At 46.5% G+C, this 132949-nt stretch overlaps 2 protein-coding genes across 2 annotated transcripts; one reads left to right on the plus strand and one right to left on the minus strand.

Moving 5' to 3' along the window:
• Positions 1-11702: 11702 nt before the first annotated feature.
• MUC20 (mucin 20, cell surface associated) lies at positions 11703-23882 on the plus strand. Its single transcript, XM_068968517.1, has 5 exons — positions 11703-11778; positions 17730-18862; positions 18977-19133; positions 21473-21564; positions 23755-23882. The coding sequence occupies exons 1-5, from the start codon at positions 11703-11705 to the stop codon at positions 23821-23823; spliced, it is 1527 nt and encodes a 508-aa protein (XP_068824618.1). The 3' UTR covers positions 23824-23882.
• Positions 23883-35723: 11841 nt separating this feature from the next.
• Positions 35724-83514, minus strand: MUC4 (mucin 4, cell surface associated). The gene is given in 25 exon segments (XM_068968527.1): positions 35724-35916; positions 36751-36920; positions 38968-39199; positions 39272-39348; positions 40941-41014; positions 41398-41550; positions 41553-41576; positions 42503-42662; positions 44365-44546; positions 46045-46182; positions 47289-47522; positions 48116-48217; positions 48729-48896; positions 49313-49404; positions 50318-50525; positions 51974-52084; positions 52269-52448; positions 54207-54292; positions 56169-56299; positions 57631-57786; positions 58519-58683; positions 59560-59702; positions 60731-60871; positions 62550-63058; positions 83510-83514. Coding segments are annotated over 25 exon segments (3834 nt in total).
• Between the last annotated feature and the right edge of the window lie 49435 nt (positions 83515-132949).

Genomic DNA, 132949 nt, shown 5'->3' on the forward strand with positions numbered 1-132949 from the left:
TTTTTAATTGAAATTCAGTTCAGTTCAGTCACTCAATTGTGTCTGACTCTTTGCGACCCCATGGACTGCAGCACACCAGGCTTCCCTGTCCATCACCAACGCTGGGAGCTTGCTCAAACTCATGTCCATCTAGTTGGTGATGCCATCTAACCAACTCATCCTCTGTCGTCCCCTTCTCCTCCTGCCTTCACTCTTTCCCAGCATCAGGGTCTTTTCCAGTGAGTTGGCTCTTCCCATCAGGTGGCTAAAGTATTGGAGCTTCAGCTTCAGCTTCAGCATCAGTCCTTCCAATGAACATTCAGGACTGATTTCCTTTAATATTGACTGATTTGATCTCCTTGGAGTCCAAGGAACTCTCAGAGTCTTCAACACCACAGCTCAAAAGCATCAATTTTTTGACACTTAGCTTTCTTTATGGTCCAACTCTCACATCCATACATGACTACTGGAAAAACTATAGCTTTGACTAGACAGGCCTTTGTTGGTAAAGTAATGTTTCTGCTTTTTAATATGCTGTCTAGGTTTGTCATAGCTTTTCTTCCAAGGAGAAAGCATCTTTTAATTTCATGGCTGCAGTCACCATCTGCAGTGATTTTGGAGCCCAAGAAAATAAAGTATGTCATTGTTTTGATTGTTTCTCCATCCATTTGCTATGAAGTGATGGGACCAGATGCCATGATTTTTGTTTCTTGAATGTTGAGCTTTAAGCCAGTTTTTTTCATTCTCCTCTTTCACCTTCATCAAGAGGCTCTTTAGTTTCTCTTCACTTTCTTCCATAAGGGTGATGTAATCTGCATATCTGAGGTTATTGATAGTTCTCCTGGGAATCTTGATTCCAGCTTGTGCTTCATCAAGCCAGGCATTTCTCATGATGTAATCTGCATGTAAGTTAAATAAGCAGGATGACAATATATAGCCTTGACATACTCTTTTCCCAATTTGGAACCTGTCTGTTGTTCCATGTCTGGTTTTAACTGTTGCTTCCGGACCTGCATACAGATTTCTCAGGAAGCAGGTAAGGTGGTCTGGTATTCCCATCTCTTTTAGAATTTTCCACATTTTGTTGTCATCCACACACTCAAAGGCTTTAGCGTAGTCAATAGAGTAGAAGTATATGTTTTTCTGCAATTCTCTTGCTTTTTCTATGATCCAGTGGAATTTGGCAATTTCATCTCTGGTTCCTCTTCCTTTTCTAAATCCAGCTTGGACATCTGGACATTCTCGGCTCACATACTGTTGAAGCATAATTCAAGTACATAATTCACGTACTGTTGAAGGATAATTGCTTTACAATATTGTGTTGGTTTCTGCCATACCTCAATACGAGTCAGCCATAGGTATACGTGTGTCCCCTCCCTCTTGAGTCTCTACCCTTTGTTCATTTTTAAATTGGGTTATTTGTGTTTGTTGTTATAGAGTTTGTGAGAGTTCTTACATACTCTGAATAAAATTCTCTTATCACCTATATGATTTGCAGATGTTTTCTCATCCCATGGGTTGTCTTTTCACTTTTTCGATAGTATCCCTAGAAGCACAAAGCGTCTACATTTTGATCAAGTCTCCTTTATTCTTTCTTTTGTCACGGTGGTTTTGGTGGAATTCTGGAATACTGGAGTGGATTGCCATTGCCTTCTCCAGGGGATCTTCCCGACCCAGGGTCAAACCTGGCTGGGTCTCTTGCATTGCAGGTGGATTCTTTACCATCTGAGCCACCAGGGAAGTCCACATCTGAGAAACTACTGCTTAATCCAAGGTCATGACAGCATGCAGAGTTTTATAGTTTTAACTCTTACATTTAGGTCTGTGATCCATGTTGAGTTAATATTTGTATATGGTGTGAGGTAGAGGTCCAGATTCATTCTTTTGCATATGAATATCCAATGTCCCAGCACTATTGGTTAAATCTGTTTCTTTAAAAACTTTTTATTGATTGATTTTTGGCTGGGCTGGGTCTTCATTGCTACACTGGCTTTTCTCTCGTTGCGGTGAGTGGTGGCTGCTCTCTAGTTGTGGTGCACATGCTTCTCACTGCGGTGGCTTCTCTTGTTGTGGAGCACAGGCCCTAGGGTGCACGGGCTTCAGTAGTTGTGATTCCCCAGCTCTGGAGCACAGGCTCAAGGGTTTTGCCCCTCGGGCTTAGTTGTTCCACTGCATATGGGATCTTCCCAGACCACGGGTCGAACCTGTGTCTCCTGCACTGGCAGGTGGATTCTTTACCACTGAGCCACCAGGGAAGCCCAATCTGTCTCTTTTTAACATCCCTTTTTCTCCAGGCAGCTGCTTCCAATCCCAGCCCCTCTGCTGCGTTGGAATGGATTACCACTGCAGGAGAGGAAGCTGCTATTGTGATGAATTCTGCCGTGTGGTACCAGACTGCTGCCCAGACCACCATGCCCTCTGCAAGCCCAGGAAGGCACATGCAGGCTCCTTTCCACCCCCCAGGAGAGCTAGAGGCTGTGACTGACAGAGGCAAGCCCCTTGCCTGTACTTCAGGCCAAGGCCAGGGTGTGGACTGGGTGATTCCTAAGGTCCCTGACATTCCCAAGATCCTGACATTTTGTCCATTTCATATCAAAAGGGCCTACACACTCCTCCCAGCTTTCTTTGCCCACTGTTCCTCACTACCTGCAGCTTTTCCCTGAGCTACTTTTCTGGGTCCCACAAGGAGAGGTGGTTGGGGAACTGGGTAGGGAAATAAGGGTGGCTGGGCTCCCCTTAATGGTCCCCGCTTCTCCTACAGTATAGATGCCTCTTGACCAGTCCCGTGTAGACTTCTGAGGGCAGACAGGAGCGGGTGGGAGGCAGGGATGAGGACAGGAGCTTTCACCATGTTTTCTCAGCTCCTCAAACTACCAGCATGATGCTGCAGATGGTGCTGAGGATGGAGAACCCGTCCAGGGCTGTCAGAAATGATGTAGACTGGATGCGCATGGTGAGTGCCCTGGAGATGCCCCTAGAAGGGGTGGCCAGCAAGCTGCTCCTGCCTCCCTGGCCTCCAGGACCCAAAGTTAAGGAGCAGTTACCAAAGGGGGCAAAGGGCCTGTGGTGGGTCGGGCACCATGGCAACCACGGATTTATGGTGGAAGCCAGGGTTCCTGCCCGTGAACACTGACACTTAATTTCATATGATTCTCACATGTCATGAAATACCATTCTTCTTTTGACTTTTTTCAACCATTTAAAAATGTAAAAAAAAAAAAATTCTTAACTTGTGATTTATTTAAAAAAAAAAAACAGGCAGAAAGACAGATTTGGTCCACCAACCGTGGTTTGCTGTTCTCTACCTTAAATCATCTGTCCTTTATTTTCCTTGTGAGTCTTGGCTTCAGCCCTGGTCTGTCCAGCTGTGCCCAGCATTGGAGGAAAGCTCGTGGCCCCCACCCTGGCATGTTACAGCATTGGGCAGAAATAAAGGCAGCCAGGACAATGGAAAGAACTCAGACAGGTCCATCTGAATCCAGATAGACCTGGGTTCAGACCCTGGCTAAACTTCAGCCTTCAGCCTTTTTAACTTTTCTGAGCCTTCCTTTCCTCATCAGTATCCTAGAGCTTGCCTTGTAGGGTTCTTGTGCAGAGGTCTGGTTCTTGGCAGATGAGCAAGACAGCGCTGTTATTTGGGGAAACGCAATGGAACAGGCCTTCTCTTACTGCTCTCTCAGGTCCAGCAGCTTCTCCAAACCAACCTCCCGAGGCTCCCCTGTCACCGTGAAGGGGCTCAAGAAGAGAGCCTGATGCCTGCCTGGAACTCCTCCCCTGGCCTCTACCAGCAGGGCCCCCGGAGCAGAGCTCAGCCTCCCGCCCTGGGCCCGCCAGGGCTGTGACACCGGGCCCAGTGGCGCTGCAGCTCTGCCCCCTGTGTGCTTCCCCGTTGCTTCAACCAGAGGAAGACGGAAATCTGCTGTTGTCCTAAACTTGTTTAAATGTTCATAAAATCACTCAGACAAGTTATAAGACAGAAATTTGGCTCACGATATTTATTGTTTTGTGATGGTTACAGTAAATATAGGAAATGTGTATCCTGAAAGCAGGAAGTGAAAACCTAGCGGTGCTGTGACTGAATAATTCTCGCCTCTCTCCTCAGTATTCCTTCCCCAGCTCTGTGGTACTGCCTATGAGTCCTGACAGTCTGGCCTGAGGCCTGTGACCTCTTGCCCACCCCCTTCTCTTCCCACGGGGCCAAAAGTGGCAGGGGACCTTCCTCTGGTGTGCTGGGAGTGGCCTCCTTGGGGTCTCCTTGAGCAGGATTTCAAAGCACTAGAAAAAATGATGCCGCTGGCTTTGGGGTCCACTGAAGCCATCTTTTCCTCCTGCTCTGTGCCCAGTACCCTTCCTGCCAGCCTCCTGGACTCCAAAGCTGAGGAGCATTTTTCACATCTCTATGCCCTGGTTTTCTTCTGCAAGGTGCCAAGTATTTTGAATTCTACCTCACAGCACAGTTCACATCTGCCCCCCTCATATGCCACTGCCCAAGTCCTAGGTCACAGCCTCTTGCTGGTCCTCTTGCCCTTACTGGTCTCAGCCCACATTGTACCACATCGTACCTGCAAAGCAGAGCTCTGGTGTTGCCAGTTCCCCTCACTCAGAAACCACAGCTGGCCCCCCACTGTCTCCAGAATGAGGCTAACCGCCCGTGCGTGGCCTGTTGAGTCCTCCACTCCATGGACCCAAGGCATGCGTCTGGCCTTTCTGCTGGTCCCTCTCCCACACCTTGGTTCCAGCTAGACAGAATGACTGGTCATCCCCATCCAAGGCTCGCTCTAGAACTTTGCTAATCTGAACACTGGCTTCTAGTAAATGATAATAGCATAGGATGCCCTGTCAGCACAGAGCCTAGTTATTGGCTAGTGGGTCTGTTTTAGCTTAGTTTCTCTGAAAGCAGAGCCTGAATGAGTTATTTAGGGACACGATCCAGAGGAGCGGGAAAAGGAGAAATGGCACAGAGGAGACGGGAGAGCCAGTCAAAAGGTGTTAGCCAGTTGGCCTCTGCTATGGCTGATGGCTGCTGCATCCTTGGGACCTTCCAAGAAGCGTGTCTGAGAACCATCTGTCCCAGCAATGAAACAGGGAGCATCTGTCTGTGGGCCCCCATTCTCCTTGGCTCGTGAGTTGCTCCCCAGAAACCAGTTCTCCCAGTTCTTCACTGCTGTGTGTGAGGGCTGAATAGCCCCCAGAAGCATCCCAAGCCTCAGTATCAGGGAGGTCCTGGAACAGAGGCCAGATGGCATGTAGCAAGGCTCTGCTTGCTCACTGCTGGGAAGCTGGTCCCTGCAGCAGTGGCTGGAATAGGCAGCAAGGCAAAGAGGACTTGAAATGGTGCATGAAAGCTGTCCTACCTCCTGGCTCTATGGAGCGCATGCTTTATGCCACAGATGTCTTTTCCTGCCCAGGGATGCAGGAACCCAAGGGAGAGACAGCCCTGGACCCTGTTTGGGAGAGCCCCACCAACACCTCCAGAGCCTGAGATGTCCTTTCCTTGCCAGGAAGAGTTTTTCAGGGCAATGTGGAGTGTGACCTCTCCAGTGGGGATCAGGCTGTGGGCCTCATAGAGAGCCCAGCAGTGCTGATTTGCAGGCTCTTTCTCCTTTCTTGAATCAGTGCTCATTCCTTCCAAATGCCTAGAAACTCCATCCCATCCTTTCCTGTCTCTCCTTCATTATCCCCCACCCCAACCAGGGTCCCCACAGATGTTCCAGTACTGGCACAGGTTCCTCGTTAGTTGAGTGTGCAGGTGGTGAACGTGTGCATGCAAATTTGATTTCTACCCAGCCCTGCATCATTCCTCCCTGTGTCCCTCTAGTACCTTGCCTGTGAAAGTCATTTCCCTGGCAGTGGCATACAACCTGGGCAAAACCCTGAGAAAGCAGAGGGCTCCCTGTAATGTAAGTCAAAATCACAATGAGAAATTCATGTCCACAAAAATGTCTAAAATTAAAAGAGCCAGTGATACCAGTGCTGATGAGAACATGGAGACTGGAACTCTCATATGTTGCTGGTGTAGTGTAAGTGGGCACAATTAATTTAGAAAACTGTTTGATGCTGTATACTAAAGCTAGACACATGACCCAGCAATTTCATTCCTGGGTGTGTGTATACATACTCGAGATATATACAAGATTGTTGATAGTGGTATTATTCAGAATAGTGAAAGACTAGAAATAACCCAAAAGTCCATCAATGGGAAAATAGAAAAATTAGTTGTGGTATATTTGTACAATGGATACTACCTAAAAACAAAAAAAGAATGAACCACTGTTATATACAACAACATGGGTGAATTTCCCAGGCATAAAGTTAAGAAGTCAGATGCAAGAAATTATGTATACATAGTCCCATTTATATGAAGTTCAAAAATAGGCAGAAATACTTTAAGGTGATAGAGGTGAGAATGGTGGTCCTTGGAGGGATATTGACTGGAAAGGACACAAGGGAGCCTACTGAGATGCTGATAACATCCTATATCCTGATCTGAGTAGTGAATGCATCCTGGGTGTTCAGTTCAGTTCAGTCACTCATGTCCAACTCTGTGACCCCATGGATTGGAGCACACCAGGCTTCCCTGTCCTTCACTATCTCCTGAAGTTTGCTCAAACTCATGTCCATTGAGTCGGTGATGCCATCCAACCATCTCATACTCTGTTGCTCCCTTCTCTTCCTACCCTTAATCTTTCCCAACATCAAGGTCTTTTCCAATGAGTTGGCTCTTCACATCAGGTGGCCAAAGTTACTGGAGCTTCAGCATAAGTCCTTCCAAAGAATATTCAGGATTGATTTCCTTTAGGATTGAGTGATTTGATCTCCTTGCTTTTCAAGGGATTCTCAAGAGTCTTCTCTAGCACTGCAGTTTGAAAGCATCAGTTGTTTGGCACTGAGCCTTCTTTATGGTCCAACTCTCACATCTGTGCTTGACTACTGGCAAAACCATAGCTTTGACTATATGGACCTTTGTTGGCAAAGGAATGTCTCTGCCTTTTAATACAATGTCTAGGTTTGTCATAGCTTTCCTTCCACGGAGAAAGCATGTTTTAATTTCATGGCTGCAGTCACTGTCCACAGTGATTTTGGAGCCCAAGAAAATAAAGTCTGTCACTGTTTCCATTTTTTCCCCTATCTATTTGCTATGAAGTGATGGGACTGAATGACATGATCTTAGTTATTTGAATGCTGAGTTTTAAGAATTCACCAAGCTGTATACTACTTGAGATTGGCGGAGCTAACTCTATGTGGACTGTACTCTAATAAAAGAAATGAAGGAAGAGAGGGCTCCCCAGAAACAAAGGTTTCTGTGCTATAACCCAAGGAAATAGGGGTTAGGATATGGAGGAGTCTGTTCTCAGGGCTTTGCAAACTTAGATGCTCCCTCACACCTCTCTTTATCTATACATTTGGTACCTGCAGGGACTCACTCAGACCCGCAGAGTTGGTATAAAGATTAATATTTTTAAAATACATTTATTTGGTTGCACTGAGTCAGGATCTTAAGTTTTGGTATTGGAACTCTTAGTTGCAGGGATTTACTCCCCTGACCAGGGGTCGAACCTTGGGCCCCTGCATTGGGAACTTGGAGTCTTAGCCACTAGACCACCAGAGAAGTATAAAGATTATTTGAAAGAGGAAACATTTGACCTACAAAAGATGCAGAAAGAAATGTTATATGAACTTCTCTTGTCTGACTAAAGCAGAGCCTTCTAAAAATACAGCTGCCATTAATCCCTGTCCAAGGGACTTTCCAGCCAATTTCAGCTGCCATGGAGACAGACTGCCAATGGTACCTTCCATGTCTTCCCACAGAAGTGCTAAGCTCTGTGCCTTTGTTAAGGGCAGTGTAGAAACCTTTATCTCTGGTTTTTCAGTGAGAACAGCTTCATGGTGCACGTGTAAGTAAACTTTGTCTCTTCTTCTGTTCATCTGTCTTTTCTCAACTGGCCTCCAGTCACTGCACCCAGGTTGGAAGAGGAAAAAGTTTTGCCTCCCAACAAACACAGAACTTGTCTGCTGCGTCCTGTGGGGCTATGCTATAGCTCAATGGCCTAGCAGATCTAGAACCTTATATTTCAAGGACATTTTACTGGGTTAACTCTTTTATCAGACCCTTTGCAGGCCAGTGCTTAGGCTTTACTGGATACCCTTGTCTTGAGTCAAATTCATCCCTAAAATGTGCACTGGCTTATTGAGGGGGAGGGAGTTCTAAATATTCTTGATGAGAAAGCCAGACCCAGATGACAACTCCATCCTTCCATTGGTTCAGGCTGAGAAATCTGTAGTTTTCTTGACTTCTCTCTTCCTTTGACAGCCCACATCAATCTAGCAGGAAATCACGTCAGCTCTACTTTCAAAACATATCCAGAATCTGATTGACTCTCACTGCCTCCTCTGACACCATCATGGTCAGAGCCACCCTCATCTTTCACCTGGACTAGGGCGAAACCTCCTAACTAGGACGAAACCTCCTAACTCCCAGTTTCTGTTTCAGCACAGGGCTGCCAGAGTGGTCCTTCCAAATCCCAAGTCAGATTTCATCACTCCACAGCTCAAAACTCCGCAGGGGCTGCTCCCAGCTCACTCAGAGAGCAGCCGCCAAGGCTGGCAAGGCCCTTTATCACCCATGCCTTATCACCCTACTCCCCTGACCCCCAACTCTGCTCTCTCATGAGGCTCCAGTCACATGGCTCTTTGCTGTTTCTTGACCTAGGTCCTGCCTTAGTCTCTGGATCTTTCTCTATGAGTTCTGCTGTCTGGAGTGTTCTTCCCCATGTATCCACTTGACTAACTTTCTCACCAACTTGGAGTCATGGCTCAGATCCCATAGTGTTATTTAATACTGCAACCTGCCCCTCATCTCTGCATGCCACACACACCAGGTTCTTCTCACCTATCTTTTCCCCCCTTTTTTTCCATAATATTCATCCCTATACCATTCACTTACTTATTATGTTTGTTGTTTGAACTCTCTTGGTTCACCAGGGAGTTAGTTCCACAAGGGCAGGGATCTGTTTTACTCAGTGATGTATCCTGGGTGCCTAGAACAGTGTCTGACATCTAGTAAGGTGCTCCACACATGTTTGCTAAATTAATAAAACTAGCCTCCTATGCTCATTCAGGGTGAGCCCTGAATTGGGCTGAACAAAATGCCCAGGGGCTTTCTGGTTAAGACTATTATGGCTTCAAGGTCAACAGTCATGTGTCCAGCCTTGGAAATTCCCCCAGGTGCAGAGGAAGATGGACTGACAAATTTCAGCAAAACCCAGGAAAGCATTCAGTCGGGCTTCCCTTCTAGTAGATTCCTGGTTAGATCCCATAATAGGCAACTGGGCTGGAGCTGAGCTGTTGATTAGTAGATGATGAAAAGAAAAAGGAAATGGAGAAGGAAATTCCATGGTGGAGGGGTGAAAAGGGTACCTGGAGCACCTTGGTCTGTAGTTTAAGCCACCAGCTGCTGGAATGAGGAAGTCTCTCTCTTCGCTGGGGTGGGGCAGACAGGTGGGTCAGGAGGAGAGGGAGGTGGCAGAAAGTAGCACATTCTTGCTGAATTTCTCCTCTGTTTTCTCAAGGGTGAAACTTCATACTAAATCACTCACTCATTACTATGTGTGTGCTCAGTCATTCAGTCGAGTCTGACTCTGAGACACCATGGACTGCAGACCACTAGACTCATTACTAGATCTGATCAAATAGAATTCAGGTCTTTGCTGTGGCCCCAGGGCCTCCTAAACTCCCCCAAGGGGAAATTCATTCTCCCATTTTATAAAGTGAAGGACTGAGGTTGAGCAGGATGGTGGAAGGGCTCAGCCTGGCAGGAAGACTCTACAGATTAACAGTGTGGTTGGAACCAGGGTCCAGGATCCCTGATCTCAAGTGCTGGGCTGAGTCCCAGACAGACCCCCTCTCCTCTCGTTGAGTCTTCCTGCCCACCCCCCTCACCCCCACCCCATGCCCTAGAATGACTTCCTTCTCCTTCCAGGCCACAGAGCCTTTTATCCCAGCATGGGGGAGGTTCTGTTTTTACTTTACATTTTAAAATCTTTTGGCCATGCTTCGTGGCATGTGGGATCTTATTCCCCAGTCATGGATCCAACCCAAACGCTCTGCATTGTGACTGAGGAGTCTTAACCACTGGACTGCCAGGGAAGTCCCCAGGGTGAAATTCTAGAAGCCAGCATCGTACATGAAGCAGAACCTCAGCTGTCATGGCCAAGATGACCTCAGAGGCCATGACAGAGGCCCAGAGAAGCCAAATCACACAGCCCCTAGGCCATAATTAAGGAAGGAGCTGGAAACAGAACCTAGACCTCTGGGATTCCACTTTAAAGTTCATTCCAGCCATGAGATTTTTGTGGTTTCTTGATGCTTGTCCAACAAGCTTTCCTCTGCTCTAGAACTGCTTTCTCCACAAAACTTTGGCCCTGAGACCCCCAAGGTCTGGCCTCTGGCCATGGCCATAACAGCCTACGTCCTGGGCCCTTTGAGGGGATAAGATTCTTCACTGGGGCATTTGGAAATAGATTCTGCAGCCTCATTCCCCTTCTTGTGGCCAAATCCCTAAACTTCCCTCAGTCATTGCCCTCAGTGTCCCCTCTCCCAGGCCTGGGGACTCGGACCAGCACATTTACCCTTTCCCTTCTTCGAGGTGTGCTCTCCCTGCCCTGCACCTACAGGCTGGCCCAGGACATGATCCTGCCTCTGGCTGGGATGTAGGATCCCAGGACGTAAAGACAGAAGGATGTTAGGGATCAGAGTCCTTCCCCACACTAGAGAGTTGTCTCCTGCAAACCTCAGGGGGCTGTTCCTTCTATGATTTGAGGATCCAAGTGGACGTCAGGGTTCGTTTATTGGGCACTTAAAATGTATATGTTTTCAATAAGCACCAAATATGTAGGCACTATGTTAGAGCCTTTTTATTGCATGTGATCCTCAAAAAACAGCCCAGTAAGGTAAGAATTTGGAGAAGGCAATGGCAACCCACTCCAGTACTCTTGCCTGAAAAATCCCATGGTAAGGATTAGGCCCATTTTACAGATCAGGAGGTTGAGGTTCAGAAAGCTCTTTAGTTTGCCCTTGACCATAGAGGTAATAGGGCTTCCCTGAGGCTTAGCTGGTAAAGAATCTGCCTGCAATGTGGGAAACCTGGGTTCAATCCCTGGATTGAGAAGGCCCCCTGGAGAAGGGAAAGGCTGCCCACTCCAGTATTCCTGCCTGGAGAATTCCATGGACTGTATAGTCCATGGGGTCTCAGAGAGTCGGACACTATTGAGCGAGACTTTCACTTTCACGTTCATAGAAGTAATAAGTCCAGAATTAGAAATAAAACCCATGTCTCTCTAACTAGAAGTCAAAATCCCATGCACAAGGGAGGGAAGCTTGTGGGAAGGGGGAGCATGTATGAAACACTTTCCGCCATGGTTTCCCTGGTTGCAGGAACCAGGGGGTGAATGTCACTGTAGAAAGGATTCCGTATCTTCAAACTTTAGGGAGGAGGAATCAGTGGGCAAGGCGGGGCAGGAGTGTTGGCTCCCTGTCAGTCTGTACACACAACCTGCCAGCTCTCAGCCTGTGGACTTGTGATCACCTGGTTGCACCCTAGAAACTAGCCAGTCACGCCTAAGCAGGTGGCCCGCCCGTCCTCCGCAGGTTGAGGAAGCAGGAAAAGGCGGCAGTGTGAGGAGTGGGCAGAGCTGCTGGCAGTGGTGGCCGGAGTCCCAGCTACAATGAGATTTCTCTTGTGCCTGGCTCTGCCCCTTTCCTTCTGCTGCTGGGAGGCTGGGGCCCCCAGGAGCTCTGCAGGTAAGGAGGTGAGAGGGTGCCTGTGGGCTTCTCTCCTGACTCTGGGTGGGAGTTTCTATGCTACAGCTCTTTGTGGGTGAAAGTAGCTCTCTTGGGTTAGTTACAATCAATCAAAAAGCTATACAGCCTTGCCAGGTGGTGCTAGTGGTAAAGAACCCGCCTGCCAATGCAGGAGACAGAAGAGATGTGGTTTGATCCCTCAGTCAGGAAGATGCCCTGAAGGAGAGGATCTTCCCACTCCAGTATTCTTGCCCGGAGAATCCCATGGACAGAGGAGCTTGGTGGGCTTCAGTCCCTAGGGTCGAAAAGAGTTGGACATGACCAAAGCGACTGGGCATGCATAAAACTATACTTGAAGTATGGTGTGCATGTCTTCTCAGTCGTATCTGGCTTTTTGTGACCCCATGGGCTCCTCGGTCCATAGGATTATCTTGGCAAGAGTACCAGGGTGGGTTGCCATTTCCTTCTCCAGGGCATCTTCTCAACCCAGGGATCGAGCCCACATCTCCTTCGGCTCCTACCTTGGCAGATGGATTCTTACCACTGAGCCACCAGGGAAGCCCCACTTGAAGTATGACTGTCATTGATAAAAAGTACACAATGGCAAAGGGTCAGCTTAAGTGCTTGTGACGCTGCAGTCCACGCAAATGTGAGGTTGCTATGGGTTTGTCTTTATGCCTGTGGGGGTGTGAGTATGTGTGGAAGGAAGAATAGGGAGTCAGAGGGTGCAGGCTGGTGATAAATCTGATTAAAGCCAAAGAATGTGGCTTGACAAGATTCTTTCTCCTTCAAGTTAATGTTTTAGCACAGATTTCCTTTAAAAGTCCATTAAAATTTTAGAAATTTTATATTGGAGTATAGCTGATTGAGAATGATGTGATAGCTTCATGTGCACAGCAAAATGACTCAGCCATACATATGCATGTATCCATTAAATGGCAATCCACTCCAGTACTATTGCCTGGAAAATCCCATGGACAGAGGAGCCTGGTAGGCTACAGTCCATGGGGTCGCAAAGAGTCGGACATGCCTGAGGGACTTCACTTTCACTATTCTCCCCAAACTCCCCTCCCATCCAAGCTGTCATATGACGTTGATCAGAGTTCCTTGTGTTATACAGTAGCTGCTTGTTGTAAAAACCTGTTTTTGTTTGAAAAGTCTGACTGTCACAGACGGCTTGTGGAGGGTGGATTCTGAGAGAGGCAGGGCTTTTATGAAAGAAAAGAATGAACATTGACCTGTAACAGAAACGGTGCCTAGCTTGTCACATGCATTATCTTTTGTAAAAATAGACTGTAATTTTTGGAGCAGTTTTAGGTTCACAACAAAACTGAGCAGAAAGTGCAAAGATTCCTAAAGAGGCCTTGTCTCCTACCTTCTCACCACCCCCTCCATTATCAATATCTCTCACCAGAAATATACATGTGTTACAACTGAGGAATCTACAGTGACACAACATTATCACACACTGTCTTCTGAAGCTTTATTTTTTTAGAGCAGTTTTAGTTTCACAGCAAAATGGAGAGGAACGTGCAGAGATTTTGCATATACCCCTGTCACTAGCTTTTTAATCCTCACTATAGCCCTGTGAGAGATACATTCTGACCCTCATCTATCCCCTGCCCCCCAAGTGAGGAGACTGAGGCTTCTTACCAGCATGAAGTAACTCTGCAGAGCCAGGATTTTATTCCACACATCATGCCTAACCACTGGACCACACTGCCTCCTGCACTCATTATCTCCCAGGCGTGTGCTGCACACTTAATGTAGTGTTCCCAGCCGAGTGAATTAGGTGCCTCAAGCTCCATTCTACAGATGGGACAATGCAGGCGTGGAGCCCCAGACTTGGCCGGGTCACAAGTTTGGTAAGCAGCAAGCAAACAGAGGAGAGGGGACTCGAATGCCGGGTCCAAAGGCCACAGGCTTTCCTCTCCCCAAGTTTGATTTGAGGAATGGTTCAGGAGAGCTGCAGCACTCTAGAGCTATCAAGGGCCAGGATGGGCTTTGCTCTGCTTGAGAAGACCCTGAGCAGGTATGAGAGTTGGGTTGGGGGTCGTAAGAGCCCTGAAGACAAACAGGCAATGGGTTTGAGAAGCCTGAGGAGGTTCCACAGCAGGATAACACCACGGGGCTCCCAAGAGAGGAAGAAAATGTGTCAGGGGAGGTCAGCATCAGACCCCATGGTTGGGTTTCGGGCTGTGTGGGGCCGCAGAGAAGCTCTGCCTCCAGCTGTGGGGACTGAGGAGCCTCAGAGAAACTGAAGTGAGGAGAAGCAAGTATATCCTTGCAAAAGTGTGATTTGTGTGTGTCGGTAGACAACACTGCACGGGCAATGAGAACGAGGGCCATGACCGCATAAGCAGCTCGTAGGTACAGCCTGGAACTCTCGCTGCGTGAAAGCAGGCCGCCCGCTCTCAGGTGACTCCTTGAGAGGACATGTGCGGGGAGGGATGCTTAACGAACCCCGGAAGGCTTAGCAATGGAAGAGCTTCCGTATTCCCCCTCCTCTCTGGTGCTCACCCCCATGACAAGGCAGGTAGGAGACGCTCACTGGTAGGAGACAGAGTCAGGATTTGCCCCAGTAAATCATCAGACTCCAGCTAGCAGGCAGCACAGCTATGACTAGAACGCGGTCTCTTGCCTCTTAACCCAGTGTTCCTTCATCATCCAGCGGGAGACACAAGAGGACAAGCCAAGGGCCTGTTCTGATGTCCTGGGTAGAGATGACCAAATGGCGCTGGCCCTCCTGAGGGTCCTTGGGTACTTCTGGGACAGTAGGTCTCAGAAAAGGCCATCTTAAACCATCAGAACCCCCCAAAAGTGTGCATATGCTTTCGTCTTTTTCCTTCCGAAAGCAGGGTTACTAGATAAAACACTTGGTAAATTTGAATTTCAGGTAATGACTTTTTCAGTATGTCTTAACATGTACAGGAGGCAGTGATCAAAACCATCCCCAAGAAAAAGAAATGCAAAAAGGTTAAATGTTTCTCCGACAAGGCCTTATAAATACCTGAGAAAATAATAGAAGCCAAAGGCAAAAGAGAAAAGGAAAGACATACCCATCTGAATGCAGAGTTCCAAAGAATAGCAAGGAGAGATAAGAAAGCCATCCTGAGTGAACAATGCAAAGAAATAGAGGAAAACAATAGAGTGGGAAAGACTACAGATATCTTAAAAAAAATTAGAGATACCAAGGGAATATTTCATGCAAAGATGGGCACAATAAAGGACAGAAATGGTATGGACCTAACAGAAGCAGAAGATATCAAGAAGAGTTGGCGAGAATACACAGAAGAACTGTACAAAAAAGATCTTAATGACCCAGATAACCACAATGGTGTGATCACTGACCTAGAGCCAGACATCCTGGAAAGCAAAATCAAGTGGGCTTTAGGAAGCATCACTACAAAAGAAGCTAGTGGAGATGATGGAATTTCAGCTGAGCTATTTCAAATCTTTAAAGATGATGCTGTGAAAGTGCTGCACTCACTATGCCAGCAAATTTGGAAAACTCGGCAGTGGCTACATGACTGGAAAAGGTCAGTTTTCATTCCAGTCCCAAAGAAGGGTGATATCAAAGAATGTTCAAACTACCACACAATCACACTCATTTCACATGCTAGCAAAGTAATGCTCAAAATTCTCCAAGCTAGGCTTCAACAGTAAGTGAACCATGAACTCTGAGATGTTCAAGGTGGAGTTAGAAAAGGCAGAGGAACCAGAGGAACCAAATTGCCAGCATCCATTGGAGCACAGAAAAAGCAACAGAATTCCAGAAAAACATCTACTTCTGCTCCATTGATTACGCTAAAGCCTTTGACTGTGTGGATCACAACAAACTGTGGAAAATTCTTAAAGAGATAGGAATACCAAACCACCTTACCTGCCTCCTGAGAAACCTGTATGCAAGTCAGGAAGCAACAGAACCAGACATGGAACAACAGACAGGTTCAAAATTGGGAAAGGAGTACATCAAGGCCATATATTGTCATCCTGCTTATTTAACTTTTATGCAGAGTACATCATGTGAAATGCCAGGCTGAATGAAGTACAAGCTAGAGTCAAGATTCCCAGGAGGACTATCAATAACCTCAGATATGCAGATTACACCACCCTTATGGCAGAAAGCAAAGAGGAATTAAAGAATCTCTTGATAAAGGTGAAAGAGGAGAATGAAAAATCTGGTTTAAAACTCAACATTCAAAAAATGAAGATCATGGCATCCAGTCCCATCTCTTTATGGCAAATAGATAGGAAAACAATGGAAACAGTGACAGACTTTATTTTTAGGGGCTCCAAAATCACTGCAGATGGTGACTGCAGCCATGAAATTATAAGGTGCTTGCTCCTTGAAAGAAAAGCTGTGACAAACCTAGACAACATATTAAAGACCAGAGACATTACTTTGCCTACCAAGGTCTGTATAGTCAAGGCTTTGGTTTTTCTAGTAGTCACGTATGGATGTGAGAGACCATAAAGAAGGCCGAGTGCCAAAGAACTGATGCTTTTGAACTGTGGTGTTGGAGAAGACCCTTGAGAATTCTTTGGACTGCAAGAAGATCAAACCAGTCAATCATAAAGGAAATCAACCCTGAATATTCATTGGAAGGACTGATGCTGAAGCTGAAGCTCCGATACTTTGGCCACCTGATACGAAGAGCCAACTCATTAGAAAGGACCCCGATGCTGGGAAAGATTGAAGGCAGGTGGAGAAGGGGACACCAGAAGACAAGATGGTTGGATGTCATCACTGACTCAATGGATGTAAGTTTAAATGAGCTCTGGGAGATGGTTAAAGACAGGGAAGCCTGGCGTGCTGCAGTCCATGGGGTCGAAAAGAGTCAGACACAACTGAGGGACTGAACAACAACAAATATTACATGAGAAATACACATACCAAAAAAATTTATCATTAGCGTTATTCTTTATTTATCTGACAAACTTAACTGGGCAGCCTGTATTTTTATTTGCTAAATTTGGCAACACCCCTCAAGAGATCAGAGAAGGAAATGGCAACCCACTCCAATATTCTTGCCTAGAGAATACTGTGGACAGAGGAGCCTGGTGGGCTGCTGTCTGTAGGGTTGCATGGAATTGGACATGACTGAAGCGACTTAGCATGCATGGATGCATTGGAGAAGGAAATGGCAACCCACTCCAGTATTCTTGCCTGGAGAATCCCAGGGACGGAGGAGCCTGGTGGGCTGCCATCTATGGGGTTGCACAGAGTTGGACACGACTGAAGTGACTTAGCAGCAGCAGCAGCCTCAAGAGATACCTCAGCCCTCCCCCTTGACAGACAGGAGAGGCATCTATCAGCTCATAAATAATCCTGCTGCAGCCTCCCCTGGGGAACAAACGGCTGCTGGCCCTCCACTCACATGACCTCAGAGGGTCATTCAAGTGAGCAGAGACGTTCTGCCCTATGGAGTTGTTGTTCAGTCACTAAATCGTGTCTGACTTTTTGTGACCCCATGGACTACAACATGCCAGGTGTCTCTGTCCTCCACTACTCCTGAAGTTTGCTCAAAAAAATCGATAGGAAGGTGACAAGGATTCTTTTAGAAAGTTCTGAGAGTTGTGGCTCCTGCTCCACAGTTCTTGGCTCACTTGGATCTTCTGTTTTTCTTTGCTCCCCCTTGAATTGGGATCCTGGCCCCACACATTCACTTTGATGGCTTCAGACCAATAAGCGTCTCGATTTGGGGACTGGCTTGCCTAAAGTGGGCCATCAGAGGACCTCAGCCAGGACAATCTCAGTTCCATGGCTGCTACATGGGGCTGTCTTCCCAATATTGCCTCCTCTTCCTTGAAAATATAGTTGAAAAATAAGGTCACATGATCCCTCCTCCCTGCTTCCTCCCAGCAGTGCCCAGGGATAAATCTAAGAGCCTGTGTCAAGTCAGTGCCCTGGGATTCACAGCTCACAGAGTTGCTCTTACCCAACACAGGCCCCAGTGGATCAGGCCATACAGAACTGCCTGCTGTGACTCCAGAGCTCTGGACAAGCTCAGAGGAAGTCTTTCAGGCTACTGACCTCACTGAGCCCTCTGTGCCAAACCACGTCTCTTGGGAAGCTCAGACCCTGAGCATCCAGACCTCTGATAGGACCTTCATCAGAGGCGGCTCCGTTTCAGAAGCAGAGACTAGGAACGACAAGACCATGGCTCTCATGACAAGAAAGCCTTCCGAGTTCACGGCTGTGATCTCTCCTCCCACAGCAGCATCGTCCACAGGTGGCAGCCCCATGGGACGTGTAAGGACCACAGTTGACACTGTCACAGGCAGTGAGCTCTGGAAAGCTGTCTTTGAGAACCTTTGCACTTTTGACAGCTCTGAAGAAGCAAAGAGAATCTTGAAATTCACTCACATTTCTGCAGAAGCCGAGGCCCTATCCTCAGAGAGCAGTGCCTCCTCTGACAGCTCAGTTCCAGCCATCACCACCTCACAAGTCCTGTCATCAGACATCACTGCTCTGACCAAAGCCTTGGTTACCTACATCACCAATATCAAGGTGATCAACTGCAGAGTTATGGAAACAGAACCAACTGCCGCCATCCCTGGGACCTCACACATAGACCACAGCTCTGTAGGAGAACATGCCCTGTCCCCTCCTGAGAGGTCAGCCTCGCCTGACTCCACTGAAGCAAAATCACACCTTACTAGGAACACAACCTCTGTTGAGACCTGGACAATCACCCACGCCTCGGAATCAGTCACACCTGCAGGCACAGTCATCCCCAGTAGCACCCCAGAAAAGGAAACAACAGCAGCCAAGGCCACCACCCCACGTGGAACCTTGGTGACAGTAAGCAAGAACCTCTTGGAAGAAAGCTCAGGCCTCTCTGTTGAGACAACAAGCGACACCAGTATCTCAGGGATAATTACAGTCTTCACAGAGGATGCGACAACAGTAAGCAAGGTGACTTCCCCTGCTGAGTTCTCAGCTACGGTCTACAGCTTCTCCGAAGAAACCTCCACCACGAGTTCCACCTCCTCAGAGACTTCCACCACACACACCACGTTCAGTGGGCCCGTTCCCACTATCAGCAGGAGCTCTCTTCCTTCTTCCCATCTGCCTACGGTTGACAGCATCCCAGAAACAAGTGTTACCTCAGCCAAGACCACAGCCTCAGCCAACAGCAGCCCCACAGCCTCAGCCGACAGCACCCCAGAAACAAGCGTCTCCTCAACCAAGATCACAGCCTCGACCAACAGTAGCTCAGAAACAAGCGTCACCTCAGCCAAGACCACAGACTCAGCTAAGACCTTGAAAACAGCCAGCGCAGGTGGAGGGAAGCCCTCAACAACCTTGGCCACCCCTGCTCGGACAAGGTGGACAGGCATTACCCCAGGTGAGTGGCTTCCCGGTATGTAACCTTTGGGAATTTGGAGTTTGGTGTCTGTGTGTTTAAGGAGATGAGAGAAAGGAAAAATGAATCTGGAGGCTTCTTCTGAGCCCTGTCTCAGAGGTCACTTCTTCATGATGTTCTAGTAACAAAACCAGTAAGAAGCAGAATTAAGGTAGGGCATGGAGAAAGTTCAGCGCTAGAAGTGTGGAGAAATGGTTTGGGATCCTGTGTTTGCCCTGAGTGATGTAGGACAGGTCCCAGCCTGTCCCTTCCCCTCCAAGCCTCAGTTTCACTGCCAGTAGCTGGAGGGGGTTGCAGTGTCCTTTCCAGTTCTGCCACTCTATGAGGTTAACTGTTGAGTAACTACTGTGCACCAGGAAGGGGCCAAATTTTATTTAAAAGACATAGCCTTCATGCTCTGAAAGCCTCTGGTTCAGCCAGAGCCACACCAAGTGGAAATAAGGCCCAAGGGGCTGCCCTCTGAGCAGCTGGGACCCCATGAGAGTTTAGCTGCAGGATGCACTTTACAGGATTGGTAACATAAATGGTGGGGGCTCCCCAGGTGTCAAACAGGAGAAGCAGTTCAATCCCTGGGTCAGGAAGATCCCCTGGAGAAGGAAATGCAACCCACTCCAGTATTCTTGCCTGGGAAATCCCACAGACAGAGGAGACTGTCGGGCTACAGTCCATGGGGTTGCAAAGAGTCGGCCCTGACAGCAATTAAACAGCATTTGCAAGTGTTAATGGTGGCTTAAAAATCAATCAGTAAATTGGACAAAGATATGGGAGTTGAAAGCCACACCTTGAGACAACTTCTTTAGGGAAGAAGTCCCTTGTCAGCAGTCAGCCCAGCTTCTGGTCAGCCTGGAGACTTCCCCTCCACTTCCCATTATCTTTCCTTATGCCTCATCCCAGCAGTATCTTCTGCTTGCCAGGCCTTTTTGGAAAGGTGAAATAAAAATATTAATCACAATCACCTTACTGAATATCTTGAATTTCAGGCAGAAGTGATATAAAAACATTTCACAGCCAGTAAGCATGGTAGCAACTGAAGGTTCTCTCTGACGGCAGGCTTTGCATGTTATCTCCTCTAACTAAACCTTCAAAACTATTTTACGGAGTGGGTGTTCTTACTCTACCTGACAAGTGAGGAAATACATTTAAAGATGGTTAAAAAAGTAGCAGTGGAATTCCGAATGAAAATCTGTTTGATTCTAAAACTGAGAGTCTCCTGGTGTGCTTTTATTTTTAAAGCTTAATGTATTAATATTTTTCTTTTAAAAAGATTTCATTTATTATGTGTTGATGAGATGATACATTGACATGATTTAAATTTCAATAAGTACATAGATTACATCTTAAAATGTCTTTCCTCTATTGCTGTCCCCTCATTACCCAATTTGCCTTTCACACATATCTGATGGTATCACTTTGTTGTGAATCCTCTTCTGGACATGCAATATGCACATGGAAGCATAAAAGGATGAGGGAGGATATCTTTTTATTATAGCAATATAATATAGATATTGATACTGTATCATATAGCTATAGACAATATTTATCTTCTTTTTTATGCAAATAGAACATATGATAAACACAGATCTCTTGATACAAAGCTATCTTTTGGTATGGTTTCTCAGTATTTTGTTTTACCAAAATTTATTTAACCAATGTTTTCTAGTCATTTCCAGTATTTTTGTTATCATGAACAGTGCTGCAGTAAATAATACATTTTTCAGTTGTGTTATTTTCTGTAGGATAAACTTCTAGAAGTGCAATTGCTGGATTAATTCCAATAGTATTCTGTTAGGAAGACTTGACTAAAAGGTGGCAGGTAAAGCTTAAGGCTCAAGGGAAGAATGAAGTTGTCTACAAGGCCTCTAAGTCAGGAAGGCTGGATTGAAAGACAGCTGCCACCTTAGAGCTGGAAGAACTGGCTGAGCACATCCCCTCAGAGACCAGCTTCTCTGTGGCCTTTCTCTGGCTGGCCCCGTTCCCAACAGTTTCATCCAGGGCCCCCAGGCCTTCAGAATATTCTAGATCCACTTTCATTTCTCCTTCCTCATACTACTGTGTTGACTTCTCCACATGTGGAGGGGGCCTTTACTCCTCATTTTCTTCCCTCTTGTTGGGAAGACATTATGATGGGTCCAATTACTGGAGAGAAGGCATCCTCTCTCTGCAGTGAAGACAGTGAACACTCTATGTGAACACAGACACACTTATACATGAGCGTAGGCACACATCTACAGAGCAGGGGCAGAAGCTGGGGACCACATGTACATCCTGATTCGGGAAATGACTTACCATGCTTTTGTCTTCTCACGGTTCTCAACTTGTAGGTGCAGATGGAGGCTTCCTCCTCCTGAGGCTGAGCGTGGCCTCCCCTGCAGACCTCACTGACCCCAGCGTGGCAGAGAGGCTGATGCATCAGGTGAGCAGGCACTCTGTGCCGGGGAGTGGAGGAGAGCGAGAGGTTCTCGGAGATGCTGGGAAAGATTTGCAGGATACAGAAGAGCTGCTGCTACATTAGGGAGGGTCTAGTTTCTTGTGGAGTATTAGGAATGAAATATAAGAATCTCTGCCTGGCTTTGTTTCTGTCTGTTTTTTTTCTGAGTACTAAATTCCCCTCTCTGCTATATAAAAAAAAATTCTTTTCCTCATCCCAATTTCCTTAGGCCCTGGGAAGATCAGGCTTTCTGGCCCCTGGGAGGTTAATGTTATTATTGGACAGATAATCAGGACTTTAGTTGCACGTGGCAGCAACCCAATGCATCAGAGCTTATTTAAAAGGCAGGGAATTGGCTGAAAAACCTAGAAGTGGCTGTCCAGCTTCAGTTCTGGCTGGATCCAGAAGCTCAAACAGGATCGTCAGGATTTTCTCTTTCTTTTCCCCTCTTAGCTCTGCTCCCTTCATTCCTCAGAGTCTTTCATGTGTGAGGAAAGGCAGCTGTGACAGTGCCAGATTCACAAGGCCCTTGTCTTTCCCAAGTGCCTCCTAAGGAAGGACTGAGCTCACGGATGTGGAAGGGCTACCACAACTGACAGCCTGACCTGAGCCACATGGAATGGAATGAGAGACTACAAAGGAAGTAGGGATGCTAGACAGAAGGGGAAAAAAAAAAAATCATAGATGTGTGCTCTAGATGGACGTCAAGATTGTATTTGTAGAAGCTGGGAAAATTCACCTAAAACCCAGATCCCTGGACAAAGCTTCCAGTGCTGGAATTCTGGGATTACAGTTTGGGGGAATGGTGTGAGTCACTGGAAGGTTAGAATGAGTCAGCTCAGCCTAACTCTTTATGTCCACATCTTGCTGCCAAGGAATGATGGGAAGAGAGAATATTTGGGCCCAGTAGGTCTGTTAGTGGAAGGGGGGCCTTAGGACTCCCATAAGAAAGTCTCTGAACATGGCTTCCCTGGTGGTCTGTGGTGAAAAATCTGCCTGCCAATGCAGGAGATGCAGGTTCGAACCCTGTGTGGGGAAGATCCCCTGGAGAAGGAAACAGCAACCCACTCCAGTGTAGCCTGTCAGGCTAGAGTCCATCGGGTCCATGGGATCTCAGAAGAGTCAAACATGACTTAGCAACTAAACAATGAACACAGCATGGGGTTTTGAAGAGGGACAGCCAAATAAATGACAGATTCCAAGGGCACATGATAATCCAAGTAGCAAGTGTGAATCCAGCTAAAGCTATGTCTGATTTGAACCCCTCAAACAGGAAACTATTTCAGAGGTCAGAAAGAAGGTATGGAGATAGGAGCAGATCAGTTGAGGTGTAGGAACCAGGCCATGCAGGTGTTGGGTATCAGTTCCTGTTGTGAGCTGGTTACTGGTGAAAGTTCAGAGGTCAAACAAGAAGCTTTGCAGCTAGGTAGATCTGAGTATGAGCTCCAGTTCCTAACTGTGTGAACTTCTGTAAGTTGCTCCATATTACTTTCCTCCTTTGTAAAATGAGGCTAGTACTACCTGCTTTATGGGGCTTCCCTGATGACTTAGCAGTAAAGAATCCTCCCGCAATGTTGCAGACACAAGAGACGCAGGTTCAATTCCTGGAATGGGAAGATCCCCTGGAGGGGAAATGGCAACCCACTCCAGTATTCTTGTCTGAAATATTGTATGGAAACAGGAGCCTGGTGGGCTACAGTCCAAAGGTTTGCACAGAGCTGGACATTACTGAGCACACACACACGTGTGCATACATACACCCACACACACACATAACTTGCTTTATAAGATTTTTTGTTGTTCAATCTCTAAATCATGTCCAACTCTCTTGTGACCCCCTAGACAATAGCCCACCAGGCTTCTCTGTCCATGGGATTTTCCCAGACAAGAATACTGGAGTGGGTTGCCATTCCCTTCTCCAAGGTTTCTTCCTGAGCTGAGGATGGAACCGCGTCTCCTGCATTGACTGGCAGGAGCTCCCAGAGAAGTCCCTGCTTTATAAGGTTACTGTGGGATTTAAATGGTAGGAATGACAGAGCCTGTGTCCAGCCTGCAAGAGGCTCAGGAAGTGCTACTGGCCTCTTCATACATCCTCTGTCCCTTCCTGTCCTTGGCCTGTGGTGAGCTCACGGGCCACAAGGGCTGGAAGTACCACCATTTCCTTTTGCCTACCAGCTCAGCGATAAACTGGACACGCTTACGTTTCCTGTCCAAGTCTCCCTGCTGCGTGTCAGGAGTGGCTGAAGAACACCAGCTGCAACCAGGCGAAGCTGCGTGCAGAAGGGAGCAGTGCTGCCTATGACCTGGGCCCCACCACATCCGGAGCCGTGTAACTGTGCAGAGATGTACCTGGAAGGTTCCCATGCAGATCAGCAGATCACGGCCAGTATTGGGACCCTGGCTCACATATGCCTGGGGGTAATGTGTAGGGAGGGGGTGGGGTCTGCCCCTTGTTGCAGAGACGACCTTGGGCTTCCGCTGGCATGTGTGTTGTACTTCGGTAAAGAGCGTGTGTGCTTGCATCCTGCGTTAAAAGTACACTCAGTGTGGCTCGGGGATAACTTTATATGGTACGGGAATTTTGGGCACCTTCACCGCTACCTTCCTCCTTCATGCTCGTCTGGCTCTTGGCTTGAAATTTGATTACTGCACTGGCCCTGGAGCCTGCTGAACTGTGAGCTCCTTCGGAGCAGGAACCGTATCTATTCATCTCAGGATTCCTTGAACTCAGAAGAACACCTGGGCTGGAGTAGGATCACAGAGAATGCTTGGTAAATTGACTTGAATTTCAAGTTCTCGACACAAGCAGTGCTCAATCATTCCTTTCCCATAACTCACAAGTCACATTGTCTTTTAAAAATTAAATGTGGACTTTTTTCTATTATAGAAGTAAAACTTGCTTTTAACACTTAGAGAAATTCAAAAGGACTGAGGAAGGAGAAAAAAGAATTGAGAAGAGGAGGGGAGGAGAAAGAAAGAAAGGTCTAAAATCCCACCTCTAGTTGTCTGGAGTTGTCTAGTTTAACAAAACCATTGTCAATGTATATGTTCAGCCTCTCCTCGTGCGTGGTTCTGAGTGGATCTCCACCAAGGGGTACCTTACATTCAATATTTCCAAGATCGAAGTACTCAGCTTACCCCTAAACCTGCTCTGCCTACATCTTCCTCATCTCAGTTAAGTTAAATTGCAAGGAACTCTTTCTTATTTCTCCGGTTTTTTTTTTTTTTCCCTTTCACATTATAAATCCAGTTCATGAAGAAATTCTCTTGGCTCTAGTGTCATCAAAATATGCTCAGGATGTAATCCCATCTTCACTGCTCTCACCCCGGTCCAAGTTGCCATCATCTCTCACCTGGGTGACTAGTATCTTCCTAACAGGTCTCCCTGTCTCTACCTTTACCCTTCACCCCTTGTCTAGTCCTGGAACATCAGCCAGAGCTGTCCTTCTATAATGTATGGCAGACTCTGCCACTCCTTTGCTTTAAACCCTCATGTTACTCACAGAAGAAGCCACACTCTTACAATGGCCTGCAAAACTGTACATGAGCCGCACACCTCCTCCAGCCTCTTGAACTTGCTCACTGCACATGAGCCCCACTGACTGACTTGCTGTTTCTCAAACGTGTCAGGTCCTAAATGCATGCTCAGTCTGCTTAGAACGCTTCTCCTCCAGACATCCACGTGGTGAACTCCTCCACCTCTTCCACCTTCTCAGTGGGTCTAACTGACCACTCTCCTCTGCTTTTCCTCTGTAACACTGATCACAAGCTGACATAACACATACTTTATTTGTCTTGTTTATTACATCTTCTTCAACTAGAATGAAGAGTTTATACATTACAGTATCCCTGTGTCAGGAGAGTGCCTGGCACATAAAAGGCTCTCAGTAAATATTTGTTAAGTAAAAGAAGGAAATATAACAACTAGGATATGACTCTGAATAAGGGGAGTATGTGTATTTAATTGACCCGCTTCCTTTTGCAGAGTGGAGTTTTACAAAGTAGATTGGACAAAAATAATGTAAACTTTCATTTCAGTGTATTTGTTCAACACCAACAACAGAAGAAAGACCATATTGTGTGCCTTGGGGAATTCAAAGATGTCTCTTCCCACATGGATTAAAGTTAGCAGGGAGAGGAAAACTCCTATTCATGCTTAGAAGCCCAGTCCATGCAGTACCTTCTCATGATGGCTTTTCTCAAATTCCCTAAAGAGGAGTTAGTTTCTTAGTCTCTTCATTTCTTCTTAACACTTAACATGCTATGTCTTGATTTATTTATTTACAGTTTTTTTAAATCAGGACAAAGCACCATATAGTACCCATCTCTGTAGCCACAGAACCTAGCACAGAGCCATGGAGAGCACTTAGATATTTGCTGAATGACTTAGGTGATGGGCCATGTGAGCAGATGACCTTGAAATATAGGAGCACTGGGCTTTAAAAGGTAAGAAAATTGGTATTCAGTGTTGAAGTAATAGAATGTATATTTAATGTATATTTCTTAAATTTGATAAATTTAATGATATATTTGAAAAAATGATATAATTAAGCTGCACTATAGTTAGGCATGAATGGAGAGCAGCTTATATAACACTGCTGTTGTATAAATCCAATTTTAAAATCGTTTTTCTTCCTTTCTTTGATACCTTTCTTTGAAACAGATGATACCTATTAAAGTCCATAATTTAACCTTAATTACATACATATAAGGACATACATGTACATACAGTGGTGGCTTCTAATATCGGAAGCCAAAAAAATCTGTAAAATATGGGCTACACCAACTATTGATAGAAGTATTTAGGAATTAAGGTGTAAGAGTTTAATTATGCTTCTCTGTGTGTGTGTGAAAGAGAAAGAGGGAGGGAGAGGGAATTACTGGAATTACTTTGGAATGACCAAAGTTAGCAGAAGTAATGTTACCAAACCAGCAAGAACCTGGAGAAAATTCTCCAAGTATTTAAGATTCAAAGGTGTGTATATGTGAGATGAAGACACCACATATTTCATAAAGACAAAGGTGGTGGGGACTAAACAAGACAGCCTGTCTAAAGTCACCTGTGACTCAGCGCATACTCAGAAGGCAAAAACGCAAGGCCACGATGAGGACAACAGCAGACGGAACTTTTCTGATTATAGACTTTAACTGAAGCCTCTGCCTCGGCCTGTCCTTCCCTCCTTCGTCCCTTGTGAGGGGGACCAGCCACCAGTCAGCAGAAAGCAGTGGATGGTAACTAATCCCATGGGTGCACCCCAAATTCCAATGAGTGGGCATGTTTTTGGTATCAATAAATAAGTACATTGGTATATCCTCTCAGTGATCAATTATGTGTCACCCTGGTCATTAAAAGCTGCTTTCCTCAGGCCCAGAGGGAGTTTTTGGCAGGTTCCTGAGAGCAGGGAAGGCTGGGCAGGGGTATCTGTGTCCAAACCTCTGCCCAAACAGCTTCCTTTCAACCCTCAGTGCCCACTGAGAGTGTCTCAGCTGCCTGCCACCAATCAGAGGTGAGGATGAGTGGTCTGCTCCTTCTTCTCTGCCTGCAACCCTGAAGAAGAGCCCATCAGTTCTTTATTTCAGGTGTATAGTGACAGAATCACAGAGCCAGGAAGTTGATGGAAACGTGCAGCTGTGTCCTTGATCTAAGCCTGTTCTTCCCAGGCGCCATCCTCCTTTGCCATGACACCCTCTCTCTACATGCACAGCATCCCAGCTGTTTTGACCAGGTTGCCAGATAAAATATAGGACAGCCGGTTAAAGTAGAATTTCAGATAAACAATGAATGCTTTTTAAAATATATGGATGTCCCAAATAGTTCACAGGCGTTTTATGCTGAAACGTCATTTGTAAATAATTCAAATTTAACTGGGCTTCCTGTAATTTTATTGCTATATCTGGCAACCCTATTTTTAATGCCTCCTCTCCTATCAGTGTCCCCACTTCTTCCCTTTTCCAGGTCTGTGAGTTTCCTTCTGCTGTGGCAAACCCCCAAGCTTCTCTTAGGCTTTGGACAAAGCTGCTGCTTCTGACAGGATCATCCATCATGCACATTCTATCTTTCTGCTCCTTCTTCATCTCTCAGTGGGAGAAGTTTGATGTCTGAACATGGATGAGAGGAGGAAAGACTTTAGGTCTAGGTGCCTTGCTCCCTATTTCCACTTTGCTTTTGTTTTATAAAGTTTCCTCTTAGCAGGTTTGATGACATAAAGTAGCTATAACAATCATGTCTTGATGTATTTAAAATGAATATCTAGCAAGGATATCACATGGAACTCTGCTCAATGTTATGGGGCAGTCCTGATGGGAGGGGAGTTTGGGGGAGAATGGATACATGTATATGTATAGCTGAGTTCACTATTCATCTGAAACTATCACAACATTGCTTGTTAGTCAGCTATACCTCATTACGAAATAAGAAGTTTAAAAAGGTAAAAAAAAAAAGAAGAAAGAAACCACTAACCTAAAGGGCTTTTCAGGTGCCCCTAGTGGAAGATCCCCTGGAGAAGGAAATGGGAACCCACTCCAGTACTCTTGCCTGGAGAATCCCATGGAGGGAGGAGCCTGGTAGGCTACAGTCCATGAGGTCACAAAGAGTCGGACACGACTGAGAGACTTCACTTTCACTTTCTGGTGGTAAAGAACCCACCTTCCAATGCAGGAGACATAAGATCGGATTCAATTCCTGGGTTGGGAAGATCCCCTGGAGGAGGGCATGGCAACTCTCCAGCATTCTTGCCTGGAGAATCCCATGAACAGAGAAGCCTGGCAGGGCTACGGTCCATGGGGTTGCAAAGAGTCGGACATGACTGAAGCAACTTAGCACGCAACCCAAAGATCGCTATGGGACAGATTCTGCCCAAAGTGGCAGTGACACATTGGAAAATACTGTGCTGTTTCTCTAATGTTTACATGGCCTCAGAGATTTCAAAAGAAATGTTTTATGCATAAAATAACATCATAAAAGAAAAGCCTGCTACTTGAGAGTTTCCCTTTAATGGAAAGATTTTTTTCATGCCCATAAACATTTGATGCCTGCATTTGTTAGGGAGAAAAGGAGAGGATGACTTCCCTTTTGCATGTAGAGTCGAGATTCACAGAGATCATGAAAGTGAAAGTCGCTCAGTTGTGTCTGACTCTTTGCAACCCCATGAACTAAACAGTTCATGGAATTCTCCAGGCCAGAATACTGGAGCGGGTAGCCTTTCCCTTCTCCAGGGGATCAAAAGTACAGAGAGTTCCCATATAGCCCAGGGATCAAGCCCAGGTCTCCCCAATTGCAGGTGGATTCTTTACCAGCTGAGCCACAAGAGAAGCCCAAGAATACTGGAGTGGGTAGCAGAGATCATATAACTTGTTTAAATGAAGATAGCAAAAATGCTATAGTTTCCCTGATTAAATTAGCACTCCACTGACATTTAAAGCTTTATCTACTGTTTCAGGTACGTTTCTTTTTATGTGGCTTTGGGTGTGTGTTTATATTTTAATTCTAGGGAGTGACTTGTTATTATCATTTTGAAAAGTCCAGTGGTTCCTAGATTAAATGAAACAGATTTTTTCAAGGGAGGGCTGGAAACAAAACAACAAAACAATCATGCCTTGCACAGCACTGTTCAATCCATCAGTCAAGGGTCCTCACTGGGTTTAGGATGAGATGTAACTTTTGTACCTTAAGCTAAAGGAGAGCCTTCCTCCTCTCTCTGCATGTCCCTGCCCCCCACCCACCTCAAGTCACACTATAAAGTCCTCATCGCATAGCTTGGGACTGCAGCAGTCAGGGCATCGCAGTCTCACCAGTCCATCACGCTTAAATCATCCCTCCCTCTTTGTTTCACATTCCCTTCTTTCTAACAGCTAGACCACACCCCACCCCCAACCTATTTCTCTTCTGTATGTGCTTAGTTCTTTTATTTGAATTTTTACTGTTTTTTAGTTAATAAATTTTATTTTAGAGTAGTTTTATGTTCATAGTAAAAATGAGCCAGAAGTACAGAGAGTTCCCATATAGCCCCTTCCCCCAACACCTTACAATCTCCACCATTGACATCCCCCATCAGAGTGCATTTGTTATAATTGATGAACTTATGATGACATAATATTAGCACCCAAAGTCCATTGTTTATGTTAACATTCACTCTTGGTGTTGTATATTTTATGGGTTTTGACAAATGTATTATAACATGCATTTGCCATCGCAGTAATGTACAGAGTAATTTTCCTGCCCTAAATATCCTCTGTGCTCTGCTGATTCATCCTTGCCTCCCTCTTAAGTCCCTGGACACCACTGATTTTTTTTTTTTTAACCAATGCCATAGTTTTGCCTTATCCAGAACATCATATCTTTGAAATCATAAGGTATGTAAACTTTCCTTCATGTCTTCTCATGGCTTAATAGCTTATATCTTTTTAATGCTGAATAGTATTTCATTGTCTCAAGTATCATAGTTCATTTATCTATTCATATACCATTTCGTAGACTGCAGCCATGAAATTAAAAGACGCTTCCTCCTTGAAAGAAAAGCTATGACCAACCTAGACAACATATTAAAAAGCAGAGACACTACTTTACCAACAAAGGTCCGTCCAGTCAAAGCTATGGTTTTTTTCAGTAGTCATGTATGGATGTGAGAGTTGGAATATAAAGAAAGCTGAGCACTGAAGAACCAATGCGTTTGAACTGTGGTGTTGGAGAAGACTCTTGAGAGTCCCTTGGACTCCAAGGAGATCCAACCAGTCCATCCTAAAAGAAATCAGTCCTGAATATTCATTGGAAGGACTGATGCTGAAGCTGAAACTCCAATACTTTGGTCACCTGATGAGAAGAACTGACTCACTGGAAAAGACCCTGGTACTGGGAAAGATTGAAGGCAGGAGGAGAAGGGGATGACAAAGGATGAGATGGTTGGATGGCATCACTGACTCGATGGACATGAGTTTGAGCAACCTCTGGGAGTTGGTGATGGACAGGGAAGCGTGGTGTGTTGCAGTCCATGGGGTCGCAAAGAGTCAGACACGACTGAGTGACTGAACTGAACTGAACTGAACTGATACCAAAAGACAATTTTGTGGCTTCCAAATTTTGTAATTATGAATAAAGTTACCGTAAACATATGTGTATAGGTTTTTGTAGTGGATGTAAGTTTTCAGTTCATTTGGGTAAATACCAAGGAGTGCAGCTGCTGGATCATATGGTGAGAGTATGTTTAGTTCTGTAAGAAACTGTCAAACTGTCTTCCAAGGTGGCTGCACAATTTTACAATTCCCCAAAGCGGTGAATGAGAATCCCTTTTGCTCCACATCCTTACGGCATTTGGTGTTGTCGGTGTTCTGGATCTTGGCCATTCTCATGGATGTGTGTTGTGTAGTCGCTCAGCCATGTCTGACTCTTGTGACCTCATGGACTATAGCCTGCCAGGCTCCTCTGTCCATGGGATTTCCTGGGCAAGAATACTGGAATGGGTTGCCATTTCCTTCTCCAGGGGATCTTTCCAACCCAGGGATCAAACCCACATCTCCTGCACTGGCAACAGGATTCTTTACCACTGAGCCACCACGGAAGCCTCTCGTGTGGAGTGGAATCTTATTGTCTTAATTTACAGTTTTCTAATGATGTGTGATGTTGAACAGCTTTTCATAGCTTACTTGCTATCCATGTATTTTATTCAGTGAGGTCTATGCTCAGGTCTTTTGCCTATTTTTTAATCAGATTGCTTTCTTGTTCCTGAGTTTTAAGAGTTCTTTGTATATTTTGGGTGACAGTTATTTATCAGATGTTATCTTTTGAAATATTTTGCCCAGTCTGTGGCTTGCCTTCTCATTCTTTTGATATTGTCACAGAAGTTTTTAATTTTAATGAAGTCCAGCTTATTAATTCTTTCTTTCATGGATCATGCCTTTGGTGCTATACCTGAAAAATTATCACCATACTCAAAGTCATCTAGGTTTTCTCCTATGTTAACTTCCAGGAGTTTTATAGCTCTGTGTTTGACATTATGTCTTGATCCATTTTGAGTTAATTTTTGTCAAGGGTGTAAAGTCTGTGTCTAGATTCACAGTTTTGCATGTGAATATTCAGTTGTTCCAGTACCATTTGTTTAAAAAGCTGTCTTGTGTCATTGTATTGCCTTTGCTCCTTAATCAAAGATCAGCTGACTATATTCATGTGAGTCCATTTGTAGGGTTTTTTATTCTCTTCCATTGATTTGTTTGTCTGATCCTTTAATAATAGCACACTGTCTTGATTACTGTAGTTTATAAAGTACTTAGCTTAAAAGTCATGAAGTTGAGTAATACAGGTCCTCTGTTCTTGTCCTTCAATATTGAATGGGCTATTCTAGGTCTTTTGCCTCTCCACAGAAACTGTAGAATCAGTTTGTCATTATAGAAAATCTTGCTGGGGGGGTTTTGATTGGGATTGCATTGAATCTGTAGATTGAGCTGAGAAGCACTATTAAGAACTTCTTGACAATATTGAGTCTTCCAATTCATGGACATGGAATATCACTCCATTTATTTAGTTCTATGATATCTTCCATCAGTTTTTATAGTTTTCCATATATAGATGTTGTACATATTTTATTGGGCTTCCCTAGTGGCTCAGTGATAAAGAATCTGCCTGTCAATGCAGGAGATGCGGGTTTCATCCTTGGATTGGGCGGATTCACTGGAGAAGGAAATGACAACCCACTCCAGTACTCTCACCTGGGACATCCCATGGACAGAGGAGCCTGGTGAGCTACAGACTATGGGGTCACAAAAGAGTCAGACACAACTCAATGACTAAAACAACAACAACATATTTAGTTAGATTTATACCTAAGTATTTAACTCTATTGGTTGCTAATGTACATGGTAATGTGCTTTTAATTTCAAATTCTGTTTGTTCATTGTTGGTATATAGGAAAATAATTGACTTTTGTGCATCTTGTATCCTACAATCTTGTTATAGTTAATAGTTTTAGAAGATTAAAAAAGAATTCTTTCAAATTTTCTACATAGACAATCATGTCATTTATGAACAACAATAGTTTCATTTCTTCCTTTCCAATCTGTATACCTTAAAATTTTTTTGTGTGTGCCTTACTGAATTAGGACTTGCAGTACAATGTTGAAAAGTAGTGGTAAGAGGGGGACAGTTCAGTTCAGTCACTCAGTTGTGTCCGACTCTTTGCAACCCCGTGGACAGCAACACACCAGGCCTCCCTGTCCGTCACCAACTCCAGGAGCTTGCTCAAACTCATGTCCATCTAGTTGGTGATGCCATCCAACCATCTTATCCTCTGTTATCCCCTTTTCCTCCTGCCTTCAATCTTTTCCAGCATCAGGGACTTTTCCAGTGAGTCAGTTCTTCGCATCAGGTGGCCAAAGTATTGGAGTTTCAGTTTCAATATCAGTCCTTCCAGTGAATATTCAGGACTGATTTCTTTTAGGATGGACTGGTTGGATCTCCTTGGAGTCCAAGGGACTCTCAAGAGTCTTCTCCAACACCACAGTTCAAACACATTGGTTCTTCAGTGCTCAGCTTTCTTTATATTCCAACTCTCACATCCACACATGACTACTGGAAAAACCATAGCTTTGACTAGATGGACCTTTGTTGGCCAAGTAGTATCTCTGCTTTTTAATATGTTGTCTAGGTTGGTCATAGCTTTTCTTCAAGGATCAAGCATTTTTTAATTTCATGGCTGCAGTCACCATCTGCAGTGATTTGGGACATTCTTGCCTTAGAGGCAAGAGAAGCTAGAGGAGGCCATCCTTGTCTTATTTCAGATCTTAGCTGAAAAGTTTTGAGTTTCTCAGCATTAAGCTTGATGTTAGCTGTAGGATTTTTTGGAGAGAAAGAGAAAGAAGGTTTTATCAAGCTAAGGAAGTTCCCCTCTATTCCTAGTCTGCTGAGAGTTTTGGTCATAAAATGGTGTTATGCTGTGTGCTGCGCTGTGCTAAGTCACTTCAGTTGTGTCCGACTCTGCGAGACCCCATGGACTATAGCCCGCTAGGTTCCTCTGTCCATGAGATTCTCCAGGCAAGAATACTGGAGTGGGTTGCCCTGCCCTTCTCCAGGGGATCTTCCCGACCCAGGGATGGATCCTACACCTCTTATGCCTGCCATGTTGGCAGGCGGGTTCTTTACCTCTTGAGCCACCTGGGAAGTCCATAAAAAGATGGTGAATTTTGTTGAATGCTTTTTCTGCATCTATGGATATGATCATTTTTCTTTCTTTCTCAGTCTTTTGACATGATAAATTACATTATTTAAAAATGTCTAACCAGCCTTGCAGACCTGGGATAAATGCCACTCAGTTGTGGTGTATAATACTTTTATTCATAGTTGGATCTGATTTGCTAATATTTTGTTGAGAATTTTACTTCTATGTTTATGAGAGATAGATGTATAGTTTTATTTTCTTCTGATGGATTTTTCTGGTTTTATTATTAGGAAAATGCTGATCTTACAGAATGAGTTAGGAAGACTTCCTCTGCTTCAATCTTCTGAAAGAGATTATAGAGTTGGTAGAATTTCTTCCTGAAAAGTTAGATAGATTTCACCAGTGAACCCATTTGAGCTATGTGCTTAATTCTTGTTTTCTTTTGTTGACTGCACCATGCAACATACAAGATCTTAGTTCCCAATCAAGGATTGAATCCATGCCCCTTCTAGTGGAGGTAGCAGAAGTGCAGAGTCCTAACCACTGGACTACTAGGAAATTCCAGTGTGCTTAATTCTTGACACATGAATGCTGTGACTAAATGAATGTGATTCTATATGGAGACTTGATTAAACTATGGGGCAATTGAAGGTAAAACAACAGCCTTGTACATATTGGCAGGAGCTTCATCTGCTGGGAGAAGTCATTCTCTAATGAAAAGCAGTTTGGAGCCTCTGCTTAGATCAGAGATCAAGCTTCTCTGGGAACTTCCTTCAACATCACTCACACACATCTACAAGTCTGAGCTTGAACATCAAGTTAGTATCATGTGATCACCTTTTATACCCTATGGCTACACTTGATTGGATCAGGGATGGACAACTGACATAAGCTGGACCAATCAGATTCTCTCTCTCTTTACGGGTTTGGGATAAGACCAAAAGGCAACTATCTAGTTTCTGCAGAGTTGGAACTGAGGTGCTCTAGACACAGGAGGTGTGGACCAGTTGTTTCTGGAGTTGTTCTGTCAGATATGGATAAAATTTTGCCTGCTAAGAGAGAAGGAAGGGGGTGGAAATTGATCAGGTTCCTGGGAACAAGCAGAATGAAGCTAAGGAACTTTGGGATGGAGCAGCTCAAAAGCTCTGACTGGGGCCCAGGAAAGGGCAAAGAAAGTGTATCATGGGTTTGGGACCTTAGATCTAAGGATGGAGTGGCTCCTGGAAAGGGAGCTGTCATGATTCAATCCTTCCTCCAGGGAACATAGTCAGCAGCAGACCAGAAAGGCAGGGAGGGGTCCTCAGAGAGTTGGGGATACTCCCTTTTGGGATATCTCCACCATCCTCCTCAGAGGGCCAGGCCTTGACTTGTGTTTTGGGGAGGGGAAGAAAGTGATATGGAAGCTGAAGAAAAGATCCAAATCTGGGCTGGAGCAACCCAACTTCCCAACATGGAGTAACTGAGGGCTGAAGCAGGACTGAGTTCAGTTGACCTCTGCTCCCTCCACCCTCTGTGCCAAGACCTTCAGCCACCAAAGGAAAATCATGAATGAAACCCATGACTTTGGAAACACAAAAAGCCAGAAGGATTTTATTTAAATAGGCTTTAATTAGAAGTGAACTGGAGAGTTTTGTATGCAAATGTATTTTGGTTTTTAATTTAGAGCCATCACCTCATCAACTCTGATATGTGACTGCTGTGTTTCAGTAGGTTGGTGTCCTCTCTGTGGGTAGGTCTGCGTGAGAACCCATCTATTTATATAGTAGATCTTTATGACCTCTTTCTGTCAGCCTCTGTGTCTTCTGTACTGACAAGGTGTGCTCTTGACTTTATTATTCATTCCCATTAACCATTCTTGAAGAATAATGAATCATCATCAGTCATCTTCCTTTTTCCAATATCCCAAAAGCACGATGCCTGAAAGTGTGTTCAGGTGAGGCTGGGGTGGGTCCGGAGGTATCCTAGGCCACAGCCGCCCGTGTTCGTGTTCGGGACGAGGCCTCAGCTCTCGGAGTCCAGCGGGTAGGAGAAACGGGCCAAGGAGCCCCGGAAACGCAGGATCACAAACACAGCGACCCCCAGCAGCAAGATGGCGCTCAGGGTCCCGAAGAGGATCCCGAAGAAGGCTCTGAGTTTCATGCTCAGTTGCTCACAGCGCTTGCCCCAAGGCGTGTAGATGGAGGAGGGCACACAGCTGGGGATAGAGAAGGGGGACCCGGTTAGCAGGGGAGGAGGCCAGCGCTGATCCTCCCCATCCCTCCTCTCCTGCCAAGGAGGAGGTTTTCCAGGCAGGCTGCGCCCCCCTCTAGGGGACGGGTGGAGTCAGCCCTGCTGCCCAGCTGATGGAAGACCACTGGGCAACCCAGGCAGCCGTGGGGTGAATTCACAGACGGTCCATTCCACCTGGACCGCCCGGAGGGGGCGGGGCTGGCCGCAGGTGAGCATGCGCAGACAAAAACCCAGCCCTGCCCCTAGCCCTCCATGGACCGGATGCGGAGCGGGCTGGGTGTATCTGCAAGTGGGGACAAGCGAAGACGCTCTTGTGATAAGAGGGCCCGGGTGGTGCTGCCCTTCTCCTTAGTAGGCCTTTGGTTCAGCGCACTCCCCTCACTACTGGTGATGAAGTAACAGGACAAAGGGCTCCAGTTTGAGAGGACCACCTTGAGTGGTAATCTTAAGGAGGGCCGGGTCTAGACCCAAGACAGAGGGTTCCGTTTCTACCAGGAGATAGCAGGCTGTCCACCCAAGAAGTAAAATCATGTGTAAGGGTTTGGCTTTGGAGCCCGGATCCTGCTACTTAACTTACTGGGTTTCTTATCCTCTCTAAGCTGCAGTTTTCTCATCTTTAAAATGGGCAGAATACCTCCCTGGCCCCCAGTAGCTGGTCTGAGTTGCAGAGGTAATATACTATCTTTATTCTCCACCCAGCATGGGCACTCACACATTTTTTTCCATCTCCCCTTTTCTCTGATCCCTGTTCTCTCAATGGCAAAGGGGATCGTCCTAATTTTCAGACACCATGAGGTACCTGCAGCGGGGCCCATCTGGCAGGTGCTGGCACTGGCCTCCGTGCTTACAGTAGCCCTGACTGCAGGGGGACACGCAGGTGAAGCCATCCTGGGGGCTGCAGACCAGGCGGTAGTCCTTGTAGCCATTGCATTGCAAGTAAGTTGCCAGCATGCTTACATTCACTGTCGGGTAAGACACAAGTGAACATGGAAAACAACTGATTAACTGCAAGCCTATACCTTTTTGATGAATAATTGCATGTTCAGGCACTTATCCTGAGACATAATTGGAAACCACAGAAAAACTACATATGTTCATGAAGGTTCAGAGCAGCATGGTTTATAAGAGCAGCAATGCTTCATGAGAGTGGTTTTGTTGCTGCTGCTGCTACTGCTGCTGCTAAGTCGCTTCAGTCGTGTCTGACTCTGTGAGACCCCGTAGACGGCAGCCCATGAGGCTCCCCCGTCCCTGGGATTCTCCAGGCAAGAACACTGGAGTGGGTTGCCATTTCCTTCTCCAATGCATGAAAGTGAAAAGTGAAAGTGAAGTTGCTCAGTCGTGTCTGACTCTTAGCGACCCCATGGACTGCGGCCCACCAGGCTCTTCCATCCATGGGATTTTCCAGGCAAGAGTGCTGGAGTGGGGTGCCATTGCCTTCTCCGTGGTTTTGTTAAACAAAGCATATTGTGCAACTGGTAAGCTCCAGATATGCATCGGTTAAGAGCATATGCTGTGAAGTCAGCCAGACTGAACTGATACTCAAACTCTACTGCTAACTAGTTGTGTGATTTAGGAGAAATTTCTTAACTCTTTCAACATCAGTTTCCTTATTTTTAAAAGGAAACTACCTTGCTTAGATGTTTAAATGTGATAATATATGCAGAGTACTCAGTAGGTACCTGACACAGTAACCCTCAATAAATGGTCACTATTAGTATAAAATTCTGTTTAAAATATAGCACGTATGTTATAAAATATCAAATGAACTGTGTATACAATAGACAAGGCATTCAGCTCAGTTCAGTTGCTCAGTCGTGTCCGACTCTTTGTGATCCCATGAACCGCAGCACACCAGGCCTCCCTGTCCATCACCAACTGCCAGAGTCTATCCAAACCCATGTCCATTGAGTCGGTGATGCCATCCAACCATCACGTTCACAATTATTTGAGTAACGGGGAAGTTATCAAACATTAGGCATGACTTGATCCTTTTATCGTAAAAAAAATAAATTGATATGTGTGAAGATTCCTATGCATACAAGAAAGTTCAAAAGAATATGCGCAAAATGGGTTTGTCTCTGGGGTTTGGAATTAGGGGTGATTTTTTTTTTCTTTTTGTTAATCTGTTTCCTGAAGTTTCTATAACACATTGTACTTGTATTGTAAAAATTGTGGGGGTTTTGTTTGTTTTTGCTACTAAAAGTCAATCCCCCATCCGCAAACACACATACACACACACATAGCAGTTTGGAGGATTTCAAATTTTTGCCGCTGGGAGGGAGGAGGCTTAGCCTGGATTCTAGAAGAAGCTCTTGTTTGATCCAAGTAACAGCAGCTTCTGTTGGGTTTGGCATAGTCCCTGCCAGTTTCTGCCTGACTTCAAAAATTAGGGTGAGCTATTTCTTTCCTTCTCTGGCAAGTTTGCCAACCTATCTTATTCCTGTTCCAGCATAATTAGGGGCTGTCAGAGTTGAAAGAGACCTCGGAAATCCCATCTCATTTTCCAGGTGGGGGTACTGAGACCTGGATTGGGGATGGCTTTTGCAGAGGGTCACGCTTTTTTAGGAAGGGAGTCTCTGCCCATGGGCCAGGTCTCCGGCTTTCAACTTACTGTCTCCAGTTGGGGGGCAGAGGCAGAAAGAATGTCTTTGTTTATGTTTATAAAGTGCAATGGCCTTTTAACCAAATCATTAACAGTTTTAGAGAGAGAAAAACCTTGGCAGTGATGGAAAGCAGCAGCTGGGGATTATACACACGGGGACTCACCAAGCAGTACTTTGTGCTCCTGTTCTTAAATCTAGAAGGCTAGTGGGTAAAATGTTCACAATTTTTCTCAAAAATTACAAACAACAACAACAACAAAACCTAAATTGACTTGCTTCTTATCTGTGGCCCACTGCAGAATACATTTCAGCTATGGGTTTGTGTGGGCTGCAGACCTGTGACAGGCTCTCACTGCCTACCTCCCTGTCACCTCATCCCAGGAGCTATCCCCCAGATAGTACTCTTGAGCCATCGCACTGTATACATCCTTCCTGGAGATGGAGTGGAAGGCCACATTGTTCCTGGGCCCCCCACTTCTCTCCCCCCTCATCTGGGGAGCCGGGGGTAAGAACGCCTTCACCACTGCGTCCAGCAGCCGGTTGTTCAGGAAGTCAATGACAGGGCCCTCAGGGCGGTACTGGAACTCAGAGATGATGTTCCAGTGGTGAAGGGAGCTTCCTGAGGCTGGTGCTGTTGAAGGTTTACTGTATGGGAGGGGCACAGTGAGGGGCCGAGAGGAGAGGAGTCTGGAGGAGGACCCAGGACCAGGCAGAGACAGTCCCGCTTATGTTTTATCCACTTGTCTGTTCCAGAGAAAGGCCCACAATTCCAGGTTCTTCAGTCTATAGGCCACCTAGGGCAGAGATGGGGGTTGGGTGGGGAGTGGACGCAAGGGTGAGGCCCAGTCCACAGAGGAGACCCTTCCCACTTCAATGAACTTATTCATCCCTGTCTCTCTCTCTCTCTCTCTTTTTTTTTTCTGTGGAGCCTCTCAGCTTTCAGGAATTCAGTTCCCTGACCAGGGATTGAACCCAGGTCACGGTGTGAAAACTCATAATCCTAACCACTAGGCCACCAGGGAACTCCCTATTTCCTTCTTTGAATATGAGGACACTGGACTACCAGAATGTTTCTCATCATTTCTTCATCCCCGCACCCCAGCTTAGTCTGGTGACTGGCACACATCCCTGCTTAATAGAAATTTGTTGGTGAGTGAAGGACTTTCAATGAATAGCCCCTAACTTGCCTCTAATTCTTGACTTACCCATTCATTCTCTCCCCACCTGTATAATGAACATCGATTATATTTAGCCAGACCTAGACCTAGGGGACAGTCAGGTGCACGGGATATCGGTATGATTTAGGAACAATCCATTCTCAAAGGCCATAGTGTGGCTCAGTAGACAAATGTCAACAGATTTTACCAGAGTGTAGAGTGCTGTAGTAGTAATAGCAGCAGTAATAATTATTTGGATAATCTTTTTTAACACATTGTGTTCTAGGCACTGAACTGAGCACTTTACATAATCATTTAAACCTTCATACAAACTATTGACCTAAGTACTATCATCATTTCTATTTTTACAGATGGAAGATCAAATAATTTGTCTAATCATTATACCTGCTCTAGTGAGTGGTAGTACCAGGATTTGAGCCCAGAAACGGCACCCCACTCCAGTGTTCTTGCCTGGAGAATCCCAGGGATGGGGGAGCCTGGTGGGCTGCCGTCTCTGGGGTCGCTCAGAGTCGGACACGACTGAAGTGACTTAGCAGCAGCAGAAGGATTCTATATGGGCTTCCCTGGTGGCTTAGCGGTAAAGAATCCGTCTGTCAATGCAGGAGACCCAGGTTCGATCTTTGGGTTGGGAAGATCCTCTGGAGAAGGGCATGGCGACCCACTCCAGCATTCTTGCCTGGAGAATCCCATGGACAGAGGAGCCTGGCAGGCTGCAGTCCACAGGGTCGCACAGAGTCGGACACGATGGAAGTAACCGAGCAGCAGTGGCAGCAGGACTCGAGAGCCTCAGTAACAACTACTGTGCCTGAGCCTGTGACTGGGCAATGGGCTAGGGCATGGGAGCCACGAAGAGAACGTCCCTCAGGGAAGTCAAGGAAGGTTTCCTGGATGTGAAATGCCCTCTCTGTTTCTTCCATATAATATCCAAGTGCAGGTCCTAAGGGATGCCCAGAAGGAGAGGCTGTGTTGACCCAGTCACCTTGGACTCTATTTGTTGAGAGTTGGCCATTCCACCCCACTTGGAAATCTTCATCCTGGGCCTTCCTGCCTTCTTCACCCTCAGCCTTCCCTGGAGCAAGGCGCTCCTGCCTCCTCTGGCAGTAGAATCCAGATGGATGTTGAGACTCAGAAGGCACAAGCCAGGGCTAAAACCTTGCCTGAACCTGCCAAGGCTCGCCCCCCACCCAGAGCTGGCCTGCAGCACTGACCGAGGCGTTGACATCTGCTTGGGAGGCATTTTTGTCTTCAGTGAGAGAAAGCTGGATGATCCTTAAAGGAAGCTCTGGAGATGGGAAAAGCAGATTCATAGTCGCCTCACAGGTTTACCTAGCCCAGAGAGACCACCCTATCCTACACTGACAAAAGGTCCCAGAAGAGGCGGCCAAGTCTGCTGACCCTCACCCTAGTGCACCCTGGACGACGGTCAAGGTTCCCCTGACTTGTGTTGAGCTGTGAGGTCACCTTCGATCTTTCCTCAGCAGACCGGCCGGCGATTCCTGCTGTGACAGTCGCCGCCCACGAGCTCCCATAGCCTACAATCTACCACCACCTGAGGGAAATCTGGAGCTCTGTCTTGTGGGTTTGAAGGATTTAGCCTGGCCCCTGGAGTCCCCCAACTTCACCCAAGGCAAGAGAAGTGGGGATGGCAGAGGATCTGGTCTTAACCTTGATGGACGGTTGGAGTGAAATTGTTCCCAGCCAGGAAGCAGCGGGCGTCGGTGAAGGCTGAGGGGCAGGTGCAGACGGGCTGGCAGCCCAGAGTGTGGGAGACGGAGCAGAGGCCGTTGTTGTAGCAGTATTCCTCAGGGCAGGACTTGTCTGACAGAGGAAGGGTTTCTCCAGAGCTGCAGGGGGAGCCGAGAGGTCAGCAGCGCCACACCAGGCACCACCGGGCGGGCCCCAGCCCAGGGAAAGCTGTTCCCAGGACAGGCTAGGTTTCTTTCTCGCAAAGCCCGTTTAAACTATGTTCTGTTTGTGGGCCACTCTGAACTCCAAACTGTCCTTCTTTTTCCAGACATTTCTTTGCCAGGCAGCCCTTTTTTTCTCTGCTAGGTAGGGGTTCTCTCATGTCCGCTGAGGGAATGGAGTGTTTATCAGACCCTCCCCATCAGGAAAGGGCCCTCTTCCAGGAAAGCCCACCAGCCTGTTTTCTTCACTTCTGTCCCCTTTTCTGCATTTATGAGGCTGTGGTTTTACCCTCTCTGGTCTCTGCTCTGAATATGTAGTGGTCTCCAGATTTCACTGGGGTGCTTCAAGGGCTTAGTGGACGCCTCTCCGTGATGTCCCCAGTGACTCTGGTGGCTCAGAGGTCAAGGGACAGATGGCGGGAGGAGGACTCAAAGGGAAGATGAGGCACCCATGCTGCCAGACTCCCACAGCAGCCCCTGCCCCCAGGTGTCCTGAGACCCTGGGCCTGGCATATCTGAAAATCCCCAGGAGCCTGAGGGCCCGCCGCCACTGGCTTCTGGTTCCCCGGATGCTGCTGGAAGTCTCCTCCCCTCTCCAGGCTTCAGTCTCTTGCCCTGGGTTTCTCCCAACAGTGCCTCAGGGCTGCTCTGCTCTGACCCCTCCCCCAGGCTTGTACAACCTCTTCTCCTTCAGCTTCACACCTACAATACCCACCTCACCTCCTTACCATACCTACCTGCACTGAACATTCTAAAGCCTCACTGGAAAGTGGGAAGAAATGGTTTGCCCAGCTGTGTTAGGCCCTCCCTCGAGACATCACCTGTCCCCAGAACTTCCTGCCAAGGCCTTGTTCCCAGCTCACATGCACAGTGACGTCCATCCCCAGTCAGGTTCGGGGGGCAGGCCTTGCAGCCCTTCCCAGGAATGCACTTCACATTCGGGAAGCACTGCTCGTCACAGGGGTCTTTGGAGTAATTGCAGCAGCGGCCGAAGGTATTCCCATCGCACTTGCAGTCCGCTGCCTAGAATGGGTTGCTGATCACTGGGCGGCCAAGGAGCTGGACCATTAACGGTTTCTGGCGTGTTGCTGTAACCCACCCTGTTGGTCTGAAAACCTATGGATCCCAAGTCCTTGTCTTAATTATGTCGGTATCCAATGACCACCTTCTCGAACAGGCCCTGGGCCCACCCGACCCTGTCAAGGACAGACTGTCCTCCAGGCCGTGCGGCCTCCCTGGGCCATCCTGAGCTCTGTGTCCAGGCCCTGCCCTGGGGTCCCAGCCTCTTCCCTCTCGCAGCAAATCCCCTTGCCTGAAATCCTTTCTAGAGTAAGATGGTGGCTAAAAAAATATTCTCCCATCTCTGGAATACTGGATCCCACATAAGCCCTGGTTTGCTGCTCTCCCTTCCCTTGCTGACTCCCACCCAAGAAAGAGACTCGCTGCTGAGCATGGCGAGAGCAAGCGGTAACTAGATCAAGGGCACAGGGAGGGGAACCAGCCAGATTCTCAGCAAGTTCATGTCTCTCTTTTCTATCTCCCCTACTAGACGACGCTCGAAAGCTCCCTGAAATGGAACCTTTCAACACTTTCTACTGTCAAGTCTAGATATCTTGGGATCTCTAAAATGCTGTATGGATTTTAATCTCTCCCCCTTCCCACCCCCCCACTCTGTATTTTTTTCATTTTCTGCCTTCTGGACTCCTCTACCTCGGTCCCTTCAAGTGGGGATTCTCTGCTCATGCCTCAGGAGGAGGGTGTGTATGTGTAAGATGTGAAAGAGGTGGTGGGTGGTGGAGTACTGCCAGCCAAACACTTTCCTTTCTGGCTCCCCTCAAAAGTGACAAGAGAAAACAAAAGAGACGGGGCCAAATTCATGACTTAGGCCAGGTATCTTGGCTAAAAACTTGAATGGAGAAGGATTTTCTCCAAACTGCTAGGGAGATGCTCCTTTCAGTTGGAAAGTGAAGTCGCTCAGTCGTGTCCGGACTCTTTGCAACCCCATGGGTTGTAGCCTACCAGGCTCTTCCATCCATGGGATATTCCAGGCAAGAATACTGGAGTGGGTTGCCATTTCCTTCTCCAGGATATCTTCCTGATCCAGGGATTGAACCCGAGTCTCCCGCATTGTTGGAGGAAGAGAGTAAAAGGGGAAAAAAGTTTTGGGCGGGGGGACTAAGATCAGAGGGGATCTGTACTTCTCTTCCCAATACCGTGAAAATGACTCCCCCCGGCAAAAAAAAAAGTAGCTGTGCAGTGTTTCTATGCAGATGGGACCCTAAGCCAACTTACAGGAGATTTCTTTTGTCTGAGCAAAGCACAGAAGCCATGGAGCCTGAAGGGAGGGCCCATGGAGCTGGGATCTGTGTAGACTCAGGCCCAGGGACTGCACAGGCACCTTCCTACCCCACGCTTCACTGTCTTATTCCAGAACCAGGGAGCGGAAACAACTGGGAAACTCCAAGAAAGCCTGAGGTGGAAGTTTCCTACCAACCTGGCTGAATGGGAGCTGGGAGATAAAAATTCAGTTGAGCTACAAGCATTAAAGAAAGTTCTTTGGTATACTTTCGTAAGTTTGTGACCCGAGGTTGGTATCTGCTCCACTGACTACCCCCCATCCCAACACACACCTGACACAAAGGGGCTGAAGGATGACACTCTTTCAATTCCTACTTCCTTTCCCCTCCGCAGGAAAACTCCCCCTACTTCGTTCTCTAACACTCACCTCCAGGGAGGAGTTGCTCACCCAGCTGGTCTGGTTGTACAAACACTGGCTCTCTGCCTTGCACTCACAGACCACTGTCCTTGGCTTCAGTACAGATGACAAGCTTCCCTGGTCACTGCTTGCTAGAATCTCCAGAGTAAATGGTTCCAGCAGCTTTGGTGTCCATAGCAATGTCCCATTCTCTGTCCCTAGGAAAACAAGATCGTTGAGAGTTGGGAGCCCCATCTGCTCTGCTGTCTGATACCTCAGGTGTGGATGCTGGATTTCCCCCACCCCTCTCAGACCACCCCTCTGATCTTCTGCGGCGTTTCCTTGAGCAAGGTTAGTTTCCTGAGGTGGCCCTGATTACACTCCAAACTGGAGGTGGCACCAGCCCATCTCAGTGGTTGTGGGGCAGCACTCCGCAAGCAGAAGGCAGTTGCCCCGCCCCTTGCAGAGACCCCTGGGCTTGCACCAGAATGGCTCATCAGGAGGGGGACGGAGGATGAAGGCCAGGATCCTCCCAACACTTGCTCCCCACCTCCCAACACTTCCCCAGGCTAAACTGCAGGCCAAACTGATTTCAGCTTCACAGCAGCCCCAACCCCGCCCTGACTTCACTTAAAGACTCTTCTGACCCAACCTGTCTTGTGTTTTTAAGAACGTCTCCTGAAAACGGTCGATTGAGAAGAGCTGATAGTAGGGAACAGATGAGTGTAACTTCCAGGCTGTCGGTCTTCAGGATAGGAGCCAAGTGGGCGGGAAAATTTCCTGGTGCCATTAATTTGACACCTGGGAGGATGCCATGTAAAGCAACAGGGCGCAGCCAAAGCAGTCCCTTCTTATGCACAGAGAAAGAGAATGAGTCAGAGACGTGTTCAGAGTTCAGAATAAGGTCCCTAAGGGCTTTGGTTTAGCAAAGAACAGTCACCAGCTTAATTAGTGCTGGCAGCAGAAGGCAAGCTGCGTGCCGTGGGCTTTGACTCTTTTTTTTTTTTTTCCTTTGGCCATGCTGCACAGCTTGTGGAATCTTAGTTCCCCAACCAGGTTTGAACCCAGCCCCATGGCAGTGAAAGTGTAAGTGCTGAGTCTTAAACACTGGACTGCCAGGGAGTTCTCTGGGCTTTGACTCTTGAGCCAGATCATGGTTACGGGCCTGAACTGGGGTCTTTACACCATTCCTATGAGAGAAAGATGAAGCTTTCCTTGGCCCAAGCACAGAAAAGCAGACGAGAGACAAAGTGAGGTAAACACGGTTGACAAACATAAAAATAGTGAGAAATGGACCAGATAAAGGTTTTGTATTTCCTTAAATCTTGTTCCATGTGATATCCTTCTTTTAATAGATAAGCAATGTTTTAAATTTAGTACCTGTTAATTGACATATTTATTCTAATAATTTGTTTATTACATGAAGATGATAACATATTTCAAGACTGAGATGAAATGAATCTTTGAATAAGTTGTATATGCCGAGAGGCAATCTAGCTAGCTGGCCACTAGCTCCATAAGCGCATCACTGCTATTCACTGGGGATGGGGGCGGGGCACCTATTTGAATTAAAGCGATCATTCCTAAGAAATGCTGGTCCTGGATATTCCAGTGAAGAAGTGACATGAAGTTGCACAGGATATAATAGTGCAAAATTACCCAAAGTTTGACTCTGACTTTATCCGCTAACCCCCAGCCAAGTGTTCTTACCAAAGAGCTTGAATTCCGTGCAGTTTTCTCTGAGGGTGAATGTGATGTCCTTAGCGTTGTTGGTGTAATTAACCACTGTGGTCTGTCCCATGTAGGCTTTTATCACATCAGGACCCTTGATAGAGGGTGGGTACCGATCTGAGACACAAAGAAGGGATGTGGGGTTTAAGGCAGGATACTCCCTTACCTTCTGGGCCATCTCTTTTCAGTCTTCTAGATTGTGGGAGGCATTCCTCAGGCTGGGACCCATCTCCAGAAATAGGAGTTAGTCTGTGCACCAGCTCACAAACCCATGAAGATCAGGCTGAGGTTGTACTGCCCAACCTTCTCCCCAGACAGGATTTATTTCAAGTTCTTTCCTGATCAGAATGCTATGCCAGGTGTAATATGAAGTGAATCAGAGGACAGCATTGTTCAGACTATTAAGGAGTTTTACACTTGGAAGAGGACTGAAAACCATGAGGGTAACGTCATGGGCATTGTGTTTGTCAGGAATAGAGAGGGAATGTAACTTTTTCACTGGTCTCTGTGTTTTGGAGCCCTGCTATTTCCATTTCATTGTTCATTCATTCATTCAGCCAGTCACTTAACAAATATTTATTGAGCACCTACTGTATGGTTGGCACTGTTCTACGTAGTAAGGATGCTGCAACAAACAAATAATAAAAAAGATACCTATGAAAATTAGAAAATACGTTACTAACTAATAGCTAGTTATAGATGCTAAGGAGGAAAAACAAAACAGGGAAGGCAAATGGGAAGTGTGGGTGAATGTGAAATTTTAGGCAGGTTAGCCAAGAAAGGCAGTGCTGAGAAGGTGACAGTTGAATAGAAACTGGAAGGAGGTGAGGGGTGCCAGGCACCTGGGGTAGCCTGCCAGGCACCCTGGGGCAAAGCGTAGCAGGCAAAGAGAACTGCATGTGCAGTCTGAGTTGCTAGGGAGCCAGGCATGTCTGAGGAATACCAAGAAGCCAGTGGGGCTGGTGTGGAGGGAGTGGGGCTGGAAGTCCTAGGAGAAGAGTTTGGAAGGGCAATGGGGTCAGACTGGATAGGGCTTTGAAGGTCATCGTTAAGAACAGTGAGCTGGGAAGTCACTGAGTAGGAAGGTTTGAGTAGAGCAATAGCTTGAGCAAAAGAATCTGTTAAATTTTACAAACGTGTAGCTCAAAGGAGTGTCATGGAAGGGCGTCCCCTTATCTGTGCCCTAACTCTGCACATGCCTCCCCAGGCCTCACACCACTTACTCAGAGTAGTGTTCATCTGCTGGTAGATTCTAAATACCGCCCTAGAGTCCTTTCCAAGCTTTTCGCTTCCTGTGGCCAGGACATCGAAGATGCATTGATCATCTCCATGACAAGAAGAGGTCAAATTTTTATTCAAGGACGTGTTTTGCAGCAGTTGTGAAAGGAAGATGGGGGTGAAGCTGGAAGGCAAATGGTCGTCCCTCTTGCCAAAAAGGCTTGTTCCGTTGATTTTCCCTAAAACACATTATGTGATGCAATGATGGTGGCACCAGGGTGGGACTCCAGCTATATTCTATTGTGTCTACCCCTTGTGTGTGCTGTGTGCTAAGTCACTTCAGTCACATCTGACTCTTTGTGACCCTATGGACTATAGCTCATCAGGTTCCATGGGGTTCTCCAGGCAAGAATAATGAAATGGGTTGCCATGGCCTTCTCCAGGGGATTCTGAATTGGCAGGCAGATTCTTTATCACTAATGCCACCTGTGTCCACCCCTTACCCTAGCTTTATATAAGTTTGGGATTGCAGAAGACAGAGTGACTTCCAGATTCTACTTCTGGAAATCCCTGCTCTAGGGAGTAAGGGCCACCCACCTCCCTCATCTTCTCTTCCAGGAAGGACTGTGGGTGGGATGGGAATGGAGGGGACAAATCTGGGGTGGAGGGGACAAAGCTGAGGTGGCACCAGCATCCCCAGGTCTCTTCTTTTCTACTCCTCTCTCATGAAGGACAGAGGTCTCGCTCCCATAGGTCTGAGGGGGACAGTACAGCAGCTTCCTTCACCTGGGACCTGCCCCATCTGCTCAAAGACCCTGAGTCCCAGACTCACAGGTCATTCCATAGTGAAAAAGCATCTCCTCGGAGCTCCTTTACGGTATGGTGGCGCCATTGGGCATCCTGAAGTCATCATCTGGGTTGCCATTCCAGAAGCCTGAGGGACCGAGCAGAACTCAGCCACCCTGGGAGGCGGCCCTCCCTTCCCCAGGGAGCATCCAACAGGGCACAGGGAGATGCGGGGAGGAGTAGGGGGCCTGGGAAGCCTCTTTCGGGGGCATCTGCTCTCTGCTCAGGAGGAGGGGAGAGGACTATAACCTCAGAGCCTACCCTCTGCTCCAGGGAAAGGAGGAAGTGGAGAAAGAAGGGAGGGAATGTGGGGGATGGAAGGAGGGTGTGAAGCCCGAGGGAGGGAGGGAGGTGGGGGAAGGGCGGCTGCCGGCCCCACGCTCTCCAGAGCCCATCCTCAGTGGCCCCTCGGCTGCCCTGGGCCGGCAGCTTAAGGAGGATGGGAAGTGAGCCTCAAAGGCCGCTGAAGAGGTCCCACCTCCTCCTCCGCTGAGAAAAGAAAACTCTACTCGGGATGTCCGCAGGGGCACTGGAGGGGAAGCTGCCTGTGGGCTGGGGGTCTGAGCTCTGCTGCAGAGGCAGTGCTGCCTGCTCCTTACCCGTGAGGCCCTCAGTGTGGCTCTGATACCCCTTCGAAAGGCTGCAGGAGGTGTGGAGGATGTGGGAGATAGCGAGCACGGAGACGGCAACGGCACCATCGAAACTGGCTGATACCGTGGAGCCGTAGTGGGTCATTATGGCCCCAGAGCTGCTGAAGATCTCCTGGTCTAGATTGTTGGGAGACAAATGAGGAAAAAGCCAGCGGTGGAGCCCTGGAGGCCCAGGACTTGTCAGTAGTAAAGTTTAAAGATGCAGAGAGGAGCCTGAAAGCAGCTGAGAGATGCCCGCACGGTCCTTCTCCAGTGGCCACAAAGCACACTCACAGGACATGCTCGCGGCCCATCCCACCCTCTTCTCCCTGAGGACTGAGGAGGAGGCCCCAGAGGAGGGAGAGAAGTGAAGAGGGAAGTTTAAAGCCTGGCTCCAGTGAAGAAGTTGTTCCGGCACGGCTGCTGGAGGGACCGTGGGGTGACGACCATGCTGCTCCGCCCCAAGACCACGCCTCTCCACCCCAGCACCCTGCTCCCCAATGCTGGGCACCCCGCCAACCCTGACCCAGGGAGGCAGGAGACGCCCAGCCTACCTTTTGTATCTTCACCATTAGTCTCAAATGCTATGGTCTGGTTATTGAGCCGAACATGGATTGCGTTATTGGGCTTAAGGAACCATTGAACCTAGAAGGGAGTTGGCAGAGACATCAGCCCAACCTGCACGGGGCCGGAAACAGAGGAAGGAGCCTGGGGCTTGGAAGATGGTGAAAGTGATGGGGAGTTTGACCATGAGGTGATGCTAGCTACCATGCATGAGGGTGCTTGGCCTGGGCCAGGCTCTGAGCAAGGTACGTTTCAGAGATTAGCTTTTAAATATCACAACAGTCCTGTGAGGTAGGTAATATTATTATTCCTATTTCACTCTAAGGAATACAAGGTGCTGGATGTTGTTTCTTCAGTCTCACCAGAACTTAAGCCAGTGTCTCCAGGGTTGACTCTTTATTTATATTGAAATACAGTTGATTTACAAAATCGTGTTAGTTTCAGGTGTACAGCACAGAAATTCAAACATACATTCATATATAGAATATATATATATATGTAATTCTTCAGATTCTCTTCTCTTATAGGTTATTACAAAATATTGAGTAGAGTTCCCTGTACTATACGGTAGGTGCTTGTTGGTTATCTATGTCGCTTCAGTTGTGTCTGACTTTTTGTGACTGCATGGACTGTAGCCCCGCCAGACTCCCCTGTCCATGAAATTCTCCAGGCAAGAATACTGGAGTGGCTTGCCATGCCTTCCTGCAGGGGATCTTCCCAACCCTGGGGTCGAACCCACGTTTCCTGTGGCTCTTGCACTGCAGGCAGATTCTCTACCGCTGAGCCACCTGGGGAAAGCCTATGTTATTTATAGTAGTGTGTATTTGTTAATCCCAAACTCCTGATTTGAACTACTGGTCTGGCAGGATGCATCCTCACTGCCTCTAGCCCCTTCCCTTCTTCCTTCTCTTTTTCTACCTGGGCCTCAGTCTCCAACTGAAGGTCCCTGAGCTAAAGGCTCCGTGTGAGGGGAGTGCCCCCACCTCCAACTCATCGTGATAGGGTGCAGGCTGCTGGAGTGGTATTCAGCAGCAAAGCCAATGAAGTTGGTGGCATTGGCTGAGTGGGTCTGGGCAGTGCGGCCCTGCAGCAGGAAGGAGGAGTTTCTGTCCTGGGTCCGGACTAGCAGGAAGTCTTCCAGCCCATTGAAGGTGTAATTGACACCATCCAAGGTGGTGATGTGAGGGTCCCCGACCATCCAGGCTGGAAAAAAGGAGGTACCACATTGGCGGGGCGATAATCTGCCTGCCACTTAGGAAACCTGGGTTCGATCCCTGGGTCAGGAAGATCCCCCTGAAGAACGGATTGGCTACCCACTCCAGTATTCTTGCCTGGAGAATCCCATGGACAGAGGAGCCTAGCAGGCTACAGTCCATGAGGTCACAAAGAGTCAGACACAACTGAGTAACTAACACATTGGCAGGGCAGACCAGGGAAAGAAGGGCCTGGGAGACTTCAGCCTGGGGAGGTGCTCAGGGAGCATTTAACCCTCCCTGAAAGTCCTCTTGCACTTGTGTGCCCCCCACCCCATCCACTTCCTCTCATTAGCCCCTGATCCACCACACCTCCCCCTCCCCCAAGGTCAAGTCCCTCCTCTGCCACACTCCACACACACCTCCATCTTCCCTTGTGACTACAGTCCTGCCCCAGGAAGCTTGTGCTGTCCCCGTTCAAACCCCAAGAGTGTATCGCTCCCTTGGTCTTCCACTTGGGCTCTGGAAGTGGAAGGGCTGGGCCCCAGCAGCCTCACTGAAACCTGAGGGCTGGTATCCAGTGCAGCTGACGGGGTGGGGGGGGGGGGGGGGGGTGGGCTGCCTTAGCTGGTACAGGGCACAGAAGGAGGGCTTGCTGTTGAAATGGCAACACCAGTTTTGCAGCTCCAGTTCTTGGTTTGTGCAGAAGAGCAGCGTGTTAGTGGAGATGGAAGACCTGCAGGACCCAGCTGGGAGGTTTGGGCAGGATGATAAGTGCAACAAGGATGTGGTTTGGAAGTCAGGCCCACATGAGTTCAGATCCTACTCTGCTCAATGACCTTAGGCCATGAACCAGTTTCTATCTCCCTTGTGGGCTTGGTGGAGACATGGGCAGCAAAGCCCCTGGTGGGCAGGCACAGGGTTCTTCCTTTCTTAAAGGTTGAGGGTTGAGACCCACCACTCTCAAAGTGCTAGGAGCAAGAGGCTGTGGCTGGTGGTCTGGGGACTAGGAGGCTGCTGCCTTTACAGGGAGGAGGAAGGGAGCACACATGTTCCCCTGGGCCCCATCCCCATCCCCTCTAGCTCCTTTGGAGGGTCTCTTCAGGATGACTCCATGTCTTCCCCCAGACAGCCTGCTAATCTGGGTCCCGGCTGACGAGGTCAGACCAGGCCTCTGCCACTTCCCTAGAAAGATGCCCCTATCAGCTGGGGCTATGGGCCAAGTGGAGATGGGGCAAGAGGAGCTCAATCAGAAATCCCTAGGATGCCAGCTGGAAGGGATGCTGGAAACTTCTGGTGTTACAAGATCAGGAAATGGAGGGGAGGTAGCTGGGAGAAAACAGGCACGAGAGCCTTCATTCTGCTGGTCCCACTGCTGGCGTGGAGCCCAAGCTGGTCCCTGACAGGGAAGGACAGAGAGTTCCAGAAAAGGCAGGCTTGAGTTGTCGGCGGACACACCAAGTTGCCAAGGACTCTGCACTCTCCAGCCTTGGAGCAGCTCTCCCCAGGGTCCGTAGCAGCAGCACACGCCCCCACGCCAGGAGGAGAAGCTGCACAGCTGCCTGCTGCCTGCAACAAGCCCAGACATTCTCAGGCCTGGGATGCCTGTGGTGGGGGCAGCCATGGCGAGGGGGTGTTTCTGGGGAGGAACGGAGGGAGTCCCAAAAGGGAAAGGTCAGGCATGGCCAGAGGGAGAGTGAGTGGGCTTATAGGGACAGTGGGAGTGCTGCCAGAGACAAGAAGGATCTGTTACCTCTGCTGAACTGGAATCTTAAATCCAATACTCCCTGGATCCAGGAGCAAGGGCAGGAGATCTGGTTCCAGCCCCAGCTGGGCCACTGAGGCTGTCTCTTCAACCACTGCAGACACCGGAGACGGTAATTGGGCTTTTTTTCTCTGTGCAGCTTGTAGATCTGTAGCCCCCAGAGGCCTGGGGAAGAAACGGAAGAAGGGGATATCCCAGGGCGTGGGGCCACAGGCTCTTATTTAGCTTTAGGGACAAGCAAAACTCATCAGCGCATCCTCTGTGTGCCACTTCCTGCACTCTGGACAGCCTTCCAGGGATGGGCCCAATGCAGATTGGCTGTGATTCCTCCCCAAAGGTCCCTCCGATGTGAGCTTCAGAGCCCTAAACTTGGATCTTAGGGTGAGATCCTGGGACAAGTGCTGGGCAGGGAGACCTCATCTGTACCCAACTCAGAGCCAAACCCTGGCCCAGGCTTCAGTGTACTCCATTCTCCACCCTCCTGCCTGCTACTCTAATCTCCAGTTCTTTCAGTCCCCCAGACCAGCTCTGCCTTATGCACCTTGTATCTCAGTGAGTGATGCCACCAGCCACACGCTCAGACACTTGCACAGACATACCAGTGGCCAAAGCAACCAGGACAGAGGCCGATGTTCCGAGGCCAGCTGGGGAGCCACAGGGAAGCTGGCATGTGAAGCAGACACTTGCTCCAACAATATGAAACTGGGGGAGCTTCCCCTGTGTCCAGATGCCATCCTTGGAAAGTGGAGGTAACTGGGAGAAGAATCCCTGAAGAGCGTTTGAAATTGAAATAGACCTTTAATTGTGCGCATGAGTGCTAAGTCACTTTAGTTGTGCCCCACTCTTTGCGACCCTATGGGCTGTAGGGGGCCCACATAATCACATTGCACCCCTTATGTCACAAGCAGAGGCATCTGGATAGAAGGGCCTTAATTGGATAGGATGGAGCTTCCCTCATAGCTCAGTCAGTAAAAAATTCTCCTGCAATGCAGGAAACCCAGGTTCAATCCCTGGGTCAGGAAGATCCCCTGGAGAAGGACATGGCAACCCACTCCAGTATTCTTGCCTGGAGAATCCCATGGACGGAGGAACCTGGCGGCTACAGTCCATGCGGTCACAAAGCAGACACGACTGAACGACTAAATCACCCGTCTGATAGAAGCGCTTTCTCCACCAGATGGCACCAATGATCTGACTTAGCTTATGTTTACAGACTTTCTTGCCACAGAAGAAACAGAGCTGGATTTATGCTTCATGGTCCACATGGCTAATTTCTAATGCTAAAATACCTTTTGTTCTATCATGCTTTGGAAACTGTCATTTCTTTCCCTTTGACGCCCCCAGGCAGTACAAGTCTTGGAGGAGGCCCGTGGAGCCTGAAGTACTGGCCTTCTTACCAAGGTGAGAGCTCTTTGAGAGCAAACCGAGTTGGTCTTTCTAAAAACGTTTTCATACTTCTGGCTGTTAGCACAGTCTCCAGCACACAGCAGGTACTCGATAAACGATGACGGAATGGATGTCAGACCCCCTGGAACTCCTCTCGGTAGATCCATTAAGAGATCTCATGTGGGTTCTCACCCAGCTCCAGGACAGGACACTTGGAGACTTGTCCTAACTGCCCATTCATGTCCCCGCCTCCTGCCATACCCATGTCCTCACTTCCAGGACCTGGGGCCCCTCTCATAGTCCTGCTGGCTTCGGGCTGATTCCAGGGAGGACACTCTGCACTGCAAGAGGGTGCAGAAGGCATGTTGCTCCCCGGGTGGTGCCCAGGCCAGATCCCACCAGTGGGAGGTCAGATGGTATGGAAACACCCTTTTGCGGACATGCTCGGGAGCTGCCCTTTGAGGACTGTCACGGCACACGGAGTGGGAGACAGAAGAGGACTTGAGTCCCTCCAGTCTGATAAAGTGGTGCTTTTATCTGAGTTGGAATCCAGGAATTGGTCTGGATGATACTTCTCCCATACTGGATGGAATGTCAACTGGCTGTTTTTGAAATACCCATCTCCACTGTGGGCAAAGAAAAGAATATCTGGCCTTCATCACACACAGAGTCCTTCCCCTTAGTCGGCAAGTTGCTCATTCATCCAGCGAGTCAACCAGCCAGTCACCCACTCTGTCCAGCCAGTCATCAGTTATCAGTTGGCCCATCAGCTATCGAGCCAGTTGGTCAGGCAGCCAGCCAGAATCACTGACCTCCTGTGCTAAGCAGTAGAGGGGAGGAGGCAGATGGAGGAGGGGTGGGAGGACCTAATTTATCTCACATCTGAGCACAAACTGCAGTGAACTGGTCCTGAGACAGGGGTTGAAAGCAACATCTCAGGCCTCCTTCCTGTTAGTTTCCCTTCAACTAGGTGTCGGAGAGGTGGTGCTATAGGGGACGGTTGATGGTGCAAGTTAAGAGCTAGTCTTCGAGTTAGGAGGATCCAGACAATGTGTGTGCCACCCCACCCCACCCCCCTGCCCAGGGGATGGTATTTAAACCCTGCACCAGGAAGGAGAAACCCCAGAGTGGGGCCTGCAGACTCTTTGGGTCATGTCTCAGAGCAGCCACTTGGATCCTTTCTCCTCTTTGACACAGGACAGAGGACATACATGGGTGTGACACCTTCCATGGGTACCCTCAGAATGGTGCGAAATTCCCAGCTAATTAGATAATTCCAGTCCTTTCTCCTACAGGGCATGTTCAAAAGCAAGTGAAAGCAATGTAATTATAGGGACAATCCCGAACACATTCTAGGCGAAAAGCATTTACAGGAATTACCAGTAACAGATTACATGGGACCTTCACAACCAACTGCACATACATCATGGTTGAAAACTATTGTGTTAGAGAATGAGCCATTCCCACACTTGGGAACCCACGTCCGCAACCACAGCCCATCCATCTCTCTGCTCTCCCTCTTTGCCACTGACCCCACACAAGCTGTTGGTGCCTTTGGGTGAGAGGTTAATTCTCAGCCCATCAGAAACTAGAGATTGTCATACTGAGTGAAATAATTCAGAGAAAGAAAAATATTGTGTGATATCACTTGTACATGTAATCTAAAAAGAAATGATACAAATGAACTTATTTACAAAACAGAAACAGACTCACAGACTTAGAGAACAAACTTATGGTTACTAGGGAGGAAGGATGGGGAGAAGGGATCGTTAGGGAGTTTGGGATCGACATGTATGCATTGGTATATTTAAGATGGATAACCAACGAGGACCTTCTGTATAGCACAGGGAACTCTAGATGGGAGTTCCTGGATGGGAAGGGAGTTTAGGGGAGAATGGATACATGTATATGTATGGCTGAGTCCCTTTGCTGTCTACCTGAAACTACCACAGTATTGTTAATTGGCTATATTCCAATATAAAATAAAAAGTTTTAATAAAGTCAGGAAGGCAGATTTCAGCCTTATATTTTGTATTCAACTTTCTGCTTTGCCACTTACTTTCCAGCTCTTTGGGCAATAACTCATCCATTTGTACCTCAGTTTCCTTACCTGCAGAATGGATAATAAATATATCTCCTTCATGGGGTGGTTGTGATTGTCAAATGAAATAATGCCTGTTAGGTACTTGGTGTAATAAATGTTGACTGATACTTGACAAGTCAAGAGTGGTCAGCTAAAGTCAGTGGAAATCCTAGAAGTCAAAGCTCTGGGATTTATTATCACCATGCATGGAACTGGGATAGGAAAGGGAATGGCAGGGTGAAGCAGGATCTTTTCATTTGAAACAGAAACAAGTGGAAACCAGAATCAGCCTGAGTCAGAAGCATTGGCGAGGAAGAGTCCTGCCCAGTTTTGGGGGTCAGAGTGTGTGTGCAGTGCAAGCCCTGCTCTGCACCAGCTCCCATTATCTGCTCACGGCTGCCAGCCCATCCCTGTCCTACCTGGAAAAGCCCATCAGGACGGGGTTGCCTGGTCGCCCGCTCACATTCCACTGCATACCACCACTTTGGTAGAGAAACAGGGCGTAGGACCTGCTCCCGTCCATGGAAAGGATGGCCTGGTAGGTGTTGGTCTGGGGGTTGGTTGGAGACAAACAGGGATGCCTGTGAGAGAGCTGGGGTGTCCCATCACCCATCCCACACCCCTACTCTGACACCCAAATCACCTTTTCCTGACCTCTGAGAGCAAAGGCAAGTTTGGAATTTTGCAGAGACTCCACCCTGACTGTCAAAGCACCTGCTGTGGTGGATTTGCCTTCTTTGTGACTTCTTTTCAGCGAGGAAAGGTAGAGGATTCTGGGTTGGAATCCTGTTAGAAGAGGGTCTGTCTGAGAAAGCTTCAGCAGAGAGATTAGCCAAGACCTCAGAGGCTGAGAGAGGCCTGAGGAGCTCCCTTTGGGATATTTAAGGATATTGTCCAAATGTCCCCTCACCCTGAATAGCATAGAGGAACCATGCAGGTGAGACTGGAGGTTCTCTGAAGGCAGATTTCGAGCACTGTGCTTCCACACAGTGAGTAAGCAATGAACTTGCTGAGCCAATAAAGAAATGGGTGACTTTAAGTCAGACACAAGGAAGAACTCTGTTACTGCCAGAGTGGTGAGGCCCCAGAGGGAAGGCTAGGGGGAGCAGGAGGCATGGCCCCTCTCCACTGGATGCTTTTCTGTCAAGAGCCAGAGTCTGGAGTCAGAAAAACCTTGGTTCCTGGCCTGGCTTTGTCATCTGCTAGCTGGGTGACCTTGAGCAGTTGCTTAACCTCTCTAACCGTCATCTTTCTCATCTCTAATATGTGGATAATAACATTAGATTGAGCCGTATAATATTGCCAATAGCCAGCCTTTTTGAGGGCTTCCCAGGTGGCGCTAGTGGTAAAGAACCTGCCTGCTAATACTGAAGCCATAAGACACGTGGGTTCCATCCCTGTATCAGGAAGATTCCCTGGAGGAGAGCATGGTAACCCACTCCAGTATTCTTGCCTGGAGACTCCCATGGACAGAGGAACCTGGCAGGCTGCAGTCCATAGGGTCGCAAAGAGTCAGACATAACTGAAGTGACTTAGCACTTTTTACTTATTTTTACTTTTATTTTTTATTTTTACTTTTTACTTATTGCATCCTCCTCGTTTCAGTCTTCTAATACCCAGTGCTCTGGCTGCTGTGAGGCATGTGAGCAAAGCCCTGAGGCACCCCTGCCATGTGGTAAGTGCTCAGGAGACAGAGCAGGGGGAGTTGGAGGTGGTGGGGATGAGGGACAGGGAGGCAAAGAGGTGGGCTGGGAGGGAAGTGCTCTAATCAGCCAGCTGTCCTTGACTCAGAGAGGAGTTTAGAAAAGTGGTCCCTGCTTAGGATTCTAGGATGCCTGACTTCCAGATGGTTCACAGGACACTGCCCACTGGTCCACTCACCCCGATGGTCACCTGAGCAGGATAGGCGGGGACATGAACCCATGCGATCTTTAGTGTCCACCTGGCTTTGTAGTTTCTGGTCTTTGTTAACATATTAATTGAAGACTCCACCTTCTGCACTAGTGTGTTGTAGTCATCATAGAGAGTCTCATATTCCTAGGAAAAGAAGGCAGATATGGAAAAGGAAATAAGGATCCCATCTCAATACTCCTGAGGGGACCCCCCCCCATTTTCTGCTCACTTTAGTCCCCCCTTGTCTCCCATCCTTCCCCCTCCAAGGCTTATGTTTTCAGTTAGTGACCTGAAGATCAATCTGCAGGGAAACCTGGGGTGTTATGAAGTGGATAGTCAAGACCCAGAAACCCAAGTCTTCTAACTTGAACTTGTGCATCTCTTAGCATAAACTGGCTCTCATGGTGCAACCACCTGCATCCATTTGTACCTCTCTGGGTCCAACAAGAGGCTCTTTAAGACAGGTGTGTGCTTCTCCACATTTGGACCTTCTCCAGTGTCTTGTCCATGGCCAGGGCACGATCAGTATTTGCCTGCAGTAGCTTTCACTACACTGAGAGCTCTCTCTGAGTGGAATCATTAACCGAACCCAGGAGCACTCGCAGGGGCCCTGCTTGACTTGGCCTTATTAGGATGAACCCCCTGCAACCTCATTCTAAAACCAAACAGTGGATGGCCAACCCATAGCCACCACCTATAGTCTTCCCATGGTTGTGTCCTAATCTATTTCCTCCCCACCCTCATATAAGCTTCAGTTCTCACCCACTGACAGGAGGGTTCCGACAGCAGGAACACTTGCAAGACCCTCCACACAGGCCTTTGTCTCTCCTTGCTGGCTGCTGGAGAACCCTGTGTGCTGAGCTTTGAAAGGCCCACCTGGTAAAATATGGTTCCCCGGCTGCTGGAGAAATCAGCATCGTCCCAGAATAGAGCCACCATGGCCACAGAGTCCCAGGATGAAAAGCCTCTAAGGGGAGGGTTGAGGTAGGAGAAAATCTGGTAGTCTGACTTCGGGAAAATGATTTGGCCATTATCTGTGAACTGAGCACAAAGGTTCCTCCGGTTAGCATTCAGGGAGGGAGCATCCCAGACTTGGGCCAGCTCCTGGGGTTCATGAGAATAGAACTTGGAGATGTCAACAACCCCTGGAAATGAATGGTCTCATCCATCTCCCTGCCTGCTGGGAGAGCCCCAGTACATAGTTTTCCCACAAAAACTCTTCATTCTTAGGCCAGTCCTCACATCTTAAGAGCTTCCTAAGGTAGTAGGTTTTGTCCTGCTTCAGTGGCAGACCCATCCATAGGCCAGCCCACCAAAGAGCAGAGGCCTCTGGGTAAATCCCCTTGGCCCCCGCCCTGAAACTTGTGCCATGTCAGTTAGAGCTGAAAGAATTTACACTCTCACTCCATCACTGTTTGGCTCTCTCACAGCGTGTCCTGGCTCAGCCCCCTTGTCGAGGGCCAAAACTGCCATTCAGCCCTCTTCTATGAGACATGAAGTACTTGGACCAGGGAACCAGGAAAATAATTACAGAAAATTTGAACAGCCTCAGTCGAGTTTCCCTAAGTAGGGCTTCCTACTCAAAAAAAAAGGGGGGTGGGGGGCCATGAAAACAGTGGAGAGATTACGGGGCCTCAGGGCCTCTCTACTGAGGCGACAACACTCTGTCCACCTGTGTGTGTGGCAGGGGCGGGGGGCAGGGTGTAGCCTCACTGCTTGTCTTCCTCAGCTGGTGCCTTGTCATTAAAGACAGTGTGTGTAAACAGAGCCAGCGGCAGAGACATAGGAGGGTCCTGACAAGCGTCATAGTCATAGCTGGTCATGGGCACAGGGCCATCTTTGAGCCCTGGAGGGGAAGCAGGGCCCGTGGAATGCAAGTCATGAGTCCTGTCCTTTGGGTTGCAGTTGGGGACTCACGTAGAGGGAATTCCAGAGCAAGGAGCCAAGCGGGAAGCCGATCTGGGGCTTGAAGAGTGGTGAGGTGAAGTCCACGCTCCTCCTGACAAACTCCCGGTCTCCAGCACTTGGCCCGTAGGGGAAGAGGAGAACACCTGGGTCGGTACAAAGAGGAGCAGGAAGTTCTCAAGGGCCCCAAAGTCATTAAGGCTGGTAGGGCATTTCACCTCCAAGAAGCCTTCCCTGATGACCCCATGGACTGTAGCCTGCCAGGCTCTTCTGTCCATGGGATTTTCCGGACAAGAACATTAGAGTGGGTTGCCATTTCCTACCGTAGGAGATGTCCCCGACCCATGGACTGAACCAGTCTCTTGCATCTCCTGCATTGGCAGGCAGATTCTTGGCCACTGAGCCACCTGGGAAGCCCGACACGGCTCTCCCGGGTTCCCGCAAATTTCTTCCTGACCCCAGCTGTGATGGCATCTACATGATCTGTTATCTACAAGATTCCCTCACACATCAGCCTTGCTTCTCGGCACTTTTCACCTTATTTCTGGTAACCCCAAATTCTTTGGGGATCTCCTCCCCAGGTGACACCAGGACTGCTTTTCCTGTCCATGCCTTTATTCTAGCTATTTAGGCCCTCCTGCGTGCATGGGGCACTTCCTCTCCCCAGTTCCTATTTACTCTTTCCAGGAGGCCTCCTCTTCACCTTGAACCCACCCCTGACACTCCCTCAGGGGCTTCCAATAAGTGCACCTAATATCCTGGGCTTGTTCCTCTAATGGCATCTACTGAGGCAGAAGATACGTCTCTCTCTAAACAGCCCCTTGGTCATTTCTGTATCTCTAGCTCCTAGCCCAGCACCATGTGCAAAGCCAGCCCTCAGCACCCATGCTCTTGCGTTGTCCCCTGTAGGGCTCTTCTGATTTGAAACAACATAGTCTGTGAACAAGCAGGGTGAGACTAAGCACTCAGTTACTCATCCCTATCAAGGGGATAGGGAGAGCAGCTGGACTTCCCATGACCCAGATGGAGCAGTGGAGAGATCCACAGAACCCCCAACAACTCACAACGGCCGTTATTGGTAGATACAGTCCAGCTGCCACAACTACAACCACCACATCTAGCTCCATCCTCTCCCTCCCAGGGTGGAGAGGCTCTAGCTCTATGGAATCACTTGCCTTTCCCAGGGTTACAGGGACTGATGCCGCTGTGGAGTGGGTACCTGTAGAAGTCCCAGTAGTGGAGGTGGTAAGGGTCTGGGAGGTTGCTGAGGGTAGTGATGCTGTGCTTCCCCTGCAGTCTGCCCTCTGTGAGGCTGTGATTTTTCCTGGGCAGGCAGGGAAAGAAGACTGGAGTGGGTCTGACAGTCAGAGAGTAGTAGAATTTAAGAGAGCCACAGACTTTAGGAGCTGGGACAGACAGCTAGAAACCTGTGTTCTGGTCATCCCCAAACCACCCTCTGCAGAAAAGCAGTTATCTCCTGGGGTAGAGGGGATGGTGACCCCGTCACCCACCATGCCTGCCGCTGACTTCGTCTTCTCATGGGCCTGACTTCCAGCCTGGGAGTGCTAGTTCAGGTCCTCTCTCAGGCACCCCTCTGGGCCGAATGAGCCAACTGGGCCACTGTAAGAGACCAAGACCCCAGAGGCCCCCCTACCTGATGTCTCCGCCTTCACGGTGGAGCCTGTGAATGCTGGAGAAGTGCTGGTAACAGGCAGAGGAGGGGGGTGACTTGTGAATCGGGTGCTGGGGCTCCAGGTGACTGCAGGGCCAAGAGCTGATTGAGAGAATAAAGAATTCGTGGTGCTTGTTATGGAAAGTGAGGGGCCAACTGAGGTTCCCAGGGTGGTGTCGTGGTGGGTTGGTGCTGTCCACAGTCCCGTGACAGTGGTAGTGGACTGAGTTGTGTGACTGTCCCTGGAGGGTGCTGGGGTGAAGGCTGTCACTTCATCTGTGGTGGGTGTACCCTGAGGAACACTTTTGGAGGTTGAGTGTCCACTTGGTTTGAATGAAGTTGCAGATGAGGCTGTTTTGATTGTGCTCATCACGGGGGAAAATAAATTCATGGTTTGGGATTCTTGTATGGTCTGTGTACCTTGTGTGGACACTATTTGAGAAATAGCTGATGATTCTTGAGCAGAGATGCTGGTAGACAGTGGGGTTGACTGCCTTGTTGGGACTGTTACAGTTTGGATGAAGGAGATGCAGACATGACTGTTTCGAAGGTTTGAGTCATTCTGGAGCTTGTGCTGCTGATAAGAATACCCCCAGCGGTCTCTGTCCCTCGTGTCCCGTGAGTCTGGGAAAATGCTGAGATGTGCTCAGATAGCGGTATGTGGTTAGTTCTTCCTGTTTGTCTATTGTTGAGACTTTAGATGTAACTCAAGAAATACTAGCAGGGGAGGTGGATGCTCTTTCTGTGATCAATGTACTGCCAGCTACTGGTGTTGACAATGGTTGTTTTTCTGGCTGAGTTGTGTGGCTGTCACTGAAGGGTGAAGAAGTGAGTGTTATTGTTTTATCTGGAGTAAATATCTCACGAGAAACATCTGCAGAGATTGAACTTTTAGTATAGGGCCATCCTGTGGTCTTTGTGTCTTTGCTTTAGTGAGAATGGAAAACCATCCTCCACTGTTTGTGGAGTTGAAGAACTGGTAGAATGAAGTAGATTGTACTGATGACTGCCGTGGTGTAGAATGGCATTGGAAGTGAATGGAGAAGAACTTCCAGTTACAAAAGGGGATTTGTCTATTGTGTTTCTTACAGTGCTGTCTGTTGACCTTTTTGTTCCTAATATTTTTGATGTTACTGCAGGTGTGTACCTCACCTAGGGTGGGAATGAAGTGGTTGTTGTACCTGAAGGAGGTGTCCTCTGGGAAGTGTCTTCTGTAGATTTGTGTGCACGTGTCGATGATGAGAGAGTTGATGTTCTCACAGCTGTGACAGTGGTGGTTTGGGTTCCACTGGTGGCTTTCATACTCAGTCTGGTGGTTCTGAGAAGACACTGATGCTTTCCTGGTAGAAGTGGTGGAAGGGGGTAAGGTTGATTGTTTCTCTGGTCCGTTTGTCATTGACACTGTGGAGACTGGATGGATATGTCTCGGTAGAGTTGGTGATGTGTTCCTCGGGTTTCCTACAGTGGTGTCTGCTGAGGACTTTGTCCTCCATATTTTTGATGTTACTGTAGGTGTATGCCTCACATAGGGTGGGAATGAAGTGGTTGTTGCCCTTGAAGGAGATGTCCTCTGGGACGTGCCTTCTGTAGATTTGTGTGCACGTGTCGATGATGAGAGAGTTGATGTTCTCACAGCTGTGACAGTGGTGGTTTGTGTTCCTCTCGTGATCTTCATGCTCGGAGTCTGGTGGTTCTGAGAAGATGCTGATGTCATTGGAGATGTATTGCTTACATTTGATGGGGAGAACGTTCTGTCTGTTGAGGTTGGTGCTGTCAACATTTTTGATTTTGTTACAAGCATGTGACTCACACCGGATGAGACTGAAGAGATTGCTTTGCCTGAAAGGAATGTCTCAGGGGTAGTTTTCAATTGTGTTGCATGTCCACTTGAAGAGGATGAAGGTAATGACTGCCTCACTGCTGTGATGGTGGTGGTTTGGGATTCTTCCTTGGTCTTTCTGAGCAGAGCCTGGTAGTTTTGAGAAGATGCTGATGTGTCCCGAGTAGTGGAACTGGAAGAAAATGCCTTTGATTGTCTCTTTCCTCCTGCTGCTATTGAGACTGCTGAGGTGACTGGATCAAAACTGCTAGTAACAGAGGGTGATATTTCCTTTGCTTGACCTACAGTGATGTTGGCTGAGGTTGTTCCTGTCATCAGTTCTGATGATGTGGGAGGTGTGTGGCTGATGCTGGAAGGGGACAGGTCCTCAGTAACACTGCTTGTCAGACAGTGTCCGCTTGTCAAAGATGCCCACTGGGTTTGGGCAGTGCCTGTAAATATAAGATACAAAGACTCATGAGACAAGAGTTTCCTTCTGTGATGTTGGAGTTTATAACACAATTATTTTTCACATGTAGCACTCTATATCACAGTGCTTCATAATGAGTGGCTGCAGAATTATTAAACCATGTCTAAGACTTCTTTTCTTGTGCTCCAAAATCACAGATTTTATTTTCTTGGGCTCCAAAATTATTGGCAGCAGTGACTGCAGCCATAAAATTAAAAGACTCCTGCTTCTTAGAAGGAAAGCTATGACAAACCTAGACAACATATTAAAAAGCAGAGACATCACTTTGCGGACAAAGGTCCATATAGTCAAAGCTATGGTTCTTCCACTAGTCATGTATGGATGTGAGAATTGGTCCATAAAGAATGCTGAGTGACAAAGAACGGATGCTCTCGAATTGTGGTGCTGGAGAAGACTCTTAAGACTCCCTTGGACTGCAAGGAGATCAAACCAGTCAGTCCTAAAGGAAATCAATCCTGAATACTCATTAGAAGTACTGTTGCTGAAGCTGAGGCTCCAATATTTTGGTCACCTGATGAAAAGAGGTGACTCATTAGAAAAGACTTGGATATGGGGAAGTTTGAGGGCAGGGGGAGAAAGGGGCAACAGAGGATGAGATGGTTGGATGGCATCACTGACTCAATGGATATGAGTTTGAGCAAACTTCAGGAGATAATGAAGGACAGGGAGGCCTGGTGGACTGCAGCCCACAAGGTCATAAAGAGTTCGACATGATTTAGCAACTAAACAACAAGCAACAAGATTCCTACCAATACTGTGCCACCTGGTCATTAACAATACTGCAATGAATGTCTTTGTGCTAGCATTTTCTCCATTACCATACATTTTCTGGGTTTGGTCATTGAAACCGGCTCAATACACTCCTACTTTCCCCATATAAGGCTTATATGGAAGCCAAGCTACATGAGCTTCCATCTTAGAACAGTGTTTTAATTAAAATACACACACCATTTATTCAATCACAAAATTTCAAATTTTTGCATATCTTATACAAATATTGTTCAAACATGATAAAGGAGATGAATAGCCTTCTGTATTTTTCATAGCCTCTTTTTCTTTTCCTTAACCTAGTGTTCATCTCTCAGTTTTCCTTCCCATCTGTCTCCTAATCCCATCTCTAAAACGTTTTCACTCCCGGCCTCCACCCCCACCCCCAGCAACAATCTTATGTTCTTTTCTTTCTCTCTCGTTGTTGTTGTTTAGTTGCTAAGTCATGTCCAGCTCTTTGGGATCCCTTCAACTGTAGCCTGCCAGGCTCCTCCATCCATGGGATTTCCCAGACAAGAATACAGGAGTGGGTTGTCATTTCCTTCTCCTGGGTATCTTCCCAACTCAGGAATCGAACCCATGTCTCCCACATTGGCAGGAGGATTGTTTGCCATTGAGCCACCAGGGAAGCCCTTCTCTCTCTTGTCTCATCTCAAACACCTAAGAATTTTGCTGACCCATCAGGAGCTTCTTCAAAAAGCAAGAAAAGGGAAATATTGTGAACTTGTATATTTGATACCTCCCATGACTAGATATATGTACTGCTGACAGTACACGTCAATTACTTGTCCTGTCTCACATGACTTTGTTTATCAGTATAAAGTGTTTGGGAAGCCACCAGGGAAGCCCAAGAATACTGGAGTGGGTAGCCTATCCCTTCTCCAGCAGATCATCCTGACCCAGGAATCGAATCAGGGTCTCCTGCATTGCAGGAGAATTCTTTACCAACTGAGCTACCAGGGAAGCCCAAACCATTTGGGACCGCACCTAATAATACAAGAGAATTTATGAGGACTCAGTGTATAAGTAACTCCCTCTTCTCTGGAATAAATTTTTTTTCGGGGGAGGACTCTCTTATATTCAGATATATATTTTTTATTTCATTTCATTTTACTGTCATCTTTTTGGGTGGTCCCTCTACCTACAATCCAGAACTTTCCCTACTTTGCTTTTTAACTGGGAGTAATATGAGTTCTGGTTATTTGTAAAATCACATGAGAGGTCCTGAAAACAGACCAACCTCAGCAAGCTGTTTTAACAAACCTCTGCAAGCTGCTTCTCAAGGCACCATTGCCTTACAATTGCCAGCAGGCCGGCAAGTAGGTGAGGCACAGAGCTGGGCCTAAGCTACTTTTGGATACATTCCTGTTACTTTCCGTTTCAATCAGAAGGGGGGAAAATGAATATAATAGTAATGAATATGTAATAATGAATCCACCTTTGATTGCATTAGTCCAACACAGTCATAAAATATAGCTTTTACCTTTTTTTTTAATCAGAGGAAGAAGCCCAGGAAGACAATAGTGCCTAGGGCCCATAAAAGTCATTGGATGGCCTTTTTTATAGATGCTCTCAACAAAAGTCTACACCCAGTGTTAAAGAGAGAGGTGTAATAGTAGCAGTTTGTTGATGACAAGCTAATTTCATTTTATATTTTACATTAGTTCAGGTACATTATCTGATTTTTTCCCCAAACTACCTTTAATTTAAAAAAATTTTTCTTTAAAAAAACACAGAGCTAACATCTTTTTGATTCAACCCTTAGGTTGACAATAAATTTTTTTCAATACAATTTGTTGTATACAACAGTGAATTCAGTTTTAGTAAATTTGCAGTATTTAGTTATTTACAGAAATACCTTTCCCCTTTATCAGGAGATGTTCTCTTAAGTAACATGAACATTAAGGCTAAGACACTACTTTTTCTTTAAAAGAGCTCTTTTCTCCAAGGGGAAAATAGCCAGTTTTTCTTTTTAATTAATTAATTATTTTATCGAAGGATAATTGCTTTACAGAATTTTGTTGTTCTCTGTTAAACATCAACATGAATCAGCCATAGATATCTATATATATCCTCTCCCTTTTGAATAGCTGGTTTTTTAAAATACTTTCGCGCAGGGGGTGGATTTTTCATGATTAGCCAGATTCAAAACACTCCTCTAGGTGCCGAGTGCTCTGACATTCATTCAAGGCCTCGAAAGTAATTTTGTCAGCTGTGAACGTGTGTTTGTGCTTACTTAGTTGCAACACCATGGTGGTAGCCTGCAAGACTCCTCTGTCCATGGGATTCTCCAGGCAAGAACACTGGAACGGGTTGCCACTCCCTTCTCCAGGAGATCTTCCCCATCCAGGGATCAAACCCGCATCTCCAGGGTCTCCTGCATTGGGAGGTGGATTCTTTACCACTGATCTACCTGGGAATTTGTCAACTACCCACACTAATTTTAAAAAATCCCATAAAAGCAATGTGCTTTTGAAATGAAAAAGCATCATCGGTTTTTCCCAAAGAATTTGAATAAAATCAGATTTTAATATTTTTTATTTGAAATGGCCAGTCTTCTTGCTAAAATTACCAAATACTCCTTCCCTTAAGAGTGCACGGAGAGACAAAAAGATGAAGACAAATTCCTTCACTGTGGAGAGTAAATAGTCTCTTTGCAGGAGGAAAGCACTCGGTCTCGAGGTGTGGTGTGCATTCCTAGGTTGCCAGGCATCACCGAGGCTAAATGATCCCAAGTTAGGTCTGGTCAATAAAACTTGTACCAGGTCAGAGGTTTAGACATGCCTGGAGGGAGGCTTAGAAAAATGCTACAATAAAGACTAAGGGATGGAGGAGCAGGATTCCTGCAGAGTAAGTTGGCCTGATCAGGGATGCTTCAAACAGTTAAGAAAAAAAAAATCTCAAGAATATAACAACTTATAGCCATCTTCCTTATGAGGAAGGAGGCAGGATTAGACTAGAGAAGAGACCAGACTATTTTAAACTCCATGTTAACTCTTTCAACCTGAATTATAGCATTTTTTTAAAAAGCAAATTAAATTTCTACCTTTTTTAATGTTTATTTTTATATTTCTCCCAATTTAGCAGAAACCTCATGAGTAAGTACACATACTCTAGCCCTGGCCACATCATAACATGATGTTAATCTAATTGATCATGGCTAGTTGTTTTTTTTTTTTTTTCCAGTTTATTTACCAGGCAGAATGTTTAAATTTCAACCTGTTTTATTTTAAATATTTGGCTGCACTTGCACTAGCTACAGACAAAGCCTCAGCCAGCCAGGAGAGTGTACCATCCTCCTGAATTTTATCTTTAAGGTCCACAAGTCTTCAAAACCAAAAAGAAACCAAGAAACTTTGAGTCTTTTTTTCCTCCCTCAGGAACACACTTTTTTTAGTTTCTGTTAGCCCCCTTGCTGTTCTCAAAAAAAAAAAAAAATTAACTTCTGTGCTCACAACTAGTTGGAGGGATTAGTTCACAGCGAGACAAACTTCTAAAGAAGAATATAGGTTTGAGTGCCGTTCCTGGAGTTGACCACAACGTCACCACTTTCTCTTCTTAAGAAAGCAATCTGAAAAAAAAAAAAAGAAAGCAATCTCATGGATAAACAAGTTCCTGCTGTACAGTAAATGGAAGTATGTTCAATATCCTGTGATAACCATAATGGCAAATGATATATATGTGTATAGCTGAGGCACTTTGCTGCACAGCAGAAGTTAATACGACATCGTTAAGTCCACTATACTTCAGTACAACTTTGACTTTCAAGTGAGTGAGAGTGACTATGAATCAGCTCTGATTAATTAAAAGTGACTCACCCTGTAGCTATAATTTGTTGAAAGTGACTCACCTACTATTTATTAATAGTAACTAATTACAGGTGACACGCTTCTAAGCTGGTATGGATAAATGTATGGATTGAGCTGCAGACCTGTGTTAGAAAGTCCTTGGGTTTCTACTTCACCCAAAATGACTCTGCTTCAATTTTATTTTATTTTTTCAGTACCACAAGTATTTATTAAGCACTTATCTGAGCAATCTGCTTCAACTTTAAAAGGGGACTTCCTTTATTCAGAATAATGAGTAGACTTGTTTATAGGATTCCATATTCTATACTTGCTCTCTCCTCAGTAAATTTGCAAAACTTGGTTTCTCTAGTTTGGATTGGAAGACATACCTCTGCAATTATCATCAGATATTATATTTCCCTAAGAACATAAATAAAAGCAATACTCTGTCATCTGGATTTGAGTCACCAGACAGACGCTATTTACATACCAAACTTACTAAACTTATTATAGATTCTCAGCAATTAAACCTTTCCAGAACCTGCATCACCTCTGTTAAAATCAATATCAGTAGCAAAAGTTTTATGATTGCACAAGCCAAATTCTTAAGTAAAGGTTTTTGTTTGTTCACTGATGAAAGTAGTGCAGCTCCATTTCCAGCAAAATGGCAGAACAGATAAGCCTTTACAAAACCTGCAAATGCCAGATAATGTATAAGAAATGTTTTCTATAAATTGAGTATCTTCTGCATAACCTGGAATTCTCAGTGAAAAGATGGCCTAGGAAAACCAGAAAGAAAAAAAAAGAAAAAGAAAGCTGAATGAACAATATAATTAAGAACAGAGTTCAGTAATAGAAAAAGAGTTGAAAACAGAATTAATAAGGCCAAAACTTGGTTTTTTGGAAGACAAAATAAGCACACTGCTAGCAGAAGGAAAGATATAATAAAGATCAGAGCAAACATAAATGAGATAGAGAATAGAAAAACAATAGAGAGAATTAATTAAACTAAAAGTTGGTTCTTTGGAAAGACCCTATATTGATAAATTTTTACCTAGACTGACTGAAGGAAAAAAAAGAAAGAAGACTCAAATTACTAAAACTAGAAATAAGAATCGGGGCATTATTACCAATTCTACAGAAATTTGAAGGATTATAAGAGATTACTATGAACAATTATACACCAACAAACTGGATAACCTAGATACAATGATCAATGTGTCTCCTAGAAACACAAAATCTATCAAGACTAAGTTATGGACAAATAGAAAATCTAAATAGACATATAACTTGTAAGGAGATTGAACCAACAAAGAAAAGCACTGGGCCTGATGGCTTCACTAGTGAATTCTACCAAACACTTGAAGAAGAACGAACACCAATCCTTCTCAAACTTTCCCAATAAGTTGAAGAGGAAGGAATACTTTCTAACTCATTCTTTTAAGCCAGCATTACCTTGATACTAAACCCAGGCAAAGACACTATAGGAAAAAAAAAAGATATCCCTTATGACAATATTCCTTGTGAACACTGATGCAAAAATCCTCAACAAAACAACAGCAACCTGAGTTCAGCAGTATATTTAAAGGATTATATACCATGACCAAATGAGATTTATTTCTGAAATGCAATATTGATTCAACATAAGAAACTTGATCAATGTGATATATCATATTAACAAAATGAATGGGGGAAATGACATGATCACCTAAACTGATGCAGAAAAAGCATTTGATAAAATCTGACACTCTTTCATGATAAAAAGCCTCAACAAACTACTGTAGTAGAGGAAAACTACATCAATATAATGAAAGTCATACATGAAAATGCCATGGCAAATATCGTACTCAATGGTGAAACACTGCAGTGTTTCTCTTTAAGATCAGGAACAAGGCAAGGGTGCCTATTTTCGCCACTTCTATTCAACACAGTACTGGATATTAGTATTAGTCACTCAGTCGTGTCTGACTCTTTTCAACCCCATGGACTATACCCCTCCAGACTCCTCTGTTCATGGAATTGTTCAGGCAAGAATACTGGAGTGGGTTGCCATTCCCTTCTCCAGGGGATCTTCCTGACCCAGAGATCAAATCTGGGTGTCCTGTATTGCAGGTGGATTCTTTACCATTTGAACCACCAAGGAAGCTCTATAATACAAAAAAATTATAGCCCAAAGGTCAAGCAATACAAAATTTAATAAATATCAAGAAGAATCCAACAGTTAATAGAATAAAATTCTAGCCAGTATCTACTTTTGTGTAAGTAGAAGATTATCATATAGAAAACTTGTTCTATTAAAAGTATCTTCTAGAAAGGGAAGAAATTATAAAGAAACAGGCTATGTTAGAGATCTAGTTAAGTGCCCTCCTTTTACAAATTAGAGACTGAGACTCAATCTTAATAAGTAACTTGTCCAAGATAAGTACTGGGAGTTCTAGCCAAATCAATTACACAAGAAAAAATAAAATAAAATAAAAGACATCCAAATTGGAACGAGAAATGAGTAAAATTACCCATTTGCAGACGAAGATGTGGGACTATTGGAACCCTTGTTCTCTGTTGGTGGAAACATAAAATGGTATAGTCAGGATGGCAGGAACAGTATGGCAGTTCCTTAAAAAAAATAAAAATAGAATTACCATATGATCCAGTAAGTCAGTCCTATACATCAGCAAAAAAAAAAAAAAAAAAAAAGTTTTTTTGGTGGTAGTGTTTTTGTTAGGGACAAATATAAAGTACCTAAAAATAAACCTAACAAATGATATGGCTAATCTTTATGGACAAAGTTAAATGATATTGAAATATATTAAAGAAGACATACTCATTATATAAAAACTGTAAAATATAAATCTTTGAAAGACCAAACCGCATAATCTTACCCAGACAATCACATTGGTATGTGTCCTTCTATATGCTTTAAAAAATACATAGTTACCTAGTATACATAACTTTGCATTCTTTTAAAAAAATTTTATCTGATATAATAAGCATTTCTTCATGCTTTTATTCTTTGTGCAGATACCCTGAAGAAAGACAGACCTTTTCTATCTTGGATGGCAGTTCTTTGTCTTCCTCCGTTTGTAGGCCTGGAAGAGCTGGCTCAGGGGGATTGGGCCAGCTAAGGTCAACAGCAAGATCTTGGATGTCTAGGTAAACACCACTGACTAGGCTCTGGAGGCTTCCCTTCACGAACAAAGCCACTCCCTCAACCTGAATACTTGCATTGTTACCATTCCCATCTCCCTACGAACAGCAGTAGCACTGGGGCAGGTCTCTCTCCTAGAGCACTTCCTCCATTGTGTCCTGCTATAACCACCTCTCTGAAATAATGGGAGCTCAAGGATCATATACCCTTTGCTTGTACACTTTTCCTTAATAAACCTTACTTTATGTTCTTTCCATGTGTTGCTAGTGTGTTGGGAGTGGAGGGGAAGGGAAGAGAGAGAGAGAGTCTGTGTCCCTTGTGGAACACTGGACATCATTTTTACATCAAATAATATTCCCATATTAACTTACTGTTGGACACTTAGCCTGTTTCCAGTGTATTGCTATGATAAACAAAGTTTTGATGACTATCTTTCTGAATGATATTTTGTTTTGTTTTCTTTGTTCAGCTCATTTCCTCAACATAAATTTCTGTAAGTAGAATGACTGGTTAATGCTTATAAAAGTCTTCATGTCATGAATGAAAGCTGAAAGTGTTAATCACTCAGTCGTGTCAACCCCATGGACTGTAGCCTGCCAGGCTCCTCTGTCCATGGAATTCTCCAGGCATGAATACCAGAGTGGGTAATCATTTCCTTCTCCAGGGGATCTTCCAGACCCAGGAATTGAACCCGGGGTCTCCTGCGTTGCAGTCAGATTCTTTACCATCTGAGCCACTGTGGAAGCCCCATGTCATTAATACATACTGCCAAATTTCTCTGCCGAAAAGTCATACCAAAGTATAGTCCCATTGGCAGTGGATGAGCGAGAACAGCCCAATATCTTCTTCCTTTGAGAAAAATCTTGTCAAACAGGGCTGTGTCCTTTTGAGCCTTTAGAGAACTTGCTGACTATGAGGTGAGTGGATTAGAGCCTCCTGCTCAGTGTGTCACCCACAAAGTTTCAGCTTTCCGCGCTTGTTTCCTGATTTGTGGGGCTCTTCGCCAGCTGTGCCTAGGGCAATGGAGTGCCAAGGAAATCACCCAATGGCAAGATTCACCTTGAAGAGAAAATTGACTCACCGATGGGCAGCAGTGCCCTGAAAGGTGTGTAGAAGCTGGAGGAGAGAGACAGCACCATTTGCCTTGCTGTCCTGTGAGGGAGCCCAGGCCATTTGTGTGTGTGTCCGCCTCAGAATGGGCACAGCCCCCGAACTCATGCAGATGCAGCCACAGTCCCTCTCACAGAGGAGGAGTGAGGATGTATGACTTGTTGCTCACAGAGAGCTGGGTCTGCACTTCCCAGGTCAAGGATGAGGATGTCGTCCTCTCAGACATTCTTGGCGACTAAAGGCTGAAATTTCTGAGAGCTTTCTTTGTTGGGGGTGATTTCAGGCTTCTGCCCCTCTGTGGTCGGGATTTGATAGCTGAAGCCTTTCCAGAGCCATCCTCAGAGGTGGTGGGCTGGTGTTAGATGAAGGATGTGAAGGCCACTGGAGTCCTGCTCTAGGAACTGTGGCAATGGAACTGGTGGCTGCACTTCGTGTTCTTGCTGTTATCTTAGAGGAAACAGAAACTGTGGCCACTGTTATGTCTGCTGGGTGTTTTCCTCCATTGTTCCTAGAACTGAAGATGAGGGAAGATGCTAATTCCAAATGCCCTTACGACGACTGAGCCCATTGGAATGATGGCTGGCGTACAGGAATTACTTCACAGACATCTGTTGAATGGATGAACTCAAGGTATCCTCATGTCCTGGTTGGTTCCTTCAGCTGAGGTTGGAGAGAGGGTTAAATGGCACCTACTTCTCCTGTGACTGTCACAGGGGTCCAGGAGCCAGGAGGAGACCAATACAATGGCCGCAGTTTGGGAAGCGTGAACACGGCTGTGGCAAAAGGTAGTCAGACTCCTGAGGCTTCCCTAGGCTAGGAAGGTGTGCCTGCCTTAGTGGGGGTCAGGGAGAGATGAGCTCCAAGACCAAGATGGTGGAAGCTGGGGATGGGGGCATTGAAAAGGAAAGTTGGAGTGGGGCCGGTAAGCTGATGATCAAAGTGGATTGTGACACTTTTTGATTTGGTTCCAGAGCTTCTGGGATTATCATCAGGGTAACCTTGGTATTGCCACACCAGATGCTGGGAGACGATTAAATAACTTGTGGTAATATCCAAGGTGAAGAAATGGTGGTCAATATGCATTGTTTGGAATATGACTTCGGTGAGTATAGTTGGAAAGAAGAGACAAAGTTCTTGCTTTGAAGCCAGCTAAAAAGATGAATTCTAAATGATTTTATTTGATGTTATTGACATAATTTTTTTTCCATCAGCTCTAAGAAGGTGGCTCCATTTACTGATGAGGAAAAGGAAGAAAGGCTTAAGAAAACTGTAACAACATCAGTGATTTTTCCATTGTCTTGGTTCCCTCAGAACACAGGTGAGCTCGTCTTTGACTTGAAGGAGTAGAGAATGAAGTGGGAAAATGATATGGTAGTAGCTATTATGATTTAATGTTTGATTGGTTGTTTTAGCTGTGATTCCAGACAAACATGGTACCTCTGATGCCCCCTAACAAGGTCCTTTCTGAGGCTGACAGGGACACGTCAATGGAGACAAGGCCACAGAGTACTTAAGAGTGTGAGTTCCACAGATTCACAGATATAGAAAACAAACTTATGGTCTCCAAAGGGGAAGAGGGGAGGGATAAATTAGGAATCCAGGATTAACAGGTATACACTGGTGGTGGTTTAGTGGCTAAGTTTTGTCTGACTCTTGTGACCCCATGGACTGTAGCCTGTCAGGCTCTTCTGTCCATGAGATTTTTCAGGCAAAAATACTGGAGTGGGTTGCCATTTCCTTCTCCAGGGGATCTTCTGGAGCTGGGAATCAAACCTGGTTCTCCTGCATTGCAGGCAAATTACTGCATTGTAGGCAAATTCTTTACCGACTGAGCAAAGACTGAGAGAAGCCTAACAGATACACCCTCAGTTCAGTTCAGTTGCTCAGTCATGTCCAGCTCTTTGAGACCTCATGGACTCCATCATGCCGGGCCTCCCTCCATCACCAGCTCCCAGGGTTTACTCAAACTCATGTCCATTGAGTCAGTGATGCCATCCAATCATCTCATCCTCTGTTGTCCACTTCTCCTCCCGCCTTCAATCTTTTCCAGCATCAGGGTCTTTTCCAATGAGTCAGTTCTTTGCATCAGGTGGCCAAAGTATTGGAGTTTCAGCTTCAGCATCAGTCCTTCCAATGAATATTCAGGACTGATTTCCTTTAGGATGGACTGGTTGGATCTCCTTGCAGTCCAAGGGACTCTCAAGAGTCTTCTCCAACACCACAGTTCAAAGGTATCAACTCTTCGGCGCTCAGCTTTCTTTACAGTCCAACTCTCACATCCATACATGACCACTGGAAAAACCATAGCTTTGACTAGATGAACAGATACACACTGCTACATACAAAATAGATAAACAACTAGATCCTACTGAATAGCACAGAAAATTATGGTCAATGATCTTTCAATTAACCATAATGGAAAGGAGCATGAATATAAATATACACATATATGTATATATATTCTTTATATAACTGAATCACTTTGCTGTATACCAGAAACTAACACAACATTGTAGATCACCTATACTTCAATTTTTTTTTAAGTGTCAGTTTCAATGTCAAACTGACCAACATTCACATGTAACTTGGGCAAGTTACTTGACCCCTCTGAGTCTTGAGGTCCTTATCTATAAAAGTGGGATGAGGGTTGCTGCTGCTGCTAAGTCGATTCAGTCGTGTCTGACTCTGCGCAACCCCATAGACGGCAGCCCACCAGGCTCCCCTGTCCCTGGGATTTTCCAGGCAAGAACACTGGAATGGGTTGCCATTTCTTTCTCCAATGCATGAAAGTTAAAAGTGAAAGTGAAGTTGCTCAGTCATGTCCGACTCTTCGCGACCCCATGGACTGCAGCCTACCAGGCTCCTCCATCCATGGGATTTTCCAGGCAAGAGTACTGGAGTGGGGTGCCACTGGGATGAGGGTAGATGCTAGTAATACCAAGGGGTACAGTATGTAAAATAGTTAGCCCAGTATCTAAACTCAATAAAAGGCACTCTGCACTGCCTGCTGTCTTGGTCTCTACAAAGTCCTGCGTGCATGCTCAGTCGCTTCAGTCACGTCTGACTCTTTTAAACCCCATGGACTGTAGCCTACCGAGCTCCTCTGTCCATGGGATTTTCCAGGCAAGAATACTAGAATACGTTGCCATGCCCTCCTCCAGGGGCTCTTTCTGACCCAGTGATCAAACCCAATCTCTTGCGTCTTCTGCATTGGCAAGAGGGTTCTTTACCACTGGTGCTACCTGGGAAGCCCTGAGAGCCTGGCAAAGGCAGCAGTCCTTGTGACCATGTCCTTGTTAGGGCAGAAGGTCAGCTTGCTGATAACTTTACCACTCCCTTCCCAGATCTTTGCTGCTACCACCAGGCCATGCCATAGCACTTTCTGCTGGGACTCCTACAGCCAGTTCTTTCTGCTGGGACTCCTACAGCCAGTTCTTAACTGGTTTCCAACTCACCCTTGCCCCTTTCCAGTCCATTTCCCTCCAGGAATCCGGAGCAGCCATTCCAAAGTTCAAACCTGATCATATCACTGCTTTACCTATAACCCTGTACTGTCTGCCCATCTTGTGCTAAGTGCTAAGTCACCTCAGTCGTGTCCAACTCTTTGCAACCCTATGGACTGTAGCCTGCCAGGCTCCACTGTCCGTGGGATTCTTCAGGCAAGAATACTGGAGTGGGTTGCCATGCCCTCCCCCAGGGTATCTTCCTGACACAGGGATCGAACCCGAATCTCTTACGTCTCCTGCATTGGCAGGCAGGATCTTTACCACTAGCACCACCTGGGAATCCCATGTCTGCCCATTTTGGTTCCTTAAAATCCACACTCCATTTTACCATTTACAAGGTCTTACCACATCTGGATCTGCCTACCTCTTTCAAGTACTCCTAAGGGCCAAGGTCTCTCCTTACCCTGCACGTCTTGCCCTGCCTGGCTCACGTTCCCTCTCCCTCCTCCACCCCTCTCCCCCCACAATTTCCACCTCATTTTATTACTTAGACCTGGGTCTCAGCTCATATGCACAGCACTTCCTCAGAAAGGCCTTCATGAATTTATTAATCTAAATGAAGTTTCCCTACTTTGCTCTCATCATAATACTTGTTCAACATAACACCACATTTGAGGAATTTTTCTGTAATTATTTCGTAACTCTCTGCACACTAGATGTTAGCTGTAGGAGGCTGGGCCTTGTCTGATTCATTCTTCTTTGTGTTCACACAGCGCTGCCCTGGAACAATGTCAGGCACAACTCCTTAAATAGCTGTTTAACTAACAAATGTGTGAATGAACGAACAGATGACCATCTCAGCATGAGGTGTGGGTGCTTCTGTTCATCCTCCATTGATGAGCCAGGCTGGTTTACAGAGCTTGTGTGCCACAATGCTAATGCGGTGACCCACCTTCTAGGCCCAGCTCCCCGATTTATGGGCTGCATGACCTCACACAAGCTTTGGAGGCAGAAACCATGACTTCATTATTCTTGTGTCTAGAACATTTGGCACGAGTCAAAATTCAGCAAGTGAATGAGTAACTCCTCACTCTTTTCTGTTCTGAATTCCCTCAAACTCATTATCAAATTCAGTTTTAGTTGGGGGCTTCTATACAGATCAGAGATGTCTATGCAGACCTTAAAAGTGCACACGTGGAGAATCTGGCTTCCTGTTGCACAAGCCAGTGCCCTCTACAGGACTGGCCATGACTCTGGAGGCTGCAAAACACAGACACCTAGTTTCCGGGCCCACTTCGGAATCTCAAGGAAAATGTTGAGTATTTAAAGCTCTATGGAAATGCCAAACATGGAGTTCATTTCAACTCAACTCTTTAGTGCTGTGCTGGGAATGAGGATACAACGGTGAGTAGGGGTCTGCTTGCCATGAATCAGCCTAGTAGAATGTGAAAGGTAGGAACTAGAAGGAGAGATGGCTTGGAAAGTCTTCAGTCCTGTCCTTGGGAGAAGATGGCTTGGTGGGCTCCATCAGTGCACCTCTGAAGCATTCAGAGGGGCCACAAAACCAGAGAACAGACACGGTAGCAAACCACTTGTTTGAGCACATAAAAGGCCAACCGTTTCTTGGCCTCTCCTGGCAAGGGAGACATAAATTACTGGTGTGTCAAACTCTGTAAAGACAGCCTCTGCATCTGGAACAGAGCCCAGTAACCAAGGGTGTGGAGGAGCTTGCTGTGCAAGGAACTGTGCAGCCACCATGTCTGAGCATGGGGCATCTGCCCACGGTGGAGCTGCATTCAGCATCAGTTCATACAAGAAGACACATTCTTCTTCTTCTTTTTTTTTTTTTTTAGTGTACTGTGTCATTTGTTTTTTGTTTGTTTGTTTTTTTAACTTTTTGTTTCGTATTGGGGTATATAGCCAATGAGAACTGACTCATTGGAAAAGACCATGATGCTGGGAAAGATTGAAGGCAGGAGGAGAAGGGGATGACAGAGGATGAGATGGTAGATGGCATCACCGACTCAATGGACATGAGTTTGAGCAAGCTCTGTGAGTTGGTGATAGACAGGGAAGCCTGGTGTGCTTCAGTCCATGGGGTTGTAAATAATCAGACATGACTGAGCGACTGAACTGATATCACCAATTAACAGTGTTTGATAGTTTCAGGAGAACCGTGAAGGGACTCAGCCATACATATGCATGTATTCATTTTTCCCCAAATTCCGCTCCCATCCAAGTTGGCACACAACATTGAGCAGAGTTCCATGTGCTATACAATAGGTCCTTGCTGGTTAACCATTTAAAATATAGCAGTGTTTTTAAGCAGTGTTCACTAACTATCCCTTTCCCTCTGGCAATTCCGTTTTCTGTGAGTCTCTTTCTGTTCTGTAAGTCCATTTGTATCATTTCTTTTTAGATTCTATATCTGAGGGATGTCATATGTTATCTCTCATTCTCTGTCTGACTTACTTCACTCAATATGACACTTTCTAGGTCCATCCATGTCACTGCAAATGGCATTATTTCATCCTTTTAATGGCCAAGTAATATTCCATTGTATATAAGTATCACATCTTCTTTATCCATTCCTCTGTTGATGGACGTTTAGGTTGCTTCCGTGTCTTGGCTGTTGGAAACAGTGCTGCAATGAACACTGGGTTGCATGTGTCTTTTCGGACCATGGTTTTTTCTGGATATATTCCCAGGAGTAGGATTGTAGGGTCATACGTTAGCTCTATTTTTAGTTTTTAAAGGCACTTCTGCACTGTTCTCCATAGTGGCTGTACCAATTTACATTCTCACCAATAGGGTAGGAGGATTCTCTTCTCTCCACACCCTCTCCAGCATTCACTGTTTGTGGATTTTTTGACGATAGCCAATCTGGTTGGTGTGAGGTGATATCTCATTGTAGTTTTGATTCTCATTTCCCTGATAATTAGCGATGTTGAACATCTTTTCATGTGTCTATTGGCCATCTGTATGTCTTCTTTGGAGAAATATCTATTTAGGTCTTCTGGCCATTTTTTGAGTGGGTTGTTTCTTCTTATTATGTGAAGTGTCATGAACTGTTTGTAAATTTTGGAGACTAATCCTTTATCAGTCACATCATTTGCAAATATTTTCTCCCAATCTGTGGGTTGTCTTTTGGCTTTGCTTATTGTTCCCTTTGCTGTGCAAAAGCTTTTGAGTTTAAATAGATCCCATTTGTTTATTTTTTATTTTTATTTCTATTATTCTAGGAGGTGGATCGAAAAAGATGTTGCTGTGATCTATGTCAGAGAGTGTTTCACCTATGTTTTTTTTTTTTTCCTCTAGGAGTTTTATAATGCCCAGTCTCACATTTAGGTCTTTAATCTATTTTGAGCTTATTTTTCTGTATGAAGTTAAAAAATGGTCTATTTTCATTTTTTTACATGTAAGAAGCCACATTCTGAATAAACCAAGTGGACACTTGCAAACCTACAGGAAAATGGGAGGTGTTTTTTAAAGAGATCATAGATCTTTTAAACGAATGGGAATGTCTCCAAGCCAACAGAAATGTCCTTTCCATTCTACCTCTATCACCCTCCTGCCCTAGTCTCCCAGCTCTAAAATGCAGTGGTCCCGAAATAATGCTATTTGCAGCAACATGAATGGACCTAGAGATTATCATACTAAATGAAATAAATCAGACAGAGACAAATATCACATGATATCACCTACATGTGGAATCTAAATAATAATACAAATGAACCTGTATACAAGACAGAAATAGCTGCACAGACATAGAAAACAAACTTACGGTTACCAAAAGGGAAAAGAGGGGCAGTGATAAATTAGGAGTATGGGATTAATAAATATGCACCACTATATACAAAATAGATAAACAAGGACCTACTGTAAAGCACATAGAACTACATTCAATATCTTATAATAACCTATAATGGAAAAGAATCTGAAGCTGTACAGTTGAAACTAACACAGTATTGTAAATCAACTATAGTTTAATACATTTTAAAATAAAATAAAAATGCAGTGGTCCCTGTCTCTCTTCTGCTTTGTACTGTGTCAGTGTGTGCTAAGTCACTTCAGTCATGTCTAGCTCTTTACAACTCTTTGGACTGTAGCCTGCCAGGATCCTCTGTCCATGGAATTCTGCAGGTAAGAATACTGGAGTGGGTTGCCATGTCCTCCTCCAGGGAATCTTCCAGACCCAGGGATCGAATCTGCGTCTTATGTCTCCTGCACTGGGAGGTGGATTCTTTACCACTAGCACCACCTGGGAAGCCCCTGCTTTGTACTAGATACAACCTCATTTTATCTTCACCACTGCCCTGAGTAATAGCACCTTTTCATTTCACTAATTTTGCCAATGAAGTCTGTGAGCTAAATGTTCTATTCTCCTATCCCTTGGGCTGGTAAGTGGAAAACTTGACATGGGGTCTTTTGGTTTTAACCTCCTGCTTTTTGCTCTACATTTTGCTGAGCTATTGACCTAAATTTGATGGATTTTCCTATCAGGACCTCTTGTTCAGGGACTTTCTCCTTTTGAATGTGCCCAAGCACAGGGAGGGTTTCCCAAGGTGGAGCAGACCCCAGTGGAGGGTTCAGATTCCCCTGGTGGCAAGTTGGTGCGCCTCTCCTAGATAGATTAGTGGTTCTTAGAGAGAAGGGGACAGGAGAGGCTTCCCCTGGGGCCCTTGGTGACTGTGGATCTCCCTTGTCCTGCACTTGCTACAGTCGCACCTCCCAGGGGCTGTGGAGGGTGGTGGCCCTTCAGTTACTAGGCCACTGAGAGTATGGGAGACTGAGGCTTATTTTGACTTAGTTTTCTTGCCAGAGGGTGTGGAATTAGGGTTTCCAGGCTTCCTTCTGAGCCATTTCTACCAGAAGCCACCAGTAGACACCAAGTCCCTGCTGGCTCCCTGTCCAGCCCGCCTCTGCCCACCTTTCTCTTCTCCTTTTCCCTTCAAGAGCCAGAGCTTTTTCCTACAGCAGCCTTTACCCTGTAACACTGTCAGTGGAAACCCCAGTGTTTCTCCTTCCAACCTGGGGTGGAGGCTCAGACACCTGCTCCAGAGAGGACTCTGGCCTGGACGAGGGTGCTGGCACCGTATGGAGGCAGACCCTGGGCTCAGACATAGGCAAGTCAACTGTAGGCACCCCCTCAGGGAGCCAAGAGAATGGGACTGACCAGTTCCCACTTCTCCAGAAGCCCCCACCCGGCAGATGTGGGGGGCTCACTGCCCGACCCATGGAGACTACTTTTCCCTCCAAGGTCCTCTGGATACTCCACCACATGCCTGGGAGGCCAACTCCCAGCCCACTCCCCCTTTTCCTGGCCCTGTTCCATCCTGTGCCCTTTCCCACTGCACGGGACTCAGATCCAGGGCACTGGTGTGCGGCTTCAGGACAACCTTCCACCTTCAAGGTCCACCCCTCACTCACACCATCACTCCCCACCCATCTTCTCTCGCCTACTCCCACCCCACTTCTTGCCCTTTCAGGCTCCTCTCCACACACTTCCTGGCTCCTCTCGAGCTTGATGACCTTAATGCAAGGCCAAGCGCAGAGCTGGTACTCAACTTCTTTGCGTGTTGATTTTAAATCACAGAATGCTAAAACTTAAGGACTTAGCAATCCAGAGGTCATGCCATCCACCACCCTGCTTTTTGCATGGGGAAGTGAGGCCTGGAAAGATATACAATGGGAACTGGTCACAGGACCAGATCACTCATTGGCAAAGCCAAGACCACACCCAAGGTCCCTAAATCCTATCCATCTTCTCCCCATTGCCCACGGCCATGACTTCTACAGACACCCCTCAGTCTACCCCCAGGAACACACCCTGAATGGCTGGTAGCTGCAGGCTCTGCAGGCTCCTACTGGCCTCCGTTTCCTCACTGTGATGAGTAGCGAGGATGAGGGGGTGGGTGTGAGGATGGTGGAGATTGTGGGGGTTCCATTTGCTCTTAGCCAAGCCCTTAAATGTGGCAAGGAAGATGGAATCTTCCACATCCCTGGCATTGCGCCTCTCATTATCTCTAAGACAGTGTGTTCCTCTGACCCACCTTATGAGGAATGAGTCCTCAGGTGAGGTGAAGTCTTTTTCAGGCCTCCTGAGGAGGCAAGGGAGCTGTGATTACATCTTTGCTGTGGGCTATTGACCACTTCCCCTGTGGCTCAACTGGTAAAGAGTCTGCCTGCAATGCGGGAGACCTGGGTTCAATCCCTGGATTGGGAAGATTCCCTGGAGAATTCTGGAAATGGCAACTCACTCCAGTATCCTTGCCTGGAAAATCTCATGGATAGAGGAGCCCGGTGGGCTGCAGTCCATGGGGTCACAAAGAGTCGGTCACAACTGAGCGACTAACACTTACTTGTCTCCTCCTCCCGCCTCCGCCTCCCTCTGTCTGTACCTTGTTTTGATTCATCTGTTTCTCCCTTGTCTTTCCCTCTGACCTTACATCTTTCTCTAAGTTTTTCTTCCAGCTTGGTCACGGAGCTTTCCTGTTTTCCTGTGTCATTCCCTCTCCTCAACTTTCTCTCTCTTTCCACAGTTCTGCTTGCCTGGTTCTCCCTGTGGGTTTTCCCCAAGCCAGGCTGTTCCTCCCAACGTCTCCCTGCTTCTGACTCTCTTTCCTCCTTCCTCTGTCTGTCTAGCATTCTCTTTCTCTCTCCCTCATCTTGTGCCATCTCTGCCCACTCACCTCTCTCTGCCTCTCTCTTTGTCCCCCCACGAAAGACCGCAGCTCCTCGGAGGCTCAGTGAAGTCAGCCACCCCCAGCCCCAAATGCTGCCCCAAGTGCATCACTTACCCAGGACTGCTGGCCCACAGAGGCAGGAACTCAAGCAGCTCAGGAACACGCAGGGAAGCCTCCTCCAGTGGGTACCCCTCATGGCTCCGGAAAGGGTCCCTCACGCTCCCCCAGGAAGGTCCTCGGCACAGGAGCAGAGCTGAATCTGTCCCCACTGGCTGCTGGCCTTAAACAGGTGTGTTTCACCGAGGGGCCAGAGTACCAGAGGAGGACAAAAGAAGGTGTGGCCCCCACGCCAATCATCCTTGCCTCCTCTTTCCTTTCCTCAGCCTCCACCCCCTTCCCCCACCAAGGAAGAATAAAAACACCAATACACCCATTTCTGCATTCCTAGGCAGCCTGAGCCAGGTAGGGGGAGGGGCATGGAGGGGAATCGAAACCTGGACACCCTGAAAATGAGGGGCCCACAGATGAGCCCACCCTCCTGCCTGGTGTTTTGCCTGGGCCGCCCATGTCTTGCTAGCACTTTGGACTGTCACAGCGGGAGCAGCTAAGTCGTTTCAGTAGACAGAGCAGGTCAGAACAGGGAAGAGAGGGGCCAAGAGGCAGTGAATTTGGGGCTGTACGCCTAGGAAAAGGAATGAAATTTGAGAAGATCCTAGGAAACATAGAAAGTGGGAGGAAAGATGTGAGGTGAGAGGCAGGAATCAGAGATACCCCATAAGCAATTTGTGGGGTGGAGCGTTGGGCTCAGAATATAGGCTCAGTCAGGCGATCCCTGGCAATCCTGTGGGTGAGACTTCACGCTCCAGTGCAGAAGATGTGGGAGCTAAGTATTCCCACGTGCCTCTGGCCAAAAAACCAAAACGTAAAACAGAGGCAATATTGCAGCAAATTCAATAAAGACTTTAAAGCGGCCCACATTAAAAAAAAAAAATCTTAAAATAATATCTGCTCCATGTCAGGAAAAGGGTCCACCCTCACCGCATCGTGGATTTCCTCTTTCCACTAGAGGGCGTAACAGAGTCAGAGTCTTTAAAGTCTGAGGCAGCCTGGGGAAGCAAGCTTGAGGAATCTGAGGTGGATAGTGGGGTTGAGAGTAGAACCTAGGGAGAAGGAATTTTGACCCCACGAGGAAGTAGGGGCTGCTTCTGGAGACTTTGGCACTCCTGTCACCTATTTTGACTTCTTGGGACTCGCAGGCATAACTAAGAAGGAAGAGAAAGCCTCATCTGGGTGTGCCAGGCAGAATCTGAAAGTGAGAGAAGGTAGCTAGTTAGCTCTGCAAAGGACAGCAATGGTGATCTTGCCCTGCTCTTTGCCACATCTAGAAACTTTGCTTCTGGTTCCTCCAGACTTGGTTCCCTGAGTGTGGAATCTGTGGAGTGATTGGTCCCTGAGCAAGAAGCTCAGGCTTCCACTGCACAGCCCAGGATGAGGAATCGGCATGTCCACATTCCCAGGCAGAACTTGCAGTCATCCAGAGAGGACTGGAAGGCTACACTGTGGTGCCATCTCAGAGGACCAGGAAGGCTCCACCACCCTGCTGGCTACTTGCTTTCTGAAGCTGAAATTCCAGTTACAGCCAAAATCAAAAGCCTGGACCATCCAGGTATAATGCAAACACTACAGAGAAGTAGCATGGTCCCCTCAATAGTCGCCTCACTTCCATAGGAAATTCACAAAGGTAAAGAGCAATTTTAAGCATAGAACAGTGGGACAGGATATGAGGAAGATATCACTGAAACAAATTTACACAGACACCAAAGTTAACTTGGCCTTCTTAATCATTTTGCTGTGTCAGTTCTTGCTCATGAGTTCTTACTATTTACTCATAACATGTTTTGTTTGGTGACATTTTTCTGGACTACAGTTTCCAATTTACAGAAGAGAAAAAACCATTCAGGTTAGACCAAAGTAAGAACTGGATAGGTTGTCAGCCTAACACAGCAAACCTCCCACTTCTCAATGCAAGGAGCACTGGAGGTGCAGAGAGTTCTCCAGAACCACTGTGATGGTCAAGACTTCTACTGGGCTCGGGACACCTGAACCTGAATCCCAGCTCTGCCACTCAAGGCAAATCATGTTCTCTTTAAGGCTTATTTTCCTCATCTGTGAAATAAGGATATTATGTCAAAAAAAAAAAGTAGAACTGAACAATAGTTAAAGCATAAAAAAATAGATTTTATTCCGAACTCTTGCAATATGTGAAAAGGGACCTCAGTATAGACCTGGGCTTAACTCCAAATGATCATGGACAAGTGGGAAGCTATAACCAAGAAGCAGGGAGGCGGGTCAGTGGATAGAAAATTACTAAGAAAAAACAGGGGGTGAGTGGATTCTGGCTAAACCAACTTAACAGAATTTTTGGTGAAAGACAGACCAGGGTGATTAAATATCAAACCTAGGTCTGTCTGGCCCCAAAGCTAAAAAAACATGAGCTGAGAGTTTATCCTCTGCCTGGTGGGCACCTGTATACTAAACTGTTATTCCTCAAAGGCACAGAGATGCGCCTTTAAGAATGGATTCACTGTTGGCTGCAAGGAGAGCGTTTAGTTGGTAACACCAGCTGTTAGCTCTTTAGGATGCACCTCAGCATTCATGCCAAGACCACATACTTCTCGTGGCGACCCCCAGGTCAATGACTAGGCAGTGCTGCAAGGCAGCGGTCCAAGGAATTGGATAGTTCCAGTCCCACAAGATCATTTTATTTTATAGTTATGAGGCTTAATAAAAATTCTTACACATGCTTCCAATTTATCATTAAGTATTGAGAACATGGTTCCCATTGAAAAAACTCTTCTTTAAAATTAATTTTTATTGGAGTTGCTTTAGTGTTGTGTTAGCTTCTACTGGACAGCAGAAGTGAATCCGCCATGCATGTACATAGATCCCCTCCCCTTTGGACTTGCATCCCATTCAGGTCATCACAGGGCATTAAACAAATTTCCCTGTACTACATGGTGGGCTTCCCTGGTAGCTCAGCTGGTAAAGAATCCAGCTGCAAAGCAGGAGACCTGGATTCGAACCCTGGGTTGGGAAGACCCTTGGAGAAGGGACAGGCCACCCGCTCCAGTATTCTGGCCTACATAGTATGTTCTCATTAGTCATCTATTTTATCCCTAGCATCGACAGTGTATATGTGCCAATCCCAATCTCCCAGTTCCTCCCATTCCCTTTCTCCCTTGGTATCTATGCATCTGTTCTGTTTGTCTGTGTCTTTATTTCTGCTTTGCAAATAGGATCATCTATACCATTTTTTCTAGATTCCACACACATATGAGTTAATATATGATATTTGTTTTTCTCTTTCTGACTTACTTTAGTCTTTATGACAGTCTCGAGGTCCATCCACATCTCTACAAATGACCCAATTTCATCCCTTTTTACGGCTGAATAATATTCCATTGTATACATGTACTATATCTTTATGCATTCCTCTGCTGATGGACATTTAGGTTGCTCCCTTTAATAGGCAGCACACCGGAGCATCCCACATAACCCATAGGGACTGTGTGGCTTTGTCAGCTGTGCTCACTCCCTCACCCAGTCCTGCCTTCTTCCTTTTCCTTTCACAGGTGTTGTTCCCCAGTGTACTTTTTCATTTTACTCCATCTCAGCGTTTGCTTCCAGAAGGACCCAACCTGAGACACTCACTTGAAAGAGGATGGCTAGTTTACAGGTATAGACACTGACCATCTCAGCTGGGTTTCAAACCCAGACCTGCACAACTCAAAGTTAGTCCACGGCTCTGTACTCAGCAGTTCAGTGAGGGGGTTGTGGGCTTAGTGGGTCTGGCTCCTGCTCCGCAGAAGAGGGCAAAACCTGATTGTAAGGAAAAGATTCTTACACTGCAAAAGATACAGACCAAGGGGACTGATGCCACTGTGGGCAGGGGCGGCGGGGGTGGGGGGGTAGTTCTCTTCTGCGCCTGGACCCGCAAAGGGAGTATGCTACGTGTCGGCGTCAGTCCACTGCAGAGGACTTACCCAAAGTAATGAAAGGGGAGCTCTGCTCATGAGGTCATGGCTTCCAGGCCGTGATGAAAGCAGGGGCCCTGGTGTTTGGGCCACACAAAGGCCCCTCTCATTCTCCCAGGATTGGGTTTCAAGCCCCCTTTTTTAAAGGTGTCCTGCATTTTCACGCTAATTAGCTCCTTTCTCATTTTCCCTCTGAGGCAGAGGGGGACTAATGCCCCCCCAAGTAATGTCTTCCAGACCTGGGATTCCCAAGAAGAAGGGGCCATGCTGAGTGCACAGGCAGGGGTGAAGTGGCAGGAGTGACGTGAGGCTCAAGAATGTAAATTTATCCATTCACTCACCTTTAAGGAGAAGAAAACTCAGCCTGTAAACTAGCAACAGTGCTCAAAAAGCCAGCATCCAAGAGTCCCGATTTACTATCTGAGACCTATGTGTAGGCTCCTCTTTTCAACTTTGGAAAGAAAAAGAGAATCTCAGCATAATTTTAGAACTGGAAGAACCTTGGCAAACATGGGGTCCACATTCCTTCTATCACGGAAGAGATGCCAGCCCAGGGAGAAGGGAGTGCTCCAGGTCACGCAATTGGTCAGTGGTGGGTGCGGGCCTTGTCCCCATGGCTCCATTGCTCCTTCTGCTCTGCGCTTTGCCCTCCATGGTTATTAGATTGTCGTGGGCTGGAAGAAGCACAAGCTGGAATCAAGATTGCTGGGAGAAATATCAATAACCTCAGATATGCAGATGACACCACCCTTATGGCAGAAAGTGAAGAGGAACTAAAGAGCCTCTTGATGAAAGCAAAAGAGGAGAGTGAAAAAGTTGGCTTAAAGCTCAACTTTCAGAAAACTAAGATCATGGCATCTGGTCCCATCACTTCATGGCAAATAGATGTGGAAACAGTGTCAGACTTTGTTTTGGGGGGCTCCAAAATCACTGCAGATGGTGACTGCAGCCATGAAATTAAAAGACGCTTACTCCTTGGAAGAAAAGTTATGACCAACCTAAATAGCATATTGAAAAGCAGAGATATTACTTTGCCAACAAAGGTCTGTCTAGTCAAGGCTATGGTTTTTCCAGTGGTCATTTATGGGTGTGAGAGTTGGACTGTGAAGAAGGCTGAGCACCAAAGAATTGATGCTTATGAACTGTGGTGTTGGAGAAGACTCTTGAGAGTCCCTTAGACTGCAAGGAGATCCAACCAGTCCATTCTGAAGGAGATCAGCCCTGGGATTTCTTTGGAAGGAATGATGCTAAAGCTGAAACTCCAGTACTTTGGCCACCTCATGCGAAGAGTTGACTCATTGGAAAAGACTCTGATGTTGGAAGGAATTGGAGGCAGGAGGAGAAGGGGACGACCAAGGATGAGATGGCTGGATGGCATCACGGACTCGATGGACGTGAGTCTGAGTGAACTCCGGGAGTTGGTGATGGACAGGGAGGCCTGGTGTGCTGCGATTCATGGGGTCGCAAAGAGTCGGACACGACTGAGCGACTGAACTGAACTGAACTGAATCCTAGCACCCCAGTCAGAACCACAGCCTCTCGCCTAAACCTCTGTCCACAGGCAACACTAAGTGCTGTCATTACGGGGATTGGATGATGGAGGCCTGCCCTCTCAGACAGGGTGGTCCACACAGACCTCCAACACATGGTTCTTGCAGACAGTCCAGGCCTTAAAGACTTCTAAAATAAAGTTTACCATTGCTGGTTTTTTTTCCCCCCATTATGAAAGTAATACATGCTCATGATACCAGATAAGGAGAATATTTTTTAAATAGAGAGAAGAAAAACATCATCAGTATGTTTGAAAAACTACTCTTAATCACTGATAGATTTCTGGATGCTTCTCCGGGAATAGCTCATATACATAGTTTTAATCTATCACATAGTAGATGATTGTGGATTCTTTTTGATCATGCAACTTTAAACCTAAACATTTTCTTTTGTTGTTATGAAACACTTTGCACACGTGTTTTTATCTGCATAATACTTCATTGGTCGGACCGCCATATAATTTATTTAATTATGTTGGACACTTGGGCCATTTACTTGTCCTTATTACAAGAAACGCAGATGATCTCATTGCTATCAGTCAGTCACCAAGTTGTGTCCAAATCTTCGCGACCCCATAGACTGCAGCCCACCAGGCTTCCCTGTCCCCCTTCTTCTCGAGTCCTCCCTCTTTCTAAGCATCAGGGTCTTTTCCAGTGAGTCAGCTCTTCGCATCAGGTGGCCAAAGTGTTGGGGCTTCAGCTTCAACATCAGTCCTTCCAGTGAATATTCAGGATTGATCTCCTGTGAGACTGACTGGTTTGATTTCATACTTAAGCTCATTTCCTTAAACTAGAATCAGGACTGGTATATTTGTCAACTCTGCTCTGACCTTCCTTTTCCAACAACAGGAAGTCAATTAGTGTGAATTAGTTACGTCTACACAGTGTGAGTGTATTCTTGGACACCTGCTGCTGCCACCAAGTCACTTCAGTCGTGTCCGACTCTGTGTGACCCCATAGACGGCAGCCCACCAGGCTCCCCCATCCCTGGGATTCTCCAGGCAAGAACACTGGAGTGGGTTGCCATTTCCTTCTCCAATGCATGAAAGTGAAAAGTGAAAGTGAAGTCGCTCAGTCGTGTCTGACTCTTCAGGGCCCATTAAATCTCTAATGCTGAGGGTCTGATGGTAGAGGCAAAACCAACCATAAAATAAGGTCATTACTCAGGTGAGCTAAAACCGTGGGTGGATTAAAGACTCTGCAGGTGGATTGGGAAACAGGTCAAGTCCCTCAGGCTTCCCTAGTCGCTCAGTGGTAAAGAATCCGCCTGCAATATAGGAGTTGCAGGAGAGGCAGGTTCAATCCCTGAGTCGGGAAGATCCCCTAGAGGAGGGCATGACAACCCACTCCAGTATTCTTGCCTGAAGAATTCCAGGGACAGAGGAGCCTGGTGGGCTACAGTCCATGGGGCCGCAAGGAATCAGACACAACTGAAGTGACTTAGCACTCACACTCACAGAGTCCCTCAAGGATGTCTTCCTGGGGTGAGCTCCCAGCCCTGATCCAGGGCCAGCTGCCAGGCCTCTCATGAGTACCTGAGCCTTGATACAGAGGTGATATTCTAGAGAAAGTAATCCAGAAGAAATTTGAAAGAGCAGGGTATGGGGTGGGGGATATTAACCCGAGGGTCAGAGCAGAAGAAAATGGAAGTAGTCCTGCAGCAAAAGCTAGCTGGGAAGTGTGGTCCTCTCCTCCCTGGCTCCCTGGGGAAAGGAGCTAACTGAAGCTCAAGGGATAGGTCAAAGGGAGGGAAGGGGAGCAGAGCCCGGGAACCCCAGCAAGCCCTGCTCCCTAGGGTACAGTGGAGACAACAAAACTCAGGGTCAGCCTGGCACTCCAACAGCCCTGTTACCCTGCGAACCTGTGTGGCGGACACTGCACCTGCCACAGGGGATGCTGAGATGAACAAGATACAGCCTTGTCTCACAGGGTCACAATCGAGAGGGTTTAGACACGGGGGAGGGGCATTTACTGACAGGCCTTCTGGGTTTGCGGCCTTGTGATCTGGGAGTCTGTTGGGCAATGGAACAAGCTCCCTGAGGGCGAACCAAGAGGATCTCTTTCTTGCAGTCGTTTCCCAGGGCTGCTGTGACAAAGGACCAAATACTTGGTGGATTGAAACAACAGAAATGTATTCTCTCCTGCCTCTGGAGTCCAGAAAGCCTGAATCAAGCTGCTGGCCAGAGCACACACCCTCCGAAGTCTCTGGGGAAGAATTCTTCCTTGCCAGCTGGTGGTTGAGGGCGTCCTTGGCATTTCTCGGTTTGCAGCCGCATCCCCCCAGTCTCTGCCTCTGCAGTTACATGGCCGTCTCCGTCTGTGTGTCTCTGTCTTCTCTTCTCATAAGAACAAAAGTCACTGGAGTGCTGTCCATGCGAATCCAGGATGACCGCAGTGTAATTTAGCTGATTACATCTGCGAAGACTGTTCCCCATCCAAGTACTAACCAGGCCCGACCCTGCTTAGCTTCTGAGATCCGGTGAGATCCGCTGCTCTAAGGGTGATATGGTCATAGACGAGACTGTTTCCAAGTACAGTCACATTGTGAGGTGACCTGAGTTTGGGAGGGAACACTTATCCAGTCCAGTAACAACCTATTTGAAGAAATTTTGTCCAGGGTAAGTGTGAAAGTGAAAGTGTTAGTCGCTCAGTCATGTCTGACTCTTTGCAATCTCATGGATTCAAAGAATCCAGATCCATAGCCTGCCAGGCTCCTCTGTCCACGGGATTTCCAGGCAAGAATACTGGAGTGGGTAGCCATTCCCTTCTCCAGGGGATCTTTCCAACCCAGGGATCAAACCCGGGTCTCCTGCATTGCAGGCAGACGCTTTACCATCTGAGCCACCAGGGAAGTCCTTAGGGTAGGTGTGGGACATTTTAACAGATCACGGCCTCTGCAGGGAAGCCCGGCAGGTGAGCCCACTTCCTCTGGGCTGGCCCAGGAAATCCTCAAATGCCTGTTCTTGTCGCCAAGGAGCCATGGCTGAGTGACCCAGGGAAATGGGCAGGGCAGGACTAATGGCCAGATCAAATTTCCCAGGGGAGGGGGCGGGCAGGCAGTAGCCCCAGGAGCTCCCAGTCTGGCTGCCTCCTGCTGTGCCCAGACCACCCTCCACTGCCCAGGAAAGTGGTGAGACCAGGAGAGAAGGGCCCCCTGGAGCTGACCACACCGTCCTCCATACCTCAATTTCAGCCTTGTGCTCACTCTCAAAAGTGGGCTTGCTACAGCTGGGTGAAGGTGTCACATTTCCTGAACATGAAGAAGAAAATAAGGGTGGGCAAGGAACAGGATAACATATATTAAAAAAAACAACCCCGCCCTGTCCTTGGGCATTCCACAACTGGACTGGTCAGCCAACTCCCTACCCCCCGGGGTAACCCCCACACTCACTTCAACACAGACACACTGCTCACTAAGGGTGGGGAAGAGCTAGACTCAGACACTTTCTCTTTCATCTACACAAACCCAGACTCTCCCTTGATGGGGAACAATAACTTCCCACTTTGCCCGGCTCCCTTGAAATTACTTCTTTAGGTGTGAATAGAATGTTCTCTCTCCCCAGCCCTCAGTTCCCACACATACTCCCTGAAGTGCTGAAACCCTGGGACAAGGGAGGAAGAGAGAGGCAACAGGATTGCAACTGATACGTCTGCTCCCCTCGTGGCTGCAAGGTCTGCAAGAGACCCAGGGTCCAAGAGACAAGCCTGAGGGAAGAGTTACTCACCAGCTTGCTCTCCTTTCAGGAAGGAGGGTGTGAGCTCCCCAAGGCAGAGTGAGTACTCCCGGGGAAAGGGCAAGGACTTTGGAGTTGCCAAGCTGCTTCCTAGCTGAAGCTCAGTCTCCCCATCTGCACAGTGGGAATAATAATAATCATTCATATGAGCTCAGCACATAGAAGATTCTCAGCAAACGTTACTGTCTCCCACAGGGCAGGTGGACATAGAAACAGAGTCAAAAAGTTGTTTCTAATGAGAGCCTGGGGGTGTTCTGGGTGGAGAGGCCAGCTCATGGAAGTGAAAGGGCTATAGTATTATTCTTTCTGTATGAATTGCTCTGGAAGAGAGGTGGGGCATGGAGGTAGGCAAGCCCAGCCACAGGGCTTATAAGCCTGTGATTACTATCCCCACCAGGGTCCTGGTAAACTGAAAGATGGTCAGCTGGGCTAGATCAAGTGAGTTGTTGTTAATCATATGCAGATAAGGTCATTTTACGCAGTGATTATGCTCAAGTCAGTAAGTTCTTCAAGGGCTATGGTTTAGAGAGAGGGGCCTGTTTGAGAGAATGAGGTTCTGAGAATCAGAAGCAATCATATTGAATCCAGCTACTAAGAAGCATAACATGCAAGGGCACGGAAGAGGCGAGTCCTGGAAGAATATTTTTGAGGGTTACTTTCTTATTCTGACACTAGGCTATCTCACAGAGGAGTGAAACGTTGCAGGTCCTGGATGCAACGTGTATGTCAGGACTTCAAATGTAGGCTCCAATGTCTTCTGATAAATAATATATATTGTTAATCATTAAATTATTACGATATGTGATGTAATGGTGTATACTATTTATACTTATTTTATTAACCTAATTTAAGTGTGAGATCGGCTTTCTAAAAATGCTTTAAAAGGTTTAATGACTGTTATTGCCTGGCGAGCCCCTGACTGTCTGACTGCTTTTAACATGTCTGGGCAGCCAAACCCTAACCACTGGTCCCTTTGGACAGTTAGGCCACTGCTGTTGGTTACTTTGCCCCTCTGCCAAGAGCAGGCACACAAGGACTTGGCTCTCAGAGGACCCACCCCACCCCTCACCCTGTGTCATCAAAGTAAAGATCACTCTAGTTTGCCTAAAGGATTAAATACATGAAACTCATGGTTCACTGGGCTCATCACCCTAACCCCCTGTCTGCTCCTTTTGGCGCTCCTCATCTAAGGGCAATGAGAGGCCATTGCAGGGATTTAAGCAGGGATGACATGATCAGACTTTTGACACAAACAGTATGGAAACCAAGTTTGGAAGCAGCGAGACTAGATGAGAGAGGAGGCTTCATGGTAGAGCCCAGGCAAGAGATGATGGTGTTTGGAGAAAGACAGTGGTAGGGAGGTGGGAAGTGCTTCGTTGGAGAAAGGTTTCAGAGATAGAACCCGCAAGACCCGCTGGGACAGGGTCGTTCTTGTCCTCCACTTTGAGCCACAGGAAGGAGGGTGGTGCCAGTAACCGAGAACTGGAACATCAGTGGAGTGGTAAGTTGGAGGCATGGAGGAAGGTTGTAAGAGGGAGAACATGAGTTCCTTTTCTGTAGGGTGACCATATTATAATTGTTCAGACCAGCACACATTTGAAAATACAAGGAGGCACCACTGGAGCAACTGGAGTGTTGTTCAGTCGCTCAGTCGTGCCCAGCTCTTTGAAACTCCATGGACTACAGCATGCTGGTCTCCTCTATCCTCCACTGTCTCCCAGAATTTGGTCAAATTCAGGTCCTTTGAGTTGGTGATGCTATCTAACCATCTTCTTCTTTGCTGCCGCCTTCTCTTACCATCAGTCTTTCCAGTATCAGGATCTTTTCCAATGAGTCAGTTCTTTGGAGCATGTGGCCAAAGTACTGGAGCTTCAATTCCAGGATCAGTCCTTCCAATGAGTATTCAGAGTTGATTTCCTTTAAGATTGATTGATTTAATCTCCTTGCAGTCCAAGGGACTCTCAAGAGTCTTCTCCAGCAGTTGGGACGACAACATAAATTGAGCCTGTACCTGGTAAATCAGCCCTCCAGTCATTCTAGTTTGGGCCTGTATTGAGGTGGGAGGTACTCAAGTGAAGAGATCACGCAGGCAACAAGCATATGTGTCTGAGTTTAGTGAGATTTTGATCAATGCATTTTCTACCAGTAAAACAAGGGAGTTGTTTCTTTGCAATTGCTTTATAGTATTTAATTAAAACACAAAATTTTTATAACTGTTGTCACTATAGATGCCAAAATAAACAGGAAGCAAAGGAGGAAAATAAAAGGGAACATGAAACCCAAATCCTTATTCTTTGTTTAGAGCTTCTCCTTCCTGCGCCACCAGCCCTGGGCAGGAATGAGAGGCAAAATTAAAATTCACTTGTGTTTTATCCGTATGTGTGAGTGTGTGTTTCCGTATAAATGACCAAACTCAGGACCTAAAGGACAGCCTTTCATCAGACAGCACAGCAGTGGGGAAAGTAAGGAGACCGTGGAGAGGGCAAAGCAGTACTTCTTCACGGCTTCCCTGCTGGCTCGGTTGGTAAAGAATCCGCCTGCAATGCAGGAGACCCCGGTTTTGTTGCAGGAAGGGGGACCCCTTCCAGGGCCCGAAACTGGGCTCTTGTCTGTCACTCGGAAATGAATTGTCTGAGGAGACACACGTGCTGACAAAGCAAGAGATTTTATTGGGAAAGGGCACCCGGGTGGAGAGCAGTAGGGTAAGGGAACCCAGGAGAACCGCTCTGCCACGTGGCTCGGGCTTTATGGTGACGGGATTAGTTTCCGGGTTGTCTTTAGCCAATCATTCTGACTCAGAGTCCTTCCTGGTGGTGCACGCCTTGTTCAGCCAAGATGGATGCCAGAGAGAAGGATTCTGGGAGGTGGTCAGACAGGTGGTGTCTCCTTTTGACCTTTCCTTAACTCTTCCGTTTGGTGGTGGCTTATTAGTTCTGTGTTCCCTACCAGGACCTCCTGTCATAAAACCACTCATGCAAATAGTTACTATGGTGCCTGGCCAGGGTGGGCAGTTTCAGTCGGTGTGTTTCCCCTAATAGTTCGATTCCTGGGTTGGCAAGATCCGCTGGAGAAGGGATAGGATACCCACTCCAGTATTCTTGGGCTTCCCTTGTGGCTCAGCTGGTAAAGAATCTGCCTGCAGTGCAGGAGGCCTGGGTTCAATCCCTGGGTTGGGAAGATCCCCTGGAGAAGGGAAAGGCTACCTACTCCAGAAGGCCTGGAGAATTCCAGGGACTGTATAGTCCATGGGGTCACAAAGAGTCAGACATGACTGAGTGACTTTCACTTCACTCAGAGCAGGAGAGCTGAGCAAATGGACAGGTTGGATGCATCAGGCATTGAGGCCAGACCTTGAAGTACTGAACCACAGGGAAGAGCCACTGTGGGGAGAGACTTCAGCACAAAGGAAGATGGTCCTCTGACAGAGGCAGATCAGGAGTTCAGCACCTGCGGATGCAGCCCAGGTGTGCAGGTGAAAAGAGTGGTAATAAGAAGAAATGAGGCGATGAAACCAGAGCTCCTACAAGGTGTTGGCAGTTTGGCGCTGCCAGCCTGCATGGTCCTATGAGAAACGTGAGAAGTACTCGAGCTGACTCACCCACATTTCCTAGAATGTAGGTGAAATCCTTTGGGTACCTGGCTGGAACCCAGAATAACTCCCCTGAATTGGGGGAGATTCAGAGAGAAGGGAGATTGCTGAGAAGCCCTGAGGAGCCTCCCAGCAGCCGCCTTTGCGAGGAGCACCATCTCCCACGTTGGTAGGTGAGGTGGGGAGGACGTTTTGTGCAGAAGGTGCTTGTGTTTGGGGGTTTCCTTGTTTTCTTCCTAGGATGGAGGACTTGGAGTTCGTGAAGGGGAGGGAGAGAGAGAAGGTGGGTGGGAACCAGGCTGTGAAAGTCATCATCTCTAGGAGGAGGTGATTTCTGTGGGAACAGACTTGGCCCCGACTCCCTCCCAACGCTTCCTCACTGGCTTTGCTGCCATCTCCAACCCCTAATCAGGAAGCTCTGACTGCACCTCCAGGCGGCCCACGCCTGCCTGCTGAGGAGGAAGCCCTCCTCAAGTTGCCCCCAGGGATTCCTGCCCACTCCCCTCTTCCTGCAGCCACTTCTCCGGTTTCCCTCTCCCCCTGGCTGGTCCTCACAGTGCCTCAGGGTTCAGCTGAAGCTTATTCATCAGATCTTTGCTGAGGTTGTTTTCCAGGCAAACCTTAGCTTCCTTGCATGCCCTCCTGCTCAGGTGTTTCCCAGGAGTCCTTGTCCCAGCCTGGTCTCTCTTCTTGGTCCCTCCTGGATTGGTCTGCTCTGCACAGTCTCATGGATTTAGGCAGAAGACAGGAGACTCCTGGGTCAGAGACAAAGGACTCTATGACTCAAGGTGCAGGAGGAAGCCTGAACTTCCTGTTCGCATTTGCTTCCCTTGTGCTCGCAGTCCCACAGGCCTGAGTATTTGCTGAGGACTTTGATCTTAGGAAATCCCAGTCTCTTTAAGGGGCTTCAAGAAAACCTGCTCAACCTTTCCCCCAAGGCAGACCTTCTCATGATTATACTGGACTGCAAACAAAGTAGCCTTCTGTCCCAGAAGAGGGAGACATTACCTCTGCCTTCTAACACTGTTCACACTTTGTAAACATCCTTGAAAAGATAGTGTAGAACAGGGGTCCCCAGCCTCCAAGATCTAATGCCTGATGATCAGAGGTGAAGCTGATATAATTACAAAAACAAAGTGCACAATAAATGTAATGCTCTTGATACCACCCACCCCCCATCTGGTCTGAGGAAGAATTATCTTCCATGAAACCCGTCCCTGGTGCCAAAAAGGTTGGGGTCCACTGGTGTAGGACAAAAGGCTGTCAACGCTTCTGCTCCTCCTGAGACCTGCAGAAACAGGAGAGACCGATGGAGAATTTTCTACCAACATCCAACACCAGGGGAAGCCCAAGTCCATCTGGCCCAGCCTGTTGGCTCTATCCCCTTCGTTGGGTTTAGGTGACACATTCAAGTTCCCCCAGGTCTCCATGCCCAGCACAGTGCCTGACTCCTACTGATTCTCAATAAATGTTTGTCAAATGGATGAATAAATGACTGGGTTTTTATAGCATTTCTACTTCAGAGTGTGAAAATAGCTTACACATTAAAGAAACCGCGATAGGAATGACAACATTTATTGAGTACTTACCACTTGTTAGTGGAGGTGATGGAATTCCAGCTGAGCTATTTACAGTCTTAAAAGATGATGCTATTAAAGTGCTGCACTCAATATGTCAACAAATTTAGAAAACTCAGCAGTGATCACAGGACTGAAAAAGGTCAGTTTTCATTCCAATCCCAAAGAAGGGCAGTGCCAAAGAATGTTCGAATTACTGCACAATTGCACTCATTTCTAATTTTAGTAAGGTTATGCTCAAAATCCTTCAAGCTAGGCTTCAGCAGTACATGAACTGAAAACTTGCAAACGTACAAGCTTGATTTCTAAGAGGCAGAGGAACTAGAGAGCAAATTGCCAACATTCGTTGGATCACAAAGAAATCAAGGGAATTGCAGAAGATCATCCACTTCTGCTTCACTGACTATGTGAAAGCCTTTGACTGTATGGATCACAACAAACTGCCGGGAGCCAGCGTGAGGAATCCCACCCGTGACAAGGTCATATGGCAGAGGCCTGATGGGCAAGGCGAGTCAGGCCTCAGGTTTTCCCCCTGGTATTTCCTGAGCATGTACTCCAAAAATAAGAATCTGCCTGCCTTATTGTATTGTACTTTTCCACTCTTCTGACACTCTGGAAAAAGTTAATTCAGGGCTTCAGTCTCCTCCAAAAGAATGTCTCGGCTTAAAACCCCCTCTGATAGCTCTCTAACTTGCCTAACAGGTTCCCCGGACCTCTTACAGCTTGAAAATTGCTTACAGCCCCCCAACCGCCAGAGGCACAAAGCTTAAAGCATCTTAAAGATACAGAGCCTTTTCTAAAGAGCTAAAAATCATATTGGTGACAGGCTTTCACTGTTGACTCAATGGTTGCTGCCAGACCTCCATATTCTTTGTCTTTTAGGCACCTGGGAGGATGTTAATCAATGTAATCTGGATATGGAAAAAGGTATGTAGTAATTTTGATGTTAGCAACACTAGACTTTTGAGTTAATTACTTTTCTTTTGTTATAAATCACTGTACTCCTTTTGCTTGTTATAAATTGCTGTATCTTTGCTATGTAAGAATGTAACTTTATTTAGTGCTTTCTGAGAGTGGCACCAGACTTTGGGAAGATCAACACAAATAAGTCTTCTGGTTGATAAACCCTTATCAGAAAAAAGGCTGTAAAATGTTAATTGGCCCTTTTGGCTGGAAGATGATGTAAATCACCTAAGACTTGTGTATACAACTAGGTATGGAGAGAGAAAAGCCTGGTTTTGATAAGAGTCTGGGCTGCTAACGCTGCATAATTTTGTATTACCCATTGATCTCTATGTACAATCCAAAAGGTATAAAAGGCCCTTCTAGACAATAGAGGCCAGGCCAGTCATTGGAAGGACTGGTTTCCCCGTATCTCCTCTTTACTCTAATTTCAGGCTGAATTCCCATCTGGGGCGTGGAGGCTTGCCATGTCTACTTACTTGCCCCAGCTTCTAAGATCCACGCGAGAGGGAGCCCAAGATGGGGCACCCCCCGCTATTCAAGAGGACACCGGTGGCCTAACGTAGACAGTGCAAGCTCCTTGTCTGGAACTTTATTGGCTTTCCATGTAAACCAAGTTATTCAGCCTCTTTTCTCCACTTAATTTTCCTACTACACTATTTCTTCCTAATCTAATCTTATATTAATAAATAAGTTTTTCCTCACCAACACCATCCCTGCTTTGAATTCCCTGGGTCCACCGGGGCTGGACCCCGGCAACAAACTGTAGAAAATTCTTAAAGAGATGAAAATACCAGACCACCTTACCTGCCTCCTGAGAAATCTGTATGCAGGTTAAGAAGCAACTGTTAGAACTCAACACGGAACAATGGACTGGTTCCAAATTGGGAAAGGAGTACATCAAAGCTATACATTGTCACCCTGCTTTTTTACCTTATATGCAGAATACATTGTGAGAAATTCTGGGCTGGATGAAGCACAAGCTGGAATTAAGATTGCCAGGAGAAATATCAACAACCTCAGATGTGCAGATGATACTACTCTAGCGGCAGAAAGTAAAGAAGGACTAAAGAGCCTCTTGATAAGCGTGAAAGAAAAGAGTGAAAAAGTTGGCTTAAAACTCAACATTCAAAAAACTAAGATCATGGCATCCAGTCTCATCATTTCATGGGGAATAGAAAGGGGAAAATTGGAAGCAGTGACAGATTTTCATTTCTTGGGTTCCAAAATCACTGCAGTCAGTGACTGCAGCCATGAAATTAAAAGACACTTGCTCCTTAGAAGGAAAGCTATGTCAAACCTAGACAGCATATTAAAAAGCAGAGACATCACTTTGCCAACAAAGATCCATATAGTCAAAGCTATGGTTTCTCCAGTAGTCATGTATGGATGTGAGAGCTGGACCATAAAGAAGGCTAAGTGCCAAAGAATTGATGCTTTCGAACAATGGTCTTGAAGACTCTTGAGAGTCCCTTGGATTGCAAGGAGATCAAACCAGTCAGTCCTAAAAGAAGTCAATCATGAACACTCTTTGGAAGGACTGATGCTGAAGCTGAAGCTCCAATACTTTGGCCACCTGATGCAAAGAGCTAACTCACTGGAAAAGACCCTGATGCTGGGAAAGATTGAAGGCAAAAAGAGAAGAGGGTGGCAGAGGATGAGACGGTTAGATAGTATCACTGACTCAATGGGCACAAATTTGAGCAAAGTCCGGGAGACAGTGGAAGACAGGAAAGCCTGGTGTGCTGCAGTCCATTGGGTCGCAAAAGTCAGGCACGACTTAGAGACTGAACAACAGCCACATGCTAGCGTAGTCAGTTCCATTACACCCAGAGCTGGCTTCATGGTATTTCCCTGTGTAGGCAGACAGGACCTCAGGCTTAGGAGGGCACTAAGCTTGATTGAATGCTCTGCTGCCATCATGTTGAAATTCTTAGTTTTTTACAAAGGGCGTTTTCATTCTGCAGTGAGCTCCACAAATTATGTAGTCGGTCCTGGCTATACTAAAAATCACAGTGCTCTGCAAAATCATGGAATAAAACTCACAGGGCTTTTGGAGGAAATGGGTTGGGGCACAACACTCAAAAAGTTTGTTAATGACAAAAAAATACACCTAGTAAAAATGATAGCACAGTTTTTCACGTTGAATGGTTAAGAAATTCAGTGTGCTCAGTCACTCAGTCGTGTGTGACTCTTTGCGACCCCATGGACTGTAGACAGGCAGGGTCTTCTGCCTATGGAATTTTCTAGGCAAGAATCCCAGAACGGGTTGCCATTTCCTTCTCCCTGACCTTGGGATCAAACCTGCATCTCTTGTAACTCCTGCATTGGCCGGCAGATTCTTTACCACTGTGCCACCTGGAAAGCTCAAGAAATTCATTAGTACTGCAATAAGAACAGCCCTTTTCCTCAAGAAAGATGTGAAGTTGGCTTCTGGGTGTAGGTGTTGGAAGGGATGTTGACTCCTGGACACGGTGCTGTGTGTTATAGTGAATGGTGGAGGGTATCAGTTATCTGATACAAGACGGGGAAGGATGTGGTAACCTGAGGTAGCTGGAGGTGTCTGTGGTGTGGCCATGTGTGTGTGTGTTTTATAATCCTATGTGGCTTAGTTCATCTGGGTGTGATTTTCTGCTTTCTCCTAGTGTTTCCCAAAGATGAAATAATTCCTCTGCAAATGTGAAATTTGGGTAGGTTCAGTTTGTTCCCTCATATATCAATGCATTGAAACAAATGAGTGTTTCTGAGACAAACATTATAGCTTGACCCGATTGCACTGTTCTAACGTTTAAGGTATTGACTCATAAAACCTTCAGAGTTCTAACTGGGAGGTGGTTCTGAGGAGAGATTCTCATGAGTAAGTAGTGAGGACCTGGCCTACATGAGGGGCATGGTGGACCTCCCAGAGTCTGCCCTCCTGTACACCACATGGTAAACTCTCAAGCGTCCTAGAGAATCCATAAACAATGAAAACTTTGCCCTTCTAAGGCCCAGCCAGGGCTTCCCTGGTGGCTCATCAGAGATGCATTTACCTGCAATGCAGGAGACACAGGTTCAGTCCCTGGGTGGGAACATCCCCTGGAGGAGGGCATGGCAACCCACTCCAGTACTCTTGCCCGGAGAATCCCATGGATAGAGGAACCTGAAGGGCTACATTCCATAGGGTCAGAAAAAGTCTGAGTGACTAAGCAATAACAAGCTACCTAAGTGACTCTGGGTAGGGATGTTAAGCAACTTGTCCAGGATTTGCAGCTAACAGGGAGCAGAGCCAGATTTAGAATGCAGGTCTCTCTCTCTCCACAGCTTTTCACTTTTGCTACTTAACCTCCTTCAATGGCAAAAGCACCTATAGCTTCTTCTCAGAGTGGAAGAAACTGTGCAGTGGAGAAGTCAAGGCTGGCATGGCAGGTGTGTATTGGCAGCTTGAGAGGCCAGATCCCAGACAGGAGTGGCTGTGCCTGGCCCAAGAGGCAAGGCTCCGAAAGGCCTTTCCACCCTGGAATCTTCTCGACGCGCCCCTGGGGGTAGCCCATGGAGGACACCACGGGGAGTGCAGGCCAATGCGCCTTGATCCCTCGGTTCCTCGGTCCCACGTGGGGCAGAGTCAGGATGCCAGGCTTTGTGCCCAAGAAGGGAATGGGGCCAGAACTGCCAGCATGGGTGAGTTTGAGATTATAGGGACAAGTAATCCAGGACATAGAGTATCCACAGTTGCCTTTTTTCCCATGACCCTTCTGTTTAGCTGTATGGTCATAATCTATGACCCGGAGAGCGGCAGAAAAAAGTGAGATAAAGTTCACCAACCATGAGGAGTTCTCATTTATTTTCTTCTGGAGTGTGCATGGTGGGAGGGAGGAGGCAGAGGGGCAGCAAGGACAGAAGAATAACATGCAAAACCCAAATATCATCATTTTGGATTTCAAATACATTTTGCAATATTTTAACAGAAAGCTAACCCCATATGTAAAATGAAAAGCATAAGTCAACTTGCAAAGCAATTATAAATAACTAAAGAAAAATATTTGCACATTTTGAAAGATATCCTTAAAATATAAGCATAATATTTGTATATTTAAAACGTGTATGTGTGTGTATTTGACTCTTTGCCTGTCTGACTGTTTGTGACCCTTTGGACTGTAGCCCTCCAGACTCCTCTGTCCATGGAATCTTCCAGGTAAGAATACTGGAGTGGGTTGCTATTTCCTTCTTCGGGGGATCCTCCTGACCCAGGGATCAAACCCACATCTCTGAGTCTCCTACATTGGCAGGTGGATTCTTTACCACTGTACCATCTGGGAAGCCCCAAACTGTAATCTCCTGATTTATACGTGGGCTGTAAAATATATGTTAATAAAAATATGTATTTACTATTTATATATTAAATATTATTTATAACAAAGTAAAGATATTTTAAAATAAAATAAAGATGGAACAAAGTGCATGAATAAACTAAGAAATACACAAAGGTTTTCAATCCTACTAGTATTTAAAGAAATGCAAAATCAAAATAAGATACCACTTAAAAAAAAATCACATTCGTAAAGATTTGAAATAAATGACAATAGCCAGGATTGATGTGCTTATGGGGAAACACACATTCATAACTGCTCTTGGGATTATAAATTGATATATTTCTGGAAAGCAATTTGTTAATACATAATGAAAGTCTTAAGACTTTACTTCTCTTCTTCAAAATTCACTTCTAGGAATTGATCCAAATGAAATCACAGGGCAAAAACACTAAGACATATGTACATAGCAAAAACTGGAAACTGCCTGATGGATGTCCATGAAAACTTTGTTAAGCTCCTATGACTCAGTAGTACAGTGAAATATAATGCAGTTGTTAAAGAATAATCTGGTGAAAGAATATACAGCAATCAGGGAAAAGATGGTTTATGCCATGTTATTGCAAAAGTTTCTTAAAAGAACTATCTACAGTGAAGAAAAAGAGCCTAAAATGAAATACATCCAAAGACTGACATTGGCATTCTCTCAGAAGTGGGTTGCTTTTACTCTTTTTGCTTGTTGGTATAGTTAGTTAGTTCAGTCGCTCAGTCATGTCTGACTCTTTGCAACCCCATGAATTGCAGAACGCCAGGCCTCCCTGTCCATCACCATCTCCCGGAGTTCACTCAGACTCGCGTCCATCGAGTCGGTGATGCCATCCAGCCATCTCATCCTGGGTCGTCCCCTTCTCCTCCTGCCCCCAATCCCTCCCAGCATCAGAGTCTTTTCCAATGAGTCAACTCTTCGCATGAGGTGGCCAAAGTACTGGAGTTTCAGTCACATGCCCCAGAGCAACTAAGGAAATCCCAGGGTTGATCTCCTTTAGAATGGACTGGTTAGATCTCCTTGCAGTCCAAGGGACTTTCAAGAGTCTTCTCCAACACCACAGTTCAAAAACATCAATTCTTCGGTGCTCAGCTTTCTTCACAGTCCAACTCTCACATCCATACATGACCACAGGAAAAACCATAGCCTTGACTAGACAGACCTTTGTTGGCAAAGTAATGTCTCTGCTTTTCAATATGCTATCTAGATTGGTCAAAACTTTTCTTCCAAGGAGTAAGCGTCTTTTAATTTCATGGCTGCAGTCACCATCTGCAGTGATTTTGGAGCCCCAAAAAATAAAGTCTGACACAGTTAAGTTGACTTTCTTTTATAAGAAAAGAGTACATGTTTTGTGAGTTTTTGTTTTGTCTTTTATTTTTTTTTTAATTTTATTTATTTATTTTTTTGAATAGTGGCACAGGATTTATTTAGAAATCCAGGTAAAATTATTGATTGATTGATTTTGGGCTGAACTGTGTCTTTGTTGCTACGAGGCTTTCTCTAGTTGTGGCTAGAGGGGCTACTGCTTGTGGAACACAGGCTCTAGGGTGCATAGTCTTCAGTATTTTCAGCACATGGGCTCAATAGTGGTGGCACACGGACGGCTTAGTTGCTCTGACGCATGTGACATCTTCGCAGATTAGGGATTGAACCTGTGTCCCCTGCATTGGCAGGCTGATTCTTATCTACTGTGCCACCAGGGAAATCCAATGTTTTGTGAGATTTTAAAATGAAGATGTATCTTCTTAAATGAGTTCTTCTCCGATGATATTAACAGGAGTTAGAACTCCTTGAGAAGACAGCCACAGAGTCCCAGACCTGACATGACCCCGGGGCCAAAAAGCGTGACGTTTTCCCCAGGCTTGAGCTGAGCACTGGGCCTCATGCCAGTGGAGTGGGCCGGGACTAGCATTTTAAAAAACTGTGGGTGCTTGTGCTGAGGACTACGACATGAACTACACTTTTATATGGGCTATTGCTTGGAAAGAAAAAGCTTTGAGACTCTACTCTCCAGTAGCCCCACCGAGCCCTGCCCAGCCCTGGCTGAACCCTTCCAGTGACTGGGAGCTCACTACCTCTGTGCTGGTGATTGACAGTACAAATTTTAGACAGTTTTCCTTATGTTAATGAACTTTGGCTTCGCATCCTGCCCCATCACCCCGCTAGCTCCCTCCTCCTGAGCAGTACTTCAGACATTTGAAGGCAGCCACCAAGTCATCCTGAGTCCAGGCCTGCCTCCCCTTACTCAACTCCTTAACACACCCCACTCCCAGTTTTGAGGCTCTTGCTTTCCCTCTCTCTTAAGTCATCCTTTCTCTAATCCCTGGTCCAGTAAAATGTCACACACACACACCCACTCTCCTTTCCCAAGACCGAGGCCACCATGCCAGGCCATTTTCCTCATTAATGAATCCATGGATTCATTCAATATCATTAAGGGAGCACCTACTGTGTGCCCAGCTCTGTGCTGGGTGCATGGGAGACCCCCAGAGAATAAAACCTGGTGGATACCTGGTGCCTAGTCCCTCGGTCACAGCTCCAGCTGCAGCCTCTGGGCCTCTGCCTTCACCTCAGTTGCTCGCTGCGTGGGTCGTAAGTGGGTCCCCCTGGCACACGGGCTCCAGCTGCCCTCCGAGCACTTCAGGCCACCCAGGTCTCCTCTCTCCACCTGATCCAACCCGTGAAGACCATGGACCCCGAGCAAGCGGTACAGAAGCCAGGCTGGTGGAGCCCACCTCCCACCAAGTCTCAGCCAGAACACCTACACTTTCACCTATTTCCGAAAGTGATGCTGAGGCACGTGGCCAGAGGCAGACACATCCAGGAGAGAGCGATACAGAGCGATAGGACAATAGGGAGGCAGTCGTGAAGAGGACTGAGCTGAATAAGCCAGAGTCCAGTGAAGAGGGAACCTCTGTGTGGCCTACAAGAATGCAGTTGGGGCACACACTTCTTCCTGGAGGGGCAGTTGTAGCATTGAGCAGAAGACATCTGCAGATGGTAACCAGCTCTTCTGTGCTGGTTATCTAATTTTTCTGATCATTTTTACCTATTTTTTAAAGATATGATTTATTGAGTATCCATTGTGTTTGGCATTTGGATGTATTATCTCTAATCACTGAAACTTCTTGAAGTAGGTGTTCTTGTCCTGTTTTACAAATGGGAAAATTAAAGACCAATGAGAGTTTTTGTATAAAGAATGTCTAGGGGCATACAGCAGGAGCACTTACTTTAGCCGGTGTGGAGGGTGCAAGCAGAAGCTGAAAGGGGAACAGGAGTTAGCCAGAGAGGAGGGGTGGGGCAAGACAGCTGTGGGGGAGCGATGGCATGTGCTAAGGCCCTGGGGTATATAGAAACTTGGCCTAATCAAGGATCTGAAAGAAGGCCAGGGGGACTGGGGCCAAGGCAGGAAGATGAGTGGAATGAGGCTAGATAATTGATAGGAATCAGATTCTTCAGGTTTTCAAACTTTATAGGCAGAAGGATTTTCTGGGGAAGCTGATTTCAAGGTCGGCTCTGGAGCCCACCATCCACCAAGTCTCAACCAAAGCCCATGCACTTTTACCTATTTCCAAAAGTGATGCTGAGGCAGGTGGCCCGAGGTGGACACTTCTAGGAGTACAGATGTAGATCCTTTAGGCAATCTGAAGGATGTGGGACTTCTAAGAGGAGGGGAGGCTGCTGAGACCAAGATCAAGACCAAGCAGCAGGCTGGCATAGATTTGAACCCCGTTCCATCTGATTTCCAAACCAGGGGACATTACCTCTTCCTAAAAGGAAGGTGGTGTCTGGCGGGCTCACTGAGGGCTGAAGGAAGAATTCCCCAGATGAGGGAATGGGTCAGCCAGAATCTGTGGCTTGGAGGTGGATGGGGCCAGGCAGCCACAGAGCCACTGGCCTGAGCAGAGCCACGATGCAGGTCTCCTTTCCCCAGTATCTTATGGGGCCTCACATGTTCCTGCCCCAGGTACTTTTGCATCTGAATTTCATTTGACCTTACAAATACTGAACCACTGTGAAGAGGAAGGGTCAAGACTGTTCTCCTTTCTCAATGAATACACTGAGGCTCGCCAAGCTGAACCTATCGTGAAAATTTCAATCTATCAATGTAATGGAACCTGAAGCTATAACATGGAAAATCTCATGCAAGTGCTCTCAGAAAAATAAAACTTAAAGACCAAGAAACAGATTTTTCATAAATGCCTGATTAACAGAAGACTGATAATATTGGATTTTTCTTAAATGATAGGGAATTGATCAGGAGTTGCCTCATAGCAACCTTGGGAAATTTTGCTAATGGTTTCCTGAGGTAAGAAGAAGAAACAACCCAGGTCAGGTTGGTCTCACAAAATGAGCTGAATTGAGCTTTGAATGACTAGACTGGCTTTGTCTGCTCAAGGAATTTTCAAAGCTGGTCTCTGTTTTTATTTTAGCTAAGTCTAACTGAATATTCCCCTCTCTGCATTCCCTACCCATAAATACAGACTACTCCAAACCCTCAGCCGGAGAAGGCAATGGCACCCCGCTCCAGTACTCTTGCCTGGAAAATTCCATGGGCGGAAGAGCCTGGTAGGCTGCAGTCCATGGGGTCGCGAAGAGTCGGACACGACTGAGCGACTTCACTTTCACTCTTCACTTTCAAGTATTGGAGAAGGACATGGCAACCCACTCCAGTGTTCTTGCCTGGAGAATCCCAGGGACGGGGGAGCCTGGTGGGCTGCCATCTATGGGGTCACACGGAGTCGGACACAACTGAAGCGACTTAGCAGCAGCAGCAGCCAAACCCTCAGCAGACTGCAGCTTGCTACAGTTTACAGGTCGTGAACTGCAACGCTTCTGCTATTCTGGAATAAACTCATCCTTTTGATAATTTTGAGCTTCCTCATTTTACCTTTTTATTTAAGTCAACATTCCTTGGCATCAGAAATAAGATCCAAAGGGTACAACCTGTGAAGGATGATGAGCTCAAAATTTAGAAGGGTGTCTGAGCTGAGCCCTTTGTATTCATCATTTCCACGAGTTGCCAGTGACTTCAAGTTTGACGAGTCTCCCCTCCTCCTGATCGAGCTCTCCAAATTTATGATCTTATTTGGGATCTATTTAAATACTTCGCCCTTTTTTGGTGAGTACTCTCTGGTTTCTTACTAGAAGCACACTAGAATTTTGGTATAATCCTTTGGAATTCTTGAGAGCAAAAATGAGTGAATAAATGAATGAACAATCAGTGGGAACAGGTCAAGCAAATAAACTACTAGAGCATTCCTGCCCCTTGTTGTGAGATCTATTTTGAAGCAAGACGTCCATGAGGGGATAAGTTGGTCATGGGCAGGTCACATTGACATTGGGTGGCCTGCCAATTGCAAGACAATTTCCATGCAACAAGGGACACCTGGTCACGGATCAAACAACTGGGACAAAAGCTGTCTGCCAGGCATGAAAAAAGAGAGAGAAAATCCCGTGAAAGTCACTCTGTGAAATGAAATACAACTCCCAGCTCTGAAATCACCCTCTTCAGGCTATTTAGAAATTTTTTTTGCTCTGAAGAAAACCTCTGAGATATGCGATCCCATTTACCTGAGCGCTCTGAAGGTGGCCCTCCTTCAAGAACCATTTTTGACTAAATGGACCAAACTTGAAGAATTTAAAACTTCAATGGATATTACGGGGAACCTTAGGTCTCCCCAGACTTGTTTTTCCATGGACTAAATTAGAAGACAGACTCTGTCAATAGAACTGAACAATATGAATGGAAAAGCTATTTTAATTGGTAATTAAAGGTTTCTAAAGTATTCAGAATTCTAAAATTGCTTCTTTACAAAATAGCATTTCTAAGTTAATGGAAGCAAATAACTGAATAGAGATTTTAAAACTTTTTTACATTTATGTTTCTGAGATAATTGATGTACAATATTATGTAAGTTATAGGTATATAACATGGTGATTCACAATTTTTAAAGGTATACTACATTTACTTTGTCAACAAAGGTCTGTCTAATCAAGGCTATGGTTTTCCCAGTGGTCATGTATGGGTGTGAGAGTTGGACTATAAAGAAAGCTGAGCACAGAAGAATTGATGCTTTTGAACTGTGGTGTTGGAGAAGACTCTTGAGAGACCTTGGACTGCAAGGAGAGCCAACCAGCCATCCTAAAGGAGATCAGTCCTGAGTGTTCATTGGAAGGACTGATGTTGAAGATGAAACTCCAATATTTTGGCCACCTGATGTGAAGAGCTGACTCATTTGAAAAGACCCTGATGTTGGGAAAGATTGAAGGCAGGAGGAGAAGGGGATGACAGAGGATGAGATGGTTAGATGGCATCACCAACTCAATGGACATGAGTTTGGGTAAACTCCGGGAGCTGGTGATGGACAGGGAGGCCTGGTGTGCTGCGATTCATGGGGTCACAAAGAGTCGAACACGACTGAGCGACTGAACTGAACTGAAGTGAACTTCATTTATAGTTATTATAAATTATTGGCTACATTCCCTGTGTTGTACAATATATCTTTGTAGCTTATTTATTTTATACATAATAGTTTGTATCTCTTAATCTTCTATCCCTATTTTGGCCCTCCCTCCACTTATCTCCCCCTGGTAACCACTAGCTTATCGTTCTCTTTGAGTCTGTTTCTTTCTTTCTTTTTTTTTTTTTTTAATATTCACTAGTTTGTTGTGTTTTTTGCATTCCATATATAATAGTGATATTATACAGTATTTGTCTTTTTCTGTCTGACTTGTTTCACTTAGCACAGATTTTTTTCCCCTTTTCATTTATTTACTTATTTATTTTTTAATATAAATTTATTTATTTTAATTGGTGGCTAATTACTTTACAATATTGTATTGGTTTTGCCATACATCCACATGAATCCACCACGGGTGTACACGTGTTCCCCATCCTGAACCCCCCTCCCTCCTCCCTCCCCGTACCATCCCTCTGGGTCATCTCAGTGCACCAGCCCCGAGCATTCTGTATCATGCATCAAACCTGTACTGGCAATTCGTTTCTTATGTGATATTATACATGTTTCAATGCCATTCTCCCAAATCATCCCAACCTCACCCTCTCCCACAGAGTCTAAAATACTGTTCTATACATCTGTGTCTCTTTTGCTGTCTCGCATACAGGGTTATCATTACCATCTTTTTAAATTCCATATATATGCATTAGTATACTGTATTGGTGTTTTTCTTTCTGGCTTACTTCACTCTGTATAATAGGCTCCAGTTTCATCCACCTCATTAGAACAGATTCAAATGTATTCTTTTTAATGGCTGAGTAATACTCCATTGTGTATATGTACCACAGCTTTCTTATCCATTCGTCTGCTGATGGACATCTAGGTTGCTTCCATGTCCTGGCTATTATAAACAGTGCTTCAATGAACATTGGGGTACACGTGTCTCTTTCAATTCTGGTTTCCTTGGTGTGTATGCCCAGCAGTGGGATAGCGCAGATTTTTAAAAAGCATCTGAGGCCTCTTTCTCAGCAGCACCAGCCAGTGTCCCCCCTAATGCCATTGCTTTACCTCCTCCACATCTGTCCTTGCCCTCTTCTGACCTCCTGCCTTTATCCAAGCTCTGTTTCTTCCCCAGTTCTAAAACTAACTAGCTGAGCCTGTTACAACTCTCCCTTTAAAATTAGGCTTTCTTATGGGATTAACAGATAAAAACTACTATACATAAATTAGATAAGCAACAAAGATTTACTGTATAACAGAGAGGACAATATTCAGTATCTTGTAAAAACCTACAATGGAAAATAATCTGAAAAAATTATGCATAATATAACTGAATTGCTTTGCTGCACACCTGAAACTAACACAACATTGTAAATCAAACAAAAGTGAAGTAAAAGAAAGTCCATCAGTTGTGTCTGACTCTTTGTGACCTCATGGACTATACAGTCCATGGAATTCTCCAGTCCAGAATACTGGAGTGGGTTGCCTTTCCCTTCTCCAGGGGATCTTCCCAACCCAGGGACTGAACCCAGGTCTCTAGCATTGCAGGCAGATTATTTACCAGCTGAGCCACAAGGGAAGCCCTGTAAATCAATCATACTTCAATTAAAATACTCAGAAGGTCTAATTTTATTTATTTTATTTATCCTTCTGAGGATTTCTCAAGTCCCATGGACCAAAGTTGAATTTAGGGTTATAGTAAAAGATTTTCCCAAGATAACTGAGGATTCTCACAGGTTTGTTGAAGAATTCAGTATTGCAATTCAGATTTATCAGCCTAGCTTCTCTGAACTTTGTCAGTTAGTCCACATGCTTGCTGGAGAAGGTCAAGTTCAGAATTGGATGAAAATTGCTAATTGGGAAAGCCCTGAAACAGCTCTAGAATTCCAATTAAGTCAACCACCAACTCTTGTATATGACCAAGCTTGTACCATAGCCAAAAGGTTACATCTTGACATTCTGAGGGCTTTTCTCTAAACTGGTAAATTTAAACAAAATTCAGGTATGCACCCAAAAGCCTGATAAATATGTTCAGGATTACTACAGAAGACTCCAGATTGTTTTTAAACAAAATTCTGGACTCCCTATAGACACTGAATCCACCAAAGTGGCCTTTAATTTAATGCTTACAAGTCATTTAAACATCTTAGTCAAAAGAACCCAATAGAATGGGAAGCAATATTTACCTTTGACCTTGTCAATCTAAGCTGACTTGAACTTTGTTTATATGACTGTACTGGTTTTGTCTGCTCAGACAAATACAAATCGCTGCTCCAGTTTTCAAAGTTGGTCTCCATTTGTTTTTTATTTTAACAGATGCTAACCGAATTCTCCCTTCTTTATGTTCTTGCCAATGAATGTCCTGAATTGGAATTCATCTGCTTGAAAAAACTCATCTTTTTGAAAATTTTTATCCTACCTCATTTTACCTTTTTATTTAGATTAACACCATTTACTCAGCGGCCTATGTTAAGTTAGTGGTAGGGCCTGAGGAGGGAGCATCAGGACTGGATTTGTCAATGAGCAGCCGGGTCATCCTTGCACATACCAGAGGTTATGGGACAGTAGCAACCCCTGTTGTCATCAAAGCCTTAGAGGCAGGAGGCTAGACAAAATAAGCTCTGGATTTTGATCACAGGAGCTCTCTGTGGGGATGCTGCTTTGGTTCGGGGAGGTCATGGAGATACCAAAACCTGGACAGTCTCACCACTATGTTCCTTTGGGCAGCTGCTATCACCTTGTGCCTCAGGTTGCTGTCTGTGAGGCGAGGCTGGACTAGTCAGTTGCTATAGCTCCTTTCAGCTCGGACGCTGTGGGACTCTGAGTCGGCTCCCTGACTCCGGAGCACGCTGGTGTCACAGATGTTTGGAGCTCAGACAGCAGACCCCTGTGCCAAGAGGAACAAGGAAGTAAAGGAGTGTTTCCAATTCAGTTTTAATCTGGGCTGTTTTGAGAACTGGGTGGGGAATGGGGTGCAAGGTGGGAATGTCACAAGCAGAGAGGAGGTGGCTGTGGGCACAGGCCCCTGGGCCAGGCAGAGGAAATGGAATTGGCAGCATGGTATCCTGGCAGTGGTGTGGGCAAAAGTGGGGGCTTCCCTGGAGAGGGGTCCTGCCAGTCTCCACAGGCCCATAAGAAGCTCCCTCTCCTCTGATAATCAGGTTGGGTCAGAACAGGACCAGGGCCGTGGCCTATGACAGGGAAGATGGAGCGTGGGAGGCTCTGACCACTCAGTGCTGGCCATCACTCAGCACTCCAGTCAGGGCCTCGCATGCCCCTTCTCCCTAGTGAGGCTCAGAGCAGGTGCCTCCCTGCAAGAATGGCCTCTGCACTCTCTCCACCCCTGGAGAACGCCATGTGGCTGTGCAGACCCACAGCCATCCCTCAGCCTTCCTGGGCTAGGACACACGTCTCCTCCTGGCTTGTTCTTCTGGCTTGAACCTGAAACTGTTCTGAAGCCCAGTTCACAGCAGCCTGGTTCTTCTGCCCTCCTGCTTCCTACACCTCTCTTCTCCCCACTGCCCTGCTGTGTTGAGCATCTACCAAATTTTCTGTCTGTGCTGATCGTGCACCTCCCTGACTCGTATCTCCTCTTCTTTGCCATCCTTCCCCTTTTTCTCACTTTTCTCCTTCATATGTCTCAAGTCACTAGCTGGCCTTTTGCCCATTGCTAAGATGGCCCACCCATGTTGATTCCTAGGTCCTCAGCAAATTTAGCAGTTATGAAAGATCCACAGTTTCCAAAATCCATAGCTCTAGAGCTGGAAGGTGCTCCATGGGAAGCGACAAAGAGCCTGCTGGTCACATTGGCCCGGCCTATCTTCTCAGCTCAGTAGCCAAGGGTGAAGTCTTGTCAGTGTCCCAGCCTCTGGGGAAAAGATTCCTGCTAACCACACCCGTTGGAGGACACCTGATATGTAGACCAAAATGTCAGTTAGTTAACTGATAATATAAAACTCCCAATGTGGCTAAATGCCTGATACCTATTGATTTATTCTCCCTGTTCTGATCTGCTCATCTTCAGTGGGAGCCGTCCCTTTACAAGGATTAGAACACTTGGGTCTTATGACAGGGTGTTTCCTTCATAACTTGTGGGTATCTGAAGACTCAAATTAAGTACCTTGGTGAGAATCAGAATTAGGGGAGAGGGGAGTGTAAGGTTGCATTTCCCAAAGTAGAACACTCTCACAAAAAAGGACTTGTAAAGAAACGGCATTTGGAGAAAACTGAATACTTCACACCCTTCCTGGAAACTCACAGTGTGTGTTGACCTATTCAAGGCTGTGAAAAGAACAAGTTTACAATAAATTTTCCAAATTTATTTGACCATGAAACTGTTTCCCCCATACTCCCTATTACTATTTGATGGCTAATGCTGGGCTATTGCTGGAGATGGTTTCTAGGAAGTAGAAACCTGTCCCCAGGGCCTTTCCCTTCCCATCAGTCGTGTCCAACTCTGTGCGACACCATCAGGCTACCCCACCCCAATCAGCTTCTTGAGGTATTTATGGGAGTGCTTCCTTGTTCTCCTTATTGACCAGTTTCTGCTGGTAAATTCTTTCTTTATCTGTGTGATTTCCATTGTCAAGGCTCTGACAGCCCTTTTATATCCTGATGATAGCTTGGGAAGCCTTTTTGTGTTTAAGGTGACTTCTATATCAGACACAAGGGGTGAAAGTGCTGTTTAGAAGAACCAGATTAAAAGAATTCAAGGGAAAAAAAAACATAAATGGCACTGAGCTAATAAGGGAGCAGATGTCCTTGAGGGATTTAGCAACACAGATATGGACCTGGGCTGAGTCTGAGGATGGGGATGCCAAAATCGCCCTGACTGACATAGTGAATAGAATCTGGAGTGTCAGGAGTGATCTTAGAGAGGGGAGTGAAGAGAAGCCTTGGAAAAGGAGAGGAAGCCAGATTTCACGAATAGAAATACAGAATCTCCAGTAAAATTTGAATTTCACATGAACAACAGATAACTTTTGCTATTTCCCACGCAGTGCCGGGGACATACTTCTACTGCAGGTTATTTGTCATTCATGTGAAATTCAAATTGAACGGAGCATCGTGTATTTTATCTGACAACTCTGTGGAGCAAGAAGGGGAGACCTGGATGGTTGGGGCGGGGGTGCTGCAGGTTTGCGGCAGGTGACAGAAAGCTGCCTACCCCTCTGTGACAGGCAGCTATTGCTGCACAGTGAGCCCAGCGGCCTGGAGACCACAGTCAGTGTTCCGGGATGGGGGTGGGGGGGCTCATGGAGAGTGGGGCACGAGGCCAGGATCAAGGACAGGAAGGCTTTGTCTCACATTTGCGTTGGTACAGGGACAGAGAAAAAAGCACAACTGTTTGGGCAGAGTAGAGCTCCAAAGGCCACCAGGCAGGAAATTGGAGCAGGGGTCAGAGGGTGGGAGGGCTGGCACAAGAGCATCTGCCCCGACCCCCCGCCGCTGAAGGGTTTTCAGTGTCTGGGTGGAGCGCTGAACTCGATGCGGGAGGCATATGTGACTTGATCCAACCTCATCTCTAGACTCCAAGGAGAGGATGGCTCCAGTTGACATTCGGGGCACGTTTATTTGTATATGTACACATGTATATGTATCTGTGAGTATGATCTTACCTATTACATGTACTTGTTATTAGTCTAACTCTCAGAATTGCAGAGATACCTTGTTGTTATCCTTAAAAGGGACCTCAAAGACCAGGTATTTCTGCACCCTTGTGGTTGACATGAAGAAACTGAGGCCCAGAGTGTGAACTGGCTTGTCCAGAGTCACACAGCTGACCTAGAACTAGTGGCCCCTGCAGTAACCACAGCTCTTTCTGCTATTCTAGGTTCTCTCTCCACACTCATAAGTTAACATCACAGTGCCTCAGTTTCCTCATCTATAAAATGGGGATAGTGATAGTATCTCATGGGATTGTTGTGAGGATTAACTAAAATAATACATGATTAGACGTGTCCACCACTGTTACCTGCTTTTATTGTCAACAACACCTATGTTGCTTTAGTCCTGTGAAAAGCTAATGCCAAGGCAGGATTCAGTTCAGTTCAGTTCAGTTGCTCAGTTGTGTCCAACTCTTTGCGACCCCATGAATCGCAGCACCCCAGGCCTCCCTGTCCATCACCATCTCCCGGAGTTCACTCAGACTCACTTCCATCGAGTCAGTGATGCCGCCAGCCATCTTATCCTCTGTCGTCCCCTTCTCCTCCTGCCCCCAATTCCTCCCAGCATCACAGTCTTTTCCAACGAGTCAACTCTTCGCATGAGGTGGCCAAAGTACTGGAGCTTCAGCTTTAGCATCATTCCTTCCAAAGAAATCCCAGGGTTGATCTCCTTGAGAATGGACTGGTTGGATCGCCTTGCAGTCCAAGGGACTCTCAAGAGTCTTCTCCAACACCACAGTTCAAAAGCATCAATTCTTTGGCGCTCAGCCTTCTTCACAGTCCAACTCTCACATCCATACATGACCACAGAAAAAACCATAGCCTTGACTAGACGGATTAAACACGCAAAAGACCAATTGGAGGAAACACCTCTGGAGGAAGGGGAGTATAATAGTTATCTATTACTGCAGATCAGATTAGTCTAATCTTCAGTGGCTTAAAACAATGAGCATGTAGTATTTCACACCATTTCTGAGGGTCAGGAATCTGGAGAGACTCAGCTGGGTGGTTCTGGCTCAGAGCCTCTTGGAAGGTTGAACTTGAACTATCAGCCCTGGCTGTAGTCAGCTGAAGGCTTCCAGGTTCACTCAGGTGGCTATTGCCTGGAAGCCTCAACTCCTCACTGCTCAGGCTAGAGCTGCTCAGTGACATGGCAGCCGGCATCCCCTGGAGTGAGTGATCTGAGAGAGAGAGAGGGAGAGAACAACCAAGACAGAAACTTCAGAGCCTTTTATTGCCTTATCTCAGCAATGACCTACTTGTGCCATATTCTGCTGGTCACACAGCCCGACCCTGGTACAGCGTGGGAAAGGACTGTGTTTCCTACAGTCCTGGGAGGTGGGGATCATCGGGTGCTATCTTGGTGACTGGCCACCACTGGCAGGGAACCAGAGTGGGTGAGAACAGCCTTCAGACCATAAGGCAGGGAAACAGGGAAGGAAGGAGGACTGAGTCGGAAGAGTCCTAGGTCACAGAAGGTTCCGATCAGGCCAATAGGGTGTCCTCCAGTCAGTCCCCCATTGGAGAAGCCCCATGATTGCTGAAATGTGCCTGTGTTATACCCTCACCGTGCTCAGGCATCGGCTGGGTGCAGCCTAGGGCTGGGGGTGGGGGAAGGAATGGCCTCTAGGCAAAGGTGGTGCTGGACACAGAGGGGCAGAAGCTGGGCTGTGAGTCAGTTATGCTCTTGCAGCAAGAAAGCTGAGCAACACATTTTCATGGCTATCACAGAACCAAAGTAAGAGAAATGGAGGGGACATGAGAGGCGATGAGTGGGGGCTGAGGCTGGGGAGCAGCAGCGGCTGGCGGGAGCGTTCACCTCTCTCCCCCTGGGAGGGACCACGCACGGGAGGAGGTATGCAGAAAACAAGTGTTGACTCGTCCTGGGTGCCCAGAGTGACAACCAGCAATTAAAGAAAGCTTGAGAGTAGACAGGAGGGAGGGAACGAAAGATGGCTTCGAGGCTGTACCAGAGGAGGAACCCATGGAGAGGGCAGAGTCTTTGAAATGGGGTGGAAGAGGCAGAAACGGGTGGAAAGAAGGGAGAAAGGACGGAGCAAAGACGTGGAGTGAGAGCAGGGTGGCAATGAGTATTGGAAATGGGCTGGTTGTCAGGCGCTTCTGTGCCCAAGTTCTTGTACCTTGGAGTCACATCACATCCAAGAGGGAGCGACCCCTCCCTAACCTCCCTCTTGGATCTGGGAAGGGGGCACTGGAGGGTGGGAGGCGGGGAGCAGCTACAGGGCTTGGGGGATGTAGGCAGAGAACGGATGCCTCCTCGAGGGCCCCGCAGAGCACATGAGGAAGCTGCCCTCGGGTCTTCCCTGGTGGTCCAGCGGTTAAGATTCCTACATCTCACATGCCCTAACTTAAGACCCAGCACAGCCAAATTTATAGATAAATATTTTTAAAAGAGAGAGAGAAAGCCTCCCTTAGTTAGGGGTCTGCTCTATGCTCTCCAGGAGAACCTGCTTAACCCTCCCTCATGGCAATCCTTGGGAAGAGAATTACTGTCCTATGTCACCCAAGAGGAGACTGAGGCTCAGAGAGGTCTACATGGGTGCTTCCCAAAATGTAGTCCACAAGCTCGTCCCCCTCACCGTGAGGTAAAAACAGGAATTGAGAGGAGGTGTTTGGGAACTTCTACTGACTTCCCTGGTGGCTCAGACAGTAAAGTGTCTGTCTACAATGTGGGAGACCTGGGTTCGATCCCTGGGTCGGGAAGTTCCCTGGAGAAGGAAATGGCAACCCACTCCAGTACTCTTGCCTAGAAAATCCCATGGACGGAGGAGCCTGGTGTCCATGGGGTCGCAAAGAGTCAGACACAACTGAGCAACTTCACTTTCTATAGGCTTCCCTGGTGCTTCAGATGGTAAAGAGTCCACTTGCAATGCGGGAGACTCAGATTCAATCCCTAGGTCGGGAAGATGCCCTGGAGAAGGGAATGGCTAACCATCCAGTGTTCTTGCCTGGAGAACTCCATGGAGCTTGGATGGCTACAGTCCGTGGGGTCGCAAAGAGTCAGACATGACTCAGCAACTAACACATCCACTTTTTTCACATTTTGACAGAGAAGCTGTTTGTTTTTAGATTTTTGCTGAGGTATAGTTGATATACAATGCTGTGTTAGTTTCAAATATACAGCAAAGTGATTCAGTTATACATATATATAAATATTTCTTTTTTTTTTTTAACATTCTCTTCCATTATAGATTATTACCAGGTAGTGAGTATCTTGTAATTTGTTTCCTGTGCTCTACAGTAGGTCCTTGTTGGTTGTCTATTTCATATACAGTAAATGGCTTCCCAGGTGGCACTAATGGTAAAGAACCCACCTGCCAATGCAGGAGACATAAGAGATGTGGGTTCAGTCCCTGGGTTGGGCAGATCCTCTGGAGGAGGGCATGGCAACCCACTCCAGTATTCTTGAGAATCCCCATGGACAGAGGAGCCTGGCGGGCTACGGTCCATAGTGTCGTGAAGAGTCAGACACAACTGAAGTGACTTAGCATGCATGCATATTATACCCCTAGTACTTATCTATATTATAACTGGAAGTTTGTATCTTTTGGCTGCCTTCATTCAATTCCCCTTTTCTCCATCCCTACCCCCACCACTGGTAAACATAAATCTGATCTTTCTTCTATGAGTTTGTTCTGAAGTATAGTTGATCCACAACACTATGTCAGTTCCTGGTGCCCATGTAGCTCAATATTACTTCAAAATAATCGTCACTGTAAATCTAGTTGCCATCTGTCAGCATACAAAGATGCTACATTATCATTGATTATATTCCCCATACTTTACATTTCATCCCCGTGATTCACTTAGTTTGTAGCTAGAAATGTGTGCCCCTCAATCTCCCACCCCTGTTTCTCTCATCCCCTCTCCCCCACCCTCTCCTCTGGCAGCCACCCGTTTATTCTCTGTATTCATGACTCTGTTCTGTTTAGCCATGCTCATTTGTTTTGTTTTTAAGAGTCCACATATAAGTGAAATCATAAAGCATTTGTCTTTCTCTTTCTGGCTTATTCCACTTAGTATATAATACCTTCTGGGTCCATCCATGTTGTCACAAATGACAAGATTTCATCCTTTTTATGGCAGAGTAATATTCCACCCTGTGTGTCTGTAGTCGTCATGTCTTCTTTACTGATCCGTCTGCTGAGGGGCACTTCCTTTCTTTCTGCATTTCTACAAGATGCTCTGGTTCATCTTTTGTGTTTCTTCCCTGGGTCCTAGAATTAGTCATTTCTCCAAAGAGCCCAAGCTCCTTTTTATTGGAAAATGTCATTAGAAGCCAAGATCTTGATGCTAGATTTGCCCATTGCTACCACAGTATTTCTCAGCTGAAAGAACATGGAAACACAGGTATATACTGACCCACATGCATACACATATTCAAATATTTTGTATAGAATCACCTGTATCTATATGAAGCTAAACATGAACTTATGCTGATGTTTCCAATGCCAATCCATTTCCGAAGATCAATCTATCTTCTTCCTCTGCTTACCTGTAACCTCCCATTCCTACCTCTCACCTGGTTGCTGTCATCACGGTTTACTTTATTGCTCAATGCCAGTATGCATCAGAGTTGTTAACCTGTACCCTCACGGGAAACAACTTGGTATACAATTTTTTTTTGTATGTGCTAAACTCGTCTGCAGAGTTCCTCACGCCAGCACCGCTTCCTCCACCCCCTTTAGTGAGATCGTTTCACACATTTGTAATACAGTTAGATTGTTTTGCCACATTCTGCTTTCTGTCCTGGGATTCCTGACCTCCTAAATGGCTACTTTTTCATTTGCTCTTTGTGCTGCCAAGTGTGCTGCCGGGTGCTAGGGTCATGTATCCAAACCATATCACACGAAACAGTCTCACTGCCCTAAAGAACCCCCGGGTTTCAACTACTCAGATCCTGCCCCTCCTTTCAATTCCCCTTGGCAATCACTGATCTTTGCACCCCCACTCTAATTGTGTCTTTTGCAGAAAGTATTGTGTAAAAATATTGATGATGGGGACTTCCCTGGTGGCCCAGTGGTTAAGAGTTCACCTGCCAATGCAGGGGATATGTCATTTTGTGCATGCACTTGGCCCCATATGAAAATAAGAAACCTACATCAAAAGAAGACTAGTGATTAACATGAAGGGTAACCTGACCTTCGTCTCCATGGGCACAGACTGAGGACCATGAGCGGGGTCCCTAGGATGGGCCAGAAGAAGAGCATCTTGAGGCTGAAATGGCTTCTCTGTGGCTCTCTGTGTGGGTAATTCCACCTGAGACCTCTTTCCTGAGTTGAAAGCTGCAACTCTCTCCTGGGCATTTCCCCCGGATATCTTTCAGACACTCCAGATTCACCTCTCCCAAACCAAGCATTGTATCCCAAACCTGCTCTTTTTCTTTTTCTTATTGAGATAAAATTCATCATTTAAACCATTTTAAAGTGTGCAATCTGGTGGTTTTAGTAGATTTACCGTGTTGTGCAACCATCACCACTAATTCCAAAATGTTTTACCAGCTCCCCAAACAACAAGTCGCTCCCCGTTCCACTACAGCCACCTGGAAAGCCCAAACTCCAAGTGTACTGTATATCTATTGTACTGATACATCTCAGTTGAGTCCAGCCGGGTTTCAAGTCTAGCGGCTGCCATATTGGGCCATGCAGTGTCCCCTTTGCAGAGTATGTGCACGGCAAGCACACAGCAGGAAGTGACTGCACAGCACATCCCAGAGAAGCATCCTTCCCGTCCTGTCATCCTTCCTCCTTCACTGCTGTATAGGACACTAGTGACTGGCTGACTGGGTTGCCAGATTGGCTGGAGGTCCCTCCTGGCAGTGCCCACTCTAGATCCCTCCCATGCCCCTGCTTAGATTTCTCAAAAGAACAGCCATTCTACAGAGATTCTCCCGTCATTTTCAACCAGAGACCATGTCTCTCCTGAGAAGAAAACTAGCTCTTCTCATTCCAACCCCATTCTCACCATCCTTTGCACAGCCCCTCTAGATGAACTTGTCCAAAAATCAATCAAGTGATTGATTGATCAGTCTACCAACATTAAAGCAAGTGGTTCCCTGGTGGCTCAGAGGGTAAAGCGTCTGCCTGTAGTGTGGGAGACCCGGGTTCAATCCCTATGTTGGGAAGATCCCCTGGAGAAGCAAATGGCAACCCACTCCAGTACTCTCGCCTGGAAAATTCCATGGACAGAGGAGCCTGGTAGGATATAGTCCATGGGGTCGCGAAGAGTCGGACACGACTGAGCGACTTCACTTTTCTTTCTACACGCCAGTTGCTTGCCAGGGGGACGTGAGGCAAACCTGGTTCCTGCCCTCCTGGATCTCCCAGTCTAGCAGGAAATATCTCCTCATCTCTCCTCACGTACTCCTTCCTGCTTCTCCCTGGGCCTCAGCTCTCTTTCCTGGCACCCACAGGCAGTGACAAGGGGCTGCCCAAATTGCAAACCACATGCCTTTGGTTTAGCTTCCATTTTAGAGGTCCACCTGGCCCTGCTCTTTCTGGGGAGGTTTCTGTGCATTAGTTACTTGGCTCAGAGAGCACAGGACGGCAGAGAGGCTGAAGTCATGAGGAGGACAAGAGGAAGTTTGGCACAGTGAGGACTCAGCTCTGGGTCTCACAGCCCCTGGGCTGCTCTGGAATGATCAAGGCCGGGCTGTCATAGGGTGAACGCAGAGACCCCAGCAGGCCTAGTTGAGGCCAGAGCTGCATGTGAGGTCCCATCGTGCACACAGCCAGAGGAGAGAAGGGCTGGCTGCCCTGGGGGGTTCCATCCTGGCTGATGCCTTCCTTCCCTTCAAATCTGTCACAAATCAGCACACTTCCTGCTCAGCAAGATGGCTAAGCCCTCAGACCTGCTTCCTGGGGCCATGCAGGGGCCTCCTCCCTAATCACTTCCCCGTCCACCTGGCTCCCTAACTCCAGTTTGCCCACCACCAGGCACCCAGTCCTGCTGAACAGCCCTGCACAGCGCACTACCCCAGCCTCAGGGTGACCACAGTCACACCTGCCCAGACGTTTCTCAAACCCACAAGCAGCGGGCAAGACCACCATTCTCAGTGCACCCCGAACTCAAAGTACACCAAAGTGGGAGGCCACCAACGCTAGCAAAGGAAAGCGTTGCTGGTTTGTGGATGTGCTTTTCTGGCTGGTCAGGGGGCCTGTTTCCCTTCATTTCCTCCTCCTCCTCCTACACACTCCTGTCATCTCCTTACCAACTCCAGGAAAAGGAAAATCTGGCAGAGTCAAGACTCTGAGTTGATGGAAACTGAAACTGTTAGTCATGTCCAATTCCTTGCCACCCCAGCTGCCACCCCACAGCCCACTGTGAGATTCTCCAGGCAAGAATACTAGAGTGGATTGCCATGCCCTTCTCCAGAGGGATCTTCCCAACCCAGGGATTGAACCCGGGTCTCCTGCATTGCAGGCAGTTTCTTTACTATCTGAGGTGTGATGGAAGAGCCTAGAAAACCCAATGGATTGTGTGTGTGTGTGTGTGTGTGTGTGTGTGTGTGTGTGTTGTAGGAGGGGTCCTTGGGGTCAGAGCAGAAAGCCCCTAATGCCCCCAACTCCCAAACAATGACTGACTGTGGCAGGGATGTTAACCCACTCCTGAGAGACACAGGCTGCAGGATTCCTCGATGGCTTTGTCGAACTTTCCAAGGACTACTTGACAGGTGGTAGGTGGGACGGGGTGGGGGGTTGTCCAGGACGCCCCATTTCACACTCTCCCTCTCTCCTTCACTCAGGTTCAGACTTGCACGGTGGCCTGGAGACTTTCTGAGTCTCCAGCTCCTTCCTTATTTTCCCTCACACAATCACTTCCCCAAATAAAGACCTTGGGCGTTTGATCCCAGCCCTTGGTGATGGCTTCTTGGGGGATCTGGGACTTACGCAACGGGGCTGTGCATTTTCTCATACAACCCCAGGTGCAGCTGAACCCAACTCACTGAAGAGGTCGACCGCGATGCCACCAGCAGGGGGCGTAGGCGCACACAGAGCCAGTGCCCTTCCGCCCTCCTCTTCCACCAGGCCCAGGCAGCTCCTGGTTGAGAACTTGCCCCCATGCAGGCCCCTCCGTGACTTGTCAGCTCCCACTTGTACCTGCTGAACGGTTGTTCTTCAAAGTCTTACTTAAGGTCAAGTGAATTCCAAGTGAAGGGCATGGCATCCCAGCCGGACACTGCAGTGCTCTCTGCTCTTCTGGGACGAAGGCATGGAGGGAGGAGGGACCCGCAGGGACGCTCTGGCACCTCCTGGATCTGAACCTGCTGGTGTCTCTGGGGGTCTGTTTGTGGTGTATGGGGCAGACAGCCACATGGGGTGCTGGAAGAGGGTCTGGGTCGTGGTTGTGTCTTCACACCCAAGCTTTGAAGGCGCAGAGCAGTTCAGGGGGTTCCCTGGGGAACCTGGGCTTTGGTGACAAGCAGACTTGGGTTCAATCTTGCCTGCTCCCCAGTTACCAGTTGTATAAATATGGACAAACTGCTTAACATCTCTGAGCTTGATTTTCTTAGCTTGCTGCTGCTGCTGCTGCTACTGCTAAGTCACTTCAGTCGTGTCCGACTCTGCAACCCCATAGACGGCAGCCCACCAGGCTCCCCCGTCCCCGGGATTCCCCAGGCAAGAACACTGGAGTGGGGTGCCATTTCTTTAGGAGAGGGAATAACAACACTAACTTCATAAGCTTACTGGGAGGGTGGATGAGTAACACATACATGGCCAAGTTGGGGTTTTCTCTAGGGCACCAGGGGTTCTCAGTAGGGATCGTAATGACCCCTACAGGACAGTTTGGGAAGTGCTGAGGTGTTTTCAGTGGTCACTGTACCAGAGACCCCTGACGTAGAAGGCAAGGGGCCAGGGATCTACCGTACACGGTACAGTAACACAGTGAGGAAATGTCCCTGTTCTGTATGTGGCGAAAGAGGGGTTTTTGCATGATATTAAGACATATTGAATTTTCCAGGAATGCAACTACTGGATGAATTGAGGGAGTATTATTTCTTTTGTTTGGCACTTTACCAAGAATTGTTCACTGATTTAGAAAACCTCACCACTGACAGCACTGCCAATTGGGGTCTTTGAGCAGGCATGAGGTATTAAAACCTATGTGTCAGTGCCCGTTTGTAATCACATCACATGTCTCAATGATGTATTCTGACTCTGTGCACATACATGCCCCGTGGACCGTGCTCAGCTACAGCTTGGGATTCCAGCGGGTCTGAGGCCAGCGTGTCTCACAAGCCCTCAAGAGAGGGCTTGCTGTAAGGTCCTGGTGCAGTCATGCCTGAACAGTGACATGCTTCATTATAAATCATACATTCCACTTCCTCTTTTGTATGATGGTCAGGGCATTCATTGTCTCAGGTTAAGCTTCACAGGAGACACCCTGAGAGGAATAGTTCCATGCAGGTGGTTACCTGAGACGTGTTCTTGGAATTCCCTGTGAGGGGTGGGAAAGGCAGGCTTGGGCAGAGGACCTGAGCTGGGAAGTCAATCATAGCAGAGGGCTTAGTGGGTCCCTCAGGAAGCTCAAGGTCTGGATGGCCTTCAGAGAGGTCTCAAATTGATGCAGGGAGCCGGGCTTTCACTCTGACCCTGAAGGATTTGAACCACTGTCTGTGCATCCTTGCATTCATTCACCCATTCAGGTAGTCATTAAATTCTTACTGAGTCCCTGAATTCACTCTGGGTAGGGTTCTTTCCCTCTTTCCCCTCTTCCAGGTCTCCCAGCATCCAGACCCTCAATAACTCGTTCTTGGAAGAGATGTGCAGAGACTGTGACCAAGGAATCTGCAGGTCAAGGAGGGGACGGGAGGGGTGGGTCTCAAGCAGGAGGCCCCCTCCACAGTAGCCTTGACCTAGCCTCCAAGTAGGAGAGAGCGTCCCTCCCAATCCAGCAATCTCTTCTGCACCTGATTCTCCAGTTTATCCATCCTGAAAAATTAGACACAGCCATTTGCGCCAAAGTGCTTTACATTCTTTTTCTCATCAAGTCCTTACAACCACCTTAACATTTATGTTTTATGATGCCCATTTTATGGATGAAGAAACAGAGGTTCAGACAGTCTAAATATTTCACCGGAGGTGGCCAGTAGAGGACGGAACTCTGGGTTCCAGAGCTCATGCCCTTTGCACAGCAGCGTGCAGCCTGCCAGAAGCCCCCTAGGAGAGTCAGAAGGACTCTCCAGACTGGAGAAGAAGAGGTGAAGGGAAGGCCCAGGAAATATCTTCTGGCCCACGTACCTGTCTGGTACCTGTCCTGTTCTGAGAACAAAGCTGAGCAGACTCAGAGGCATGGCTGAGCATCCCCCAGCGGCAGGGTGATGCTACTGTAATCTAGGGTCCACACTGGCGCACCTCTGAGAGGAAAAAGGTATGCCACTAGCAACACACAGAGGCAAGGGGTATAAACAGGGATGTGCCAGAGGTCCTGGGAGGGCCACCCTGCTCAGTGCAGGCAGAGGGCGGCAGAAGTACTCTCTGAGAGGATTGTCCAGGGTGGCCAGGATGCACAGACTCAGGTGGGCTGTGGACATCAGGCAAAGTTCTGAGCAGTCACGTGGTTTATTCAGGTGACTCTGACTCTCATCTTGGCTGCATTCTCAGGACCCAGGTTGGCAACCAAGGAGGGTATTTATGTAACAGGAAGCTATGTGGGTGCTGGGGTCACCAGATCTGAACCTGGATTCCAGTGCCCTTGCTTTCCTGTGGCTTTAGGAAAATTACCTAACCTTTCTGAGACTCACTTTCCTTGTCTGTAAAATGGGACTAAGAAATTCCAGTTTATGGGGTAACTGTATTATATGAGCTAAGGCCAATGAAAGTGCTTAGTAGGTGCTCGATGAAGATAGTGTTTGTCTTTGAGGTGGGGTTGATATGTGGGTGGGACTGGGGTCATCAAGGTGACATTAACTGTCCAAGCCAATTTTTCTTGGCCGGGGTAAATCCCTGATCGGCTGGTGCTTTTCTCCTGTGAGCATACACTCAAGAGCACTAGCCTGGGAGGCAGATCCCAGTCCTAGGCTGAGGTCTGCTGTTGGAGACTCTGGGAAATAAAGGGTGGCAGGTGGATGGGGAAGAAAACCAGAACCTGAAGTTCCATCAAACCAGCATGGAATTTTCCTTTTGTTTCCCTTTGGCATCTCTGGGCTTGGAGTATGGCAGCTGACATGGAGCTGTGGTCAGAAAGAGCTCCCAAGAAGCTCTCTACTACTGGTCGAAGGAGAAGAAAGGGGACTCCTGTGGATTAAAGTGAGTGGAGGACATGCACATTTTCTGTGGTTTTTTCACCCTCTTCCACCCCAGTTCCCCAGCAAACCTATAGCAGCAGTGGCAACAACTGGACAGGTACCTAAACTCCAGGGGGGAGAATGCTTCTCCCTGACCAGGGACTCTGGCCTCCAGAGTATGGGGGACCCACACTGCTTTCTCCAGTCCTTCTGTATTCTCTGTCTGCATGGTCAGAGGCGGTTGCCATCATGTGAAGTGTTAGGTAGGGCAGAGAAATTAAAGCCCTGGCTTTAGCCAGAGAACCTGGAAGGAAGGCCCCTGGAAACCAGAAAGTGCCAAGGAATTGGTGAGGAGGGGAGGCTCCAGAAATCAACCCTGTAAAATTGTAGAGGAACTCCTGGGCTCATATGCAAACTACATATGCCTGGATCTTTCTAAACAGCACACCAAAGGAAATAAACAGTCTGCCACCCAGGTCCCAAACTGCCCCCGAAGTGAGGCTCACATGGTCAGATCTGAGTAGCATTACAAAGCACCAGCAAAGTCTTGAAAATTGAAGTGACATTGGAATCGCAGCTCACAAGGCAAGTAGGAATTTCTAATTGTATATCAGTTGCCTGCTCAAACAAACAAAACCAACATCTTCCATAAGCATTAAATAAAACTAGAGTCTCACAACATAATATTATCAAAACAAAAAGTTCACTGGATGGCCCCAACATGATGAATGGGCTACAGGCAACCCAAGGGCTCCTTGGTTTAAGAGACTGGGTGGAGCAGTAAGGCCAGCACCAAACAAGTGGCTTTGGCCCAGAACCCTTAGTTCTGCTGCTCTGAGGTCTACATGTGTCTAAATCTGCCCAGTTCTTCCTAGACCAGCCACCCTAGCTCCCCACTCACAACCTGGCTCTGCTGGCCCTCCCCCTCACTATCATATTTGCTTAACCAACTCCTCAATGAGCCCCCTCCAGTATAAGCTGCCTGTGGGAAGGGACTGGTGGTTTCTCTCTCTCTTTGCAGTGTTCTGCACACGGCAGGAGGCATGGAAGGAGGACTCACCTGCAACTAAGGCTGGAGAGATGGGGAAGCAAAAGTGGACAAGTAATTGATCACACAGCTGGAAGCCCTGAGGTGTGACTCCCTCACAGTAGCTCACTTCCATTTCAAGAGGGGGAAACGGATGCTCCTGAGACATTCAAAGACAGGGACAAGGGTGCATGTGAGAAGCGGAGCTGGGATTCGAATTAGGGCTTCTGCTTATAACCTGGGGCCCTTTAGATGGAGAAGAAAGAGGGATGAGAGAGAGGAGCACAGACAGCAGCTGTGGGCAGAATTAAAGCAACTGTCTTCTCCTCCCAGGATTGGAACACTGTCTAACAGGGGCAGGGGATAAGGACCCTCTTCCAACCCTCCTCTACAGTCCGTGAAACTCAGGACCAGGGAAGCCCTGGGACTTGCCTAAGGTCATACAACCAGTGGCAGAGACACTTGCTGTCCTGAACTTTCTATATTTCTGGAGAATTCAGTACTATACGGCTTCTATAAATTTCATTAATGAGTACAGGTCAAGAAAAGAAAGGTGCCTATATTTAGATATCCTTAATAAATAATTTGCTGAAATAAGATAATAGGTAATTATTACTTTTTAAAGGAATGCATCAGATGAAATGCAAAGCACTGGGAGGAGTTGGTTAAATAGTAATAGATTTAGCACAACTAGCTTGGACAGTAAGAACTATAGAAGAAAAGTGGAAACTACTTCTATACTCAACCAAAGGGGAATGATTAAAAATATTTGGCACATGTACTCAGCGAAATATGTTTATGAATCTATGATGAGGTAAAGTGAATACAGTAAAAGCCAGGAAAACAAAAACACCACCAAGATGTTTAGTACTGGTTGTATTCAAGTGTCAGGCTACAAATGAGCTGAAGATTCTATTTTCCTAGGTTCCAGAAATTCTGTAATGAAAGCGTTCTTTTAGCAAAGGAAGAAAATGTTTTTTTTAAGTGGGGAGGAAGCTACTATTTTGTTTTAGCAGGAGGACAATAGCTGGAACAATAGCTTACTTGCCTTTGAGCAACTTCCATGCCTGGTAACCCATTTCTGCTTTGCTCATAATCAATATCTCTAGCTCCTAGTACAGTGCCTGATACACAAGAAGAATGCAGGAAATATTAGTTGGTGAGGAAATGACTGGATGGATGGATAGATGGATGAAGGACATATTTGGAAATATTTTACACTTGAAATTTAACACAATGAAAGCAAATAGGAAATCCAGTTGACAAGCTCTCTTGGAGCACAGAAGGAAGAGCAAGATTCAGGTCTGGTCTCTGGAACTTAAAACCTAATCACTAGGGACTTCCCTGCTTGTCCCATGGCTAAGACTATACACTCCCATCGCAGGTAGCCTGGTCAGGGAACGATCCTGAAGCCCACAACTAAAGATCATCCAACAGCTAAGACCTGGCACAGCCAAATAAAAACATCAATAATAAAAAAATTTTTTTAAATTTAAAACCTAATCACAGAGACAGAAGCATCCCTTGAGGCCCCTTGTCCAGCGTTTCCTCTGGTCTCTCCCCTGCCTCCCCACACCCCTGTCCAGCCACCATTTTTTACCACATGAGTGCTTCTGTGATTTCACGTCTTTATTTCTCCTAACTTTCCTCTCCTGTGCTTGGCAACTGCTCATCCTTCAAGGTCCACACATTTCTTCAATTGTTTGATTGTGGTGCTAGGGCTTCTTGTCTCTGTCACATCAGAACTCTAGGCTCCATCTCCCTTCATTTACTGTGAGCCCTTAAAAGCCTGGTAACCATTCCAGAGGGCAGCTCACACAGATAGGACCCCTGCTAATGAACCATAGGGGTGGGGCTGCGGCCATGGGTGTGCAGAAGAGGCAGCCTGGGCTGGGGGGGCCTGGAAGGGCTTGGGGGAGGCAGCACGTCTGGAGGGGTGGCTGCCGTCAGCCGGACTACAAGACGTCTGCACACAGGGGCAGTGCCAGCCTGGCAGGGATGGCAAGAGTAACAAGCAAGGGGCTGGCTGCTCCTCCAGAAAGGGAGGATAAAGACCCCCGAGAAAAGGAAGAGTCAGGACAGAAGGTGCTGGTGTGTGTGTGTGTAAGGAGAGCCAGGCCCACCTCACATGCTTGGAGACAGGAGAAGGCAGAAAGCAGGATTCCGGTGAGAGAGGAGGTCAAGCAATAGGGCAGGTCAGACAGCAGAAAAGCAGCAAACCAGTTAAAAAACGGATGACCAACAGGCACAGGAAAAGATGCTCAGCGTCACTGATGCAAATCAAAACCACCTAGTCCTCATTAAGATGGCTACTATTTTAATAAATAAATAAATTTTGTTGTGTGTATTTTACCACAGTAAAAAAAATTGGGGGGAATTCCTTGGCTGTCCAGTGGTTAGGACTCTGCTTTTACTGCCAAGGGCTGGGTTCAATCCCTGGTCAAGGAACTAAGATCCCATAGCCATGTGGCATGGACAAAAAAAAAACAAAAACTGTATAACAGAAAAACAGTTTAACAGAAAGCCATTTTCCAATAGAACAGAAGTAAAAAAAAAAAGCCAGCTACAATCCTATCACAAAGAAGTAGTCAATTTTAATATTAATCGAATATCGATTGCACATTCTTTTAAGGATGGTTTGATAGGCTGTGTTGTACCCTATTCTTTGGAGGAAATAAAATATGCTCAACCAGTCCCTTATTATTGAACATTTTGATGGCTTCCAATTGTTAACTATTATAAATGATGTTATGATTAAATTCCTTGTATATATTTTTTAAATGAATGGTTTATTCAGAGAAGGGAGGCATTCGAATGGGTGATGGGTCATGGGGAGAGCAGGGCAGGGAGCACAGTCCATGCTGGGAGAGGACCAAGGGCTGGGGAGCCAGCAGGGCCACCCCGCTCTTTGGCGTGAGAGCAGAGCTTGCCTTACTTCAAGCCTTCAGAAGGCTGAGCATGTCCAAGGATCCCTTGGAAATGTTGCTAGAAAGGAGATTCCAAATCAGGAGGTCAGGGTGGGCCCAGGCTCTGCATTTCTAGCAGGCTCCCAGGTGAAGCTGACACTGCTGGACCTACCGTGTGCCGCCCTTGAAGTAGCAAGGATGAGGACACCCTTAGGATAAAGGGTGAACACACAGGGTACAGCCTGTAGTAATGGAGATATTTCCCTCAGCATTCGGCTTGTAAAAACTCCACCTGATCTCCATTTCATAAAGACCCGCAGGAAAAGGGGATTCTGTGCACATGACGCCAGAGCCAAAGAGGGGGAATGCCCCCCAGAGGTGGCCGCAGGAACAAAGTCAGAAACCTCCAAGGGACAGCTGCAGAAAGGATAGCCGGACCCGTGGGAATGTCCCCGCCTGCAAAGTGCGTGGATTTCTGTTTAGCGTTTAATCGTGGAACGGTTCATTCACTCTCTTAAGTAGACAAGCCCTCTTATTCCAACACTAAGTTATACAATTATCGAGTCATGGCCTATTTCCTCCAACCATCTGGACCATTCTCAACAGATTACCTCATTCAGAAATATTTTAAAACAAAGCTCCAAAATAGAAATCCTTTCTTTTAAAGCATATAGGCTTTTTTTCTACAATTCAAAAAGTTATATGCACCCCTCTGTTCATAGCAGCACTATTAACCATAGCTAAGACATGGAAACAAACTAAATGTCCATCTACAGATAAATGGATAAAGATGTGATAGATATACACAGTGGAATAAGAAAGGACACACAAAAAAGAATGAAATAATGCCATTTGTAGAAACGTGGAGGAAGCAGAGGTTATCATACTAAGTCAGAAAAAGAAAGACAACCATATGATATCACTTATATGTGGAATCGAAAATCGGACACAAATGAACCTCTCTATGAAACAGAAACAGACCCACAGACCCAGAGAACAGACTTGGGGTTGCCCAGGGGGAGAGGGTCGGGGGAGGAAGCAAGCGGGAGTTTGAGGTCAGCAGATGCAAACTATTGTGCATAAAATGGATAAACAGCAAGGTTCTACTGTACAGTGCAGGAAACTATGCTCAGTATCCTGGGATAAAGCATACTGAAAAGAACAGGAGAAAGAATGTATACATACATATGTATAGCTGAATCACTGTGCTGTACAGCAGAAATTAAGACGTTGTAAATCAACTATACTTCAATTTAAAAAGAAATGAAAAAACATAGATTTTGTTTGAATAAGGGGAACAAATCTTTCTGAAAAGCCATTTAGCAATATCTGTTAAAATAATTTGTTACAAAATGAAAATGTTAGCAGAATAATGTGTTAATAGAGAACGTCTATTTTCCATTTCCACAGAATGCAAAATATGCAGTGTTTAAATATCCTTTGAGAAGATGCATTTAAAGATGCGGAAAACTGGTGGCATCAAATGGCAGGTAAAAAACGTCAGGTATGTAAGAATATAAGCCAGATAACCTTATTTTTATAAAACCACAATGCAGACATATATATGCACAGGAAAAAAAAATATCAAAATTTCAAGTGGTTCTGGGTAATTTTGATTTTCTCATTGTGCTTTTCTGAATGTTTCAATTCAACAGTAAGTACATATACAATCATAAAAACTAAAAAATACAGTGATGGAAGAGATCATAGGCAAAATATTCTCTGATATAAATCATACCAGTGTTTTCTTAGGTCACTCTTCCAAGGCAATAGAAATAAAAACAAAAATAAACAAATGGGACCTAATCAAATCTTCAAGCTTTTGTGAAGGAAAAAGGAAATCATAAACAAAACAAAAGGACAACCTACAGAATGGAAGAAAACATTTGCTATCTAACAAGGGCTTAATTTCCAAAATATACAAGCAACTCATGTAACTCAACAACAACAACAAAAACCCAGTTGAAAAATGGGCCATAGATCTAAACAGACATTTCTCCAAAGAAAATATACAGATCACCAACAGGCACATGAAAAGATGTTCATAATCACTATTATTCAGTTCAGTTCAGCTCAGCCGCTCAGTCGTGTCCGACTCTTTGCTACCCCATGAATTGCAGCACGCCAGGCCTCCCTGTCCATCACCAACTTCGGAGTTCACTCAAACTCACGTCCATCGAGTCAGTGATGCCATCCAGCCATCTCATCCTCTGTTGTCCCCTTCTCCTCCTGCCCCCAATCCCTCCCAGCATCAAAGCCTTTTCCAATGAGTCAACTTCACTATTATTAAGGAAATGCAAATCAAAACTACAATGAGGTATCACCTCACATCCATCAGAATGGTCATCATTAAGTTTACATATAACTAAATGCAAGACAGGATGTGAAGAAAAGGGAACCTTCTTACATTGTTGGTGGGAATTTAATTTGGTATAGTCACTATGGAGAACAGAATGGAGGTTCCTTAGAAAACTAAAAATAGAATTACCATATGATCCAACAGTACCACTCCTGGGCATATATCTGAGCAAAACTAAAATTCAAAAAGATGCTTATCCCCTTGTGTTTATAGCAATACTATTCTCAATAGCCAAGACATGGAAACAAGCTAAATGTCCGACAGAAGACTGGATAAAGCAGATGTGGTACATATATGCAATGGAATACCACCCAGCCACAAAAATAGAATGAAATAATGCCATTTGCAGCAACATGGGTACAACTAGAGATTATCATACTACGTGAAGTATGTCGGAAAGAGAAAGACAAATACCATATGATATCACTTATATGTGGAATCTAAAATATGGCACAAATGAACCTCTCTACAAAAACAAAACAGATTCACAGACAGAGAGAAGAGACTTGTGGCTGCCAAGGCGGGTGGAGGATGGGGGAAGGATGAACTGGGAGTTTGGGATTAGCAGGTACACACTATTATAAATAAACAACAAGGTCCTACTTAACACAGGGGACTCTATGCAATATCCTGGGGTAAATCATAATGGAAAAAATATTTTAAAGTATAAATAAAAAAGAATGGATGTATATGTAAAACTGAGACACTTTGCTGTACAGCGGAAATTAATACAACATTGTAAATCAACTACCCTTCAATAAAAAATAGATACAGTGGTGGTGTGGGCTTCCCAAAGGGCACCTGTGTCCTCCCAGGACTTTTTCTTCAGCCCACAGCTTCCTCCCAGTTAGCCCAGAGTTTCCTAGGTTAGGGGTGAGCTCCTTCAAAGCCTCCCACTCAGTTCCTCTGCTTGGCATTAAATCCTAGCCGGCCCCTGTTTGGCTCCAGATGATGGGCGAACCTGTTTCTTCCCCAGTAGCTTCCCTGGAATGTCCCTTTAAGCACCCATGGGCCTGGGCCTGGAGTTTT

Source organism: Capricornis sumatraensis, chromosome 1 (genome assembly GCF_032405125.1).
Source record: "Capricornis sumatraensis isolate serow.1 chromosome 1, serow.2, whole genome shotgun sequence".
Lineage (NCBI taxonomy): Eukaryota > Metazoa > Chordata > Mammalia > Artiodactyla > Bovidae > Capricornis > Capricornis sumatraensis.

Coding starts and splice junctions, on each gene's coding strand:
- MUC20 (XM_068968517.1), top strand. CDS start 11,703: ATGAGATTTCTCTTGTGCCTGGCTCTGCCCCTTTCCTTCTGCTGCTGG. Junction 19,134..21,472: donor GTGGACAGGCATTACCCCAG/GTGAGTGGCTTC, acceptor CTCAACTTGTAG/GTGCAGATGGAGGCTTCCTC. Junction 21,565..23,754: donor CAGAGAGGCTGATGCATCAG/GTGAGCAGGCAC, acceptor TTTGCCTACCAG/CTCAGCGATAAACTGGACAC.